Raw genomic sequence first — 144,179 nt, 5'->3', positions numbered from 1 at the left:
GGAATGCTGGAGCTAGAATAGACCTTCAAATTTACCCTGAGGTGGGCCATGATGCCCAAGCTTTTATACTCCCATGTCAATCAATTACTACATGTAAACTGTCCTGAGAAGGGGCATGACTTTAAGCAAAGTCACTCTGAAAAGCCGAGGCAATCCCTGAAGGGGCTGAGAGCTGAAGGTTGTTTGCAAACAGCACTCCTGGCAACCAGGACAACAAATCCTTCATTGAAGAGGAATCTGGGCAGTGCCTCACAGAGTTTACTCTAGTGAACAGTTTGTGCTGCTTGATCCACTTCGTATGTATCTTGATCCACTTCGTAGCAGGTCTTCTAAGATTCTAGTGGATTACTTTCCATGGGGCAACTTAGCAGAGAAGGTCAAGGGAGTGAATTGTGCCCCTGCTACTCCAGCCAGTCTCAAGGCTGCAACTGATACTCACCATCACCCTCCCCCACTATCCATTCTAGATTCCCCTCATCCTTGGCCAGCACCTCTGCTGGTCTGTCATATCACTCCGAACAAGGTTACTGTACTTTTCCATCCACCAGAGGGCCACCAAAGTTGTCAAACATATTCTTCACTGCTCCTTCTTCTTGATGACTAGGATCAATGGCTGCTTCCAGGATGGTGTGTCTCCTTCTTACCTGCAGGTCCCTTGGCACAAGGAGCTTGAAGTGCCCAGGTGGCAGTCAGCTTATAATTCAAAGGAATTTTTGCTTCATTCCCTGGGAGACATATCCTCCCTTTTAGACTCAGAACCTCTAAACCTGCAGAGATCAGAGCTGCAGGGATGGGAAGCACCAATTACTTGGGAGTGATGGCAAGCACAGCCACTCCTGCTTGCACACTTTGCTTCCTGGGCCCATTTATTCTTCCTACTGGGTACATAGCACCTTATTAACTTTTTTAACTTAGAGTGTATATTGATCCTCCCATCGTTGTCAAGTATTGTCTCCGAGCTTACATGTCAGCTATGCCTTTAACTGGATGTTCCAAAGCTCTATCAGGCTACTCACTCTTGGGTGATCCCGTATGACAGGAATAGTAAATTAGGTAGTCATAGGTGTATGCCCACTCCTCCCCTTCTATAAAGTGAGTGCCTTGATTTGAAACGACATTATGTGGGATCCTCAGTCTATGGATGAAACATTCTGTAAGCCTTTGGATAGTGATGCTGATGGAGGCCTTGGGGGTAGAAAGGCAAATCTATCCCAGAATATTTATCTATTGTTGTCAGAAAGTATTGCTGGCTCTTCCAGAGTGTAAGAGGTCCAATGTGGTCAACTTATTACCAAGTGATCAACAGCCTTTTGAGGTGATGATAACATATTGGGAGCTCAGTGTTGGTTTCTATTAATAGCTGGTTGGATATTTACCAATGGCTATAACTAGATCAGTTTTGATACGCGGATATCCATGTTGCTGGGCATCCATGGGACTGTCACCATGGCGACTTCACTCATGGGCCCTCCTGGCCAAAACATTTTCTTGCTTAACTTCCAAGATACAAGGATCTTCTGGTTTTATTCCTGCCTCCCTCTTCATTCTTCCTCAGTAACTTCCCCTGGTTCATTGTCCTCTGTGTAATTCTGTTCTTTTCTCTATTATATTTACTTATCTAGCCATGTATTCTCCCTGGGCAAACTCTTCTATTGCCATGGCTTTATTTATTGATTCTACATTAATGGATCTTAACTCCAGAGTGACTTGTGTTCATATTTTAGAAAAAGAACTATTAGCCAGGCATGGTGGCAGAGGCTGACATGGGAGGATTGCTTGAGCTCAGGAGTTTGAGATTAGCCTGGACAACATAGAGAGACCCCATATCAGAAAAAAAAATTAAGAAAAAGAACTCTGGAGGCATTATGGAAGATGGAGTCACCCGACCATAATTAATTTATTCATTCAATGAATATTCATTGAGTATCCAGCTGAAAAGAGGAGAGAATGGAGGCAGAGAGACTAGCAGGTGGTGGTTGAAGCCAGGAGAATGGATGAGATTATGCAGAGTCTGCAGGCAAGAGTAAGAAAAGGCAAGCAAGAATCAAACCCCAGGATTCATCAACATTTAATAGGCAGAATATGCCCTACTGAACCTGGGTAAATTGAAGAAGGTTCAACATCAGCAGCAGACCCAAAACAAACTGATTTCTCTTTGAGTTAACTTGCTTTCCTTTTCCTCTTTACCTTTTTGTCAAGCATCTCAGTCTCTTAAGTTAGAAACCTGAGAGCTGTCAATCCCTCATCATTTCCATCTTCATCCTCTGCATCCAATTGGTATCCAAGTCCTATTAATTCTACTTGTGACAGATCTTTATCTCCAAGACCCCTATCTTTGTTTAGTCTTTCGTCAGCTCTCACCGAGAGATGACATTGGCTTACCTACTTTCTGAAACTAGCCCATGGAACTAGAGAAAATCTGCTATCAGCAGCCTGTGAGAAGCATACATTGATGTGAGAGGTCTTGAGGCTGTACCAAAAGAGATTTTGTAGCAAATTATTAATATGTGATATTTCCTGTCAAATGAGGGATTTTAATCAAGATCCAGGCAGTGAGTCAAAAGGTCATAGGTCAGGAAGAAAGTCAATTGGTGTGACAGGTGAGAGAGGCTGGGCTGGAAACCAGTGACAACACACATGCCACTCATACACTGACATGTTTCTTTATGTATGTTTTAATCACCTATGGGAATGAGAGCCAGATTTTAAAGAAACTGAGCTGGGTGAGACACTAATGGGTCTCTTGGCCTCTCATCTGTCTCTCTTCAAACCTGGCACATCAGAGGTGATAAGTAACAATCTCCACACTGCTATAAGAGCGGTCTTTCTAAAACATTAGTTTTATTGTATCAGCCTCTGGCTTAAAATATAATACTTCAGTGATCCCCACTGCCTTTAGCAGTTCAGTGGTTCTTAACCTGAAAACTTTGGTAGAGGGTAGGGAAAGAGTCTGAATCATGTTGAATTTTTTTGCAATATGATTTGTGTGCATTTACTGAGGCTAGGAATCACTGGTCATTTGGATAAAATGCAAACTTCATCTGACCTCCAACTATCTTTCTCATCTCCTATTTGGTTAACCTCTAATCCTTCAATCTGTGTTCTAGCCAAATTAAACTATGTACTTGCTGCTCTCAAACATTTTATGTCCTTGCATACACTTCACTTTTCTGGAACACTCTTGTCTGCCTGCAAGACTTCTAATCATCCCTCATGACTGAAACTCAAATGAAATCATCCTTCACGACTTAACTCAAACTGAAACCCAAATCAAATTCTTTCTTAAGCTTTCCTTTGACTCTCTTTAGTAGAGTTAGACTCTCCTAACATTTAGACATATTTCCATGTCTGAACTTAACACACATGTATTTGTAAATATCCTTCTTCTTGGCTAAACTGTGGGCTTCTTGATGGTAGAGCCATGTTTCCTTCATCTTAATTTCTTTAGCATCTCTACTCCAGTATCTTAATGAATATTTGAGGAATGAAAGAATAGTTCCAACATGTTTGAAGGTAGGAGAATCTGGAAATTATATTTATATAATTTCTATAGAGATAATTTCCCAGCTTCTGGGTGAGAGGTCAATTCACAGAGATGGAACATGCCTGATGGTGTTCTATGCCCAGGACCTCTCAAATACAAAATCGTAATTTTAAAGAACAGGATTTTACTTCCCTTCTTTATTGTTTCAAACAAAAATGTTAACTTTTAGCCACCTCATTAGGCCACAATGGTTTAAACTACAGGTACTTAAAACACACACACACACACACACACACACACACAACCATAATTATCGTTTTACCATCAGTAATGTTCAGCTAGCTAGCCCTGCACCTACTAGCAGTTAGCACAATCTGTGGGTAGAGTTGAACACTGACTATGATACCATTGGCTCAAGCACAGAATTAAAAGTGGGCATTGCACATGAGATGGGTCTCCTGAATACAGCATACCAGTGGGTCTTGACTCTTTATCCAATTTGCCAGTTTGTGTCTTTTAATTGGGGCATTTAGCCCATTAAAAAAAATTTTTTTTTTTGAGACGGAGTTTCTCTCTTGTTGCCCAGGCTGGAGTGGAATGGTATGATCTTGGCTCACCACAACCTGTGGCTCCTGGGTTCAAGCAACTCTCCTGCCTCAGCCTCCTGAGTAGCTGGGATTACAGGCATATGCCACCATGCTCAGCTAATTTTGTATTTTTAGTAGAGAAAGGGTTTCTCCATGTTGGTCAGGCTGGTCTCGAACTCCCAACCTCAGGTGATCCGCCCACCTCGGCCTCCCAAAGTGCTGGGATTACAGGCATGAGCCACCACACCTAGCCTAGCCCATTTACATTTAAGGTTAATATTGTTATGTATGAATTTGATCCTATCATCATGATGCTAGCTGGTTATGCACATTAGTTGATGCAGTCTCTTCATAGCATCATTGGTCTTTATATTTTGGTATGTTTTTGCTGTGGCCAATACCAGTTTTTCCTTTCCATATTCAGTGCTTCCTTCAGGAAGACCTGGTGGTGACAAAGGCAGGCCTGGTGGTGACAAAATCCCTCAGCATTTGCTTGTCTGTAAAGGATCTTATTTCTTTCACTTACGAAGCTTAGTTTGGCTGGATATGAAATTCTAGGTTGAAAATTCTTTTCTTTAAGAATGTTGAATATTGGCACCCCACTGTCTTCTGGCTTGCTGGGGTTCTGCAGAGAGATCCACTGTTAGTCTGAGTGGCTTCCTTTTGTAGGTAACTTGACCTTTCTCTCTGGCTGCTCTTAACATTTTTTCCTTCATTTCAACCTTGGAGAAACTGATGATCATGTGTCTTGGGGTTACTCTTCTCAAGGAGTATCTTAGTGATAGGCTCAAAATAAAGGGATGGGGGAATATTTGCCAAACAAATAGAAAGAAAAAAAAAGCAGGGGTTGCAATCCTAGTCTCTGATAAAACAGACTTTAAACCAACAAAGATCAAAAAAGACAAAGAAGGACATTACATAATGGTAAAGGGATCAATGCAACAAGAGGAGCTAACTATGCTAAATACTTATGCACCCAATACAGGAGCACCCAGATTCATAAAGCAAGTTCTTAGAGACCTAAAAGAGACTTAGACTCCCACACAATAATAGTGGGAGACTTTAAGACCCCACTATCAATATTAGACAGATCAATGAGACAGAAAATTAACAAGGATACTCAGCACTTGAACTCAGCTATGGACCAAGCAGACCTAATAGACATTTACAGAACTCTCCACTCCAAATGAACAGAATATACATTCTTCTCAGCACCACATAGCACTTATTCTAAAACCGACCACATAATTGGAAGTAAAACACTCCTCAGCAAACGCAAAAGAATGGAAATCGTAACAATCTCCCAGACCACAGTGCAATCAAATTAGAACTCAGTATCAAGAAACTCACTCAAAACTGCACAACTACATGGAAACTGAACAACATGATTCTGAATCACTACTGAGTAAATAACAAAATTAAGGCAGCAATAAATAAGTTCTTTAAAACCACTAAGAACAAAGACACAATGTACCAGAATCTCTGGGACACAGCTAAATCAGTGTTAAGAGGGAAATTTATAACACTAAGTACCCACATCAGAAAGCAGGAAAGATCTAAAATTGACACCCTCACATCACAATTAAAAGAACTAGAGAAGCAAGAGCAAATAAATTGAAAAGCTAGCAGGAGACAAGAAATAACTAAGATCAGAGCAGAACTGAAGGAGATAGAGACACAAAAAGCCCTTCAAAACATCAATGAATCCAGGAGCTGGGTTTTTGAAAAGATCAACAAAATAGACCACTAGCAAGACTAACAAAGAAGAAAAGAGAGAAGAATTAAATAGACACAATAAAAAAATGATAAAGGGGATATCACCACCAATCCCACAGAAATACAAACTACTATTAGAGAATACCGTCAACATCTCTATGAAACTAAACTAGAAAATCTAGAAGAAATGTATAAATTCCTGGACATATATACCCTCCCAAGACTAAACCAGGAAGAAGTCAAATCCCTGAATAGACCAATAACAAGTTCTGAAATTGAGGCAGTAATTAATAGCCTACCAACCAAGAAAAGCCCAGGACCAGACGGGATCACAGCAGAATTCTACCAGAGGTAGAAAGAGGAGCTAGTACCATTCCTTCTGAAACTATTCAAAGCAATAGAAAGAGAGGGACTCCTCCCTAACTCATTTTATGAGGCCAGCATCAGCCTGATACCAACACCTGGCAGAGACACAACAAAAAAAGAGAATTTAAGGCCAATATTCCTGATGAACATCAATGCAAAAATCCTCAATAAAATACTGGCAAGCTGAATCCAGCAGCACATCAAAAGCTTATCCACCATGATCAAGTCAGTTTCATCCCTGGGATGCAAGGCTGGTTCAACATATGCAAATCAATAAACTTAATCCATCGCATAAACAGAACCAATGACAAAAATCACATGATTATCTCAATAGATGCAGAAAAGGCCTTTGACAAAATTCAACACCCCTTCATGCTAAAAACACTCAATAAACTAGGTATTGATGGAACATATCTCAAAAAAAGAGAGCTATTTATGACAAACCCATAGCAAATATCATACTGAATGGGAAAAAACTGGAATCATTCCCTTTGAAAACCAGCACAAGACAAGGATGCCCTCTCTCACCATTCCTATTCAACATAGTATTGGCAGTTCTGGCCAGGGCAATCAGGCAAGAGAAAGAAATTAAGGGAATAGGAAGAGAGGAAGTCAAATCATCTCTGATTGCAGTTGACATGATTGTATATTTAGAAGACCTCATCGTCTCAGCCCCAAAACTCCCTAAGCTGATATGCAGCTTCACCAAAGTCTCAGGATACAAAATTGATGTGCAAAATCACAAGCATTCCTATACACCAATAATAGACAAACAGAGAGCCAAATCATGAGTGAACTCCCTTTCACAATTGCTACAACGAAAATAAAATACGTAGGAATACAACTTACAAGGGACGTGAAGGAGCTCTTCAAGGAGAACTAGAAACTGCTGCTCAAGGAAATACCAGAGGACACAAACAAATGGAAAAACATTCCATGCTCATGGATAGGAAGAATCAATATTGTGAAAATGGCCATACTGCCCAAAGTAAGTTATAGATTCAATGCTATTCCCATCAAGCTACCATTGACTTTCTTCACAGAACTAGAAAAAACTACTTTAAATTTCATATGGAACCAAAAGAGAGCCTGTATAGCCAAGACAATCCCAAGCAAAAAGAACAAAGCTGGAAGAATCATGCTACCTGACTTCAAACTATCGTATAAGGCTACAGTAACCAATAGTGTGTAATACTGGTACCAAAACAGATATATAGACCAATGCAACAAAACAGAGGCCTCAGAAATAACACCACACATCTACAACCATCTGATCTTCAACAAACCTGATAAAAACAAGCAATGGGGAAAGGATGCCCTATTTAATAAATGGTGCTGGGAAAACTGGCTAGTCATATGCAGAAAACTGAAACTGGACCCCTTCCTTACACCTTATATAAAAAATTAACTCAAGATGGAGTAAAGACTTAAATGTAAACCCTTAAATCATAAAAACCCTAGAAAAAATCCTAGGCAATACCATTCAGGACATAGGCATGGGCAAAGACTTCATGACTAAAACATCAAAAGCAATTGCAACAAAAGCCAAAATTGACAAATCAGATCCAAGTACACTAAAGAGCTTCTACATAGCAAAAGAAACTATTATCAGAGTGAATAGGCAACCTACAGAATGGGAGAACATTTTTGCAATCTACCCATCTGACAAAGGGCTAATATCCAGAATCTACAAGGAACTTAAACAAATTTACAAGAATACGACAAACACCCCCACCAAAAAGTAGGTGAATAATGTGAACAGACACTCTCAAAAGGAGAAATTTATGCGGCCAACAAATATATGAAAAAAAGCTCATCATCACTGGTCATCAGAGAAATGCAAATCAAAACCACAATGAGATACCATCTCACACCAGTTAGAATGGCAATCATTAAAAAGTAAGGAAACAACAGATGTTAGAGAGGATGTGGAGAAATAGAATGCTTTTACACTGTTGGGGAGAGTGTAAATTAGTTCAACCATTGTGGAAGACTGTGTGGTGATTCCTCAAGGATCTATAACCAGAAATACCATTTGACCCAGCAATCCCATTACTGGGTATATACCACAAGGATTATAAATCATTCTACTATAAAGACACATGCACATATATGTTTATTACAGCACTATTCACAGTAGCAAAGACTTGGAACCAACCCGAATGCTCACCAATGATAGACTGGATAAAGAAAATGTGGCACATATACACCATGGAATACTATGCAGCCATAAAAAAGAATGTGTTCATGTCCTTTGCAGGGACATGGATGAAGCTGGAAACCATCATTCTCAGCAAACTAACACAGGAACAGAAAGCCAAACACCTCAACGCCGCATGTTCTCACTCATAAGTGGGAGTTGAACAATGAGAGCATATGGACACAGGGAGGGGGACATCACACACCGGGGCCTCTTGGGGGGTGGGGGCAAGGGAAAGGAGAGCGTTAGGACAAATACCTAATGCATGTGGGGCTTAAAACCTAGAGGATGGGTTGATGGGTGCAGCAAACCACCAGGGCACATATATACCTATGTAACAAACCTGCATGTTAGCACATGTATCCCAGAACTTACAGTATAATAAAAAAAAAAGTGGACATTGTTACATTGAATATTAAATAAGAAGGAAAAAGTTAGGTATGTGGGCAAACACCTTTGGTTTAGTCAATTGAAATCTTAATACTTTCGTTTCCTTTTTAAGCCTGACTTTTAATATTATTCTTATATCCAGAGTAAGATACGGTGTTAGTAGTTAAAGATCACATCCATTGGGGGCTGATGAATAAAGCTTTCTTGAACAAAAGTCCATTTTAGCATAATTTTCACATAGTTCTCATATTTTGCTTAGAGAGATTTCACATCCTAAATATAAAATGCAAAGAAAGGAGAGGGGAGAAAGGGAAGAGGGAAAGGAGAAAAGGAGACTACATTACCTGGCTTTATAGAGAATTTAAAATTCTTGGATTTTTCTTATATTCTGAAAATCATTTTAGGTGTGTAATTCCATTAAAAGCTAAAGATATGTTCATTTCTTAAGCACTTATTATCAGTGTGATAAGAACAAGGGAGACATTTCTAAATTTAAAAGCAAAATGAAAACCACACATAACATGACTGTCTGTGCAATCAGTTATTCTGATCAGCTGCCTTTATTAGAATTCAGGATGTCTACTTGGGCAACCATAAATCTATACTAGATGCCTGAAGGCAGCTGCATCCAACTGCTTATCATATTCATTAAATAAATGATGATGATATCCTCCAACTCGCACCTTAATTCATGTATGCTGGCTTTCTACATGCTTTGCTTTCTACATGCTTTCATGGGTAAAGGCTCCTTGTTTATTTCCAAATTGTGAGGTAGTTAAGATTTTGACTCCAGGCTTATTAAAATATTGATTGCTTAGACTGTGAGCTACCCAGCTTAAAGCATTTCGTAAGATTTATACATGGGCAAAAATGGATTCTAACTATATCACGAGTCTAAAGAAAGAATCTTGCTCCTCCCCCTGAAGTATTTTTTACTCCATTAACTTAAGAAAGCAACTAGGGTTTAAAAACCCTGACCAGTGAATGCCTAGGAACTTGATGAGGCTTTTCCTGCCTGCCCCTCCCTTTAATTTTACTGCAGAGTTCAATTCAGATCCATTTCTCCTTCCAGACTGCTCCTTCCAAATTGGCTTCAAAGGAAAGCCCATGCTTTAAGGAGGAAGGAACATCCTCTCCTATGACGGACCTTTGCTACAGTCCTCAGCGTCACCATCGCCTGGCCATTCTGACTTTATTAACCTTTTCCAACTGATGGCTGACCCAGTGGCTCTATTTGAGGTGCCTCTAAATGAGACATATTTTGTGTTTCTCTAATTACAGAACTATCTTGACAATGACAGTCACTGCCTGTAATTACTCAACCTGGTTTCCTCAAAACCTGGAAAAAAAATTGTCAAGGCTGACAGGCTACTCTAACATTTCAAAAATAGTTATTTCCTTAGGTGCAAAAATGTATCCTATTTTACTTCCCCCATTCTACCTACTTGGCGGTCCTCATCCATCTTCCTTCCCCTCCCCAAAGGTCTTCAGCAATCATTCAAGAACACACACTACACATCCTTCTCTCCTCTGTGGCCACTGCCCTGGAGCCCCCAGAATGTGAAAATGATGAATATGTGCACTTGAAGGATGTGTATACATCCCTGCAGCTATCCCATAACTCACTGTATTTTCCTCCAAAGAGTAGGAGTGAGAGGAGCATAACGAAAATGTACCAAGACACCACTCTCCTAGACAAAGCATTTCAAGTCTGCTCGTCTTGTTAGTGTGCCTGTGAAAAACAATGAATAGATGAATAAATTATCTTGAAGCATGTTAAAGAGGAAAATAGACACGAATCTGGAGGGGTAGTGAGACTTATCTCCATGTGTTTTTTATTAATGACAGAAATATGCCATTTCTATACAGAATGAAAGCTTTGGGCAAGAGAAAATTACTTAAGAAAGATCACTGAGGCCATTGTATTATCGCTTGTCTAACATTTCTAATTTACATTCGTGCTGTGACACAGGAAAGAACTGAAATGTGACACTTCTGGATACTAGAAATATTTGTAATGACACAAAGCAAATTTAATCATCCCACTTTCTTGCACTTTTTTTTTCTTTAACACTCCTCCCCTTGAACCCCCTACTTCTCAAAAGACTAAAAGAGTTTGTTATGATGCTAGACCGTCCTGTGAGTGTCTGCACTAAGAACACTTAATTGATGCAGTGGTGATTGCTGCTTGTCTATAAGGCTAATTAGGAATTGTGATAGCATTTATTTATTAGTCATTATTCCCATTTACATTACATCATTCATCCTAGGCCACTGAACAAAAATAGAGTGAGTCCAAATTCTGTATTTGTCACTATACCAACAGCTGAAAATTCAATCAGACTGTGTGACCTCTGAGGAATCACAAGGCACTGAGTATTAGGGGTATAAACATCTTAGAGAGATGACCTAGTTCAGCACTTACCTACCTTGGTTGTACGTCGGAATCATCTAAGGTCATTTAAAAAATTGCAAGTACCTGCCTGGACCACACTCCACCAGGTTTTGATTCAGAAAACCTAATATGGAGCTAAGATATCTGTATTTTTTAAAGCTCCACAGGGAATTCTGATGACCAACAAGCACTGTGAGTCACCAATTTGATGCACTCCTCTTATTTCAGTTGAGAAGCAAATTGAGAGCTATAGAGCCTTTGAGATTTTCCAAGAGTCATATATTTAGTATGTGACACTGGCAAGCCTAAATCCAGCTATTCTCACTCCTCATCATGTTCTTTTAAGTTGCCCAGGATTTTTTTGTTGCAAAGGGCAAAAATCCAACTTAAACTATCTTAAGCCAAAACGGGAATGCATTGCCTTACGTAATGAAAAGTCCAGGGATACACTGGGACAAGGGGCACTGTCTCTGCCTCCCAGTTTCTCCAATATGTCCATCAGTAACCTTAAACTCATGTTTTATCAATTTAGTCACTCCAGTGAAAAGAAAAGGTTGTTCCTGATACTCAAGAAAAAAAAAAAAAAAAACAGTCTCAGAGAGGACTCCGGATTGGCTTATGTCACGTGTGTCTTCCTCGGCCAATCACTATGACCAGAGCATAGAGCTGCCCAATGACAAGGCCTGGGTGGGTGGGGTAAACTGTATTTATCTAACCCACCCTTCAGTCTAATTCATGGCTTTCAAATTTTTTAACCATGACCTACAGTATTAAAAAATAACTCTATGATCCCCAACTTTTGTGAAACACAAGTTTCACAAATACTCTACAATACTCTGTTTTACTATGTACTCTGGCATTTTCCATTCTATCACATTCTACTTCATTTTGTAAAAAATCCTGACTCACCAAACTACTTTTATGATCACAATTAATTGAGTAGCTTGAAAATTAGTTTGATTCATATTCACTATGACAAATATTCAATGAGAAATTAATAATTCCCAGTAACATAGATAGGCATTACGCAGAATTTAAATGACATGTCTGGCAGTTTCTAGTTTCTAAATGTGTAAATAATAAAGGAGAGGCTGGGAAAGAGAGTGTGGCATAGAAGAAAGAGGCAAATGAGAGGAAAAAATAACACAGCCTCTCTCAGAAAACGGGTGAGGGGACAAGATATATTGAATCTAGTCAGAGATGATCTGGGATGAGAACCAGGCAAGCAAGTAAAATGGATGATATTCCAAAGCCAGAGAGTAAAACACAAACCAAGGGTGAACAGAAGGTAATCCCAGGAGGCAGCCAAGAAAAAGTGAGAAAACAGTCAGAAGCTGGGAGTAAAGACAATTAGCAAGATGCTGGAAGTCATGTCAAATGCGAGCCCAGCAGCATGTGAAAGTAGGTCAAGGGCCTCTTCTATAGCTTCTGCTGGAAACCTGCCAGTGGTTCTCCGGGAAGGCACAGGGGTAGAAGCCCGCCCTGCCGCATCTACGACCTAGATAGGAAAATGGGAACTTTGCCTGAACCTTACCCTGATCTGTTGAATACATCAGCTTGTGAGAATTATACCTCCTTCTCAGCCTGCTTCATGACAATATGCATTATGGAGCAAGCATTACTCTAATGCATATAGCTAACAAGGATCTCTACAGGACAGATAGATTTCCAGGTTGCAAATGGTGAAGAAAGATTCTAAGCCAGTCAAATCCTGTGGTGAGTTCCTTAAAGCTCACAGAAATAGTATCATATAGGAAATATGCTGAACATCTCCAAGATAAATATGTTTTATATATGTTGTGGTAGATAACTTTAAATTATATTTGCTTAGTTACTTATTTATATCTCCCTTGAGCACCAAAGCATTTGAACCAACTTACGTTAATGCTTTCTTATAAAAGAAAATGTTCACATTATGGAGCTTCCTCAAACTGTGAAAATAACCCCCAGGTATCTTTTCCCACTGTGAAATAGCTGCAAATAGGCCCACATATGAACCTTTCTTCTTAGTTTTCTCGGATTCTTGTTCGCAGTTTCACTTCCTAGAGCATTCCCTGTTTGAATATTAGTTCTGGGTCTTCTTATAAAAAGAAATTGACCATTTCTGATTTCATTTTCTTCACTGCTTTCTCTTCCTTGCCTTCATCATGTTTTTCATGTATGACTGAGATCTACTAAGCATGTGGTCTCTTCCTGGTAAAACCTCTCGGTAAGCTACAAAACATGGAGTTGCCTTTCAGAATAAACTGAAATCTCCCTTTCTGCTAATAAGCTGTAGGCTGGGTCACAGCAGCTTATTAGCAGCTTCCCTCTCTTCCTACCCCTCACCTCCATCTCAAGGACATAGAAGCCTCAGCTTCCCTTTTTTCCCAATGTGTGGATAGAGCCCAGCCAACAGGAAGTTAATGTGGTCCTGTATTTATTGCTTCCATGGCCAGCAGACTTACATGCCAGATAGAGAGCCAGGGAGCCCTAACCACATGCTAGCTCTCCCCAGAATTCACTGCTCCCTGTCTGCCCTCAGGAGAGGTCAAACTTCCAGGTTAATCAACCTCAAGAGTGATTATCCTGCTTGTCTTCTCTGATGTTATATTTCTCTGTGGTTGGAAACAGGTGACTTGAGGAGTCTATCTGGAACAGTTGCCCTGTGCATGAACCAGTAAGATCAAAGTACTCTTCCACCAACATTCTTCAGTTTCAGAGTTCACTGGATTTTTGAACTATTATAAACTGTAGCTAATAGTGGGGTTTTGGTGAGTGCAAATTGTAGTGTGTGGTTATTTATCCAGAGTTGGCCAATCCCCTGCTGAGTTTATTGCATTGCTGACACTGTGAATCAGGAGTCTTTGGACAGGGGTCTTCACTCATACAGCGCTGTTCTTGAGTCCAGGAAGTGCAAGTACCCATTCCTGTGTGATCCATCTGGGGCCTAATCAAGGTGCTGAAGCTGGCTGAGGCTATGCAAGGTTCCTTTGACTTTATGCAAAAGGATAATTTGTTGAGATATAAATTTGTATTTTTTTCCTCAGAGTTTTTCCCAATCCCTCAGTTCCAAGAAGGTAGTCAGACCTCTTATGTTCTTTGACTTCTACATAAACTACTTTCCCTCTGTGTCATTTGTTTTCCAAAAGCCTGAGATCCCAAGGGGATTATATTAGGAAGTAGTGGAAAGAAGTGTATGATTTTGAGAGAGAGGAGAAAAGGTGGAATTTTTAAAGCCATAGAAGAGTTTGGAGGTCAGCAGGCTTCACAGGGAGTGGGGACCTGAGGTTGGATTGGGGAAGGTGACAGAACTTGGGTGGAAAGTTGGCTGCATGGTCACCTAACTTTGGCAGAAACGCACATGCCCAAAGAAATAGAAGAACCCTCCAAAAGTCTAGCAAGGACAATAGTATCAGTGGTAATGACAATGGACTGAAGATGAAAGGTGCTACCCATAATATTTTCTAAGTCCCTTGAAATACTTCATGGTATGAGGGGTAGGGGAGGCCAGAAAGTTCCAATATGACTGAGATTAAACTTTGTATTAACCTGGTCATGGAAATTGGGCCAATGTCATATTAAATTAGATTTTAAATTAAGTTAGATTTTAGCAAGATACCCTACTGAAGTGATTTTGTACATATGAGTATGTAGATTCATATTTACCATCATTAATTTTCCAACCTCTCTCTGTCTCTTTATTATCTCTTGGCTGCTTTTTAAAATATATTATCTTCCCACTCCTGACACATAATTTGATACATGTTTTTCATTCTTTATATGTTACATTTTTTTCACTCCACATTTCTTTCTTACCATTCCATTTTACTCTCCTCTTTTCCTGATGAGGAATAATCTCCTCTCAGAAGGTGATTTAGTAGGACAAGAATAGAGACAGAGCATTGGAATGCTTGAGTGTGACTTCATATAATGCAAAATGCCAAAACAAACAAATCCATTAAACTATATTTGTTTCTGCTTGATAGCCTTGGCTCATCTATGTCCCCTACCAGGTAGGGCTCTGGCTTGGGCTGGAAACTGGGAACAGGGATTGGGTGTGAAAGTGGGGAAGCCCTAAGCAGAGTTCTGCTCCTTGCTGCTGAGCTGATAGTGAATGACAGCGGCCAAGTGTAAGCAGGCATGAACAAGTGCCTTGCATAAGGTCCTCCACAACTGCAACAATACTCTCTAGCTGACACCACCCAGACAATGCTAAGTCCTTGAGAGCATAAAAGATGAAGGGTGAACCTTGGTAACTGCATATCGAGGATGTTCAGACATAAAGGTGTTCCCAAGATGCCACAGGAAGTTGCCCACAGAGAAGCCTCCAGTAGACCCTTCAGATAGCATTCCACATCGTTAATGGGCCATAGTCATCTTGTTGCAAAGTATTGTAAAAGAGGAGCAGTACAAATTTGGGGCTTTCCTGATGGTACACCTATTCAGCTTCATATTAGACCTTCTCTGCACCTTGCCTTCCCATCCCCCAGGGTCTTCCTTCCTGCAAATTTTGCAGGTGTTGTTCCCAAGTGGCTGCAGGTGGGGCCAAATAGCTCTAAGTTTTCATACATGTATAGAGTGATGAGCCCACGGTTTCTTAAAACTCTTGCTTATTTTTTGTTAGATCTATTCATGGGAGCTTATTTGCTTTTATTGTTGCTTTGGCAACAATTTCCCTTTAAATTATATTTTTATAGTATTACTATTATATAAACATGTTATTGACTTTCATCCTTTGTGCTTTCAATGCTGTGAAGTATCTCTGAGAATTCCTTTAAGGGGAAGATTTTTGTCAGTGTCATTTCCTCTGAGACAGCATCATCCTTTTCATAATCCTTCCCTTATTTATGTTGATGAGTTCACCTTCACAGAGTTCCTCTGGCTGCATGTCTAGATTTCTTGAATTTGGTTCAAATTCACTGTCAGCCTTATCACTTCTCATTATTTTGCTGCACTTTCATAGTTGGTGACCAGTTCCCTCTTTTGAGTATCTATTTCTTAGATGTCATGTGGATTTATCACTAGGAGACAATAAGGCAATGCAACTCCATGCTCTGCTGTCTGTGTGTGCACTTAATAACATATGCAGTGACCAATCATGGTTAGATTTTGGAAGAAGTACTGTGATTGGGCACTGATCATGATGCTCATCTGTTCTTTATGCACTGATTAGGGAATGTGCTCTTTATGCAATTACTCACAGCTAACGTAACATGGTAACTAAAATTTGAACCAAATTGTTGGGAGATTTGTGTTTTTTTGAACTAACTAAAACCTGGTTTGAAGTCAGGTAGTGTGATGCCTCCAGCTTCATTCTTTTGGCTTAGGATTGACTTGGCGATGCGGGCTCTTTTTTGGATCCATATGAACTTTAAAGTAGTTTTTTCCAATTCTGATGGTACTGGTACCAAAACAGAGGTATAGACCAATGGAACAGAACAGAGCCCTCAGAAATAATGCCGCATATCTACAACTATCTGATCTTTGACAAACCTGACAAAAACAAGAAATGGGGAAAGGATTCCCTATTTAATAAATGGTGCTGGGAAAACTGGCTAGCCATATGTAGAAAGCTGAAACTGGATCCCTTCCTTACACCTTATACAAAAATTAATTCAACATGGATTAAAGACTTACATGTTAGACCTAAAACCATAAAAACTCTAGAAGAAAACCTAGGCAATACCATTCAGGACATAGGCATGGGCAAGAACTTCATGTCTAAAATACCAAAAGCAATGGCAACAAAAGCCAAAATTGACAAATGGGATCTTATTAAACTAAAGAGCTTCTGCACAGCAAAAGAAACTACCATCAGAGTGAACAGGCAACCTACAGAATGGGAGAAAATTTTTGCAACCTACTCATCTGGCAAAGGGCTAATACCAGAATCTACAATGAACTCAAACAAATTTACAGAAAAAAACAAACAACCCCATCAAAAAGTGGGCGAAGGATATGAACAGACACTTCTCAAAAGAAGACATTTATGCAGCCAAAAAACACATGAAAAAATGCTCATCATCACTGGCCATCAGAGAAATGCAAATCAAAACCACAATGAGATACCATCTCACACCAGTTAGAATGGCAGTCATTAAAAAGTCAGGAAACAACAGGTGCTGGAGAGGATGTGGAGAAATAGGAACACTTTTACACTGTTGGTGGGACTGTAGACTAGTTCAACCATTGTGAAAGTCAGTGTGGCAATTCCTCAGGGATCTAGAACTAGAAATACCATTTGACCCAGCCATCCCGTTACTGGGTATATACCCAAAGGATTATAAATCATGCTGCTATAAAGACACATGCACACGTATGTTTATAGCGGCACTATTCACAATAGCAAAGACTTGGAACCAACCTAAGTGTCCAACAACGATAGACTGGATTAAGAAAATGTGGCACATATACACCATGGAATACTACGCAGCCATAAAAAATGATGAGTTCATGTCCTTTGTAGGGACATGGATGAAACTGGAAACCATCATTCTCAGCAACCTATCGCAAGGACAAAAAACCAAACACCGCATGTTCTCACTCATAGGTGGGAATTGAACAATGAGAACACATGGACACAGGAAGGGGGACATCACACTCCGGGGACTGTTGTGGGGTGGGGGGTGGGGGGAGGGATAGCATTAGGAGATATACCTAATGCTAAATGACGAGTTAATGGGTGCAGCACACCAATATGGCACATGTATACATATGTAACAAACCTGCACGTTGTGCACATGTACCCTAAAACTTAAAGTATGATAATAATAAAATTTAAAAAAAAACATGGTAACTAAAATTTGTGGATATTGGAACTGTGCCAAGTGAGGACTACATTGAGTTGACATAGTATGTATTGCTTATCCTTATAAAATTCAGAGCAACAATCAGAGTGTACATTGCAATCTGATTAGAAAAGCAGCAAAAGAAATAGAAGGAAGAAAATATTATTCACAATAACTGCCCAAAACTTATGATCCTTATAAATAAGCTCACAAAAAGGAATAGGCAAAACTTATATTTAAAAAACTGTAAAATCTTAGTGAAACACATAAAGGAAGATATGAATAAAAGGAGAAAGATGTAACTGGACAGAAAGGGTCAATATTCTAAAGGTCTTAATTTTCTCCCAAGTCAATCTATAAGTTTAATGTAAATCCAAAAAAAAACAAGGACTAGGAAATTCTGAAATGTTTTTCTAATTGTAGAATGAGGAAGGCTTTTTTTTTTTTTTTTTGAGACGGAGTCTCGCTCTGTCGCCCAGGCTGGAGTGCAGTGGCGGGATCTCGGCTCACTGCAAGCTCCGCCTCCCGGGTTCACGCCATTCTCCTGCCTCAGCCTCCCAAGTAGCTGGGACTACAGGCGCCCGCCACTACGCCTGGCTAATTTTTTTATTTTTAGTAGAGACAGGGTTTCACCGTTTTAGCTGGGATGGTCTCGATCTCCTGACCTCGTGATCCGCCCGCCTCGGCCTCCCAAAGTGCTGGGATTACAGGCGTGAGCCACCGCACCCGGCCTGAGGAAGGCTTTTGATGATGACTCTAAACCTATGAATCAGGTCATGAAGCAGAGTCCTTATAGAGATTACTATTAAATTTTAAAATTTAATTTCTTATGATAAAAAAGACTTCAAAATCCATTAAGATATAGACAGAACTCCAGAACATCTTTGCATTATATATAACAGAAAAAGGGCTAATACTTATGATATAGAAAGAGCTCTTAAGAGCAGCAACATGGATAAATCTTAAAATGATTATGGCAAATGGCAAAAAGCCAGACCAAAAAAAAGACTACATACTGCATTATTCCATTTATATAAAATTCTATAAGGGGTACAAAAATATAGTTACATAGAAGGAATAAGTTCTAGTATTTGATAGTACAGTAGTGAAATTATAGTTAACAATAATTTGTTGTATATTTCAAAACAGCTAGAAGAAAAGAATTGTAATGTTCCCAACACAAAGAAAAAAGATAAATGTTTGAGGTGATAGGTAGCCCAATTGCCCTGACTTGACCAACACACATTGTATATATGCTTCAGACTATTGCATGTACCCCAAATACATGTACAACTATGACATATCAGTAACAAAATACAAAAATATTCTAGATAATACAAACTAACCTGTAGTGATGAAAAGCAAATCAATGGTTGCCTTGATCCAAGCTGGGATGCAAGAGGGTGGAATGATGAAGAGTAATGACAAAACTTCTTGGAGTGAGGATATGTTCATTATTTTGATGGTGGTGATGGTTTCACAGGTATATATTATGTCAAAGTTTATCAAACTGTACCCTTCAAATTTGTACAGTTTATTATATGTTCAGGTACACTTCAAAAATCTCAAGAAATCAACTCAAGGCTAAAACCCAATAAAAATAAGTAAAGGGTATGCATAACCAATTCACAAGGGAAGAAAGCAAATGGCCAATAAAAAGACAAGAAGATACCTTAATTATCAATCAAGACAACTTGAAACAACAAGTTTTAAAAATTATCTTCGCTTATCAGATGAAAAACTTTCAAAAGATTTATAATATCCATTGTTGAGGAGGGTGGGGAGTAACAGGCATTCTCATATGTTGTTGTGGGGTTGTGGATTGAAGGGTAATTTGTATCTATCAAAATAAAAGTTGCATATATCTTTTGATACATTTCTAGGAATCTATCCTATAGAAATAATTACACAAACTAGCAAATATATGTAGAGAAATGTCAACTGCAACATTATATGAAATAATAGTAGCAACAATAAAACCCCCAAACTACGTATCAATGGAATTTTTAAAAATTATGGTAGCTTCAAACAATAAAATATTATGCAGCAGTTAAACAGAATGAGGTAGATACAAACATATTGAATTGGAGCAGTGTCCACAGTTATTCCTAAGTGAAAAAGCAAGATAAAGAGTGATCTTTTTGTTTAAAAAAAAAAGGTTATGCTTGTGTGTATGGGTGCACATATGCATGTAAACAAAATATTTCATCTGGGAAGTATAAAGTATAGAAATAAGGAGAGATTTCCACTTTCTACTTTATATACTTCTAGAGTTTTCAGATTTACATTCTCTTTTTCCCTTATGAAGTTTATGTAAGATTTTATTTATATAAAGCAATATATGTTTTTAAAAAGTGTACTGATGTCTACAGTTGATACTGTATCTTAACCTATTCCCCTATGGGAGAGTCTCTGGAATGCTTAGACTCCTATCAGCTCCCTGCCATCTGCATGTCATTTGTGTCCCATGTTTTACTTCTGTCCCTTTTCAAATCCTTCAAATTAGACATTATCACTATTATTATCATCATTTTTGTAATGTTTTAGATTTATCTGTAAACCACTTTCATCACCATTGCTTCTTGGATTTTAGACCTTCCCTTTCATATCATTTTCCTTCTTCTTGAAGTTAACTTTTACGTGTTCCTTATGTGTAAATTTGTTGGTGACAAACTAAGTTTCTATTTATCAAATTAAATAATTTATTTATTTTGTTCTCATTCTTGGAGGAAGGTTTTCTGCATACAAAATTTGAGTTAGATATGTTCTCTCAGCACTTTGTAGCTATTCTCCCCCTCCTGATCTTCATTGTTGAGGTCAGAAGTCTACTTGCTATTTGTGGTTCCCTGTTAGGTATCTGACTTTCCTCTTACTCTGTCTGTATGATCTTCTGTTTGTTTTTGGTATTCTGCAGTGTGGTGAGATGGATTAAAGTAAATTCTGCAGTATCACATGGCATGGGTGAGGAACAGGCAGTGCTGGGCAACATTCACAGTGAGCAAGAATCTGTGGGTCCCAGTTCTTCCTCTACCCTGTCGAGAGCTATGCCACTGTGGGACACGCGGCCAAGTTGAGGCGAAGAGGCACCCCTCTCCTCTCATGTCTTTTTTTTTTAATTGAGAGAGCATAAGAATAATCTTTTCAGTGGGCCAACTATAGATTACTTGGTGATAGGGAAATGCTCATTTTGATGTTGACTTAATTTAGATGTTAGCTGTTTACAGGAATTTTCTGGGAAACCCAGCTGCCTAGCACTTTAGAAGTCTTGGGGCCAGTAAGAAGTTGCAGCCGTTCCTGTTGCGGGTGGAAGGTAGCTCCTGCCCAAACTAGTTCATTGTCCAGGCAAAAGAGAGTCCTGGAATCTCTATCAGTTACTTTCATTGCGGTACCATCATTCCATCCTCTAACCTCAGCTCTCCTCACATACCTGACACGGGAGGAGAGAGAGTGAGCAGTTATTTGCTTCCCCTTGCACCCCAGGTCCTTTATTTTGGGGTTCGGATATGTCTAATTCACCAGTTGGGGTTTGTTAAATCCCTGAGGGGCAAGGCACATTCTGGGTCCTTTCCTTGTGATGTGAGCAGCTCTCGGGAGCCAGTTGTTATTTTGACTCCAAGGGTGACATCTAGAGGCAGAGCCGAGTAGCTGCAGCGCTACCTTCAGTATCTGAATCTTCCTCTCAGCAATCAGCTGAGGTCCTTTCCCGGGTGACCAGGACTACGGCCAGGGGACAGGGGTCGCGGGCAGAGACTTCTCCCACAATTTCGATCCTTCATTCCCATTTCAGACGGCATTCCGGTCAGACTTGGCCCTCCACTCTGGAAGCCATCAGCAGGGAGTCGTGATGAACTGTCAAGATTTAGCAAAAGACCAAAAACTAAGTCCGGTAAGAAGTGTGCTCCCTGCTTTGAGCATCAGCGACCCCCCTGGAGCGGGAAAGGAGGGCGGATGAAGCAGACGACCAAGCCCCACACGTGTCCTCCAGTCCAAACAGACACGACCAGGGTAGGAATCCTCTGGCTCTCTGCTAGCGCTGGTTTGCAGGGCGGCACCAGGGTTGGGTGGATGGGGCCAGCGTGAGGCCTGGCCGGGTCACACTCACCTTCTAGGACTGGGAGGCTGTGGATTTGGAGGGCAAGGACAATTTCCTTGATCTCTAAGGAGAATCGAATTTCGCCATCCCCAGGACCTTCTTGCCCATTGTCTTCCTCATGGCTTTCTTCCCTCCTCACTGACTTTCCAAGAGGTCCCCCAGTCCCCCAAAAAAACTGCTCCAGCTTTTTTCTTTCCCGTTTACCCAGCCCCAGAAGCTTTCGTGCATCCAGTCAGGGTTTTTCTATCAGTCCTCTGCTTTTTTCTTTCTCTATCCCACAGCTGCAGCTGCCTACGAACACCCAAGGAAATGGGCCCAGAGCCAGACCTCATCACTGTCCTTGACAACCCCTCCACTCAATTGAGGGATTTTCCTAATTTGGCATGCTGTCTCCAGATGGTGCAGCCTCTGGCTCAGGGAAAGCTCACGTCAATACTGTTCAAGAATGGGGAGGGCATGCCTGCCCCCTCCTCTTTGGTCAGTCCAGCAATTTTTCCAGCAATAGTAGGCCCTGCAATTGTTTGATCTTAATCTATGGAGTTCCCATCCATAGATGCTTCTCTCTAGAGGATGTCCATTTTTTTTCTGCCCAGAATCAGGTGACACTACTGACCACCTACCCCTTTTCCAGTCTCCCTGGTTTAATCTAGAAGTTTCAGAATCAGCTTACTGAAAGGCAGTTTGGTAAATACATTAAAAGTCTTCAAACTCTATAGACATTTTGTCCTAGTAATTCCAATTCTAGGATGTTAACCCAAGAAAATAATTGAACACATCAAGATCTATATACAAACATATTCAGAGAAATTTTTATAAAAGGAAAAATTGAGAATAACTTTAAGGTTTAGTTGGTGGTTGGATAAATAAATCACGGTGCACCTATGCAAATGAATTCTATGTAACAGCTATGTTGTAGCCATTTTAAATTACACTGGAGATCTGTAGTTCCTGAAATTAAAACATATTCACAATTTCCTGTAAGGAGTAAAGCAATCTACAAAACAGTACATGTAATATGTTCCTGATATGGTTTGGATCTGTGTCCCTGAACAAATCTCGCGTCAAATTATAATCCCCAGTGTTGGAGGTAGGGCCTGGTGGGAGGTGACTAGATCATGAGGGCAGCTTCTCATGAATGGTTTTCACCATCATGAGATGGTTTAGCATTCTCATAAATGGTTTAGCACCTTCTCCTTGGTGCTGTTCTCATGATAATCAGTGAGTTATCATGTGGCATCTCCCCACACCTTTACTGCTGCTCCAGCCATGTGAAGACAGCTTACTCCTGCTTTGCCTTCTGACATGAGTAAAAGCTCCCTGAGGCCTCCCCAGAAGCAGATGCTGCCATGCTTGTTGTACAGCCTGTGGAACTATGAGCCAATTAAACCTCTTTTCCTTATAAATTACCCAGTCTCAGATATTTCTTTATAGCAATGAGAGGATGGGTTAATACAATTCCCAGTACATGTCTCATTTGACCTTCTGCGCCATTTAACACTGCTGATTATTCCCTTTTACTTAAATCTTTCGTAGTTTTTATGACACCTCTTTCTTCATTCCTAATTTTTCTGTAATTTCTCTGGCTGCCTAGGCCTTCTCCATCTGATACTCCTCTATTTTTTGCTCACTTCTGAATGCTAATGTTTCTCAGGCTTCCATACTCTCCTTCTTTTATCTTCTCATTCTATCCATTCTCCTTGAGTGACTTCACTTATTATATGAATTTCACAACCATCTAAATGTTAATGACTCCTAAATCTAAGTGTTTAGCTCAAATGGCTTTCCTGAGCTCCTGAATCATTTAGCTAACTTGGCATCACCATTTGGATGTTTTCCAGGCCCCTCATATTCTACCTGCCTGAAACAGAATTCATTTTCCCTCTCCTAGTATTCCTGACCTCATGATGGCCACTGCTCCACTCAGTATCCTGGCAGTCATTGTTGTACTCTCCCTCTCTTTAACCAAACAAGTTTTATTATACCATCTAAATTGCCTTCAAATCTGTGTATTTCTCCTCATTTTCTCTTCCTGGTGTTGGTTTATCTAACAGACAGATTTATTGCATGAGTAAGGCACTAGCAGACTATGAGATTTCAAGTAGCCCTCAGAAATTCCTCACTGGCCAAGACTCTAGGCTCTTTGTCATGTAAGAATTCTGTAATACCTTCATCTGAGAAAAAGATGAACATTGATAAACAGGTACCAGAAGACCATAATACTGAAAGATGTACAGTGTCCTCTTTCTAAGAAATAATTGATACATTAATGTAAGTGGAAGAAATTAAAACATCAGATGTTCTTCAGAATCATTTTATCTTACTCAGTCTTGGGAATTTCTGTACACTGTTTACTTTGTCATGTTTATGATAAGCAGTAGAGGAAGCCCATCTCTAAAAGCTCCAAATAAGAGAGAAGAAACACCGTACTTAGACATTCTCACTGTTGATCAACTCAAATGTAAAAAAGAGGCATTTACTTTGCAACCTCCTCCCTAGGTAAGCAATGACCGGATCATATCTGCAGAGTTGAACTGTAAATAGACATTATCAGCTACTCAGAGGGCAGGAAAGGAATTCACTTTTAGAATTAAGAAATAGTTTCAAAAAAGAAAATTCACCAGTAGAAAATTGAGAAACCAGTGTGTAGATAATATCTAACTGTAAATGAACAAAAATGTTTAAGAAGAAGAAAAGGACATTGTTTAAAAGCCCTTTGTCTGGGCTGGGCATGGTGGCTCATGCCTGTAACCCCAGCACTTTGGGAGGCTGAGGCAGGAAGATTGCTTGAGGCCAGGAGTTCAAAATTAGCCTGGGTAACGTTGTCTGTTAGAAAAATCTTGTCTATTAAAAAAAAAAAAACCTTTTGACTGATATCTGTTGCCTAAAATTCTGAGTCTTTCAAACCAGATGATTAATTTACACTTTGCAAGGAGGAGAAAGTCATCCTTAATCTTTGTCAGATAATTTCTTCAAAACACCAGGAATCAAGGAAACAAACAAAAATTGAAAGTAACTTAATATTTGATATATCAAAAATATATATTTAACGTAAGAAAATATCATAACATAATTGAGTTTTCTTGCAATTATTTTATGGCTCAGTATAGTTTTTATTTGAAATACACATGGGGTACAGTAGTATACATCATAATCTTTGCAATAGTTGAGTCCTTAATGTGACCCTACTTCTGCCATTTCCTATTTGAATTCCTTATAAATTCTAAACCAGTTTACCAAGTAAGAGATTTTAAAGGCCTCTGTGTTTCTAATTCTGTTGTTTTCAATGTTTTTGATACTGTGATCTTTCCAAGATGCAAATATCCATGCTTAAAATCCTTCAGTGGCTCCTCATGATCTTTATATCATGTCTAAACTCCATGTCATGGCACACAAGACTGTTAATGTCAGGACACCCTTACCTCCCCAGTTTCCTATTTTTTTTTAACGTTCTTTTTCAGTCTTATTCCATATTCTTTTCTCTACTGTGTACCCAACGCTTGCGCTCTGCTGAAACCCCCACAGGTATCCCAATGTTTTCATGCTCTTTCTAAGCATTGAACCTTTGCGCATTATTCTCTCATTCAGTAACTCCTACATATATTTCATTATTCATAATAGAGATCATTTCCTCTAGGAAGTCTTCTATGATCTATGCATTTGGTTCCATGTCCCAGTATCAGCATTTTTGTGTCAGTTCTCCAAACCTCGATTCCCACAGGGCAACAAAATAAATATGATGACAGTTGCATGTGCAGTGGATTTTGTTACAAGAGACGAAACCTTGAGCTTGGGGAACCTGAAACTTTTACAATGGGCAGTAAACATAAACAGGCCTGCTCTTGGCTTATATGGTATACATTATCTTTACCATACTGGACAGAAATGCATCTCTGCTCCCCTTTCTCCAGAGGGAAACATTATCTCTAGCTTCCAAAACTGTTTGGTAGATAAATATCCTGGAAGACATAGTCCTAAAGAAAGGGCAGTCAATGGCTTACTCACAAGACATGCAGAAATCTGAGAGACCCTGGGAGCAATGTCTCACCACAATATTTGAAAGGTAGAGTCAGGACTTATGAGAGATTTGTGAGGTACTGAGCAAAAAGAGAAACAAATATAAGACTTCAAAATATTTTGGCCTGAACTACTAGAAAAATGAAGTGCCAATTTAATGAGATGGAAAGGGTATAGGAACGGCAGGGTAAGAATTAAAGTTTGGTTTTGGTAAAGTTAATGAATCAATAAAATAATAATTATAATAATATTTATTGGGTATTTGCCACTTGCTGGGAACCAGGTTAAACACATCACATACATTCACTCAACACATACTGAGCTCCTTATATGTACTAGTCACTATTTTGCAGGTAAGGATAGGGCATTGAACAAAGTCGACAAAAATCACTGTCTTCACTTGTGATGTTTGTATTTTAATGAAGGATAGTCAGACAGTTGTGGAAATTCAATGTGGGCAGAGATAATCTCTTCTTGGAAATACAGAGATGTCAGCCTTGTGAGGTGGATGTTATTTTCTTCCCCTTCCCCACAACTTTACAAATGAGGAAACCAAGGCCTAAAGTCACAGTTAAGAAGTGTCGAAACCAAGATCCTAACCCATGTCTGTTGAAGTCTAGATCCTGTGCTTTATTATTTATCTTTTGAATAAAAATGTTTTCATGAATATTTACTTGTAGAAGTGAATATGTCTCTTAAGAAATGTTAAATTAGCCTGTCTGATAAAGTTTTCTTTAGAAATTCAATGTTGAAAGTTTGAAAAGAAGTAATGTAAATAATTGATCTGGCTGTTGCAGTGGAAAAGTTAACTGAATTGCTTTTCAACTTAATATTGATTTAATTTCACTGTGATATTGAATTTTCTTATATTTCATTATATAAATCACTTTTGAGTATAGTTTTATTACATTTTCTTATTACTTTTTCTATTATGGTGTAATTTTTAAACATATTTTTCATTGAAATAAATGAAATAAATTTTAGTTGAGGCAAATTTCAAAATATTTGTCCTAGTCAATGTAATATTATATAAGACTTCTAATATATGTTAGTAGCTCTCAGGGAATACGAAGTATTGGAGACTGTGGTCCCGCAATATAAAGTCAATGCTTGGCGCTACTTTTTCATCACTTGTCAAACCGAGAAAAAGTTTTATAAAAAAAAATTGAGGCAGCTATTTATGGTAAAATTCTAGAATAATATGATCAGGAACTTAAGAAGCATTATATTTTAGGTGAAATGTAATACAAAGAAGAGAGATAAGTAATTGTGGAGAAGGGATTATTTATACATTTATTCAACCTCTCATTTATTCTGTGTTTATATTTCTATTTACTGAGGCTTTGCATTTATAGCACTCAGTAAGCTTCTAATTACATCTTCATTGTCTTCCCCACTGGATTGTAAGCTTCATGAGAACTATTACCATATGTCTCTTGGTCACAGTCTGGCACTCTAGCATAACAGGTCCTCAGCAAATGTTAGATTAGCCAGGCATGGTGGCACAAGCCTGTAGCCCCAGTTACTTGGGATGCTGAGGCAGGAGGATCACTTGAGCCCAGGAATTTGAGGCCATAATGTGTTATTATTGCACCGGTGAACAGCTGCTGCACTTAAGCCTGGGTGACAGAGACCCTCCCTGTCTCTAAAAAAAATGTAAAAACATCTCAAAAAAAAAAAAAAAAAACAAAAGCTAGATTAATGAATGAAGGAATTAATAAATGACTATGGGTATTTTAATCCCATTGGTACCTAAAAAACACAAGCAGAAATAGCCATAATACAAGATTGAGATTTTAGGTGCTATAACAAATGCAAATAATCAATCTATGGGCTGCGAACATTGGGGGAGTTTTATAGCATTGGAGCTAGAACTATATAGGTAGATGTCTTAAGTTTGGTTCCCTATAAGATGTAGCCTGAGTCAATGATGAAAGCGTTCATGTGAAAGGTTCAAACTCAGGACAGAGGGTGAATAAAAAGAAAACTGAGACAAGAGAAGATATGTGAGCTTGGATTTTAAAAATATCTAGTTGAGTTCTACTATTATCCAGAGTGTAATAACCTGGAAAGAGCATCGCTCCTACTCCAATAAGAAAAGCTAGATAAACTAAAAAATTGTAATTCTTTTTTAACCAATCACAGAGCTAAAATGACAAGGAGGCTGGGAGCGGTGGCTCATGCCTGTAATCGCAGTACTTTGGGAAGCTGAGGAGGGAGGATCACTTGAAGTCAGGAGTTCGAGACCAGCCTGGCCAACATGGTGAAACCATGTCTCTACTAAAAGTACAAAAATTGTACAAAATAATTTTTGTACAATAAAAGTACAAAACTTAGCCAGGCATAGTGGCATATGCCTGTAACCCCAGCTACTCAGGAGGCTGAGACAGGGGAACTGCTTGAACCCAGGAGGCAGAAGTTACAGTGAGCCAAGATTGCACCACTGCACTCCAGCCTGGGTGACAGAGTGAGTCTCTATCTCAAAAAATAACAAAAACAATAACAATAAAATGACAAGGAAACCAAGCAGCCTAAAATGTAGGCAAAGACAGGCTCCCTCAAGGAGAGATGAGTCATGAGCGCTGAGTCACTGATGGCAGAATATTGGAGGAAAAAAGGCAGCTGCCATACAAGCAGGCAAAAACATTCAGTTAAAATTTTTAATGGTTTGGTAAAGGCCAACTGTGGCTAGCATGGAGCCACAGAAAAAAGGGGAGTTCACACTCATTCACAGGCTCATCTCCACGAACCTTCACTGGATACTCACAAGAAAGATTGAGGGCAGAGCAGGAGAAAGCCTCCCTCAGATGTGCAAGTCTGGAAGAAAAGGAGTGGAAACCTCTCCTTTGGAAAATGAATGTGGGAAAATGTTGGAAACTGAGAAATGAATGAAGCCCTGCCTTGACCTTTGTCCTTTATAAAACAAAGTCCTAAGCCTTTGACAGAAAGGCAGCAAACCCTGGCATCACCCAGCTCCCACCCTAAGGATAAGGAAACACTACAGAAATTCTGAAGCTGAAAGTAACCATAGCAACAACAAGCCCCAGATGCAGCTCACTCAGAACTACTTTGACTTGATGCAGTCACACATTAATATCTACTTGAGCATTCCAAATTTGAGCATTTAAAATCTGAATCTCTGAGGACATGCCCATTGGATAATTTCTGATTTCTGATTTTTAGATTTGGGATGCTCAGCCCGTAAGTATAATGCAAATATTCAAAAATCTGAAAAAATCCAAAATGTGAAATATTTCTGGTCCCAATCATTTCAGATAAGGAGTATTCAACATGTATTTACCACAATCTCTACTGTTCTACACATGATGTATAGCATTCAATAAAAACTTATGAGACATATAATTTTTTTAAGTACAAAAAAGCCTCTGACAAAGACAAAGCAATCAACAGAATGAGACTCAGTTGATCCAGATGTTTGAGCCATTAGACAGAGAATTTTAAATAACTTTGATTACTATGTTAAAGAATCTGGGCCGGGCACAGTGGCTCAAGACTGTGATCCCAGCACTTTGGGAGGCTAAGGCAGACAGATCACTTGAGGCCAGGAGTTCAAGACCAGCCTTAGCCAACACGGTGAAACCCCATCTCTACTAAAAATACAAAAAACTGTCTGGGCATGGTGGCACGTGCCTGTAGTCCCAGCTACTTGGGAGGCCGAGGCAGAAGAATCACCTGAACCCAGGAGGTGGAGAGAGCTAGGATTGCACCACCACACTCCAGAGTGAGACTCTGTCTCAGGAAAAGAAGAGAAAAGAAAAGAGAAAAGAAAAGAATCTGAGGAAAAGGTAGAAATGAACAGATGGGAATTTTACTGGAGATAGAAACTATAGAAAAGAGTGAGATAGAAATGCTAGAAATAAAAAATATTGTAGCAGAGATGGTAAATGCCTTGGATGGGTTCATCAGTAGATTTGACAAAGCTGAAGAAACAATCAGTGAATATGAATATAAGTCAACAGAAACTGAAACACAGAGAGAATAGAGTATGCAGGGGTGGGATGAGAATATCAGAACAGAACATATAAATACTGCAGGACATCAACCAGTGGTCTAACATACTTGCAGTTGGAATTTCAGAAGAGAATAGAGAGAAAGGGGCAGACTGTTTGAAGAGATCATGGCTAAAAAATTTTTTAAATAATGAAAGAATCAAATTACAGACCTAAACAGCTCAGAGAACACCCAAGCAGAAAAACAGAAAAAGTAAAAATAATACACCTATACCCATCATATCCAAACTATTGAAGACAAGTAAAGAGAAAATCTTGAAGATGACCACAGCAGAAGACAATGTAATGTCAATTTCAAATGCTGCAAAAAATCCATCCTCACCCAGAATTATATACTCCGCTAAAATATCTTCTAGAAATAAAGGTGAAAAAAAAGATGAGAGAATTTGTTAACAGCAGATCTGCCTTAAAAGAAATATTACAATTCTTCAACCAGAAGGAAAATGATACTAGGCAAAGATTTGGATCTACAAAAAGAAATAAAAAATTTCCAGAAATGATTAAATGAATGTTACTATAAAAGCCTTAGCCTTATTTATTTATTAATTTTAATTTTCTTTTTCTTTTCTTTTTTTTTTTTTTTTTTTTGAGACAAGGTCTTGCTCTGTCATCCAATCACAGCTCACGGCAGTGTCAACCTCCCTGGCTCAAGCGATCTTCCCACCTTAGATCCTCCAAGTAGCTGGGACTACGGGCGCACACCACCATGCCTGGCTAATTATTTTATTTTATTTTTGTAGAGTTGGGGTCTCCCCATGTTGCCCAATCTGGTCTTAAACTCCTGGGCTCAAGCGATCTTCCCTCCTCAGCCTCCCAAAGTGCCAGGATTACAAGCATGAGCAACTGTGCCCAGTCCGTTTTATTTTTTATTTTAGTCATTCTAAAATATATTTATCTAAATCTGTACAGTTCAATACACTAGCCATTAACAAAAGGTAGCAATATAATGTAAACTAATTAAAAATTTAAAAATAAAAGCTAAAAATTCAGTCCATTGTTATAACTAGCCGCATTTCAAGAGTTCAACAGCCACATGTGGCCAGTGAATACTGTATTGGACAAAACAGAAAGCTTTATTGCACAGCACTGGTCTAGCAGCAACATATTTTGGGTTTATATAATATAATAAGATATAAAAGATGTGACAACAAAAGCACAAAAGGTGGGGGTGAGAATTGAGAATACCGTTGTAAGGTTCTTACAGTAGTCTTGAAGAAGTTTAATATGTTTAAAGGTAGATGGTAGTTAATTAAACGTATGTATTATAAACCCTAGGGCAAACATGACAACAACTTTAAAAACTGGCATAATAAGCCCAAAGCAGAGGCAAAATGTAATTTTTTAAAATGCTTAAGTAACCTAAAAGCAGGAGCAAAAACGAGAAAAAAGGAAAAAACACAGATGAAACAAATAGGAAACAACTAGCAAGATGATAGATTTCAGTTCAACTGTATCAATCATTAAGGCAATATAAATCATCTGAAGACACAAATTGAAACACAGAAATTGTCAGACAAGATAAATAAGGATAAATAAGAAAGTTCTCACTACAGCTGTCCCTTGGTATCTGTGGGGGATTGGTTCCCCCAGACCATCAAGGATACCAAAAAATGTGGATGTTTAAGTTTCTTTTATAAAATGTCTACAGTACTTGCATAAAACCTATGCATGCCATCCTGTATACTGTATAAATCATCTCTAGATTACTTACAATACCTAAAACAATATGAATGCTCTGTAAGTAGTTGTTATACTGTATTGTTTTTATTTGTATTATTTGTATTGTTGTATTGTTCCTTATTATTTTTTTCTAATATCTTTTGTTCCTGTTAGTTGAATTCATGCATGTGGAACCACAGATACAAAAGGCCAATTGCATACACTGCCTACAAGAAACCCATTTTAAAATAGAACACAGGTGGGCTAAAAGTAACAGGATAAGAATGTCAAATATCTGGAATTCTCATAATTGCCAGTGGGAATGTGAAATAGTGCAGTCACTCTGGAAAACAGTTTGGCAATTTCTTATGAACTTAAACATACATTTATCATACAATCCAGCAATCCCACTTCTATATTTTAGTTAAGTGAAGTGAAATACCTATGTTTGAAACTGCCCTTGCAAAAATTTTAATGGAGAAATCTAAGCTAACTGATTATATCTTGTGTCTAACCTCCAAGCTTTCCTTATTCGTTCCTGAGTATAGGCACAGCTAAACATGGGAGGAATCAATAACAACAATCCTTTCCCAAAACTAACTCCCTTATTGCTCAGGGACTGAAACTGCCTTTGTAAAACTAACAAATTAGCCACAAGCTTGGAATTATGATTCAAGAGTCAGGTAGCCAGAGGTCACAAGATTTGTAACCTTAATTTCTCCTATAGATAACACTACTATTGTGAACCCTAAGATTGGTGTTTGAGGTACTTCCCAGACCCTGCATTCTGATGGACCAGCTGGCGCCATCTGGACTGGTAACCCATACCAAGAAACTGGCCTCATCTGGTCTTGTGACTACCAGGTAGGAACTGACTCAGCAAAAGGAGACAGATTTGACCCCCTGTGATTTCATCCCTGACCCAATAAAGCAGCATTTCCCATTTTCTAGCCCCCTGCCCACCAAACTATCCTTGAAAAATCCTAGCCTCTAAATTTTCAGGCAGGCTGATTTGAGTAAAAACTCCCTTCTTTCTGCTTGGCTGGCCCTGCAATTATTGACTTCTTTCTCTATTGCAATACCACTGTCTCAGCTCTCAGTAAATTGGCTCTATCTGTGCAGTGGACAAGAAGAACCTGTCAGGTGATTACCATACACACACACACACACACACACACACACACACACCCCTGTTCATGATTGTTTATAGTGACTCTATTCATAATGTTAAAAACTTGATGTAAACAAAGTGTCCTTAACCTAGAGAATAAACTATGATGATCTATGTAATGGATTTTTGCTCATCAATAAAAAGGAATGAACTGCTAATACATGGAATAACATGAATAAATTTCAAATGTGTTATGCGAAGAAAAAGAATTAAACTCAAAATGTTGCATATTATATGATTCCATTTGTATGACATTCTGGAAAAGGTGAAACCATAAGAAAAGAAATAAGATCAGTGTTTGCCAGATTCTGGGGGAAGGGGAAAGAGGCTGCCTACAGAGGAGTGCTGGGGAATTTTGTGGGTAATGAAATTGTTCTATATCTTGATTTTGATAGTGGTGACATGACTGTATATGTTTATAAAAACTCAGAACTGTACACTAAAAAGAGAAAATATGCACTATGCCTCAATAAATCTGAATTTTTAAAAAAATATGTATTAGGGATCTCCAGTGAAACAAAACCAATAGGATATATATATGTAAATGAGAGGCACTAGTCAGCCTGCCTTCATGGTGATTGCAAAAGGCAGGGCCCAGCACTCTTTCATGTATTTGATTTGGGGTTCTAGAGGCAGAACTGGGCAGATTCAAATGGAGCCTAAAGGTGTAGGTGGGCAAAAACATAAGCCTCATAATGACCCTTTGTGTAGGGAGGGGGTATCTGTTTTATTCACTGCTCTACCTGAACACTGAAAACATTTCAGAGAAAGTATATACTCAATTCATTTGGTGAATGAATAATTTATTCAATTGGGATGTAGGTGGGGTAGTGCAAGAAGTGACTGTAGAAGCAGAGACTTGAAGGTGAGAAAGCACAGAAATGTACTGGAGACACAAGTAAAGCAGTCACAGATTGATGATGGTTTTCTGTGTTTTCTAAATGGATTTCAGAGAAATAGAATTGGATTAATCAGTACTATCGGTCATAATATACTATCATTATTCTATGCACAATCCTCCTTTATTTTAATTGATTAAGTTTGAGGAATTTTATTAAGGTATAATTAGCATACCTTAATAACAATTTGATAGGTTTTGAAATATATATGCTTCCATGAAACTATGACAACAATCAAGATAATGACTATAACCATTGTATTTATATCCTAGGTACCACAAACTAGGTGGCTTAAAACAATAGAAATGAATTCTCTATCAGTTCTGAAGGCTAGAAGCCCAAAATCAGGGTGTCAGAAATATAGATTCCTTCTGAGGGCCTTGAGGGACAATCTGTTCCATGTGCCTCTCCTAGCTTCTGGTGGAGGGCCTGTGATCCTATGCGTTCCCTGGCTTGCAGATGCATTGCTCCAATCTCTACCTCCATCTTCCCTTGGCATTCTCCCCAAGCCTCTGTGTCTTCACATGGCCACTTCTTATAAACAGAAAATAATATTGGAATAGGGCTCATCCAAATGACCTGATCTTGACTTGATTAAACTTGCAAAGACCCTATTTCCAAATAAGGCCACATTCACAGCTTCTAGGAGTTAGAACCTCACTGAATTTTGGGAGGAGGACATAATTCAACCTATAATATCCACCATTCCCCAGATTTCCTCACTCTTCTTTATAATACCTCCTTTCTGACCCACCTCCTCATTACCTGACAGCCACTATCACTTCTTTAACTACTACTTTACTACTGCTTTAACTATAGTTTATTTTTTCTGGAATTTTATAAAAATAGAAGCATACAGTACATACTTTTTTGTAGGGGGAGGGAATCTGGCTTATTTCATTTAGCATAATTATTTGTGAGATTTATCCATGCTATTTCATATACTTAGTCCTTTATATCGCTGAAAAATATTTGTATGAATATCCCACAATTTTTAAATCTATTTACTTCTTAATGGAATTTGTTTCCATTTTTTGGATTTCAAATAAACCACTGAATAGTAGTGTCTAAGTATTTGTATGAACATACGTTTTCATGTTTTCTTAGGTAAACTTCTAGGGGTAGAATGGCTGGGTCATACGGTAGGTGTCTGCTTAAATTTTAAGAAACTGTCATACTGTTTTTCGAAGTGGCTGTACCATTTTACATTCCTGGCAACAATGTATGAAGGTTTCAGTTGCTCCACATCCTTGCCAACACTTCGGAATGGTCAGTCTTTTTAATTTCAGGCTAGATTCTAATAGGTGTGTAGTAGTATCTTATTGTGGTTTTAATTTGCATTGTCCTAATTACTAAAGATGTTGAACATTCTTTTATGTGCTTAGTTGTGGTCAGTATATTGTTTTTCAGTAAAGTGCTTGTTCAAATCTTTAGCCTATTTTTATTTTGTAAAATTCATTTTACTTATTTTTTCTTAGACACGGTCTTGCTCTGTTGCCCAGGCTGGAGTGCAGTGGTGCTGTCATGACTCACTGCAACCTTGACCTCCTGGCCTCAAGTGATCCACCTACCTCAGCCTCACGAGTAACTGGGGCCACAGGCACAAGCCACTATGGCTAATTAATTTTTGTATTTTTTGTAGATACGGGGTTTCACCATGTTGCCCAGGCTGGTCTCGAACTCCTAAGCTTAAGCAATTCACCTGCCTTGGCATCCCAAAGTGTTGGGATTACAGGTGTGAGCCAGTTTGCCTGGCCAAGCCTATTTTTAAATTGTCATTTTCTGCCAAAAAAAAAAAAAAAGAGAGAGAGCACACTAAGATTTTGACTGGGATTGTGTTGAATCTACACATCAATTTGGGGTAAAAGTGACAAATTTTAACAAAATTGAGTCTGAGTCTTAAACATGATACCTCTATATTTTAAAATAATGTCTTCTTTAATTTCTCTCAGTAATATTTTGTAGTTTTCAGTGTGCAAGTCTTACATGTGTCAGATTTATTCTTCAGTATTTAATAATTTTTGATGCTATTGAAATTGTGCTGTTATTTTAAATTTCAATTCCCAATCGCTTATTGCTAGTACATAGAAATACTATTTTTTCTATGTTAATCTTGCATCTTGAAACCTTGCAAAGCTCACTTATTAGTTCTAGAAACTTGTTTGTAGAATCCATCAGATTTTCTACATAACAATCATGTTGTCTGTAAGTAAATTCGTGTTTTTTTTTTCTTTCAAATCTGGGTGCATTTAATTTCCTTTTCTTATTGCACTGGTTACAACCTCCAGTACAATGTTGCACAGAGGAGTGAGAACAGACACCCTTGCCTTGTCCCTGAATGTAGGGGGGAATGCATTAGTATTTCATGATTAATTATGATATTAGCTGTAGTTTTTTTCATAGATGCTCTTTATCCAGTTGACAAAATTCCCTTCTACTCCCTAGTTCTAGTTAATTACTTTCAAATAATTCCATGAAATCCATGAAACAAACACCCATCAATAATCTCATTTAAATGACTGGCTCAACTACCTATATACTACCTATAAGTATATATTTCTGTGTCTCCTTCTCCGGGCCCTTCTCTCTCGAGCTACAGATCCCATTTTTACTGGACTTCTTTATCTGGTTGTTTCGCAGACACTTCAAATTTAATATAACAAACCCACTTGGGTCATTTCTTATCCCATAAAGATAAAACTAAATCTATAAACCTGCTCCTTATTTTTCCATCTGGCTTTTCATCTGTATTCCTTATTTTTTATTTCACTACTGGCAAAACCTAAAATCACCTATGTCAGAAACCTAAATGCTAGTCTCTATGACTCCTCCCTCCATCTCTTACAAACAGCTACTGAGTTCTATAAAATATACTTCCAAATTTCTCTCAGACTTAGCCCATTCTCAGTATGGGGTAGTAAAAAGATTAAGGGCTTTAGGATTAACCAGATCTAAGTTCAAGTAATTACGAACTATAAACCTTTGGATAAATTACCTAACCCAGCTGGTTTTTCTAAATGTGAAACAAGAATGGTATCTCTATTATAATATTGTTAAAATTTAAGGCCGGGCGCGGTGGCTCACGCCTGTAATCCCAGCACTTTGGGAGGCCGAGGCAGGCGGATCACGAGGTCAGGATATCGAGACCATCCCGGCTAAAACGGAGAAACCCCGTCTCTACTAAAAATACAAAAAATTAGCCGGGTATAGTGGCGGGCGCCTGTAGACCCAGCTACTTGGGAGGCTGAGGCAGGAGAATGGCGTGAACCCAGGAGGCAGAGCTTGCAGTGAGCCGAGATCCTGCCACTGCACTCCAGCCTGGGCGACAGAGTGAGACTCCGTCTCAAAAAAAAAAAAAAAAAAAAAAATTGTTAAAATTTAAATGGGAGTAATATATCTATCACAGTGTCAGCCACATTATGTTTAATAAACTTTAATTACCATTCCCTCTCGCCTATTCCCATTGTTTATAAAGGCCATTTTTTTAAATTATACTTTAAGTTTTAGGGTACATGTGCACAATGTGCAGGTTAGTTACATATGTATACATGTGCCATGCTGGTGTGCTGCACCCATTAACTCGTCATTTAGCATGAGGTATATCTCCCAATGCTATCCCTCCCCCCTCCCCCAACCCCACAACAGTCCCCAGAGTGTGATGTTCCCCTTTCTGTGTCCATGTGTTCTCACTGTTCAATTCCCACCTATGAGTGAGAACATGCGGTGTTTGGTTTTTTGTTCTTGCGATAGTTTACTGAGAATGATGGTTTCCAGTTTCATCCATGTCCCTACAAAGGACATGAACTCATCATTTTTTATGGCTGCATAGTATTCCATGGTGTATATGTGCCACATTTTCTTAATCCAGTCTATCATTGTTGGACATTCGGGTTGGTTCCAAGTCTTTCCTATTGTGAATAGAGCCACAATAAACATACGTGTGCATGTGTCTTTATAGCAGCATGATTTATAGTCCTTTGGGTATATACCCAGTAATGAGATGGCTGGGTCAAATGGTATTTCTAGTTCCAGATCCCTGAGGAATCGCCACACTGACTTCCACAAGGGTTGAACTAGTTTACAGTCCCACCAACAGTGTAAAAGTGTTCCTATTTCTCCACATCCTCTCCAGCACCTGTTGTTTCCTGACTTTTTAATGATTGCCATTCTAACTGGTGTGAGATGGTATCTCATTGTGGTTTTCATTTGCATTTCTCTGATGGCCAGTGATGATGAGCATTTTTTCATGTGTGTTTTGGCTGCATAAATGTCTTCTTTTGAGAAGTGTCTGTTCATGTCCTTCACCCACTTTTTGATGGGGTTGTTTGTTTTTTTCTTGTAAATTTGTTTGAGTTCACTGTAGATTCTGGATATTAGCTCTTTGTCAGATGAGTAGGTTGTGAAAATTTTCTCCCATTTTGTAGGTTGCCTGTTCACTCTGATGGTAGTTTCTTTTGCTGTGCAGAAGCTCTTTAGTTTAATTAGATCCCATTTGTCAATTTTGGCTTTTGTTGCCATTGTGTTTGGTGTTTTAGACATGAAGTCCTTGCCCATGCCTATGTCCTGAATGGTAATGCCTAGGTTTTCTTCTAGGGTTTTTATGGTTTTAGGTCTAACGTTTAAGTCTTTAATCCATGTTGAATTAATTTTTGTATAAGGTGTAAGGAAGGGATCCAGTTTCAGCTTTCTACATATGGCTAGCCAGTTTTCCCAGCACCATTTATTAAATAGGGAATCCTTTTCCCATTGCTTGTTTTTCTCAGGTTTGTCAAAGATCAGATAGTTGTAGATATGTGGCGTTATTTCTGAGGGCTCTGTTCTGTTCCATTGATCTATATCTCTGTTTTGGTACCAGTACCATGCTGTTTTGGTTACTGTAGCCTTGTAGTATAGTTTGAAGTCAGGTAGCGTGATGCCTCCAGCTTTGTTCTTTTGGCTTAGGATTGACTTGGCCATGCGGGCTCTTTTTTGGTTCCATATGACTTTAAGGTGGTTTTTTCCAATTCTGTGAAGAAAGTCATTGGTAGCTTGATGGGGATGTCATTGAATCTGTAAATTACCTTGGGCAGTATGGCCATTTTCACGATATTGATTCTTCCTACCCATGAGCACGGAATGTTTTTCCATTTCTTTGTATCCTCTTTTATTTCACTGAGCAGTGGTTTGTAGTTCTCCTTGAAGAGGTCCTTCACGTCCCTTGTAAGGTGGATTCCTAGGTATTTTATTCTCTTTGAAGCAATTGTGAATGGGAGTTCACTCATGATTTGGCACTCTGTCTGTAATTGGTGTATAAGAATGCTTGTGATATTTGTACATTGATTTTGTATCCTGAGACTTTGCTGAAGTTGCTTATCAGCTCAAAGAGATTTTGGGCTGAGACGATGGGATTTTCTAGATATACAATCATGTCATCTGCAAACAGGGACAATTTGACTTCCTCTTTTCCTAATTGAATACCCTTTATTTCCTTCTCCTGCCTGATTGCCCTGGCCAGAACTTCCAACACTATGTTGAATAGGAGTGGTGAGAGAGGGCATCCCTGTCTTGTGCCAGTTTTCAAAGGGAATGCTTCCAGTTTTTGCCCATTCAGTATGATATTGGCTGTGGGTTTGTCATAGATAGCTCTTATTATTTTGAGATACGTCTCATCAATACCTAATTTATTGAGAGTTTTTAGCATGAAGGGTTGTTGAATTTTGTCAAAGGCCTTTTCTGCATCTATTGAGATAATCATGTGGTTTTTGTCTTTGGTTCTGTTTATATGATGGATTACATTTCTTGATTTGCATATATTGAACCAGCCTTGCATCCCAGGGATGAAGCCCACTTGATCATGGTGGATAAGCTTTTTGATGTGCTGCTGGATTCGGTTTGCCAGAATTTTATTGAGGATTTTTGCATTAATGTTCATCAAGAATATTGGTCTAAAATTCTCTTTTTTGGTTGTGTCTCTGCCTTGCTTTGGTATCAGGATGATGCTGGCCTCATAAAATGAGTTAGGGAGGATTCCCTCTTTTTCTATTGATTGGAATAGTTTCAGAAGGAATGGTATCAGTTCCTCCTTGTACCTCTGGTAGAATTTGGCTGTGAATCCATCTGGTCCTGGACTCTTTTTGGTTGGTAAGCTATTGATTATTGCCACAATTTCAGATCCTGTTATTGGTCTGTTCAGAGATTCAACTTCTTCCTGGTTTAGTCTTCGTAGGGTGTATGTGTCGAGGAATTTATCCATTTCTTCTAGATTTTGCAGTTTATTTTCATAGAGGTGTTTGTAGTATTCTCTGATGGTAGTTTGTATTTCTGTGGGATCGGTGGTAATATCCCTTTATCATTTTTTATTGCGTCTATTTGTTTCTTCTCTCTTTTCTTCTTTATTGGTCTTGCTAGTGGTCTATCAATTTTGTTGATCCTTTCAAAAAACTAGCTCCTGGATTCATTAATTTTTTGAAGGGTTTTTTGTGTCTCTACTTCCTTCAGTTCTGCTCTGATTTTAGTTATTTCTTGCCTTCTGCTAGCTTTTGAATGTGTTTGCTCTTGCTTTTCTAGTTCTTTTAATTGTGATGTTAGGGTGTCAATTTTAGATCTTTCTTGCTTTCACTTGCGGGCATTTAGTGCTATAAATTTCCCTCTACACACGGCTTTGAATGTGTCCCAGAGATTCTGGTATGTTGTGTCTTCGTTCTCGTTGGTTTCAAAGAACATCTTTATTTCTGCCTTCATTTCGTTATGTACCCAGCAGTCATTCAGGAGCAGGTTGTTCCGTTTCCATGTAGTTGAGTGGTTTTGAGTGAGTTTCTTAATCCTGAGTTCTAGTTTGATTGCACTGTGGTCTGAGAGACAATTTGTTATAATTTGTGTTCTTTTACATTTGCTGAGGAGAGCTTTACTTACAACTATGTGGTCAATTTTGGAATAGGTGTGCTGTGGTGCTGAAAAAAATGTATATTCTGTTGATTTGGGGTGGAGAGTTCTGTAGATGTCTATTAGGTCTGCTTGGTGCAGAGCTGAGTTCAATTCCTCGGTATCCTTGTTAACTTTCTGTCTCGTTGATCTGTCTAATGTTGACAGTGGGGTGTTAAAGTTTCCCATTATTATTGTGTGGGAGTCTAAGTCTCTTCGTAGGTCACTCAGGACTTGCTTTATGAATCTGGGTGCTCCTGTATTGGGTGCATATATATTTAGGATAGTTAGCTCTTCTTGTTGAATTGATCCCTTTACCATTATATAACGTCCTTCTTTGTCTCTTTTGATCTTTGTTGGTTTAAAGTATGTTTTATCAGAGACTAGGATTGCAACCCCTGCCTTTTTCTGTTTTCCATTTGCTTGGTAGAGCTTCCGCCATCCTTTTATTTTGAGCCTATGTGTGTCTCTGCACATGAGATGGGTTTACTGAATACAGCACACTGATGGGTCTTCACTCTTTATCCAATTTGCCAGTCTGTGTCTTTTAATTGGAGCATTTAGTCCATTTACATTTAAAGTTAATATTGTTATGTGTGAATTTGATCCTGCCATTATGATGTTAGCTGGTTATTTTGCTCATTAGCTGATGCAGTTTTTCCTACCCTTGATGGTCTTTACATTTTGGCATGATTTTGCAGTGGTTGGTGCCGGTTGTTCCTTTCCATGTTTAGTGCTTCCTTCAGGAGCTCTTTTAGGGCAGGTCTGGTGGTGACAGAATCTCTCAGCATTTGCTTGTCTGTAAAGGATTTTATTTCTCCTTCACTTATGAAGCTTAGTTTGGCTGGATATGAAATTCTGGGTTGAAAATTCTTTTCAATTCTTTTCTTTAAGAATGTTGAATATTGGCCCCCACTCTCTTCTGGTGTGCAGAGTTTTTGCTGAGAGATCTGCTGTTAGTCTGATGGGCTTCTCTTTGTTGGTAATCCAACCTTTCTCTCTGGCTGCCCTTAACATTTTTTCCTTCATTTCAACTTTGGTGAATCTGACAATTATGTGTCTTGGAGTTGCTCTTCTCAAGGAGTATCTTTGTGGCATTCTCTATATTTCCTGAATGTGAATGTTGGCCTGCCTTGCTAGATTGGGGAAGTTCTCCTGGATAATATCTTGCAGAGTGTTTTCCAACTTGGTTCCATTCTCCCCGTCACTTTCAGGTACACCAATCAGACGTAGATTTGGTCTTTTCACACAGTCCCATATTTCCTGGAAGCTTTGTTCGTTTCTTTTTATTCTTTTTTCTCTAAAGTTCCCTTCTCACTTCATTTCATTCATTTCACCTTCCATCACTGATACCCTTTCTTCCAGTTGATCACATTGGCTCCTGAGGCTTCTGCATTCTTCACGTAGTTCTCGAGCCTTGGCTTTCAGCTCCATCAGCTCCTTTAAGCACTTCTCTCTATTGGTTATTCTAGTTATACATTCGTCTAAATTTTTTTCAAAGTGTTTAACTTCTTTGCCTTTGGTTTGAATTTCCTCCTGTAGCTTGGAGTAGTTTGATCGTCTGAAGCCTTCTTCTCTCAACTCGTCAAAGTCATTCTCCGACCAGCTTTGTTCCATTGCTGGTGAGGAACTGCGTTCCTTTGGAGGAGGAGAGGCACTCTGCTTTTTAGAGTTTCCAGTTTTTCTGCTCTGTTTTTTCCCCATCTTTGTGGTTTTATTTACTTTTGGTCTTTGATGCTGGTGATGTACAGATGGGTTTTTGGTGTGGATGTCCCTTCTGTTTGTTAGTTTTCCTTCTAACAGACAGGACCCTCAGCTGCAGGTCTGTTGGAGTTTGCTAGAGGACCACTCCAGACCCTGTTTGCGTGGGTATCAGCAGTGGATGCTGCAGAACAGTGGATATTGGTGAACAGCAAATGTTGCTGCCTGATCATTCCTCTGGAAGTTTTGTCTCAGAGGAGTACCCGGCTGTGTGAGGTGTCATTCTGCCCTTACTGGGGGGTGCCTCCCAGTTAGGCTGCTCAGGGGTCAGGGGTCAGGGACCTACTTGAGGAGGCAGTCTGCCCGTTCTCAGATCTCTAGCTGCATGCTGGGAGAACCACTGCTCTCTTCAAAGCTGTCAGACAGGGACATTTAAGTCTGCAGAGGTTACTGCTGTCTTTTTGTTTGTCTGTGCCCTGCCCCCAGAGGTGGAGCCTACAGAGGCAGGCAGGCCTCCTTGAGCTGTGGTGGGCTCCACCTAGTTTTAGCTTCCTGGCTGCTTTGTTTACCTAAGCAAACCTGGGCAATGGCGGGCGCCCCTCCCCCAGCCTCGCTGCCTCCTTGCAGTTTGATCTCAGACTGCTGTGCTAGCAATCAGCGAGACTCCGTGGGCGTAGGACCGTCGGAGCCAGGTGCAGGATATAATCTCCTGGTGTGCCATTTTTTAAGCCCGTCGGAAAAGCGCAGTATTAGGGTGTGAGTGACCCGATTTTCCAGATGCTGTCTGTCACCCCTTTCTTTGACTAGGAAAGGGAACTCCCTGATCCCTTGCATTTCCTGAGTGAGGCAATGCCTCGCCCTGCTTTGGCTCGTGCACGGTGCACTGCACCCACTATCCTGTGCCCACTGTCTGGCACTCCGTAGTGAGATGAACCCAGTACCGCAGATGGAAATGCAGAAATCACCCGTCTTCTGCATCACTCATGCTGGGAACTGTAGACCAGAGCTGTTCCTATTCGGCCATCTTGGCTGCCTATCGAGGCCATTATTATTCACTGTTTGGGAGACTGCAATAGTCGTTTCAACAAATGAAATTGATTCCACTTTCCACACTGTAGCCAGAAGGAATATTTCTAAGTCAAATCTCAACATTTGCTTCTCTGCCTACAATTCTTTATTGGTCCCCAGCCTGACCTCCTACTACTCTCCAGGTTTATATGTAAAAACTATTTGCTAGTTTCAGTTATGGGATTGCCCATTTGTCCCTTTTTGTCTGTACATTCTTTTGTTTACAATTTCCTTCTTGGTCTCACAGGTGAATCTTTTCTTCAGCCTCAGCTTCCAGGTTCTCTCCTCTGAGAAACCATCCTAAATCATCCAGATGGTAAGGCATGTTCTCTCAGATCAACAATTATCTTTATTATGTAACTGCCAGGCGTTAACTGTGTATGCTGGAAATTGAACTGTGAAGACAGTGTTTCCTGTCCTCATAAAGTATATAGAGAGGGAGACTAACATTTTAGACAGTTTAGTCAGTTTTATTGAATGCTATAAAGATGTCGTGTTATGATTATAATATATGTATACCTTATATGCACAGTATGTTACGGACGTATAACCATCTTAGGAGAGTATCAGAGGCCAGCTTCCCTTGGAGACATTGAAATTTAATGGGTGGTCCCATTATAACCTTTAGAATTCTCTATTAAAAAGTACCTGGGCAAATGCTTTTGAATTGTTGCTGTGAAAATACTATTTTGACTAGCTAATACGTTATATACCACAACTCTCAAAAGATCCTTTTGACCATCACAAATCTAAGACTGATCTACAATCTATGGGCAGATTGAAGTCCACAATTTAAATTTATGTATAACAGGTAGTATGTACAGGATCTTCTACTCCTAGCAATAACCTAGCCAGTATTATCCCTATTTTATAGATAAGGAAGTTGAGGCTCAACTATTCCAAAGTCCCCCTATTCAGCAGTTGAGTCAGTCAGTGGTCCCAACCCAGGGGTTTCAGGACGCCAAGCTCTCTTTCCACCATGCACTTGCCTACTTCTGTATCTTATTTCCAGAATCTTCTAGTGTTTAGTCGCTAGTAGGTGCCTCACAAATAAATACACGTGAAAGCCTAATGCTAAAAGTAGCATTATTTTTACTATCAACCTCACCAACACACACTACGACTTCATCCCATTAGGACTGAGAGGCTTTCCACATCTGGTTTAAAGCTTGCACAAAAAATAGTAATTCCAAGCTGTGCATTAAACCCCATTACACCCTGTTTTGTACTCAATGCCACTAATTTCCCACAACGTCGTCAGGGAAAAAAACGACAACAAAAACATCTTTTGACAATATTAGTCTTCTAAGTCCGCCTTCCACGTCCCTCTAAGGGCCCCAGCTCCGGGTCCGTCTTCTTAGGCACTCAAGGTTTCTAAACTTGGGGCTTCCAGCCGGTAAAACTAAAGGCACGGGGTTCAGGGGTCATTGGAGGCCCACGGGACCCCCTTAACCCCTTCCACCCCTTCCCTATTCGCCCATCTCCATGTCGTCTCCTTAGCCTTTGAGTGGAAAAAGCGTCAGCCCGAAATCCCCACCAAGCCCAAGAATGGGCAAAACCTCGGCGCGCACAGGACCAGCGAGAAGAGGATGGTTCCGGCCCTGAGACTAGAGCGGCGGCGACGCTCGGCGTACGCGCTGCCGTCACGCCGCAGCCCGGCAGCGCAGGCTCCTCCCACGACGCTGCGGGTCCGGTTTCCGGCGGGAGCGTGGGCCGCCAGACTCGGGAGAGGCTCCGTCTTGTGCAAGGGTCCTGTGGGCTGGCTGCACTGGCCTCTGCGGTGGTGCCTGCCAGAATGCCCCACTTGGAAAACGTGGTGCTTTGTCGCGAGTCTCAAGTGTCCATCTTGCAGTCCTTGTTTGGAGAGGTATTGTAGTTAAACTGTCTTCCAGATCCTGGAGGCAGACGTTTCGGTAGTCTTGCGACCTGTTCCAATATTTGTTTTTTCGTGTTTGGATTGAGGGCCAAAAGGCCGTTTTTACGTTAAATAGGGGTGTTGTGGTTCTGTACTGCAGCTTCACCCACAGTCTCTTCCGAATATTGAAGAGGAGACAGTCTGAGAGCGACCGGCCTGCACTATAGGACGTTGCCTAAGACGTATTTGAAACACGCCACACTTTTCAGAAGTTTGCCCACATTAGCTCCTAGAAGTTGCTTGTTATCTTACCCCAACCCAATGACATTTATGTAACAGATGTGTTTGCAGGGTGTTATTTATTCAAATGTAAGTTCACACGTTTCTGTGCGGTAGTTGGAGTGAGTCAAGTGTAGAGAGGTGGTTGCTTTCAAGGCCACTAAGGGCCAAAGCAGTGCTTCAGGTTTAAAAATTTACTGGCTTTTCCAGAATTGTAACAGTCCAGAAGAGGTCTAGGGTAAACTTTTCTCCTTAACTGATAGTTCACAGGATGCCCTAGAGAGGAGTTTGTCTTGTCTGGATGAACATAGATACGTAGGGAGTCCTTTCAATAGGCAGAGGGTAGCGTTCACCAATTCAAAATTTAACCTATTTTTGACTATTTTCTGGTGGTCTTTGATGTGCTTTTTGATTCAGACTCAATCAGAATTGGAATTAATCAAACTTGGATCTTACCTGCGAAGAGAGTGAATGAGAATTCAGGGTCATACTCATACCCCCATCTTCTGGTTTGCTTTTTTAAGTACAGTCATGCGTTGCTGCCACTTAGTGAGGGGGATACGTCCTGAGAAATGCATCGTTAGGCAATTTAATCCCTGTGAATATCAGAAAGTGTATTTACACAAACCTAGATGGTGTAGCCTGCTATACACCTAGGCTGTATGGTGTAGCCTGTTCCTCCTAGGCTATAAACCTCTACAGCGGTGCTACTATACTGAATACTGTAGGCAGTTGTAACACAGTGATAAGTCTGCATCTAAAAGTGTCTAAACATAGAAAAGGTACAGTGAAAATAGGGTATTATAATCTTATGAGATCACTGTTGTATATGTGGTCCATCTTTGAATGTACACGTGACTGTACTTTCATCCAACTAGAAATATTGCATGGCAATTTGAGGTGGCCTGTGAAGCATTAGTGGAAAAGTACTACCCTCTGTCTAAAGGGGTGCATTATTTAGGGAAGTTAGAGGTCAACAACTGCATCTTCAATTAATTTTCTATTTATACTGCTTTCAATTATAGTTATATTATTACTGGAGCATTTTCTTGATTATGTTCTCTGCATTTCATCTATGGAACGCAGATCACTCCAGCCAGAAATGTTCCTGCTGAAAGAGCAAATTGGCAAATAGGGATGAGTAAACTTAGTGGTGGATCACAGAAGAGTTTTTGACCTTTGCTTTTAATGAAAATTATGTTTAACAATATTTTAATATCAGTTTTCTGCAAGGTGCTGTGCATGTGGGAAATACAAACAACTATAGCAAAGAAATATAAAAAATTGGTTCATGTTTCTAAGAATACTCATTTATTTGTTCAATAAATAAATATTTACCGAGCACCTTTTCTGTGTCAGGTACTAGCTTATTGCAGTTTATGTTAGCGAGATTTATGAAGGTGAAAGGTTAAATAACAGTGGAACAGTTCAATATAATTCTAGGTCACAATAGAAAAGATGTTTAAGGTATTATTAGGCAACAACATGTAATGGATAGCAGAGATACTCAGCAACATGCATTTAATTCTTGAGACAGAATTTTTTGTTTTTGTTTTTTGAGACAGGGTTTGGCTTTCTTTCCCAGGCTGGAGTGCAGTGGCATGATCTTGGCTCACTGCAGTCTCTGCCTCCCAGGCTCAAGCAGTCCGCCCACCTCAGCCTCCGAGTAGCTGGGACCACAGGTGTTTGCCTCCAAGCCTGGCTATTTTTGTGTTTTTTGTAGAGATGGGGTTTCACTGTATTTCCCAGGCGAACTCCTGAACTCAAGTGATCTGCCTGCCTTGGCCTCCCAAAGTGTTGGGATGACAGGCTTGAGCCACTGCATCCTGCTGAGACAGAATTTTTGGGCCAGTTAATTTATGATTGTTACATATAAACTTCAGAAAAAGATTCATGTATTACATTACCTATTCATTTCAAGTAAATTTTTAGTCTATTTTTAGCAGTTGAGCTGCTTTTGCCATAGCTGTATGCCATTTAGAAAGTCTTTTTCCTGCGTAAATCTGAGTTCCTGATTTGTCTTGTAAAAGGAAATGTTTAACTTAGTGACTTGAATGTAATAAATGTTTGTGACTGTTGCTGTAATCGATGATAATTAATAGAGACTTAACTTTCTGATAGAAATTGCATAATCCCATTTTCTTGTAATTATTTAAAAAAATGTATTATTAAAAAATAGGCCAGGCACAGTGGCTCACACCTGTAATCCCAGCACTTTGGGAGGCTGAGGCAGGCAGATCACAAGGTCAGGAGTTTGAGACCAGCCTGACCAACATGGTGAAACTCCGTCTTAACTAAAAATACAAAAATTAGCTGGGTGTGGTGGCACACACCTGTAATCCCAGCTACTCAGGAGGCTGAGGCAGGAGAATCGCTTAAACCCGGGAGGCAGAGGTTGAAGTGAGCCGAGGTCACGCCATTGCACTCCAGCCTGGGTGACAGGGTGAGACTCCATCTCAAAAAAAAAAAAAAAAAAAAAGAGTATTATTAAAAAATCAAGTTTTCCCGTAATTATTTTAAAAATGTAGACTATAATTTCCTCCAAAGTAGATAATGTCTTTTACTGTTATTTGTTCTCTTCAGTACCTCATGGTTTTCAGCATTTAGTAGGTATCTAATGAAAGCGTTCATTTAAGGAATGAAGTACAAGTATTTGTAGTATTAACTAGACCAGAGAGACCTTTGACAATATTTACTTTTCTCTAAGCTGCTAACCTAATGTACTGCAAGAGGATCTTGCACATATGTATTTTAAAATAAATGCTATGCAGATTTTATTAGTGTTTTATGTGATCTAATGTATGCATTTATGCCAGCATCAGTGAGTATGCATAGTTCAGAAGTAGTCTATAAGTTTTCCTAAGAATGAGGACCCTTGAAATTCCTTTTAATCTTTTGATTATATGTACTTTATTTCATAGCATTAAAATGTATAGTGAAGTTGTGGCATCGCAGGAGATAAGAGTCTTTAAGAAGGAGTAATATAAAAATGGAGTATGAACAAAATTATCCTTGAAAAATCTCTTAAATCTGCTATGAAGTTGAAAATACTAGTTTGTATATGTAAACCTGTACGATAATAAAAATATAAATATATAGTACATAATAAAATATGCCAAATATGTTACATACATTTTAATTTCATAACAAAGAAAGTGCTTAGAGTTGAATTCAAGTAGGTTCAAAGTGTGTTGATGCATCCACAATATGCTCATTGTTAGGAATTTGGATTGAATATTTCACTTTTCCACGTACAACTTTCTCACAAGTTGATAAGTGTTTATTTTCTATTTTGTATGTGCAGCCTCATATTTGTCTTTTCTCTCGTTAGAGACATCATTTCAGCTTTCCATCCATTTTTATTTATGGACATACTGCTAGTGGAAAGACCTATGTAACACAAACGTTGTTGAAAACTTTAGAGGTAAGAATAAAAATATTAAATATTTCTTTGCCATTTTTAGTGTATAATATTGGTACTGATAATTGTGAATCTCCACAAATGCAAAATTGAACATACCACCTTTACATTACTCTCCTTCCCATATTATCTTTCTCCATGAATGGTCTACTGTCATTGACACAGTTGTCCAAACTTGCACTTTCTTAACTCTTTCCTCATCTTCCCTCATTTAGTAAATCACATCAATAAACTTAGTCTGTTGCTTCACATTGTTAAAATCATGTCTCCATCTACCTTTAATCCTAGCCATTGCTGCTAGGATTTTCATTTACCATTGTTTTTTTTCCATGTATTTCTGTAAGCCTCTTATTTGCAATCTTCACCCAGCAGCTAGGCCATGCAAATCTTAATATTTTCAGGACAGTGTTCAAGTAATTCGCCCATTGTATAAGACCTTTCATGAGCTGAATTTATCTTTCATAACACAGTGGTTAAGAGTTTGGGCTGTGGAGTCTGGCAGACTCATGTTCCTTTTTGGATTCACCAGTTAGTGCTTTCTCCATCTGCAAAGTTGGCTCATAGTGACAACATTTGGGATTAAGAGAATTAAATGTTAGCACATGGAAAGTGCTTTCTGCAGTACATAGTGCGTAGTAAGCACTCAATAAAGGTTAGCTGCTATTATTGATGAGTATTGCCATACTCCCTTTCATATCCTAAACCAGAGATGGGCAGTCTTTTTCTTAAGGGCCGGATAACTAACATTTTGTGCTTGTGGACCACGTAGTTTCTGTCTCACCTGCTTGACTCTACTGTATTGTGAAAGCAGCCATGGGCATTCTCTATGTGAATGGGCATGACTGTGTTTCAAAGCAACAGTATGTACAAAAACAGGTGGCTAGCCCACAGGCTTTGGCTTGCTAACCCCGTCCTCCTCTAGCACTGAGGATGCACGTTTAGGATAGCATACTGAACTGTGTACAGTTCCTGCTGTCTTACTTTCAAGCCATGGCACATGTTGCTCCCCTACTTGGAATGGCTTTCCTGTACTCGCTCTTCCTGTTGCTTGGCAAATGCTTATTTATTTTGCCAGGTTTTCTTCTACTTATACTCTACAAGGTCTTTCCTGATCCTCTAGGCTGTATCAGATGCCCCCCTGTTTTGCAACCTTAGCACCCTGTGCTTAATTCTGTCATAATATTTAGCCTTCTCAGCTATGATTTTGTGTTTATGTTTCCCTGGCTTTAGATTGTGAGTTTCTTGAAATTATCCCCAGCACCAAGCACATTACTTGGCACGTATTAACTTGTGGATTTCAGCTTATTAAGTTGTAGATTTCAGCTTTTGATCTCAAAGATCAGCTGTGCATTTTAAAAAACACATATGCCTGGGCTATATACTGGACTTCAGAATCTGAGTGTACAAGGTCTTGGTCCAGGCATTTGCATTTCAGAACCCCCTGAATGAAGTGCCCCCAAAATATATGTTGAATAAAAGCAATAAAACCCAGTAAGGAAGTTTCATATTTAAGGACTGTATTCCATTTTTTATCACACTGTAGTTTCTGCTGTTACTTAATCAGTGTAATATATGATTATTGTTACTACTTCTGATACAGGGACTCAGACAGGCACTTAGAATATGCTGCCTTTAAAAGTCATGGATGGTACAAATGCCGTAAGCAAGACACTATTCATAACAGAGATGTTGTGGACTTTTGTTCTTAAAGGACAGTAAAGGAGTGAGAGAGAAGTGAGTTAGCAAATGCTGGTGAAACTGTCCCCAAGTAAGTTTAATGTGGCTTTAGTGACACTGTTATTCAGAGAAAGAAAAGCCTCCTTATTGGATAAAGTTTATAAAATCACTAAAAATAGTTACCAGTTCCATTATTTGTGCCAAGTGCCACAAGTTATCTTCCTCAGAATGAATCTGCTTTTGTGATCTTATTTTGAGGATAGACTGTATTGGTGAGCAAGTCTCGTTTGTGACCTTATTACTTCTGGAGTTAACTCATGTTGATATTTTGATAGTTTTTTAAATGAAGGGCTAGTTTTTTTTGTTTTGTTTTGTTTTTAAATGGGGTCTTGCTCTATTGCCCAGGTTGGAGTGCAGTGTTATGATCATAGCTCATTGCAGCCATGAATTCCTGGGCTCAAGTGATACTTCCACCTCAGCCTCCCAAGTAGCTGGGACTATAGATGTGCACCACCAGGCCTGTCTAATTTTTTTTACTTTTTTAAAGACAGAGTCTCACTGTGTTTCCCAGGCTGATCTTGAACTCCAGGGGTCAAATGATCCTCCCACCCATCCTAAAGCACTGGGATTACAGGCAGGAGCCATATGCCTAGCAAAGAGCTAGTGCTTACAGTCCTCGTAGGAGGATTGCTATGGTTTCTAACTCTTAAAATTCTTTTTTTTTTTGACTTAGTAAACGTTTATTCAAGGATATTATATTAAAGTTATAAGTGTGAAATTCCTATTAAGATTTTTAACATTCAAATATGCTTAGATTTCTTTTCTTTTTTTTTTTTTTTTAATAGTGACAGGGTCTCGCTATGTTGCCCAGGCTGGTCTGGAACTCCTGACCCAAAGCCTTGGGATTACAGACATGATCCACCATGCCTGGCTGATTTCTTTATAAGAATTCTTTATAGGAAAATACAAATTTGCTTTGAATTTCCATAAGAAAGAAATGGCAAGCTGAAAGAAATAATTGAAGTGAGTTTAATGAAGGGACAGTTTTATAATGGAAATTTTATGGGAATCACTAAGGGATGATGGTACACCAGGGCCTTTACCACCTCCAGGCCTGAAGGGACCATAGAAAGGAGCTGTTATTGGAACCAAACAAGAGGTGTAGCCTTAGAAGAGGGGCTGTCCAACTTGATCTTTGGTAGAAGAGTATCCACTGCCAAGCTAGGGCCACTGAGGGGTCATGGTGGGAGTCAAGGAAATCAATATCCAAACTTCTCTCCCACCATTCTCCCTTAGTCTCCTGCTGGTTCTTTCCATTGGCTTCTCCATCCAGAGACAGAAAATAAGAGAGTCCAGGTGATGTAATTCTGTAGCTGTCAGGCTCTTGGGGCATGGGGTGGGTTTGGTGGGATATAGATTTAGAAAGGCAAATGGAGACTATCCAGCACAGCCATTATTGTGTTTGTGTGTTTTCTTCTTTACTTACAGTGTTTTGGTTTTCGTTTTCAGCTCCCACATGTGTTTGTGAATTGTGTTGAATGCTTTACATTGAGGCTGCTTTTGGAACAAATTTTAAACAAATTGAATCATCTTAGTTCTTCAGAGGATGGATGTTCTACTGAAATAACCTGTGAAACATTTAATGACTTTGTTCGCTTGTTTAAACAAGTAACCACAGCTGAAAATCTTAAAGATCAGACTGTATATATTGTAAGTAATTTCATTTGATTAGATCATCTCTTATCTTGAAAACTGATAATTTATTAGATCAATTTTCATATATTTGTTTTGAGTCTCATTATGTACAGTGCTCTGTGCCAGGTGCTTTTAGTATACAGAAATGTATTAAATATATTCCTTATCCAAGGGAAGCTTCATTTAATAGAAAAGGTATGACACATACATACGACTACATGCAGAATGTGATAAGTGATTGTCACCAGATGCAAAATATTGACTGTGTGTGTCCAATACAGCTTCATGAGGTATTAGCATTTGAGACAGACCTAAATGAATCAGAGTATTCTAGGAAGAAATTGAAGTAGAGGAATTTCAGATAGAATTATATAAGTAAAGGCATGCAGCTGAAAATGGAGGCCAGAGAGTACCAAATAGTCTAGTTTTAGTGGGTTATAAAGTATGACGGGAGAAAAAGAAGACTGGAAGATAGGTTGGGCAGATTGTGGAAGGTCTAGAAAACTATACTAAAGCACTTCATTTAATTTCTTAGGGAGTGGATAGGAGATAGTAAAGACTTTAGAGCAACAAATATGCCTGGTTACTCTGAAGACATGTTAAAATGATCATCTTTGGAATTGGATAAGAACTACCCAAGACTGGATAGTTTATAAAGGAAAGAGATTTAATTGACTTACAGTTCAGCGTGGCTGGGGAGGCCTCAGGAAACTTATAATCAGCAGAAGGCAAAGGGGAAGCAAGGCACCTGCTTCACAAAGTAGAAGGAAGGAGAAGCTCCTTATAAAATCGTCAGATCAGATGTGAGCTCACTATCACAAGAACAGCATGGGGGAACCACCCCCAAGATTCATTTACCTCCACCTGGTCTCTCCCTTGACACATGGAGATTATGGAGATTACAAGTTAAGATGAGATTTGGATGGGGACACAAAGCCTGACCACACCATTCCACACTTGGCCTCTCCCAAATCTCATGTCGGTTTCACATTTCAAAGTCAACTGTGGCTTCCCAATAGTCCCCCAAAGTCTTAACTCATTCCAGCTTAATTAGCCCAAAAGTCCAAGTCCAAAGTCTCATCTGAGATAAGGCAAGTCCCTTCCACCTATGAGCCTATAAAATCAAAAGTAAGTTAGTTACTTTCTAGATACAATGGAGATACAGGCAATGGGTAAATACAGCCTTTTCAAATGGGAGAAATTGGCCCAAACAAAGGGGCTGTAGGCCCCAAGAAAGTCTGCAATCCAATAAGGCAGTCATTAAACTTTAAAGTTCCAAAATGATCTCCTTTGACTCCATGCCTCACATCCAGCCCACTGATGCAAGAGTGGGCTCCCACAGCCTCATGCAGCTCGACCTCTGTGGCTCCATGCCTCACATCCAGCCCACTGATGCAAGAGTGGGCTCCCATGGCCTTGTGCAGCTCCACCTCTGTGGCTTTGCGGGGTACAGTTGCCCTCTCTGCTGTTTTCACAGGCTGGCGTTGAGTATCTGTGGCTTTTCCATGCACACAGTGCAAGCTGTTGAATCTGCCATTCTGGGGTCTGGAGGATGGTGGCCCTCTTCTCATAGCTCCACTAGGCAGTGCCCAGTGGGGACTCTGTAGGGGGGGTCCAACCCCACATTCCCCTTCTGTACTGCCCTAGTAGAGGTTCTCCATGAGGGCCCTGCACCTACAGCCAACTTCTGCCTGGACATCCAGGCATTTCTGTACATCCTCTGAAATCTAGGCAGAGGTTCCCAAACGTTAATTCTTGATTGCTGTGCACCTGCAGGCCCCACATGTAAGCCGCCAAGGCTTGGGGCTTGCACTCTCTGAAGCAACAGCCTGAGCTATACGCTGGCCCCTTTTAGCCATGAGTGGGGATGCAGGACACCAAGTTCCGAGACTGCACAAAGCAGCAAGGCCCTGGCCCACAAAACCATTTTTCCCTCTTAGGCCTCTGGGCCTGTAATGGGATGGGCTGCCACGTGAAGACCTTGGAGACATTTTCCCCGTTGTCTTGGCTGTTAACATTTGGCTCCTTGTTACTTATGCACATTTCTGCAGCTGGCTTGAATTTCTCCCCAGAAAATGGGTTTTTTCTTTTCTACCTCATGGTCTGGCCACAGATTTTCCAAAGTTTTATGCTCTGCTTCCCTTTTAAATGTAAGTTCCAGTTTTAGATAATCTCTTTGTGAATGCATATGACTGAATGCTTTCAGAATCAGCCAGGTCACCTGTTGAATGCTTTGCTGCTTAGAAATTTCTTCCACCAGATACCCTAAATCATCTTTCTCAAGTTCAAAGTTCCACAGATCTCTAGGGCAGGGGCAAAATGCCACCCTTCTCTTTGCTAGAGCATAGCAAGAGTCACTTTTATTCCCTGTCCCCAATTAGTTCCTCATGTCCATCTATGACCACCTCAGTCTGTACTTCATTGTCCATATCACTATCAACATTTTGGTCAAAGCCATCTAACAAGTCTCTAGGAAGTTGCAAACTTTCCCATTTCTTCCTGTCTTCTGAGCCCTCCATCCTGTTCCAACCTCTGCCTATTACTCAGTTGCTATAACAGACTACCAAGGACTGGGTAATTTATAAAGAAAAGACATTTATTTCTCACAGTTGTGGAGGTTAGGAAGTCAAAGGTTGAGGTCCCTGCATCTGGCAAGGGCTTTCTTGCTGCCTCCTCTCATGATGAAAGTAGAAGTACAAGAGAGGATGAGAGTGAGAGCAAGAGGTGGCAGAAGTCCCTTTTATAATAAAGCCATTCTCTCAATAACCCACTCCCTTGATAACAATATTAATTCATTCATGAGGACAGAGCCCTTATGACTTAATCATCTTTTATGCAGCTTCTCTTCCCAATACTGCCACACTGGGGATTAAGTTCCAACACATGAACTTTGGGGGACATAGTCAAATCATGTCATTTTGTAAAGGCTTTGTAAATGCATTTCTTTTTGTTTTGTTTTTTTGTTTTTTAAAGGTTCTAGATAAAGCAGAGTATCTAAGAGATATGGAAGCAAATCTTTTGCCTGGATTTCTTAGATTACAAGAATTGGTAAGTAATGTGAGAAAGTGCTTTCTCCCCACAACTTAATCAATGGATTGTGTTGTAAAAGTTTTTCATTTTGCTATTTGATAGGTGAGAATTAGTATTTTAATATAATTTTAGTTTGCATTTCTTTTATCAGTAAAGCTCAGTGTTTTTTTCATAGTAAAATCAGTTGGTGATTTGATAGCATTTATTCTTCAATTATTTTAGCTTTTTCTCTGTAATTATGAAGTCACTGCTTTCTATTAAAAGTTTTAGATGTTGCTAGAATAAATGGCAGAGGGCCAGACTTTAAAATCTCAAGGATTTTAAAATTTTCTTTGCATTTCAAAATAAGGATAATCTAAAATAAGAATAGCATGGCTATTCTGGATCATCTGGATTTCTACCTTATAATCACTCAGTGTCAGAGTTTACTTTTGTATTTCAGTTTACTCTTGTGTTGGCTTCACAAAGTACAGTAAGTCCTCACTTAACATCTCAGTAGATTCTTGGAAATTGCAACTTTAAGTGAACTAGCCTACAGCAGGTTCTTCCTTACCTTCAGCATCATTTCATTATAACATTGTTGAGGAAAAAAAATTGGTTTCATTATATGTTGCACTTAAAGTCACAGTTTCCCAGAACCTATCAACAATATTAAGCGAAGGGTTACTAATTAATTCTACTGTGAATGTCATGGCCCAATAAGAAAAGGACAGGGGCGGACTTACTAGGCATTTGTGTCAGGTGAAAGCCAAATAATATCACAGATGAAACAGGGTTTTGTAATAGTTTGAATAAGGAAAATTGGTGAGGGAAATAGCTGTGGTTGTTTCCAGGTGAAACCATATTCACCGTATTCATAAAGGGAATAAAGATTTAGTTTGAGCAAAACAATACTATTCAATATATTCAGTTAATATTAATTTCAATTTTATTGGTTTTATAGTTCGTATTTATAAATTTATTTTGGTTTTATAATTTTGTAAGTGCTTTGAGTATAAGCAGTTTATACCTACCTAATTTTATGTTTGTATGTATTAAAGTATTAAGTAATATTATAATAAAGTAAATACTTGGGGAGAAGTGCTTAAAGCATTTCTGCCTTTCAAAGTTAAATACATTACTCAAATTTGAGAATCTGCTGGAAGTTTAGAGAGGCCACTGAAATTACTGTGTGCCCAAGGCTGACTCCTGAAGTTTACTTTTAGTAATAGTTGAGGGACGAGAGGTATAGAGAGGACAGGATAATAAGTGTAGCTATTGGTGGCCTATTCTGGAAGTTAACCTCACACAGTCTTGCTTTTCTTTGTTTCATTAACTCTTGACATTTTATTACTGAGACTCAAGATCTATCTTCTTTGAGTAGATGTCTACTCATTTCCTATTTCCTTTCCTTTTATTTATTTGTTTCATTTGTATTTGTGGGTTTTCGCATACTCATCCACTATTTCCTGTTGCTTTGCTCTAGAACTCACCATCTGGTATCCAGAGTGCAGTATTGTCTTCTTGCCTTTTCAGTGTAGATCACCCTGTTTTTTCCTCCTTATGCCCAGTAATGGTGATCATGCATCCCTTCACAACAATTAGGACTTTTCACCGTTTTTTAGTTTCAATTACAGAAACTGTTTGAAGAAAATTAAAAGATTTAGAGTAATCTCAGCTGAACTGGAAAAGAGAATTGCTTTGACATTTCTGCAAACATGCTTGATTTTTAAAAATGTATTTCATTTAAGAGAAATCTGGCAAAAGCATTTCTCATTTTTTTATGTTAAGTATTTATCTAAGTAAAGGGAAGTTTAAAATATGGTGGATATCATGTATACTGAAAGTACTTATCAGATGAATAGATGAGAACATTACCAATTTAAAATCTTTCTGCCCAATAAATATCTTCTTCTTTTAAGCCTCTCAATATATTTAAACTGATTTTATAAAATGCTTTTAGATAATCATATTTTTATAGCAAAAACAATTCAATAATTTGTTATTAGGAATGTGATTAGGGCATGCTATTTTACCCCTCTAGAAATAAATTCAGAGATTCTTAAAAAATCAGATCCAATATGATGGCTAATGCCTATAATTCCAGCACTTTGAGAGGCTGAGGCAGGAGGATCGCTTGAGTCCAGGAGTTCAAGACCAGCCTGGGCAACATACAGAGATCCTGTCTTTATAAAAGATACAGAATTTAGCTGGGCATGGTGGCACATGCCTCAGCTACTTGAGAGGTATAGGAGGATCACTTATGCCTAGGAGGTTGAGGCCACAGTGAGCTGTGATTATGCCACTGCACTCCAGCTTGGATGTGTGACAGTTTGCAAACGAATGAGCTCCTTGATTAGGTTTTCTAAATATGGTTTATTAATATGCAAATAATTTGTTATAGGTTAGAACTCTGGGGGGATGTATTTGAAAGAAAAATCCAAATGGAAATACTGCTCCGATTAAGATTTTTAAATGCGAAGTTACTTTTATTTCTTTCTTTTTACAGGCTGACAGAAATGTGACTGTTCTCTTTCTCAGTGAAATTGTTTGGGAAAAGTTTCGTCCAAATACTGGATGCTTTGAGCCGTTTGTCTTATATTTCCCTGATTACAGCATAGGTAAACCTTAAAACATTGTTTTGGCAAATGATATGCAGGAGAATAGTTTTTGTTGTTTGAAAGATTAAACTAGCATATTCAAATGGGAATACTTTGTTATTCCCATTTGATATTCAAATGGGAATTATAAATTTGATATTCAAATGGGAATTTGATATTGAAATGGGAATATCAAAGTATTATTGCCATTCAAATGGGAATATCAAAGTATTAAACTGTTAAGGTTTGCTGCCAATCTCAAATAAGATGTTTGTATTTCTGCACTTACAAAATTTTTATTTTGGAACTGTGAGAGGTTATTGTATAATTACTACATTTTTTTGGATGAGCAGCTCTCATATTTGTGCTAATGTATCTTCATTTTTTTAGTCACTACATTAAGATGTATATTTATATTGTGATTATGACATCTGTACGAATAATCAGACTAGACTTGTAAAGCATATTAAGAGTGTTGAAATCTTCATTTACCATATACTTGGGTTAAGTACCATGTTGCGCTTATATCTTTTGATTTTATAAATCTCATTTTCTTTACTGTAACTCATACAGTACCAATTACCAGCCCTTGTGTTTCTTATTTTCTTGGGGGCTCTATTTAATCTTAAATTTCATAGATCCTGATGATTTTGGTCTTTGGAAGAACACAATAGCTTTTTGTGTTGCTGAATAGCTTTGTGGATTAAGACTGGGCTGTCATACAGAGATGATACTTGGGATTCAGAGATTATAACTGTGAAGTATAAGATGGTTAGCAGTCTATAAAAAAATAGCATTCCATGACCTTGGCCTCATTAACACTATCCCTCTGAACTAATCAGCTGTAAACATACCTTAAGATTAACACATTTTTGTCTGTTTCCACCAGAACAGCAGTGAAATAACACCTTCTGTCATAGCCAATTAGCTGAGTTTTTTTTTAAACAGCAACCCAAAATAGATGGAGTCTTTATTGTCATTAATTTCTCATCCATAAAAATCCCAAAATAAAAAAGGGTAAGAGGAAAAGTGATAAAGGATTTTATTTAAAAAAAAAAAAAAAAGGCTCTGTACCTGTGTCAGCACTGTTCATAGTTCAGTTTTTCATGACCCATTTTAAGTACTGAAAAATTATTTAGAATTTAAGAAAATTATTAAAAAATGTTGATATTACACATTTCAGTCAAGTTGAATTAATGTAAGTAATTACAGAATTAAATTTTTAAAATTCTATAATTTAAATTTATAGATTTAAAATTTAAAAAGTAAAGATACAAAGCAGCATAGATGAAAGTTTGAGGACAAAAGTAAATAAAATGGTCTTACTAATTTTAGTGAGTATAGGATAATAGATTTTTGCAAAGTATATAATAATGGAGCCAAGTTAAATTCTGATTATTAAATTTTAGGGGGTTTTACATATTCAGTTTTGTTTTTTTTTTTTAAGCAAAAACACTGTAGTCAGACAAAAAGCCATTCAGAAGGGGAATATTAATTGATAAGTTGAAATTATGGTTAAGTGTGGAACCAGGGCAAAGAGATTATCTAAGTGATTAGTGTTACCTTGTCGTAATAACTTGAAACATGTCCTTTTCAGGAATATGGTGTCTGATTTTAAGGACCGCTCTCCTCTTAGCAGTTATGGCTAGGAGCCCAGTTTGGAAGTCGTTTTCTGGTCTTTACCTCATGCAGACTACTCATCTTTCAATGATGGATATTTTTTCTTTAGAGAGATTATAATGCATTTGATTAGGTTTTTGGTTTAGTTATTGTGTCAGTTTGGATAGATTAAGTTATGTTCTGATAACAATCTGAAATTTCAGTGACTTACAGTTTCCTACCTAAGAACATTTGTACTGCTGTTGTCTTACATTTTACTTCTATATTTATTATAAACCATGTAATACTATATTAATTATAAAACCTCAACTATTATTATAAACCTCAGATATTAAATATTATTATTTTGGCTTTAAAAAATAACAGGACAAAAAAGAAAATAACTTTTATTGTTTATCCTGCTGGGGATTTGTTGAGTTCTTAAGTCTGTGGGTGTATAGTTTCATCAGCTTTGGAAAAATTTCAGGCAGTGTTTCTTCAAATATTTTGTCTGCCCCCCTCACCTTTTCTTCTCTATCTTTTTTGTGTGGGATTGCATTATAGCTATGTTAGAGCACTTTATATTGTCCCACTGAAAGTCTGTTTATTTAAATTTTAAATCTGTGTGTGTGTGTGTTTTATTTGGGATTGTTTTTTGTTTCTATATCTTTCAGTTCACTGACTTCTTTTTTTTTTTTTAACAAGTGTCTAGTGGGCAGCTAATCTAATCCTGTAGAATATTTCATTACTGATCTCATTATGCTTTTGTTTTCTTTTGTATCCTTGAGCATATGAGCATACTTATGATAGTTGTTTTAATTTTCTTGTGTACTAATTCAGTTACCTCTTTTGTTTTGGGTTTGTTCCCACCGAGTAATTTTTCTCCATCTTGGGTATCCATTATGCTTTTTCATGTGTCTAGTAGTTTTTGATAGAATTATAGACATTGTGCTTTTTGTTGTGTTTTGGACTTTTTCTCATTAGCATTTTTAATTACTTACAGATACAGTTGACCCTTTTAAGGCTATTTTTAAGCTTTTTTTGGAGAGATGATCCAGAGTAGCCATTATTCCAGGGCTAATTTTAGCTCTACTTCTAAGACATAGTTTTTCTGGAATCTCTACTGAATGCCCTGTATGTTTAGCATGGTCTCTGCCTTCTGACTAGTGGCAACATGAAAAATTCACAGCCCTGTGTGATTTCTGGGAATTGACATATAGCTCTCCAATAATTGTTTTTTCCCTAAAAGTTGTTCTTGCATGGCTAGGGTTTTACCCTATGCATACACAGATTGGTATTAAGCTAAGACTTGAGGGGAACCCCTGTACAGATTTCTGGAGCTCTTTTTTGGCATAGCTTCCTCCCCTCAGGTACTCTGCCCTGCAAATTCTAGCTACCTCAGCTCCCTCAGCTCTGGTCTCTGTCTCCTCAACTCAGTAGGATAAATGAGCTCCTTTTGAAAGTCTCCTTGTACCACAGTCTTAAAATTACTTCTTGTTAGAAAGCCTGGCTGATGGTAGGACTCACCTTATTTGTTTACCTTTTCTCAGGTATTACGGTCCGTTACTGCCATTTGTTTGATATTTAAAAATAGTTGTTTTCTATAGTGTGTCCAGTTTTTAATTGATTATTAGAGGAGGGTATTTCTGGATGTTCCTACTCCCTCACAACTGGAAGCAGAAGTCTCTCTCCAAGGTAGGAATGGCTTTTCTTTGCACATTAGCCTATACTTGGATAGTGAAATTTTAAGACCCAAGGAGACAACCAGTGGGTTTCTCCTACCCTTTGTTTACTACCTCATGATACACTGTTTTCAGCTTTCTATTATAGATGGGATTTTTTTTTAATGAATTTGAATAGTCCTAGACTGTTAGAGCTGGCATGACTTGCTTATTATAGAATTATACTCTGAGATTTTTGTCTGTAGTCTATAAACAAGTTGCTAGGTTACTTTTACAGCAACACAGTGAGGATTCCTATTCTTATAAGACTTTCATCAGGGCTGAAATCGGCCGGTGATAACATCTAATCAACTGTCTTATGGGATACAGAGGGCTACCTGTAAGGAATACCTAGATGGAGATGTTCAAGGGGTACTCAGAAGTGCAGTCTGAGCTGGAGACTCAACTGTTTTCCAGATTTTCTTAGCCATTCATTTATAGAAGTTTGTTGTTGTTGTTGTTTTGCTTTATGTATGTTAATCTCTGTGATCATTTATCTCTTCCTTCCATCTCTCTTTTCTTACATCCATCCAGTTATTTGGTAGGTTTTATAGGTAGATATCTTTGTTTCTAAGTTTTATGGTACCTTTTAGAAATTTTCAGTATATTAACTATTTCCCCATGCCTAGTTAAAAAAACTTAGTGACATTATATTTAAAGTTTGCTATTAGAATGTAAAAGTACATGGACTCTACAGGGAAGTTTTGGCTTTTTTTTTTTTTTTCAGCAGTTTTGAAATAAAAAAGCAAATTCAGTAACAGTGTCTCATCTAGTATCCATTCAGGCTAATATTCTAAGTATAAAACTAGGCTTTGAAATTTTTTTTGTCAACTTCTGTGTTTAAATATTCCTTAATAGAGCTATTTCTAAACTTCTGTTTATAAATTTTCAGATAGTTCATATATATTTTTTGATCTTGTACCTGCATCTAATTGATTGGCAGGCACAAGAGTGGTTAAAATCAAGGGCCAATGGTAAATGGCCTGGCTAAAAATACTAACTTACTGGGAACCTTAAACAAAAGGAAATTGACATGATTAGAATATCCTGGAAGAGTTTTTCCTTGTAATTTTTGCAAAAAACTTGAGCCCTCTGGAACTAGGTTTAAAGTTGTAGTCATATGCAAAGAGCTCTTAACTAAGAAGTCTAAGGAGAGCATTGCACCAAGAAGTCAGAGGATCTTACAATAAGGAATGAATGACTAATTGATTCCTGTATTATGACTGGGAAATTTTGAATAATATATGGTTGTTTCCCTTTAAATTTTACTGTGTTTCTAAAATATGATTATTTCCAGCAGGATAAAGTATAAGGTTAGGACTCTTAATGTGGTATTTTATAAAGAGTCTGAGATATAATAGAAGTAGAGTAAAGATATCAAAGTTGTAGGGAGAAAATACGTTTTATACAAGGGGGAATAACAAAGTAAGGACTAGGATCAGGTGATGATTATTGTAAAAAAAGATTAATTCTTTTCATTTTATAAAACATGAAGAGCATTTTCTAGTTTGTTGGCAGTTTATGTACTATCCCCTTTTTCTTCCTAGTTGATTTACTTAATAGGAAGAAAAATAAACTAGAATCTACAGTATTTTTTCCCTTGTTACTGATTTTGCCGGTAATAAGGTTGTTGAGATTTTCTTTAGATGTCATTGTTTTCTATTTGTCTTAGTATTTAATAATTTTTTTTTTACCCTCAGTTTCAAAATTGTGATTTACTTTTTCAGAAGTATTTTTACTCAAAACACTTCTGACACCAAATGTGTGGGGTATTTTTGTTCACCCAACAACAAATTCTTCAGTTTTCTAGATATCAAATGGGTGTCCTAAAATTCAATTCACTTCTGACACTAACTACCAGAAGTTAGTGCAGACCTCACAAGTTAAGGGCTTAGTCCTACAAGAATATTAGCATTTCAGACACCATTCTAAGTCCCAGGTTTCTACCTGTACTCCAGAAAACTGGCTATAAATTGGGGTTTCACATGAGCCCCTCCTCAGGTTTGATAATTTGCTAGAATAGCTCACAGAACTCAAGGAAACACTGTACTTACTCCATTTATCATAAAGGATACAAATGAACAGCCAGATGAACAGGTACACAGGACAAGGACCAGTGGGGTCCCAAGCTCAGGAGCTTCTGTCCCTGTGGGGCTGGAGTGTGCTACCCTCTCAGCATGTGGATATATTTACTATCCTGGAAACTCTCAGAACCTCATCATTTAGGATTTTTTTATGGAGGTGCCATTATATAGTCATGATTTGATTAAATCATTGGTCATTGGTCATGGATTCAGTCTTTAGCCCTTCTCCTTTTCCCAAGGACAGGAGGTGGGGCCTTGATATGGTTTGGCTTTGTGTCCCCACTGAGATCTCATCTTGAATTATAATCCCGTAATCCCCACATGTCATGGAGGGACCTGTTGGAAGGTAATTGAATCATGGGTGCGATTCCCCCATGCTGTTCTCAAGATACTGAGTTCTCACGAAAGCTGTTGGTTTTATAAGTATCCGGCATTTTCCCTGCTGGCACTCATTCTCTCTCCTACTGCCCTGTTGAGTGCTTTCCACCATGATTGTAAGTTTCCTGAGGCCTCCCCAGCCATGCAGAACTGTGAGTCAATTAAACCTCTTTTCTTTGTAAATTACCCAGTCATGGGTATTTCTTCATAGCAGTGTATGTGACAATACAGGGCTCTAATCACTTGGTTGGTTCCTCTGACAACCAGTCCCCATCCTGAAGCTATCTAGGGGCCCGCTGTATTAGTCCATTCTCACACTGCTATAAACATACCTGAGACTGGGTAATTTATAAATTTATAAAGAAAAGGTTTAATAGACTCACAGTCTGTGGGCTGTACAGGCTTCTGCTTCTGGGGAGGCCTCAGGAAACTTGGAATCATGGTGGAAGGTGAAGGGGAAGCAAACACATCTTCACATGGCCAGCAGGAGAGAGAGCATGAAGGGGGAAGTGCTGCACACTTTGAAACAACCAGATCTCATGAGAACTCTATCACAAGAACAGCTAGGGGGAAGTCTGCCTCATGATTCAATCACCTCCCACGAGGCCCCTCCTCCACTGAAAATTTCAAATGAGATATGGGTGGGGACACAGAGCCAAACCATATCACCCATCAAGAAACACCTCATTAGTATAAATTGAGGTATGTTTTAAAAGGACTTATTATGAGTAACAAAAGATACTCCTCTTATCCTTCTCATTCAGGGAATTATGAGGGTTTTTAGAAGCTCTGTGCCAGGAACTGCAGTGAAGATCAAATATATATTTTTTATTATATCACAAATCACACTTTTGTATTCTAATCTTGTAATAGTTTTATTATTCCTTAATTGTTGCTGGGTCTGGGTGTTTTTTTTTTAATACCTTTGTTATAAAATGCTTGAAGATATGATTAGTGTACTATGTTAATCATTATAAGTTATTTTGTGTCCTGTGAACAGGCAACCTTCAAAAGATCCTGTCCCATGATCATCCTCCAGAGTATTCAGCTGATTTCTATGCTGCCTACATTAACATTCTTCTTGGAGTTTTCTACACTGTTTGTCGAGATTTGAAAGAGCTCAGACATCTGGTAAATGAACATTTTGCTTGAATATATATATATGTGTGTGTGTGTGTGTGTGTGTATACATATATGTGTATATATGTATTTTAATGTTTTCCATGTAGAAATGGTATGAGATAGGTTAGAAACTGAAATTTTATTCTGGGAATTTGCATATGGCCTCTAGAGACTAACATACCATAAGAAGGTAGATGTCTGTGGGTTAGTACAAACTTTGATTGTTTGATCTGATCAGAAAAATGTCATTCTCAGATCTTCTTACTCTTCCTTGTTTTTTCTCTAATTGCAGAAAATGCAGAACTCCATAAAAATCAAAATGAGGAATAACAGAAAAGAGATGTAAAAACTTGAGCAGTTTTACAACTCTGTTAATATTTTGTAACAGATTTTGTTCAAGTTTTATGTATGCGGTGATTGAGGTCTAGAATCTAGATGGATTTGAGTATGGTCAGAAGCTTTCATTGCAGGTCTTTCATTAACCACTGACCCTGAGCTGGTAATCTTTGTATAGATGGTTCTTTTTAATTTTTTTTTTTTAACAATTAGAATAGCTGTTTATATTTCATAGACAGTTTGGAAAATGTTGATGTTTAATTTTTCTTTGACCTTTTTTGTTTTAATTGTAGGGATGGGAAAGGAAAGAGACAAGAATTTCTGTTTTCCCTTTTAGAAATCTTCAATTAATTAAGATCTTATCTCCATTTAACAGAAAATAGTAATATATCTGAGGCTGGAAAACAGTCACTTTCAAAGTAACAGATTCTATGTCTCTTAGCACATTTTCTTCACTTTGTTCTTTTTCTGTTTTTGCCCTGAAAAGTATTACTTAGTTTCAGTGTGTGTTTGCGACAGAACACAGAAGGCAATCATTTAAAATTATGCTCACATTTAGTATGTTTTTGAAAGTTTCAGATTTCAGGGCTCCTCTGATTTACATGTAGATTTCAGACATCTTCTCAGCTGGGAAAAAACAAAACAGTTTTTCCAGTTCAAGCTTATCACTAACATTCCTCTAGAAGTTGGATGTCTTGGGATCCCTGGCTTCTGAGGGAAATGATAACACAAGAGACTTACAGAGAGGAGAGGGTCAGGAAAACGCACCTGAGTGAGATGGACTTAGGAGCAGATAATCCTCCTCGGTCTTTCCTGGAAAGTAACTTGCAGTTACCACTCTTTAGCACTCGAATCCTGTGGGAATCTGTGCTGACAGCCATTTCAAAGTAGATTATAAAGTACAAGAAGGAAAAATTTAGGGAAAATATTTATGGGAAAATAAAATGTAAAGAGAGAAATATATATTTAAATGTGGTATTTTTTAAAGTTCTTCGAGTTTCACTGTGGAATGATTTTATTTAGGGTGAGGTTACAGCTTTTTAAAAAATAATATTCATAAATGTGTAGTATGGTTTAAGTCTTATACTACTATTGGTAATAATAGAGAAAAGGATCCTTAAACATTAGAGAAAAATAGCACAATGTTCTTAGTTTTCTCTATATATAGAACATGGAAGAATAAAGATATTCATTTTCTTTTTTTTCTTCAGATAGTGTTGTTTGTGTTTGTTTCAAAGTTTGTAAGTGGCATATTTCTTGAAAGTTTATTAAATCACCTGAAAAATATTCTTTTCAGGGATCTTTTCTGGAAAGATGCTTTATGAATTGATATTTCTGTATTTTTCAGAGGCTAGTTCTATAGGTAGCTTAAGATAGGAGAAAATGAAGTACTACTTTGATATTCATTTAGGTTTGTTTTCTCTAACAAACCTTATGATACTGCCTTTTTAACTGTTATTCATAAATTATTAAACATATTTTAGTGTTTCAACCAAAGAGAAAATCAATACAGTTGCCCCTTGGTATACTTGGGGGATTGGTTCCAGGACCAGTCCCATATATATCAAAATCCTAGCACACTCAAACCCTGCGATCAACTCCGCAGAACCTGAGTGTAAAAAAGTTAGCCCTCCATATACATGGGTTTTGTATTCCCTGAGTACTGTTTTTGATCTGTGTTTGTGATCTGTGTTTGGTTGGAAAAAAAAAAAAATCTGTAGACAAGTGGACCCTCACAGTTCAAACCTATGTCGTTCAAGGGTCAGTTGTTTATTTTGATTAGCCAAATTGTGTACCAGTTGCTGTTAACATTATGACACTTTAGTGTTATTACACCATGCTTAGATCTGAAAATCTAAAATTAAGGTAAGAAAGTTTGGCTAAAGCGAATAATTTCTTTTTGATTCTTCTTCTCTACACTTAGTAGAATTTGGAAGATTTTTCTATTTTAAATCATTGTTTTTTATGAAGTAGAATAGGAAGAAATTATTTTAATGATTTGGTTCTTAGTTTTCTGTTATCTAGTTATATGTTATATAGTTACACATTTATATATATCTTTTTCTGTGCCTTATTGAATTATTTTGATATGAAATACTTGGGAACAAACTAATATATATATATTTTTTTTAAATAAATGGAATTAGTATGTTTTTAACCAGTTTGCTTAAACTGCTGTTCAGTAGAATTCCAGTGTTGATTCATGGAAAACTACTAAGTAGTTATAATTAGTTAATTAGTACTCCTCAAACTTTAGAATACATAGAGTTTCTAGAGAGATCGTTAAACATAGATTCCTGGGTCTCATCCTCAGAGATTCTGATTTGGTATGCCTGAGATGGTGCCAAGAACTTGCATTTATAACAATCGCAGGTAGTGCTGCCAATCCAAATACTTTGAGTCATACGAAACTCAATGATGTTTAGTTTATGAGAATGTTCAGACCTTAGAAAACAACAGTTAATTATTTGTGCTTGAGGTTTTTCATTATATGTTTTATGGTTCTATGTGACATAAATATAACCTAAAAGAACAAATTATGCTTTGTTACTGTAGGGAAGTTCACATTTTTACCCTGCAGTTTTGATAATTTGAATCTATAAAACAAACTAATAATAGATTAACGGGAAAAAAAAGGCATACAAATTTATTTTTTAATTTTAATTTAATTTTAAATTTAATTTTATATTAAGTTCCAGGATACATGTGCAGGGGCGTGCAGGTTTGTTACATAGGTAAAATGCGTGCCATGGTGGTTTGCTGCATCTATCAACCCCTCACCTAGGTATTAAGCCCTGCATGCATTAGCTATTGCATACAAATTTATTAATATGCATATGGGCACAGGAGCCTTACACAAAATATGAGACTCAAAAGGTGGGGGGCAGAAAGGGGGGCCAGCTGGTTCAAATTTTTATGACATCCTGAGGTTACAGAAAGAAAATGGGCTTGGAGCATGGCATAACAGGTTATTGGAGGGAGAGGAGCAAAGACTTGGTTAGGGAAGGCAGTCTTGTGCAAATGAAACCTCATAGGCAGCAACTTTCAGAAAGAATAGATGGTAGCCTGTGCTAAGTTTCTCTGTCACACCTTCAAAGGTGTCAGACCCTCAAGTCTCTTTCTTGAGAGTTAATCTTTCCTAGATCCAAGGTGGGGGGTGATCAGAGAAAGCCTGTTTGCATCTGCTGTTTTCTTATTTCCTCTACAGATGCAAATCTCCCTCACAAAATACAGCTTTTCAGGGCTGTTCTTGTGCTTGCAGCCCTTCTGATTAGCCATATCAAAATATACCAAAGAAGTATATTTTTGGTGAGATGCTCCATTCTCCTAATTTTGTATACAGAGGCTAATGTATTAGGCAGAATTTAGCCAATTAAGGAATATTTTATGTTGTGCTGTCATTATTAGTATTTTTGCTGTTTTGTTATTATAGTAATAAGCTACAATTACATTTTTTTTTAGAAAGAAGCAGGGTCTTGCCATGTTGTCCAGGCTGGAGTGCAGTGGCTGTTCACAGGTGCAGTCACAGCACACTACAGGCTTGATCTCCTGGGCTCAAGCAATCCCCCTGCCTCAGCCTCCTGAGTAGCTGGGATTACAGGCACATGCCACTGCGTATAATTACATTTGACTTGAGCAAATGTGTTAAGTAAAATTTCCTGAACTGCAATACAGATTTTACTTGAAAAATAAATTTCTAATTGTGATCGATCAGTGCTTTTTTTCTTCTCTTTTTTTTTCTTTACTTACAGGCAGTACTTAATTTTCCTAAATATTGTGAACCCGTGGTTAAAGGAGAAGGTAACTGTGTAATTTTACTCATTAATATTTATTTTGAGAAAGGTTTTTACAAGATATAAATTACTGAAATTTTCTTCCCTTTGGGGTAGCAAGTGAACGTGATACTCGCAAACTGTGGAGAAATATTGAACCTCATTTGAAGAAAGCTATGCAGACTGTTTATCTCAGGGAAATATCAAGGTAATTTTCTATTTAGTATGCATACTAGTTTTTATATCTTTATTTGGGATATATACTCTCTCAACTTAAATAACAGAGAGAGGGACTCTAAAAGAAAAAGATATCTGTTTGAGGATTGGCATTGCAATGGGAAAGCACATGCTGTAGTAAACTCTGCATCTTCAGGGAGGTAAAGGAAGACAAGGTTTTTAAAGGAAGAATGAAGAGAATTACATAATTGTTTTGAGATAATTATTCTTTGCTACAAGGATCAATTACAAGGATGGCGCCAGTTCAGAGCTGGACAGGGATTTGCCTGGCAGATGTCCTCATGGAGGTATTTTTTGTGGAAGATTGCATTAGCCTTTATACAAGGTTATGTTTTTTCCTGTCTTTTGTAATAGTTCTTTTTATCAGACATTATGCATGTGAACCCTTCCTTCATGGCCTTTCTTGGCTCTGTTTGTCAGGATTTTTAACACATGTGACCCCATTTTGATTCTGACAACTTTTTTCTTTTAATCAAGATTTTTCTCCAAAATCATTGCTGATCAGTCATCCTGTAGTTAGATTTTTATTGTCCCTTGGTGCCAGAACGGAGCTGTCCTGGGTTGTTGTCTGTTCACATGTCGAAGGGAGTGAATGGTGGCTAGGAGTCAGTGTCAGAACTCTTTTAGCCACAAGGGAGGTTTGAAGGGAGTGGCTGAGTCTACCTAGAGTCCGTTGTTAAGTTAATTTTGTGTGTTCCATAGGTGTTGGCTATCATTGCAAAGTGCTTGGGCCAGCATTGTTCTGTTAGGAGTTGTACTTCTGCAGAAATTGTTTTTTGAGACGTAGTTTCGCTCTTGTTGCCCAGGCTGGAGTGCAATGGCGCAATCTTGGCATACTGCAACCTCTGCCTCCTGGGTTCAAGTGAATCTCCTGCCTCAGCCCCTCGAGTAGCTGGGATTACAGGCACGCACCACCATGCCCGACTAATTTTTGTATTTTTAGTAGAGACGGGGTTTCAACATGTTGGCCAGGCTGGTCTCGAACTCCTGACCTCAGGTGATCCACCTGCCTTGGCCTCCCAAAGTGCTGGGATTACAGGTGTGAGCCACCACACCCGGTCACTGCAGAAATTTGACAGGCAACAAGTACAAAGTTTACAAAGGAAAATACAAAGTAAAATGTATAGTAATATGACAATCTCAGTTTGTATAGTGCTTTTGAACTGTGAACCTCCGCTTAAAGGGAACCTACTGAATAAATCAAATGACCACAGAGAGTTAGGTGAGACTTCTAACCATGTGGCCTATTTTCTTATTTGGTATATATGGGTCTCACCTTTTCCAGAGGAATTTATTCGGGTACAGCTTGTGGTATTAGCGGTAACACCGACATTTCCTTATGTAACCAATCCGTTTATCATCTAGTATTACATGACTGAGTTGAAACAAAGCAGAGTGAGCAACAATTGTATTAAGGATGTTGCCAAAGTTGCCCACTAGATGGACTAAAGAATCTTTTAGGTCAGGTTCTGTCAACTTACCAGCAGAAGCTGCTAATTGTAAAATTTCAATTATACCATTATCCTATCAAGTGAAAATGGTAGGCATTAAGAGGAGTAAGAGTCTCATTATGATGTGGAGTCTTGTTCTAATATCTTCGAAAAAACTGTTTCTATCATGAAACTGTCAACTTCTTATCCTGCTTTGCAGTTCGACTGTCTCTGGTTATGGCATTTAGTGGTTTGTTGACCCTTCTGTGTGGTCCACACATCAGGTACAAGGTTTGTTCCTTAAAATTCATCTAGCTTCAATGTATAAGGCTTCAGGAACAAAGTAGTCCCCCTTTTTAGTAATTTTATAGAAGAAAGTTGGATTGGGGGAACCTAGAAGAATTTAGAATCTAGTCTAGGCTACAGGTTGATTAAAACTCAAATACAATGCATAAAACTGCAAACTAATAACAGGTACATTATAGCTTTTTTTAAAGAAACATAACCTTTTCTCTCTATGTTGATCACATAGATTTTAAAACCTCTTGAGTCTAGGAAGTCAAACCAAGGCCGATTTAAGATTTTAGTTCCTGGGCCTGCCAGGAAGTGGCATTTTTTACTCACTCACTGTAAGGCTGAGAATCCTTGAAACCAGGCAATTCTGTGCACATTTTCTTTTTTTTTTTTTTTTTGAGACGGAGTCTCGCTCTGTCGCCCAGGCTGGAGTGCAGTGGCGCGATCTCGGCTCACTACAAGCTCCTCCTCCCGGGTTCACGCCATTCTCCTGCCTCAGCTTCCCGAGTAGCTAGGACTACAGGTGCCCACCACCACACCTGGCTAAATTTTTTTTTTTCGTATTTTTAGTAGAGACAGCATTTCACCGTGTTAGCCAGGATGGTCTTGATCTCCTGACCTCGTGATCTGCCTGCCTTGGCCTCCCAAAGTGCTGGGATTACAGGCGTGAGCCACCACACCCGGCCTCTGTGCACATTTTCTAATATGATATGACAGTCAAAGTCTTGGTAATATAACCAGTGTTTCCAATTATATCCTGTTATAAAGAGAGAGCAAATTCTTATTGAACTTAGTGAATAAACATATTTTCAAGGAGAAAAAAAATACCCATGAATAGTTTTTGAATTTTAGAGGAATGAAATGGGGAGAAAAAGCAGGTGCTTCACCTTGGTTCACAAAATATACTTTACTAAATTGCTAATTAGCAGTTCCATAAAACTATAAACTATAGGTAGATTAAGAGAGAAAATTTTCTCAAATCTGGAAAACAAAAACAAGCAAAAAACTAATGTTTCAAATAAAAATCATAAAAACATCCTCATCAGTTATTCAATCTCATGTAATTAATTTTTGTTCTGTTTGATCTTGATTAGCAGTTTCATGAGCCCATCATTTCTTCATTAGAGTTCTGATAGATTTTTATTGAGTCCATTGATCTTTAAGTTACTAGAAACTTGTATTTAAGAGTACTTGTTAGAATCTTATTTTATGAATCTGATTGCAAATGCTTTTAGATAAAAATCAGAACAATAACTGTAGGATGACAGAGACTTAGAATAGCCATGGATAAAAATTTGATGAAAGTTTACCATAATCAGAAATTGACAAGGAAATTTGATGATTTTTGTGGCATACATATAATGACCACAATTATGACTTGATGATATATTAGATCTCTAAGTTTTATGTAATTTTACACTGATATTAAACACATACCTATAAATATAACTGAAAGAAGATCCAGTATTACTTACCATTTGGCAATGCTTCTTACACAATTTACAAAATAAATTTAATCATTTAATATCTTTACAATATGAAAAATATGTCTTTTGAGGCTTTCCAGGGGCCTAGCTAGAAAATCCAAGTTAGTTCTAGGTCAAAAATATTTAATTTAGAATTTTGATATTGGGGAGGGAGGTCTATCAAAGATGTGAAAAGGTTTAAAACACCTGATCAAAACAGGATCACAGGTCACTGTGAAATGATAGTCATTCATTTAACCAGAATGATAATCAGAGGACTTCAAAAGCAATATAGAAAGTTACCTGGATTTAAAAAACATTAACCCTTTCAAAGCTATTTTCCTGAGTAATAAAAAATAAAAAACTAGTAAGAAAACACAGAAAGTTATCTTGATAAAATGCAAAATATTTGTTTCTTGGGACAGTTACCAAAAAAGTAAAGAAAAACCTCTTGCAGTATGATTGCTTCTCCTTATGGGAAGCCCATTTAGATAACCTGGAAGTTGAACCCAGTGAAAACAGTACTTGAATTTAATCAGACACAGGAAGAATGTGTGGTCAAGCTTGTGAGAACACACTATGAGTGTAAACAGAAAACTAGTACCTTGAGCAGGGAAGTACATGGCTTTTAGTAACAGCATGGGAACTTTTCTGGTTACATGGAATAATTCAGACACATTAAGAAAAGCCAAGTGTACAGAATCAAGTTATACTGGAGGAAAACATTGCTTTTGTAGGCCATCAAGACAAACATTTTAGAGTTAGACTTTAACAGCAGAGTTATAATCAGAGGAAAAAAGTGACAGGAGCTGATGAAAAAGTTAAAAGAGAGAGTTATCACCTCAATCAAGATTAAAGGTGTACTTTCTCAAGGGGAGAAAGAGTTGAAAGCAGTGATGTATGACATGCAGTAAGATGCAGCAAACATTAAACTTCTGAGATATAAGTCTGAGAAGCTTTAAGAGGAAAACTCTACCTCAAGAAATGAAATTACCATCCTAAGTGAAGAAGACAGCTTTACTAACGTGAAACTAGAAAATTAAATGAAGACTGTGAAACAGAAAAAAAAAACAACAAAAAAAACTGCAGTTTAGAAGATGGCTATTAAGAAGCAGATTTCAGAATTCAAAGTGAAAACCTCTAATTTTTACTAAGAGCAGATCAATACTTAGGAAAAAAAAAAACTTCTTTCTAATATAGTGGACCAAAGTTTTAGTTTTATATTGTGGATTGAGGGATATATTTATGTCGAAGTTTAATCTTTGGAAAGACTTACAAATAATTCCCTTCTAATTACAGCCAGCTTGATCACACACAAATTTAATAAATCTACCCTTCACAAACCTTGTAATGACTTACGTAAACCATCCATGACATGCTTAGATCTTTAGTTATTTTCTTATACTTTTAAATAACTACATTTAGGACAAACTATTTACCACACAAAATTATTTCTCAAATTTATCCTTTTTTTTGACTGGGTGTGATGCTTCACACATATAATTCCAGCACTTTGGGAGGCCAAGGCAGGACAATTGCTTGAGCATGGGAGTTCAAGACCAGCCTGGGAAACATGGTGAGACCCTGTCTCTTAAAAAAAAAAAAAAAAAAAAATTCACTTTTCTTTTTAACCTTCTTTTACCAAAAATACATCTTTATACCCTTAACTTTGCACATCTGTGTCTCCTACTTACTGGTTCCTTTCTGTCATGTTTCTGTTTTCTTAAATTTACTTTCTAAAATAACCTTAAATAACCTTCAGAATTTTGACAAAATTATTCTTTTTTCTCAATAAAGAACACTTTTTTTTGGCTTTGTAAGAATTCTCATTAAAAATACATCTTATGTTTCGGGATACACTTTGTGTACAGAATTATATATGTTAATCAGAATTGTTAAGGTAACTTTTAGTAACCTTATTAATAAATGGTGCTAGGAAAACTGGCTAGCTGTATGCAGAAAACAGAAACTGGACCCCTTCATACATCTTATACAAAAATTAAGATGAAGTAAAGACTTAAATGTAAAACCCAAAACCATAAAAACCCTAGAAGAAAACCTAGGCAACACCATTCAGGACATAGGCATGGGCACAGACTTCATGAATAAAACACCAAAAGCAATTGCAACAAAAGCCAGAATTGACAAATAGGATCTAATCAAACTAAAGAGCTTCTACACAGCAAAGGAAACTATCATCAGAATGAACAAGCAACCTATGGAATGGGAGAAAATTTTTGCAAGCTACCCATCTGGCAAAGGTCTAATATCCAGAATCCACAAGGAACTTTAACAAACTTACAAGAAAAAAACAACCCCATCAAAAAGTGGGCAAAGGATATGAACAGACACTTCTCAAAAGAAGACATTTATGTGGCCAACAAACATGAAGAAAGCTCATCAGCACTGGTCATTAGAGAAATGAAAATCAAAACCATAATGAGATACCATCTCAAGCCAGTTAGAATGGCTATTGTTAAAAAGTCAGGAAACGATGCTGGTGAGGCTGTGGAGAAATAGGAATGCTTTTACACTGTTGGTGGGAGTGTAAATTAGTTCAACCATTGTGAAAGACAGTGTGGTGATTCCTCAGGGGTCTAGAACCAGAAATACCATTTGACCCAGCAATCCCATTACTGGGTACATACCCAAAGGATTGTAAATCATTCTACTATAAAGACAAATGCACACCTATGTTTATTGCAGCACTATTCACAATAGCAAAGACTTGGAACCAACCCAAATGCCCATCAATGATAGACTGGATAAAGAAAATGTGGCACATAAACACCATGGAATACTATGCAGCCATGAAAAGGATGAGTTCATGTCCTTTGCAGGGACATAGGTGAAGCTGGAAGCCATCATTCTCAGCAAACTAACATAGGAACAGAAAACCAAACACTGCATGTTCTCACTCTAAGTGGACGTTGAACAATGAGAACACATGGACACGGAGGGGAACATCACACACTGGGGCCTTTTGCGGGGTGGAGGGCAAGGGGAGGGAGAGCATTAGGACAAATACCTAATGCATGCAGGGCTTAAAACTGAGATGATGGGACGAAAGGTACAGTAGATCACCATGGCACATGTATACCTATGTAACCTGCACGTTCTGCACGTGTATGCTAGAACTTAAAGTAAAATTTAAAAAAACAATAATTCTCATTAAAAACACATCTTATTTTTGGGGGTATACTTTGTGTACAGAATTATATATGTTAGAATTGTTAAGGTTACTTTTAGTAACCTCAATTTCTAGTAAAAACCTAGGAAGCAAGAAATTTTGTCACATGTCAGTTTTTTATAGATATGAGCAATTTTGTAATTTTATAAATATGTTTATAACCTAACTTTTATGTGTAGTGATAGTCCCAAATATAGTCTTTTCTTAGACTTTAAGAAGCCAAGAACAAACTTATGTTTAGTAATTTATATTTCAGTATTTTTTCTTATTTGGAAGTGATTCAGACATTTAATGAGTATTATTTAATTCAACTATTTGTAAATGTTTATGCCACCTACATTCATCTAATTTATTTATTTTTAACAAGTATAAGTAGATTTCTTACGAAAACTGAGGCATTAGGCAAGGCTAGTCATTAGTTCAAGCTATTTCCATGTTAATCATTTTTATAGCCTATGAATATCAGGTGTTCACCTAAGTGAGAATCTTAAAGTTGTGGGTATTTTGCTGATTACTTTGGAGACACAGCTGTTTTTATTAAACCAACAATATTCAATTGGTCTTATTTATCAAAGAGTTACACAAACAAAGATTGTTCTGTATTTAGGCTGAGTTTATAGTTTTGTACTTCTGTGTCAAACCCTTATACCTTATTAAAACCTCTTGTCTAGTAGAGACAAATATAAAACTGCCCGGCCCATAAATCCCGGCAAAAGTTTATGCCGACAATTCTGAAGACATTTCTATTTTTATTTTATCAACAAGTTTAAAACCAGCTTGCTTATTTATTTTTATATTTAAAAAAGTATTGAACTACTGTACACAAAAAATAAAATCCTGAGCTCCCAACAACTAAATGGACTGCTTGGCAAAGGGGACCTCACAAAAACCTGAAAAACTATTCCTAGCCATGAGGAAAAGGGAGGCTAGACACGTCCATTATAGCCCCTCCCTTTTAGAGCTTAGGCACAACTGACCATCATTAACATTAAAGCAGAGAGATCGTAAGACTGACAAAACAGACTCTTTGTGTCAATAAGAAACCAAATTCCAACTGGACTCTGATATAGAATCACATGACAGATAGCAGACACCGAAAGAAATCAAAGTATTTTACCGCAAAATATTTCTTTGACATATTTTGAAATGGCCCTGTAAAGCCTTTTTAATGCAACCAGGCTTTCCCTGTCTATGCCTTTCCCAGATAACTAGCTTATTTATTAAAGGTTCATTTAAGTCACATGTCATTTGGTTTAATTACTGTTTATTTTAACAGTTTTCATTATTATTGAAGCCAATCTGAATAGAATGCCCTAAGGGATTTCTGGACAACTGTGCCAGATTTTACCACGTAGACACAACATATGTATATATGTATAAACACAAACACATATACACACCAGTTTATAAAAGGATAGTTGGATCCAAACTATATTTCTGATAAAATTGGGACCTGTTCTCATGACTAAACTTTATTTGTCCCAGTAGGCAATCTTATGAAGACTGTGTACCAACATTTTGGATAAAGCAGTTTCTGTAGCAGTTTGATTTTTAAAAACACTTCTTTTTATCCTTTTTTCAGTTTCAAATAAGTTTAGTGTTACACATTCCAATGTTTATATTTTTTAGATAGGACTAGCTGAATTATATAAGAAAAAAATCTCCAAGTATCCTAGAATTAGTAACAAAACTGTCTTTTGTTTATTGGTCTGATTTGCTTGACTAGTCATTGTGGATGAGGAAGCGTTTTAGCAGGGTGGTTTTGGAAGCGTTTTAGCAGGGTGGTTTTGGTTTGTTTCAGCTTTTTCTAGTCCCTGCATGGCAGACAAAGCCATTTTTATGCCAGACAGAGAAATGTTATATTATTGCTCTGAGCTCAAGATTTTGACCTCTTTGATCTGAGAGCCTAACTCTTATAAACATTGATCTCTTCTTTTCTTTTAGAACATCCAACTCTTAAATTAACTGTTCCATCACTCAAAGCAATTGTTAGTAAGGCAAACCTAAATTTACATTTCCAGAAAATGTGTAGGTTGTCAGTTGCCATGGAGCTGATGTAATTTGTAAAACAATAATTTGAAAGCACTCTAAAACTTTTTCCCCCTTTGTTTCTATCTTGGCTGGAATGCCATAGCAGCAAGTTTATCTCAATACCAGCAGAAAAAGTTACTAGATTCAAAGTAGGCAGGAAAAAAATAGAGAGGTAGAGAAATTAGAATGCTCTACATATTTTAATTCTTTAGTTGGTTGCAGTTTTTTTAAATAAGTTTAAAGAGTTCAAATAATGGCCATTGTGCTCCAAATTTTCCTTGATGTCATTTTGTTACCAGCGGCAAATCCGTTTGGGCCTGCAGCAACCTCAATTCTTTTCTTCCCAGAAGAAAGAATTCTACCAAGGAAGCACAAGGCAGAAGGAGAGACAGGCAAGTTTTAGAGCAGGAGTGAAAATTTATTATATAGCTTTAGAACAGGAACAAAAGGAAGGAAAGTACACTTGGAGGAAGGCCAAGCAGGCGACTTGAAAGATAAGTGCCCCATTGACCTTTTACTTAGAGTTTTATATGTTGGCTTACTTCTGGGTTCCTACAACCCTTCTCTGATTCTTCCCTTGTGGTTGGCTGTCCATGTGTGTGCAGTGGCCTGCTAGTCCTTGGGAGGTGAGCATGTGCAGTGTGTTTACTGGCCTTGTACACATGCTCACTGGAGGTATTCTTCCCTTACCAGTGGAATGTCCCTGGAAGGTCATATACTAGTTAAATGCCTCTATTTTGCCTCTTACTGCACATGCCTGAGCTTACCTACCCAACTCCTGAGATCTTATTGGAAAGCTGCTGATCACCAGTTTCAGGCGTTTCTATCTATTGGGAGACTGCCGTTGCATGGTGCCAGCTGTGACCAATTATTAGCGATACAGTGTGACAATAGCTTGCCCATCACCCTAGGGTCGCCTGCTGTTCCTGGTGGGGTAGGGGGAGCCTTCTCCTGTCCTGCTCATGCCTGACTAGCTGCCTTCTGTAACAATTTGCCCATCAGTTAAAAAATATGCCCAAGAACAGTCCATAATATAGCTGGCTGGAATCCCCAAAGGTAGATTGTTTTGGCATGCCTTTAGAATTTGAGGATCCCATTTTGTTTCTTATTAATCACTCAAGAACAAAGAAAATCCCATAAATCTTGTCAGGGAGTATTAGGCATTTGGACCAGTGTTTTAGATGGTGGGGACCATCGTAGTGGCTTTTAATTAGCTAGGCTGTGCCCACCATTTAGAATGTTTATTTTTGCTTCTTGTAGATTCTTAGAAATAAGCGAGGGAAAAAAGCTAAATTATTTACAGATGTGTGTTACCAAACCAAAATGAAACCAAGATAAGAGTATTCACAAAAATTTTACGGCCGGGCGCGGTGGCTCACGCCTGTAATCCCAGCACTTTGGGAGGCCGAGGCGGGCGGATCACGAGGTCAGGAGATCGAGACCATCCCGGCTAAAACGGTGAAACCCCGTCTCTACTAAAAATACAAAAAATTAGCCGGGCGTAGTGGCGGGCGCCTGTAGTCCCAGCTACTTGGGAGGCTGAGGCAGGATAATGGCGTGAACCCGGGAGGCGGAGCTTGCAGTGAGCCGAGATCCCGCCACTGCACTCCAGCCTGGGCGACAGAGCGAGACTCCGTCTCAAAAAAAAAAAAAAAAAGAAAAAATTTTAAACCCAGGTATGCAGATTAAACAAAATACTAAATTAGGCATGCAGAACCAGAAGTGAATTCACCAGAAAAGACATACCTCACAGAACACAAATTTTATAGTAACCGGAGTATTCAAACCAGAAGGACACTTGTCCTTACCAGAAAGGGATTGCCAGAAAAGGCAAAAAGTTGTTATTATCCCAAGAGGATTGCAAGGCCCTTTATTAAGGTGCCCTTAATGAGATCCTGAATGAATTCAGGAGCTTCCATCAAAAAGCAGGAGGCTCACCAGGGCAGAAAAGGTGAGCTGCGGAAGCAGAAAGTTCAGAGGGCTCAAGTGAGTACTATATACCAGTTCTAAGAATTGCTGATTCCTTCTGAAGGTGATCTTGCTGCAAGTCCCACTTCTGACTCCAGATATGTCAACCTAAACAACAGAGAGGGACTCTAAAAGAAAATGATAATCTATTTGAGGATGGGCATTGCAGTGGGAATGCATATGCTGTAGTAAACTCTGCATATTCAGGAAGGTAAAGAGAGGCAAAGGTTTTTAAAGGAAGAATGAGGAGAATTACATAATTGTTTTGAGATAATTATTCTTGGCTACAAGGATCAACAACAAAGGTGGTACCAGTTCGGAGTTTGACAGGCAGTTGCTGGGCAAACATCCTCACAGGATTTTTGTATAAGGTTATGATGGCCTTTGTGCAAGGTTATGGTTTTTTCAGTTTTTTGTGATGGTTCTTTTATCAAGCATTATCCGTGATAACACTTTCTTCGTGGCCCTCCCTGGCTCTACTTGTTGGGGGTTTTAGCACATGTGACTCCATTATGTTACACAATTTGTAACAAAGCCTTTTTTTTTTTTTTTAACCTGGAAAGCTATAGGAAAGTCAGTACTAGCTTTGCCATATTTATGCTAGATATTTGAATGATATAATGAAAATTTGATTTTAAAATAAATATATGAACCGTTATAAATCGACATTTGTCTATTATTAAAATTTCTTAGTAGTGAAACAGCTCAGGAGAGACATGGTGGCACATAGTGTGTGAGAAGAACATGATTTTGACTTCCAGCTCAGCCATTGTCTGCCGTATGTGAACTTAGCAAGTCCTAAAACCTCTAGGCTTTGGCTTTCTCCTCTAACAGTCCTTAGAAGATTTAGATAATGTATCTGAAAATTATTGTAAATATTGAAGTGTCTTATAGATATTAGATTAAGCCTAGATTACAAATCAATATAGGAAACCTAAAAATATCAACACTGTCTGCTTTTCTTTCTAGTCAATTTTTTTTACCATTTTTCTCTCATGAATGCCTTATTCTATCACTAACTATTCCTTAATAATTTTGTTTGATTTCAGTTTAATTAACTGATTAGCCTATAATTCAGGTAAAAATTTGGTAGTTTCTTAATTAGCAGAAATACTACAAAGATACTATTACTCCTTTTCCTTTTTCAGTAACAAAAATTCATTTAATGAGAGTTTTTAGAAATCATAGAATGGAAAAGCTTGTGATCTTCTAAATGTAGGAAAACTTGTTTGCTTGTTAAAATGATTCTTACATAATAATGAAAGGACTTCTAGTCCCATAGGATAATTATGGCCACCTAAATTCAATTGTGTCCACAATATCAATAAAGAGAGCTAATAGAACCACCCATAACTCTTGCCTGCTGTATTAACAGGAGTTAGAGATTGCTACAAGCTTCATTTTATATACCAGTAGTGAAGTAAACAACTGAAACCAACAGGGCCAGCTCTGGAGCTCATGCTGAGGTGAAAAGTCAAACAAAGACTGAAAGGAAAAGAGAAGATTGTTGGGACAAGGGATACGTTGACTAGTAGTGGTGAAATACAAATGAAATTACTTGAAGAAAGAGAGTTCAACCCTGAGTGAGAAAGTATTGAACAGTTCTGAGGCTGGAAGGATTAGAGCACTGGCTACTGGAGAATCAAAGTGACATTTTGTTTTTTGTTTTTTTGTTTTTTTGAGACAGGGTCCCATTGTCTCGTCCAGGCTGGAGTGCAGTGGCAAGATCACAGCTCATAGCAGCCTCAACCTCCCTAGGTCCAGGTGATCCTACCACCTGAGCCTCCCGAGTAGCTGGGACTATAGGCATGCGCCACCACACCTGTCTAATTTTTTGTATTTTTTTTGTTTTAAGAGTATGGGGGCCAGAGTTAGCATGATAGTCTTGGGAAAGTACTGTTTTGAGGAGAGACAAGTAGTTGATTCAGAAGGGTGTGGTATTCCTTTGAGAGTTGGTAATGAAGGAAAAGAATGGAAAGAAAGGATAGAAATTAAAGATTCCTCTCATCCCCCAAATAAAAAAGAAATGACAAAATCAGAAGCTAATCCCTCCTTTTCATAATAGCACCATATATTAAAGAAACTTGACTTCATTATTTTTCCAGAAGGGAGCACTTTAGAATTAAGTAATTGTGCCATTCCGCAACCTTACCCCTGCATTCATAAAGTCACCTGTTATTACTGACCAAGCCAAACATTAGGTATTTCAAAATGAATAAAAGACAACATGGAAAAGCCATGTAAAGGTATTATTTAGGAAGAAACAGAAAATGTGAATAAAACAGTTTAGTTGATGAACATTTCCCCCTTAACACCCAAAACAAAGCAGAGGAAGACTGCAATACCACACCTTTACTTGGTTTAGGTTTGTTTAAAAAGCATTTTCAGGTATGGAAAGCATTCTTTAAGTTTGAAATTCAATAACTTAGAATAAATGGACAAAGAACAGGGGGATGTGAAATAAAAGTTGATCAAACTCAGGAGCAAAGTTCAGGCAATAGTAGTTATCTCAGAAATGAAAATGAAAAAATAAGATATCCAAAGGAAAGTAGATTCAACTGAGAATATAGTAAGAGACATTGAGGAAAGGACTGAAAATAATCAAGAGAACAAAACTAAAAAAAGAGGTAAAAATAATCAGGTAGGATGTGACAAATATGATAGACAAAGAAGATTTAACATATATTTAATTGGAGCTCCTGAAGACAGAAAAGAACAATGGATTGGAGTTAAGATCTAAAATTATAATCCAAGAAAACGTTCCAGAAATAGAAGACCTAGCTTTACACATTAAAACAGTTCATTTTCCCAATTAATCCAGAATGATCAATTCTGAAACTGTACTAGTATATTGTACTGTAACAAATTATCAGAAATTTAGTGATTTAGGACAACACATAGTTACTGTCTTACAGTTTTGTATGTCAGAAGTCTAAAACAGGTCCACAGGGCTTTTCTTCTGGAGGTTCTCAAGGAGAATCTATTTCTTTGCCTTTTCTAACTTCTAGAGGCTGCCTTCATTCCCTGGCTTGTGGTTCCATTCTCCATCTTCTAAGCTAGCAGTGTAGCATTTTCTCTTCTCTCTGACTTGTCTTCCTCTTAGAAGGATCCTTCTGACTCTATTGGGCCTATCTGGATAATGCAGTGTAATGTCTATCTGAAGATCCTTAACTCAGTCACATCTGCTAAGTCCCTTTTACCCCATAAGAATGTATTCACATGTTCTAGGGATTTGGACTTTGGTATCTTTGGAGGCAGAGCCATTATTCAGCCTACTACAGAGACTTCTTGGAAAGCATTTAGACTTTAAAAATAACAGAAAAAAACCTCTGAGCTTTCAGGCAAAAAATAAAAGTCACTTACAAAGGAAAGTCAGTGAAAAAGTGAAACAAATGGATCAACAATTTCAAGAAACTCAAGGAGAAAGGAAGTGTAAGCCAAATAATTTTATGTTCAGTCAAACCTGTCATTGAACTATCAAGGCTAGAGAAAAACAATATTAAACATGGAAGAACTCAGAGAACACTACTCATAAGACATTTCTTAGGACGACCTTGATGTGAAAAAGAGATGACTGGAGAAACTAACAAAAGGATTGATGATGAACATTGAATTTAATTAAGCTTAGCTCCAAACTAAAATTAAGGTGGAAATAAGAGTAGAAGAATAGTATGTAAATATTATGTATTCTGACAAGGTAGGAATATTACAACTTAAAAATTGGGAAAAGAAGGAAAAGAGAAAGGGGAAAATTAAACTTGTTGATTGCTATACAGGTGAGAGATGGGCATCAAAGAATACTTCAAAAGCTAAAACTACTTTTTTTAAAGTATACTCAAAGAAGGCCCACACTCATCCTTATCACTTCCACCCTGTTCTTCATGCAGATTTTGGATATTTAATTGTTCTAATCTGGCATTATTTTTAAATTAGCCCTGTAAATTAGCTCATTTTTAAGAGTTCTGTGAGAGTTTTAGAGTTGGTGAGCACCTTTGCATCAAACTGCCTTATTTTTTTTTATGAGTAAACTATTCATTTTTTCGAAGTCATGCAGCTAAAACTGTCGTAGGGCATTCTTTACTCATTATACTATAGTGTGTTGCCTTATAAATTCAATTTGTCGTGTCATAATCACTTCATATTCTTAATAGTGTTTTGGTTGTTTAACAGTTTTAATTGCAAATAAGTCCAGGATGGGGCAATTAAAATACCTTGAACTCTGCAAGCATCCTACAAGGATTCGACTCGTAGCTCTAGTATTGACTGGCTAAATGTCCTTGGGTGACTTAATCTTTGAGCCTCAGTTTTCTGGTGTGATACCTACTTTGAGGGATTGCTATAGAGTTTAGAAATAGTATATGACAATTGCATCTAATACGGTAACTAGAACATTGGGAGTTTTACCGAGTGGTAGGTGGTAGTATTTATTGGTTTTTTGTTTGTTGTTGTTTTTTTTAAAGACAGGCTCACTCTCGCCCAGGCTGGAGTGCAGTGGCACAATCTCAGCTCACTGCAACGTCCACCTCCCAGGTTCAAGTGATTCTCGTGCCTCAGCCACCCAAGTAGCTGGGAGTATAGGCATGCGCCACCATACCCAGCTAATTTTTGTATTTTTAATAGAGATGGGGTTTCCCCATGTTGCCTAGGCTGAGCTTGAACTCCTGGCCTCATGTGATCCTCCTATCTTGGCCTCCCAAAGTGCTGGGATTACAGGCATGAGCCACCACACCCGGCCTGGGTGAAGTTTTTTGATAGCTACAACAGTCATCATAGTAAAAGAGATTATTAAAATAGTTAATATCTAGGTATTGCTTTATAAATTTATGACATTCTAATATATACATTAAATTATTTTGTACAGGTACAAACATGTTTATTGCATGTATATATTTTTCTTTTCTGTTTTGTTAATAAATAAAAAAATTTAGTTTTTCTAGGGCTCTGTTTTAAGTACACCATATTGATTTTATTTATTTTTAATTCATTTTTGCTCTTCTATTTTTTTTCAGTTCCCAGTGGGAAAAGCTACAGAAAGATGACACAGATCCGGGGCAACTGAAAGGTATCAGAGGAAGTATTGAGACAGTTACCGGAGATACTTCTTCAGCTAATTATCAAGATACTAAAGTTAATACTAAAGAGCATTCAGTCAGGAAATAGTGTTATAAAAGAGAATTTACTTTTCAAGCTATAATGCTATTTTGATTAATGATTTTTCTTTAACTGAAGCTCTAATTTAATGGGAGGAAATAAAAGTTTGAATACCAGCTTTCTATTTTCTAAATATTGGATTATATCATGAAAATCAAGCAGTTTCTATTTCTTTAAATGCTTTTATTAAAGCAATCTAATTATGTGACAGTTTTATCTCATTATGTTTATATTTCATGAGTTTTATGGAATAAAATGTAATTTTATGTTAATCGGTTTGGGATATGCACTTTGGTGGTTATGTTTTGAAAACATTGTGCTTTTGTTTAAGAAAACTACTACTTTGGATTCATCCCAAATATTAAATAGAACTAATTTTACTTAAAAAAATGAGCAAATATTGAAAAAAAATTTTTTTTTAAAAGTCAGTGGCTGATGGTTAAAGAAAATGGTATGAAATAGTGCTGTTTTGTGTTTTTTTGGTTTTTATGTGTTCCAGATGCTTTACAAGTGACTTCTAGTTGTGTGTTTTTAGGAAAAGGGATAGATGCCAGAGTTAGAACAAATCTGTAATAATTGATTTGCACTACTTTCTATCTGTTTGACCTTGAACCCAGCTCAATTTTTCACTTGTGAGATAGGAAGAATATTTAGCATTACTGCAAAGATTCAAAGTGATGCTTAAGTAAAGCACCTAACACAGTGTCTGACACATAGTAGATTTTCAGTAAATATCAGATTCCTTCCCTTCCCTTAAGAATCAGTGCTACTTGAATGACCCTACTGTTTTAATATTTATCCATTCATCAGTTATTTTCTATGTGCAAGGCAGTGTAGGGATACAAAAAAACATTAGACATAGCTCCTTCAACAAATAGTATTGTTTACTAAGGGGTATGATTTATGTACAGGTTAAGCATTCTGAATCCAAAACTTCCAAATAGAAAATGCTCCAAAATTTTCTGAGTGCTGACATAAGCTCAGAGGAAATGCTTGTTTTCTTTGATTTTTCAGAATTTAGGGATGTTCAACTGGCATATACAAGTATTCTAACATCTGAAAAAATCCAAAACACTTCTGGTCCCAAGCATTTCAGATAAAGTATACTCAACCTGTACAGTTAACTGTTAATATAAGGCATCACGTTATGTGGGAATACTCAGAGTAGGAATTCATAGTAGAAATAAGTTTCTCTATTTTGGTGTGGTAGGGGAACACCAGGGGTTTAATGGAGAGCGTGGCCTTGAAGAGAAGAACGAGTAGGATTTAGACTTCAGAATGAGAAGAGCCAAGCAAAAATAATAGATTGAGTAAAGCCTGTCATTAATAATAGTGTTGATCACCACCACGACCATCATTATCATGACACTTTTTAAAATAAGGAAATAGGTCATTTTGACTAGAGAATACCATATGGAAATGAAAAGTCAAGTGAGAAGAGATACTTAAAACCCAATGTTAGCCTAATAAGTACTTCATCAAAGTGTTTTGTTATATAGGCCTCTCAGCGCATACTCATGTGGAACTTCCATATTACTCTAAGTTCATTCTAATTGCTGCATACCTTGCTTCATACAATCCAGCAAGAACTGACAAGAGGTTTTTTCTTAAGGTAATAATAACATACTTCTTTTCACTTTATTTTTTAAGATCCCAGGAATATTTTGAAATTTCTTAACACTTGTAAATTTCTAAGGGGAAGAGATTAGAATAAGATTGCCAAATATGTATTTAGGACTCATTCTTTAAAGGCTTTACATTAATGTCACAACCTCAAATTTGAGAAAAGGTAGGCAGTTTCATAGAAAAGAGGATATCAGGTATACCTTAGGTAATAATTCAGATTTAAAAAATACATAGGGTTTTGTTTAAAGTGTGGAGGATGGAAATAATTTTAAGAGCGGTAACTCTTTGTTGTTCTAAAACTCACTGTAGTGAATAATTATCCATCACACTGAAGGAGCCTCTCCTGTACATACATTAGTTGGAGAAATCCCAGTTTAGAGTTGTTTTTTTCTTCTTCTTTACCCACTATGTTCTTGTCACTTTAGACTTTTTCCTTTTTCCTCTTTCCTCAAAACATTCTGATCTCTTTCCTACCTTAAGGTCTTTGTCTGTATGTTCTGTCTTTCTGGAAAGCTCCTTCTCTACTCATTCTTCATGCTTCAGTTTAAATATTGCCTTCTCAAAGCAGTTCTCCCTGTACAACCTATCTTAAAGTAGGTCCTCTTTATTGTTTCCTATTTCACATGATGTTTGCTTTCTTCTTTGGACTTACAACAATTTATATTTATTCATTTTTTTGTCATGTCTTGTGCTACTCTTCAGGACTTTATTTTTTTTTATTTTTTTGAGACAGAGTGTCACTCTCACCCAGGCCAGAGTGCAGTGGTGTGATCTTGGCTCACTACAGCCTCGGCCTCCCAAGTAGCTGGGATTACAGGTGTGTGCCCCCACGCCTGGCTAAGTTTTATGTTTTTGGTAGAGACAGGGTTTTGCCATGTTGGCCAGGCTGGTCCCAAATTCCTGGCCTCAAGTCATCCTCCCACTCCGGCCTCCCAAAGTGATAGGATTACAGGTGTGCGCCACTGTACCTGACCCTCTTTAGTTTCTAGAGGGCAAGGACCACATCTATTGTTTTCCCCTGCTATTGAATCCTGAGTGCCTAACTAAAATGCTCTCAATCAGTGTTTATTATGTGAACTGTGCTTAACTAAAATGCCCTCCGTCAGCGTTTATTATGTGGATTGCCAGACTTATGGGATGAATAAAAATCCATATCTCTGGAAGTTTCATTTTTATAGCAATGTATATGCTGAACTAAATCAATATAATAAGCTCTTTTAGGAAATGTCATTATTTTATTTTAGAAATTCTTTTTTTACATGCAAAAGTAATTTTATATCCAATCCAAGTCTAAACGAAATTGGCCTAAAATATGTTGAAGTCTAATATATATACAAGGTGATAAGAAGAATAACTATTTAAAAACCTGAGATATACAGATTAGTATTATGTGTGCCATGTTTTAAATAAATAACGTTTTCTGGTTTTGTGGAATACTGTCTTTTCAACTTAAAATTTGTTTTCCTTAATTGCAGCATCATGGAAAAATCAAGAAAACCAACTTTCTAAAAAAACACGAAAAGGTATTTACATTTTAATTTCTAATGGAAGAAACTTAGGAAATGAAGATAATATAGGAAATAGATACATCTGTAATTGTATTTGTCATTTGAATATAGGAACTTATTTGTGTTGATATGGTACCGTTATACTGTAATAGAATTTTGTTATATTGAATATAGTGATTGAATGCACATTTAGGTGAGCTGCTGCTGGAGTTTAAAACTGAGTTGACAAAGTTTTTTAGTGACTTAGTAGATGAAGAAGTTTACCCTGGATTATTTAGTTAAATACAGCCAATTGAATACAGGCATTTTCCTCTTTTCTTTCCCCTTTGAAGCACCCACAACAAATAAAAAAGGTAAACTCATAAATACTAAGCAGATGAGAGACCCCCAGAATTTGCAATTGCATGGTAGGTAGATATTGAGGTGACCAAGCAGATTAGAGAAAACGCTAAAACCTAAGCCTCAAACTTAGCTAATTTGGCCTTAGGAATCTGGAAAAAAGCTTAGGGATTAGAAGCACTAAGTACTTTTGAAGGTGGGGTCAGATAAGGTTGAAACTGGTGAAAGAAGCATTTAGACTATTTAGATCACTTCTTCCACTTTGTATGTCCAAACCACTGTTGCTTTTCTTGTCAGAAGATGGAGAATTTTGAAATATAAACTCTGCACTATAGAAACTGCAAGTTTTGTTTCCCTTATTCTTAGAGGCAGTTTTGCTCAATTCCAGGACTTCCTGACTCCAAAGCCTACGATGATGTTTACCACTGTTCTTGAACTCCTACAATAGACAAATGGTTAACGTTTAGAATTTTTATTATTTATCTGTTTTTGAGGTAGGGTCTCAGTCACCCATGCTGCAGTGCAATGGCGTGATCATGGCTCACTGCAGCCTCAACCTCCTGGGCTTAAGTGATCCTCCTGTCTCAGCCTCCCTAGTAGCTGGGACTACAGGCACACGCCACTGTGCCTGGCTAATTTTTGTATTTTTTGTAGAGACAGGGTTTCACCAGGGACTCATCTAAGCCCAGGAGTTCGAGGCTGGTCTCAAATGATCCACTCCTCTCAGCCTTCCAAAGTGCTGGGATTACAGGCATGAGCTACCATGCCCAACCTAATGTCTCGAATTTTTAAAGACTCATTACAAACCAATAAGAAAAGGACAAAAATTCGATAGCAAAATGGATAAATGATACAATAAGGAACCTGAATGTCTAACAATCATGACATGATTAACAGCCTTATTCACTAATGAGAGAAAAAGTTAAAACAACAGTGAGATATTTCATACTCTTGGTTTGACAAAACTAAAAAATTCTATGATTTCAAGTGCTGGAGATAATGTAGAAGAGCGAGAGTCTGCCTGTTCTGCAGGTTGACAATATCTACTGAAGTTAATATGTGAAGTTAATATGTTAATATTAGGATAGACTAGCTATGCTTGTAGTAAAAAGCAAATCCCGGCTGGGCGGGGTGCCTCACACCTGTAGTCCCAGCACTTTGGGAGGCCGAGGCGGGTGGATCACGAGGTCAGGAGGTCGAGACCATTCTGGCTAACATGGTGAAACCCCGGCTCTACTAAAAATACAAAAACAAAAATTAGCCGGGCATGATGGTGGGCGCCTGTAGTCCCAGCTGCCTGGGAGGCTGAGGCGGGAGAATGGCGTGAACCTGGGAGGCGTAGCTTGCAGTGAGCCGAGATCACGCTACTACACTCCAGCCTGGGCAACAGAGTGAGTCTCCTTCTCAAACAGACAAACAAACAAAACAAAACCCCCCAAACCATGGTGGCTTTACACAACAGAAGTTTTTATGTTGCTTACAACATAACTGTGAATTGAGTGACCCTCTTTCATCTCATAGTGATATGAAGTGAAACATTGTGGCCTCTGAAGTTGCCACTAAAGGGAAAGAAGGTGAAAGACTAGGCTTGCAAGTAGTTTACATCACTTCTATTCATATTTCATTGGCCTGGCAGAACCCAGTTACGTGACCTCTATCTAACTGCAGGAGAGACTGAGAAATGTAGTCTTCTTGTGTGTCAGAGAAGAAACAGTGTTGGCAGACACATAGCACTGACTCTGCCTTGTGCTTTAATCCAGCAATCCTACTTAGAGAAACTCACACATGTGCACAAGGAGAAATGTACAAGATTATCAGTCACAGGATTATTTGTAATAATGAATTTTTTTAAGTAGTCATAAAATGGAATTCTGTAAGGTAATTTAAAAATGGACTAGAGCTACATGTATCTATATGGATAAATCTCAAAAAGCAATTGGTAGAGAGGTATGTTCCAAATGATATCATTTATATAAAATTTTAAACCATGCAAACAATGCTGTGTATTGTTTGTGGATACATATGCGGTAGTATAAAACCTTCATGAGAGTACATCAAATTCTAGATAGTGGAATTTTTCTAGAGAAGGAAAGGGAGAATAGGATGGGAGAGGGTTCAAGGAAGCTTCAACTTATCTGTAATGTGATCTAATGTTTTGTTTCTCTGCACTTATTGCACAGTATATTTGATAAAATTGAGTGGTGAGTCCATTGGTATTCATTATATTCACTTCTGTACTCTTTTATATATTTGAAGTATTTAGTGACAAAAGCATACAAAATTTAAGACCTGGAAAATAATTTCTAGCCGAGGTAAAAACTTCATTGTATAATTCTGAGTAGGTATTCTTCTTTACATTCATTCTTGTTTTAAATAAATAGTTACTCCCATGCATGTAAATACAGTTTCCAATTTTATTTGCCATTGCTAATATAAAGTACTTATTTGTAGCTGGGTGCACTGGCTCACGCCTGTAATTCTAGCACTTTGGGAGGCCAAGGTGGGCAGATTACTTCAGGTCAGAAGTTCGAGACTAGCCTGTCCTACACGGCAAAACTAAAAATACAAAAGTTAGCCATGTGTGGCAGTGCATGCCTGTAATCCCAGCTACTTGGGTGGCTGAGATACGAGAATCACTTGAACCTGGGAGGTGGAGTTTGCAGTGAGCCAAGATCGTGTCACTGTACTCCAGCCTGGGTGACAGAGTGAGGCTCTGTCTCAAAAAAAGAAATAAATATTTATTGGCTATTAAAATTATCTGCTAATAGAATGGAACTTGAGCATTGTCTCGTTTCTGATGACATGAATTATACTATATGAGTTTGTATACAAGTGTGAACATTTTACAATATTGAAAAAATTTTTTTAAATTTTACATTGTTTTAGGCTGCTGGCTTATTTACTTTATAAAATATTTTATTAGTTTTCTAAGTTAAGCTACGACTTACTGTAATTGATCTTTTTAGAGCTACTGGTGTTGAATTTTCCTGGCAGTGGTACAAAGAGGAATTGTGAGAAATAAGTAGTAAGCTCTAGTCTACAACTTAGGAATCTGGTTTGGTTATTATCTTGGATTTGGCAAAATTACTTAACACCTGGTTATAACAGTAAAATAGGAGGCATATTTAGGACTAGACCGGATGACTGTGAGTTCTTTAATTAATATTTGTTGATACTAAGTCAGAAATCTTGAGGAATATGTTAAAAGATAAATCATGGCTGGGTATGGTGGCTCATGGCTGGGTATGGTGGCTCATGCCTGTAATTCTAACACTTTGGGAGGCCAAGGTGGGGAGGATTGCTTGAGGCCAGGAGTTTAAGACCAGTCTGGGCAACATAGTGAGACCCTGTCTTTACAAAATAATTTGTAAAAATACCCAAACATTGCGGTGTGTGCCTAGAGTCCTAGCTACTCAAGAGGAGAATCTGACATAGGAGGATGGCTTGAGCCCAGGAATTCAAGGCTGTAGTGAGCCATGATTGCGCTGCCACTGCATTCCAGCCTGGGTGACAGCGGACCTTGTCTCTAAACAAAACAAACTTAAAAAAAGGATAAATCATGATCATATCAGTTAAACTTTTAACTTAGAGTTTGCAGGTTAGATTTGTTAGCATTTTTAGGGGAACTATATATAACAAAAATACATTGTTACTGGCAGTTTTGTAGTACAGAAAGTGAGTGCTCTGGTATAAGAAGAAAATCCATGTTTTTGTTTTGTTTTTTACAGACAAGCAATCATCTCCTTGGGCCAAAACCATTTCCACTAGACAGATTATTAGCAATATTATATAGTATCGTGGACAGCAGAGTTGCTCCAACAGCAAATATTTTTTCCCAGGTAAGCTTAATCATAGATTATTATCTGTCATCTTTGTGGGATTCTTCAGATAGTAGAGTCAATAGAATTCCAGGCATTCAGATTTTTGTTCAACATATGTTACTGTTTTAACTATATAATGAACCATGTTTTTGGTAAGTAATTGAAAATTACGTATATAGAATCTTTGGGGGTATCACTAAATTTACATATGTTTACAAGTATAACCTCATGGCAAATAATTTAATTTGGCTCTTTTTCAATAAAGGAATTTTTAAAATTAAATAATCATAATTATCTTGCTAATTAAACAAGTGGCTTGATGACCAAGTTGATGAATTGTAATTTAATGAAAACAAAATTGAAAAATTTTTTTTTGTAACAGAGTAATCTACAATGTTCTTATTCCTCATCTATGTACTTTGCAGATAGATGTGCTTTTATTAAAAAATGCTGTTTTCCAGAATAATTAAGTTCTCAGAATTTCACTAGGTGGCAGCAAAGCATAAAAATAGAAAATATGACTTTAAAAAAAACAAGTAGTTAAGGTTTGTTTTTTAGTTGACATTTTAAGAAAAAACAAATTATTAAAATTATAGTCACAGTAGATTTCTTAAATGGTCCAGAAAAACAATGCTTAGCACATGGTACAAGTGGATAGAAGAAAAAGCAAAATGATATAACTAGTATTTATTTAAAAGCAAAGTCATGTCAGATATTGCAGTGAGCATTTTGTTTTCTCTATGCATTTTTAGGTTGAGAAATATGTAAATAATGCCTGCGTTTTAATTAATTCACTGAATAAATCTGGCCCCAGAATAGCTGTCAGACTTTGTAATCTAATGTGTGCTGGTAACTTTTAATTTTTCATTTAGAGAAGAGTTTGAGTAACAAATATAATCTCAATTTTCTCAACATTGAATTTAGATAGTTTTTATAAAAGTCAGCATGTATAGAAAATTGTATCTACATTTATTGTGTTCTTGAAGAAACTCAGTTCACTCAGTTACTAGGCTACATAAATAGTTAGCTATATAGGTAGATAGCTACCTAGATAGGTAGGTAGATCACTAATGCTGATAACTTTAAAAAAGTAATTCAGTTTTAATTTGTGTTACAGGGATTTTTCCCATGTATTTTCTAAAAAAGCTTTGTCTGAAATTGGATTTTAATAAAACTTTACCTTTTATTAATAGCTTTCTACATACAACATAGGAATTTTTTGTTTTGTGTTTACTGTTGCGGTAACTCTAGATTAGCAGGTATTTTGAATTATCAGGTCTTTATTATAAGCAATGGAGCCTTACATTAAGTCAGAGAGATTAAACAACTTTTACAATATGATGCAATGAGTAAACCTTTGAGATTTAAAGCCTAGGGAAGTGAGACAGACAGTGCTTTTGAACAGAGCAGAAACATGTTTGCATCACATGTGATTGTACTTCTCAGGTGCCCACAAATTACCTGTGTGAGGGGCACAGTGAAGGATAGTACATGTTTTTTCTTTCAATGAGCTTATAACTTATTCTAGGGCATTAAAATGTATACATGAAAATACTTTTTTTTTTTTTTGGCTTTCTCTACAAGTTTATTTATTTTATTTTATTTTATTATTATTATACTTTAAGTTTTAGGGTACATGTGCACAATGTGCAGGTTAGTTACATATGTATACATGTGCCATGCTGGTGTGCTGCACCCATTAACTCGTCATTTAGCATTAGGTATATCTCCTAATGCTATCCCTCCCCCCTCCCCCCACCCCACAACAGTCCCCAGAGTGTGATGTTCCCCTTCCTGTGTCCATGTGTTCTCATTGTTCAATTCCCACCTATGAGTGAGAACATGCGGTGTTTGGTTTTTTGTCCTTGTGATAGTTTACTGAGAATGATGATTTCAAATTTCATCCATGTCCCTACAGAGGACATGAACTCATCATTTTTTATGGCTGCATAGTATTCCATGGTGTATATGTGCCACATTTTCTTAATCCAGTCTATCATTGTTGGACATTTGGGTTGGTTCCAAGTCTTTGCTATTGTGAATAGTGCCGTAATAAACGTACTTGTGCATGTGTCTTTATAACAGCGTGATTTATAGTCCTTTGGGTATATACCCAGGATTGCGATGGCTGGGTCAAATGATATTTCTAGTTCTAGATCCTGAGGAATCGCCGCACTGACTTCCACATTGGTTGAACTAGTTTACAGTCCCACCAACAGTGTAAAAGTGTTCCTATTTCTCCACATCCTCTCCAGCACCTGTTGTTTCCTGACTTTTTAATGATCGCCATTCTAACTGGTGTGAGATGGTATCTCATTGTGGTTTTGATTTGCATTTCTCTGATGGCCAGTGATGATGAGCATTTTTTCATGTGTGTTTTGGCTGCATAAATGTCTTCTTTTGAGAAGTGTCTGTTCATATCCTTCGCCCACTTTTTGATGGGGTTGTTTGTTTATTTTTTTGTAAATTTGTTTGAGTTCATTGTAGATTCTGGATATTAGCCCTTTGTTAGATGAGTAGGTTGTGAAAATTTTCTCCCATTTTGTAGGTTGCCTGTTCACTCTGATGGTAGTTTGTTTTGCTGTGCAGAAGCTCTTTAGTTTAATTAGATCCCATTTGTCAATTTTGGCTTTTGTTACCATTGCTTTTGGTGTTTTAGACATGAAGTCCTTGCCCATGCCTATGTCCTGAATGGTATTGCCTAGGTTTTCTTCTAGGGTTTTTATGGTTTTAGGTCTAACGTTTAAGTCTTTAATCCATGTTGAATTAATTTTTGTATAAGGTGTAAGGAAGGGATCCAGTTTCAGCTTTCTACATATGGCTAGCCAGTTTTCCCAGCACCATTTATTAAATACTTTCTTAAGGCTGTAAATGAATGCTAGATAGTGCTTCTGAGAAGTTTAGAGCAGAAAGAGATCAATTCTAGATTGGGCAGGTTGAAAGAGTTCACAGAAGATGAAAAATGAGGCTTGGCTGTGGAGAATGAGTAGGAGTTTTTGTTTTTTAAATATTTCTCATTTACATAAGTGATACATGTTTATTATACAGAAATGTATAAATGGGTAAATAGAGAAATAATAGTTTAAAATCACCTGATATCTTATTTCCAAAGGATAGAGTTAAGGTTAGAGATTCAGAAAGAAAGGTTAATATGATCTGAAGAAAGGTTTGAAAAGCAAGGCATACCTGTGAACTGTCACCCTGGTTTGGTTGGAATTGAATGGGGTTATATTGTAGTGGTAGTTGTCATTGTAGTTGTGATTGTAATAGTAGCATCATAGTAACACTACTGCCACCACATGCCACACCTTACTATTGGTACCTTACATATTGTTCTTTACATTCGTAGAGCATTTTCTGTTTTTAGAAATAAACTCTTCAGCAATTTTATCCTCTGGGGAAAATATATGGCAATTAAAAACAATGGGAGGCTTCTGATTTAGAGATTTACTAGCTGCTCTGAGCCATTGACTATGATGAACAATGTCCGCAGTCTTCGTGGTTATAGCAGTGCCAGTAATATTACACAGTTAAGAAAACAACTTGGCCCAAAATGTATCTTTGTCTGTTAATGAAGTTAAATTTTTTTCAAACTTGACAATTGTAGTTGCTGATCTTTTTATTCTTTATCTCTTCTAATTAACATTTTATAATCAAAATGATAAATTTGTATATTTAAAGTATTGCTATACATGAATTTAGGTGAATTTAATAGCAAGTCATTTAGGAACACAATCTTAGTTATTCTCATTGGGTATACAAAGGGTCGGGGAGTAGGTAGAGATAGATGCAACTAGTTCTAAGGAGTTGATCTTTACTTTTGCTTGGTCAGTAAAGTATCCAAGAAAATCTAATAACATATATATTGTGTTCCAGAACAAAATGTGGCAAGAATCTCATCCAAAGAGTATTTCTCCCACATGCCTTATATTTTCTTCTTCCCATTGACTCCCAGTGACCTTTTCTAGTTTTCTTCTTTCTCCTTTTATTCTTCTATCAAAATTATACTCTTAACCATGGGAATGGCAGTTTGTATTTAACCTACATACACTTAATTTTTTAAGTGAAAAACAGAAATACGTTTGTTTTCAAAGTGCTTATTTGGTACGAACACTAGATGGCAATGTTTTTGCATTCTGGCTTTAAGATGAGCCAGGCAAACAGACCTTTTACCTGTTAATACTGTCTGTGATATCTAGAGAAATTTGTTAACATATTGGGTCATTTGAATGGAAATAAACTTGCTGAAAAATGTAATTATAAACATGTATGTGTGTATTTACACTTTTATGAAAATGTAAATAAAATTGGCAATGAATTATATTTCGTACCTGGAGGTAAATTGCTTTTTATTAGTTATAATGTGTCTATATGAGATGATCATGTATTATTTTTGTATTCACCTGTTTTAAGAATTTATTTTATAGTGATATGCTATTTTTATAGCTGGATTTACTGACTAAATAATTGTTTAAACTTATTTTGTGTATAAATTGATCATGTATGATATAGACATTCAGAATTCTCCTGAAGCAAAAGTTTATTTCCATTGTATTTCAAATCTAATCTATTCTATAATGAAGTTATAAAAATAGTAACTCAAGGACTCTTTAAAGTTTATTAAAATTCCAATTGAGAATAATAAATTTATAATAGTACTAGCAGCAATATTGTATTGTAGTTGGCATTATTCTGAATTTCTTCATTCTCTATTGAATTTTAAATAAAATTCTATTCATTAGTCTCACAAGTAAGTGAAGAGAATAGTAGCACATTTAACATTTTATGTTAATGTTCAGATTTATTGAACTTAAATATGACTTTAAATTTTTTTTTAGATTATTATTTTAGTCTTACCTGGTTTTTACCTTTAGTACAATTTTGCAGTCATTATCTTGGGTCATTTTTAAAATTTTCATTCCAGTAAGATAAATGTAGCCCTTCTATGTATGCCTGAACTTCATGGGTGACAAAGCATTAATTCTGGTATTTCATTCTTTTCTCCTTTCCTTTCTGCTCTCATCATAAGATAGAATGGAATACATGCAGTAAATGGGTAAAGTTTATAGGTATTCTTTCTAAATTTTTAATTTGATCAGTTATGATTTTGAAGACCATTTGTCAGCTTTTAAAGAAATAGTATTGTCTTTTTTTCCAGAAATATATTAAAGCCAAGTTATGCTTTTTAATTCTTTTTTTCTTAAAAGAAAAAAATATGGGAATTTCCGAATTATCTGTTTCATTCTTTTTATAGTTCTATGTCTCCTCTTACTCATTCTTACCTCCCCTACCCAAATACTCTTGTAGTTAGGTCAGAGCAATAGGAGTACAGTTCTTTAAGATTATCAGAGATACCACTTATTTTAAAATCTCAAAGCCATATTGCTTTATTTTTTTCCCAGAGAATAAAATTGCTGGAGAGTTTATTTCTAAAATCATTGGTATAGGTTTCTAAAGTGACTTGTAAAAGGAATATGTTTTAATTTTCATTGATCTGCTTCGATCAATTTGCATTTTGGAAAATAATTTTTGAAAGTAGTTTACTATAATTCTGCCATTTAAAAGGTTTTATTTTAATAATATTACTATATTATAAAATAATGTATTCTGAATTAATACCAAGAAACAGCTGAAAGATTAGAAAAGGAGCATAGTTCTTTTTAAAAAATAGTTCTGTGTACCATATTGACAAGTTGGATTTTTCCATAATTAATACCTAATTTCTGAGTGGTTTCATACTTAGTTGTACATAATAAAAAATTTAGAGTGTTTTTGCAAATTTATTTTCATTTATAAGAACATAAACATTTTGTAGCATAGTTTAATATACAAATATATACCTTTTCTGTTTGTACCTTCTCTGCTTATGAACTCATGTCATGATACTATGGATACACTTGGAGTTATTTGTTACATCGATTTAACTTATTGGTCATGAATCAACAATCGTTTCTTACGGAGGTTTTATTTATTGTAATAGCATTTAGACAACCTTACTACTCATTTAGGTGTTGTTTTATAAGATATGTAGGATATATCCAAACCAATTGTTTTTCTCAAATGAATTTATCATCAGTCAGAAAGCAGAATGATAATTTAGTTGTTTCATCTATGAAAATTTTTTTTTTAGCAAATACTTCATCTGTAATTCACCATAGCTGTAGGAAGATGTTTTTGCTATACTGTACTTGTTAAGGTAGCTAACGTTTTATTACACCAAAAATAGATTTTGGCATATTTCTTCAAATACAGGTAGATATGTGGTAAATTTATATAGTTTTCAGTTTTCTAAAGAGGAGACGTTGTTAATTTTTATTTAATTCTAAAACGTTTATAAATAAAAATATTTTAATCTAATTCACATTTCAAGTTCAAAGTCAGTGTTTATTTTTTTTCCATGGTTGGAATTAAATTTATCTTTCTCTGCTTAAAATTTCATTTAACAAATATTTACTAAGTGTCTACTATGTTTCAGGCATTGTCTTGGATAAAGAGAATACAGAAATGAAGATGTGTCTGTGGATTCCACAGCCCTTCATTTGTGCTGGTGCAGCCACCAGATTCTATTTTATATGTTTAGAGTTAATGGTGTATATATGTATTTACTGTGAAGACATATATGTGCTGAAGGAACTAATACTTAAATACTTAAAGTGAATACTAATAAGTACTTAAAGTGAATAAATAAGAGTTTTTTACTTAAGTAGTTCTTAATATTTTATAACTTAGATATTTAAGTGTTTTCTACTGAGTCATAACAAACCTGTTTGTTGAATATTTCCTTCTGACATGCCTTGAACTTAGTGTTTGAAGCAATGATTGATATTTATAACTAAATTTTGTTAATACCCAATTAAATTTAGTTATGACATTGGTGTCAGACAATCTCAAGACTTGGAACTTAAGTTATGGAGAAGTAATCAGTATATTGTATATGGCCTAGTATATACAGTCTGAGTGGCTTTTCTTAAAAAGTTACATGGCTATATTTGAAATACTTCATAATGGAAAATTATACTCATGTCCTTTTTTAATATACATTATTTCAAACTGCTTTTATAGATTTTTAACCAAAAGCACTTTAAATAAATTTTATGAAGACTTTATGATAAAATTTCTTTACCTTAAAAGTTAATTTGCATATTACATAATATTTATATTTCTACAAAAAGTAGCTACATTCATTAAACGCTAGTCAGATAACACTAGAAATCTAGTAGATAAAAATATCTAATCCATTTATTGATCAGGTAACAATTTGAATTTTGTAGACATAAAGAGTAACATCCTAAAATCTAGCTGTAAGATATTTATATAAATTGATTTGAGTGTGGGCATTATCTTTATAGACATTAAACTTGGTGACTAAAAGGGACAGTTTTCCTTAAAATTCCATGGATACTAAATTATTAGAAACGTGAAGAGCTCTTCCTTTGCAATTTCTCTGCATTTCATTTGTCCTGTGCCAGCATTCCAGTGTTTCTGTAATATTTGACTGTAATGCTTGATGCTATTAAGGTAAGTTATGTAAATCATAGAAAATAGCTTGAATGCTAACATTTCCTAATAATCTTACTATGTTTTTTTCTTAACAACAACTGAGATTGTGAGACATTGCATTCCAAGATGGTAAAGGAGCCTTACTTAATGCCTACTTCGCTGATGAAGAGGTCAGCAGGGATGCTATTTAATAGAGGCCGGCTCTTTTCTAGATTCTAAGAGCATCACCGCCATGATGCTCAGTCTCCACTGGTGCAGTAAATGAGATTCTCAAATCTCCTACTACCCCTGGTGTGGACATATTACTGTTCTGCCATCAGACCACTCTGCAGTAGATACCTACTTCAGGAGATTTTTTAAAAAACTGCTTTGGGATGTTTCATGTTTGCAAAGAGTAAAGTTAACCTATGATTTTTACTAGCTGTACTACTGTTGTAAGGAATACCAGTATTAATTATTACCAAGGATACTAAAAAGCACAGCATATTTTATTTTACTGCGCAGGGATAAAAGATTGTTTTTCTTGTTCTCATATGTAAAAGAACAGTGTTTTCCCCTGCTATTTTCTTATCTTCTCTAAATCTGCCATTAAATTTCTTAGTGTAATCACTTTGCCTTTGTGAATGTATAATTGCAGCAGTGGGCATTTTTACTGAACTCTAGAAAAATGAAACCAGTGCCTAAGGGTGACATATAAAAAACTGCCTAAGGGATTTAAAAAATTGCATAAATTATGCTTTCTACTTTTGTATAAAATAATACATTGGTACTTTATTTTTGTGGGCAATATTTTATAACTACCTTTCTCAAAGATTAGTGTTACTTCCAATAAGTTTACTAAATGTATATCCTTTATTCACATTTTTGGGGGAAATATATTAAACCCCAATAAATTTTATTTAACTTGGCAGATTTTTAGCTGACAACACACAAAAAAGTTTGTATGGATATGTGCTTGCAAATGCATGTTTAAGAGATTCCATACTACTAATATATAGTGACTATATAGGCAAATTTGTGCATTAGATAGAACTTAATGACTAGATTGTTTAAATGAGAAGAGTTTTAATAAGAACAGATAGGAGATAAATGATTTAGAAAAAAATCTTCGTTGTGGAAATGTGTGGTACATTTAAAAATACTTCTGGCTGGGCATGATGGGTCATGCCTGTAATCCCAGCGCTTTGAGAGACTGGGGTAGGAGGATCATTTGCACCCAGGAGTTCGAGACCTGCCTGGGCAACATAGTGAGACCCTGTATCTACAATAAATAAATTAGCTGCGTGTGGTGGTGCGTGATTGTAATCCCAGCCACTCTGAAGGCTGAGGTGGGAGGATCACTTGAGTCAGGAGGTCAAGACTACAGTGGGCTGTGATTGTACCACTGCACTCCAGCCTGGGTGACAGAGCAAGACTCCATCCCCCCAAAAAACAAAATCTATAAAAGATGATTAAAAGACATGTTGGTGCTTAAAGAGGGTTTCCAGTAAGAAATTGTCTTGATTCCTTGTCAGCACACAATGAATTGGAGATTTTTGAAGGAGACTGGCCACACCTGCCCATCTATAGACATACAGCAGTAGCTGGTGCTTCAGAGAAGACTCTTTATCTTTTCTCCTAGATGAAAAATTAGGGTTCTTAGGCCCAGGTAGCCTTTAGAACCTGAATGCTCCCTCACCTTTGGTCACTCTGAATGGTGGTGGTTAATTGAATTCTTAGAATCAAAAGTAATCATGCCTCCTCCATAGTTAACAAGAAAGGGAACTAGATTTACCCAGAGCTGTCTTATCTACTCCCTTGGCGCTAGTGCTCTGTGTATGTTGGTGGCTTTTGAAATACATATTTCTAGTTCTTATTCTCTAGCTCTCCATCCAAATTGCCAGCTGAACCTGAACTGTACCTGGATGACCCATATATGTCAGACACTGGTGTGCCCCAAACCAAATCATTCCCTAAATCTTTCCCTGGGTTTTCAGCCTTACCTAGATTTCAAAACTAATCATTTATTAATTCATCCATTACTAAGCACCTGCCATGTAGTATACGCGTTATTAGATGCTAGAAAAACAAAGATAATATAGTTTCTAGTTTTTAGTTTAGCTAAATGGAGAAATTATCTCTGAACCGTCTCATTTTCTCTCCTTCATTTACTTGGTCAAGTCTAGTCTATTTTTCCTAAATACAAATGTCTCTTAAACATTCTCCTTTTTTTCCACCCTCACTGACATTACCTTAAATCAGTAGCTTCCTTATTAGGCAGTTGCACCAGCTTTCTATCTGGTCTCCTTGTCACTAGGCACTTGCTGGTTCATCATCCATACGGTCATCAGCATAAATCTTGAAAAATAAATTTGGTCTTTCTTTTCTGGTTATACTTTTTTTTGATGAGTTACATTATTTACAGAACCAAGTCTACATTCAATAGCATTTATTGCAAGGTCCTTCATAATCTGGCCCCAATTTCTACCACTTCCTTCATTCACCATATATACCATTCACAATAAGCTGTTTCCTCTCTGAAAACACACTAATTTTAAATGTTTTTATATTGTTGCATGTACTTTCCCCTTACAACTATCGAGCTCTCTTTTTACGCATCATGGTCCATCTCCCAAATGTCATTTCTCAGTGAATCTGCACTTTGCCTCCCTCCCTTTTAGTTCATTTTCTTCTCTATAGTCAGATAATTATGTTTATGCATATTATAATACTAACATAGCACTCATTTTATGTCATTACCATTTTATGTGTTTGTCTCCAACTACCCTGATGTTTGAGGGCATAGACGTTGTCTGTTCATTTTTGTATCTCTTGCACAATGCCATCCATGAACATGAGAGTCATTGATTGAATGATCTCCCATTCTCCTAACAGGCATTTATGGTCTTCATGGTTGCTAAAGATTTGCAGGCAGTTTGCATGCTAAAAAGTTCCAGAGATTAGAGGCTTTATCTTCAGTTGCTCTGTGTATAAACATACATGCTACTTTTTGTTTATCTGAGCATATTTGAAGACTAGCAAACCACTCTCCTTTTTTTTTTTTTGAAATGAAAATTTATGGTAGTGATTTAAAGTTGAACTGCTTTGATGATATTTGCCTATTTCTGCCATGTGCTGCATTTACCACCTCTGCTTTGTGTGTGTAAAAATGTCAGTTGAACTCTCAATATATGCCATGAACCGTCAAGTCTCCTGAATTCAGATCAAATGTGGTGCTTGTTGGGTTGTGTGGAACTCATACACTGAAATTTCATTTGTTAAGTTCATTTATTTAAATAATTTAATATGTTTCAGATTGTGAAGCTCCTCCAGGACAAGCAGGATAGGATATTTCTTAAGTCAATGGACATATAACAACCTATGAACGTATAAAAATAATGAGCATGTTAAAAATTAATTACAGTTGTAAATTGATTTTCTTTTGTTGGCAGAAATAACAGTTTATTAGCCGAGAAACAGGTTCACACTGTTTTTACATCAAGCATTTCCAGCTGAAGCTTGTTAGTAGCTGCCTCTCAGATTAAGGAAAAAAAAATCCTCACTGTGGTACATGAACTCCTATTGTTACAACATAAATAATCAGCTCATCCCCTACACAGATGAGAACAAAGGACATAACAGTACACAGAGCAAAGATTAAACAAATATTGTATAACCCCATTTAGGATGTAAATCTAAAAATATTGTACACAGAAAGAGATTTTTGTTTTTTTATTTTTCTTTGTGAATTCCTCAGTCATAACGTAGGACCTAGTCAAAGGAAAAGGAATATATACTGTGGCTTTTGAGTCAGATAGATTGATTATTTTAAGCTAAGGTGAAATAAAATATGTTAAGCAGTGTCAGAATGCTGCTGATGTATGAAAGCTAGGGAAGTACTATTCTCTTTGATAACAGGATGCCTCAGATTTTTAGGGGATTTGTTTAAACTGAGGAGGACAAAAAAATAACAATTTTTATTTTGAGGAAAAACATCAGTGGAAAACATGACTAAAAATTTAGTAGTAAAACCACTGACTTTTAATACAGTTTTTTAAAAACAAAAACAAAACTTTGTTCTGTATTTTCTAACATGAAATCTGAATCCTGACTTTGAAAAAGAGAACCTACTCCCTAGGCTACTTTTTTATTCATTTGAGTTTTATTCATTTGACTTTGAGCTTGACAAAACGGACAAGAAAAGCAGCTGTGGAAAGCAGTATATAATCCCCTAAAATCTGAACATTACTGACAATAGAATATATCTTCATAGGGTGTAGAAACCCAGAAGGGGAGTTATAATTTTCCCACAATTTTTATATTTACCTACATAATTAAGATGACTTTACCTGGAAATGATTCTAGTGTTTCAGAAAAAGACCTTTTCATTACCCTTTCTTTTAATGTATTTTAATATTTTATGAGTTGTAGTTGTGAATGTTTCTGTAAATGACCTTTAATCCACAAATGTGTAAGAAACTGCTTTGGGATACCATCTTCAATATCATCTAATAATTTCTGGATTTAAGAAATCATGCTTTCCCCCAACCTTAAATTTACTTTTTTTTTTTTTTTTTGAGACGGAGTCTTACTCTGTCGCCCAGGTGGGAGTGCAGTGGCACAGTCTCTGCTCACTGCAACCTCTGCCTCCCAGATTCAAGCGATTCTCCTGCCTCAGCCTCCCAAATAGCTGGGGCTACAGGCATGCGCCACCACACCCAGCTAATTTTTGTATCTTTAATAGACCTGGGGTTTCACCATGTTGGCCAGGCTGGTCTTGAACTCCTGACCTCAAGTGATCTGCCTGCCTCGGCCTCCCCAAGTGCGGGGGTTACAGGTGTGAGCCAACATTGGCCAATATTTACCTTTTAAAAATTAAACCTTAAAAACAGCAATTTAATGTCTAATGTAATATATAATCTGACTTATGAAAAATTAACCTGTCATTAGGTTAAATCAATTCCACATTAATGTTTTACTTTTGTGACATCAAACTCATACATCTAACAATTCTGTTCACAGTATTGTTAATTGTTACTTCTCAAGGTTATTCTATATCCCTGTGGCAGGACATTTGCCTGTACTGTATTGAGATACTTCTTTGTCCTTATTGCTACAATTTCATTTAAGGCTTTTTCTCTGTTTTACTTGCATTGCCTGCTCTCCTGGGTTTCTTACTTTTCCAGCATACTAATAGTTATTGCCTTCACTGTAGAATGCAAGGTGGAGTAGTCATTTCCTTCTTCCATAAAGCTTTCCTAATCTCGCCCAACAAAATTATCTCTTTGTATTCTATAGCTCCTTGTTTGGGGTAGTATAAGGAATATGGGCTTTGGATTCAGATAGTATTCAAAGCCAGTGCTGTTCTTAACCACTGTTAACTTCGTGACCTTGAGCAATTTACTCACCTCTCTGAGGTGGTGTCATCGTCTGGAAAAGAGAGATTTATTTATAGTAATCATGGGAGGGTTTTTGTGAGAATTGAGGATGCACAATGTCTGTCACAGAGCCTGGACACAGTAATAAATTCCAGTCCATATGCCACTAATTACCATGGTCATTAATAGTATTAATTAGTTCCTATAGCTATCTTTCCCTGACCCCTGCCCCTCAAGTTTTGTCCATATCCTCTGCTAGAACCTGAGGGAAGGAGTAAATGCCAAAACACATATGTGTCATTCTCAGGAATTTTGAAAGACAGCAGAAAAAAAGATAAAAGCACATAGGCTCATACTGGTGTTCTTTATTCACAGTAGCAGTAGTCTTGGCAAACCATTTTCTAATCATCAACACCCAATGTGAAGTATTATTTTGGCTAAATGTTTTTAATATGTTCAGTATTCTTAAAACAAGTGTTTAATTTAAAATTTGTTGTTACAACTCTGAAATGTTTTCTAGCAAACCTTTAGCACGACATATGTGTTGTATTATTTTTCATTGGGACTTTTGGATTAAATATTTGGAAACGTTCATTTGTGTGGGTGACTGACTAGGGACTGATAATGCCAATTGTCCTTTTATGATGTCTCTTTCATCATCTATTAAGTGAAGTATTGATCTCCAAAGTTTCAAGTCCTGATGGGCAAGCTCAGAATTTTACTGTGCAATTATTTTTATGTTGAAAAATTTATTTTTAATAAATTTGAAGTGCAGTTGGCTTTTATAGCCCCAAAACAAACAAATAAAAACAGAACTTTTATCATTCAAAAATATATAAAGTAAGAATTTGGAAAAATAGAACACTCCGGTTGGGATTTATATAGCAATACTTTTGCTATAATCTTCCTTTGCTGTAGAGGAAGTAATAAGTTTTACTAGTCACAGGTTTGTGGCAAATTTGTAAGGACCTTTATGGACTCACAGCATGAAACCAGTAGCTACAAATCCTCCTTGAGTCTGAGCCCCAAGTCATAACTAATCATCTGCCTTTAAGTAGGAGAGATTTAAAAATCTTTACAAATAAGGGTTAAAAAGTGTTTTTATTTTTACAAGTAGATTTTTTTAGCTTCATAGCTACTTAAAACATTTTGAGATAACATTTATTCTGACAGTTTACAAGGTATTTCTCAAAGCCCTCTATATTTTGAGTACGTTATCAGTGTTTTATTTTTTAATTAAGCTTTTTTGAGGTAATTATAGATTCACACACAGTTGTAAAACATAATGTGTATTCTCTCTTCCTGTGTGTCCTTTACTGGTTCCCCACAGTGGTATAACATCTGGCAAAGCTATAGTAAAATATCACAACCAGGAAACTGACATTAATGCAATCTACTGATCTCATTCAGATTTCCCTACTTCTATTTGTATTCTTTTGTGTATGTCTATATATATTTGGTTATATGAAATTTTATCCTGTGCATAGTTTTGTTAATTCACCACCACAGTCAAGACCGGTTCCATTATCACAAGGATTCTCCGTGATACTCACTGATGACCATACCTTCCTCTCTTCCTCCCCTTCCCCAATTCCTGTTAACTGGTAATTGCTACCTCTAGAATTTTGTCATTTCAAGAATTTGTTTAAGCATAATCATATAGTATATAACACTTGGGAATTAACTTCTTTGAGTCAGGATAATTCCTCAGATTCATCCAAATTTTTGCATGTATTAATAGTTCATTCATTTTAATTACTGAGGAGTATTCTGTGGTATACATATACCACAGTTTGTTTAACCATTCACCTGTTGAAGGACATCTGGGTTCTTTCCCGTTTTTTGGCTACTACAATTAAAGCTGTTAGGAACATTCATGTACTAGTTTTTATGTGAACATGCAGTTCTCTGGAATAAATGCATAAGTGCAATTGCAGGGTAATACGGTAATTGCCTGCTTAGTTTTATAAGGCGTATATGTTTTACCACTTCAAGTGAAGTGTGGAAACCATACTGCCATTCCTTTTACTTTCTCACTTTTTCAGATACTGTCTTGAGTATCAGAAGGTGTTAAAATGTTTAATCAAATGTGATTTAGAAAACTCATGAGGATATATTCTCTTGTATTTATCCACAAATCTCCTCTTTCCACTGTTCGTTCTTTCACTTTTATTATTTCCTTTTGTTTGAAGAACTTCCTTTTGCTCTTCTTTGAAGGTCATCTGCTAGTGACAGATTCTTCCGTTTTACCTTGTTCGAGCATGTCTTTATTTCCACTTTATTCATGAAGGATAGTTTTGCTAGATATAGAATTGCCAGATCTTTCGTCAGGATTCTTCTTTAATCCAGGGGAGGAATGAGCCTACCTGGGTAGCCTTTTGCCGCTCAGTTGTGGATTGGAAAGTGCTGGGCTTGGTTCACCTTTCGCTCTTGGGTGGGGAATTCTAAGACTCGCACCCTCTATATTGTTTCTGTAGCCCTAGGGTCCCTAAGCAGCCCACCTACCTCTTTCTACCTTTCAGAGTCCTCTTTTGGTCGCCTCTTATATTATTTCCAGGATTTATAGTTGTACTTAGCAGGGAAGAATAACAAATATGAATCTATGCATCCTGTCTGGGTGGGAAGTTCTTCTGTATTTATCTTTTTTTTCTAACCCTCTGTCTAGGCTCTTTGTTAGTGTTTGTTCCTGAAATGTGTTCCTTGGTAATTCAAAGCTCAATTGAATGAGAAGCCTTCTGTAAATTAGTGCTAAAAAAAGATTACAGAATGTTTTACCATTATTATTTAGAGAGCTTTTTTTTCCAACAGAGATTAAATCCTTCTAAGTCATTAATTTATTTACTGCAAAATATTTCAATTTATTATTCCATGCTGGAACTACAGACTTTGTGTAAATCTCCCCCTGCATTTGGGGACCTAACAACAGGAATGACTGTTGTGTATCTCTTTTCTCTAAGTCACAGATGTGTCACTGAATAAGAAGGGTCGAAGTTAATATACTTAGCCATAGAAGACTATGTTAACTCTTTTCTGTGTATCTTCCCATTCATTAAAATTTCAGGCCTACTCTCATTATGGATTTCTACAAGTTTCCAAACTAAGAAGGCTATTTGTCTTATCTTGGTTTTCAGCAATATTTACTGTCCCCCAAAGACCCCTGTATCCCTTGGTTGCCCATCCTGTTCTGTGTCTTTTTCCTGTATAGTAAAGGTCTCAGGCAGTTAGATGGGAAAGGCTCGGCCCCACCTCTCCCTTATTTATGCATATACATGCATGCATGTGAAACTGAGACACCACGATGAATCTGAGTACTCATTGTCTAGAGACTTTTTGTCAGATCCACACTGACCATATCAGACTACATAGGTATTAATACTAGCCTGGAGATCTGAGTTCATATTGTCATGAACATTTAAAGTGGAGCAAGGAAGTAAATAAGTATTTTTTATGATCCTGTTCATTATTTATTTATTTGTGAGACGGTGTCTCGTTCTGTTGCCCAGGGTGGAGTACAGTGGCACGATCTCAGCTCACTGCAATCTCCGCCTCCCAAGTTAAAGCGATTCTCCTGCCTCAGCCTCCAGAATAGCTGGGATTACAGGCACATGCCATCACGACCGGCTAATTTTTTGTATTTTTAGTAAAGACGGGTTTTTGCCCTGTTGGCCAGGCCTGTCTCGAACTCCTGACCTCAGGTAATCTGCCTGCCTCGGCCTCCCAATGTGCTGGGATTACAGGTGTGAGCCACTGCTCCCAGCCTCATTTTTAAATGCACAGTACCTAGAGTAAGTCCTCAAGAGTTTCATGGATATATAGTTGGAAATAAAAATTAGCCAATTTAAGGATTGGATAATAGAAAGGAAGGTGGATATTCTGCTATTTATGCATATATAGAAATAATTTTTAAAGTTTTATATGTATTTTTCCAGTAGTTTTCATTTAGTAAGTTAATAAACTAATACGTTTGAGATTCAAAATGTTGACTCCACTAATTAATCTTTGTGCTTGATTTTGTTTTCAATTTTACTCTAGCAAAATTTTAATAAACTGGGAAAGTACCTTTAAATATTTGGTACATTTGTTCACTCCTTTTTTTATTTTTATTTTTATTTTTGAGACAGAGTCTTGCTCTGTCACCCAGGCTGGAGTGCAGTGGTGCGATCTCAGCTCACTGCAACCTCCACCCCCTGGGTTCAAGCAATTCTCATGCCTCAACCTCCCAAGTAGCTGGGATTACAGGCACGTGCCACCATGCCCAGCTAACTTTTGTATTTTTAGCAGAGACGGGGTTTCACCATGTTGGCCAGGCTGATCTGAAACTCCTGGCCTCAAGTGATCTACCTGTCTCTGCCTCCCAAAGTGCTGGGATTACAGGTGTGAGCCACCGCACCCGGCCTGTTCACTGCTTTATGTAATAGATATTCTTCTGAATATCTATTATTTGTATATTTGTGTACAATTTATATATATGAATATTTTTATGTTGAGTTTTTCAGTGATTTTCACATGATAAAGTCAACAAATGACTGAAATGAGTTTTTTTAATGTGAAAAATCACATTCTAATTTAATTGCTTTTTTTAGGTTTAGTTCTTTTAATGTATTAGCTTTTCCTAAATCATCCCTACCCCTAAAAAAATTGATCAATCATCTTATTAATATTTTGGAAGTTCCTTTTAGCTGCTGCATCTTCAGCTGAAGTGATATTATATTCTTTGCACAATTTACATGATTAATTTAGCCGGGGAATCTTGGTAGAACTGAAAGTGACTTCAAGGGCTTGTTTGTTCCAACTTTCTGCCTTTGGACATTTGTTACAACTAATGTGCTAAAAGTAAAAAACTGTAAGGCATCTGAAAATATTCTTGAGACCCTAACTTAACTATATTAAAGACAGATTTTGTGTTTTTCTATGAAAAAATTGTGGAAAAAGTAATTTAGCATACAATTTCGATTAAAGAATCTAAATATGTGAGTGTTCGAATTAACAGGAAAGTATCAGTTATGAGAAATATTATAAGGAAATGTCAGTGGCAAAGTACAGGGTAATTAATGTTTTCTTCTGTATTAAAAAAAAAGTACTAAGGGGAACTGCCTTTAATAATAGAGTTCAATGCATGATTTTTCAAATAGCTATTACTAACCTATTTTAGCAAACGAATCCCTTACAGAAAAATAGAAAGGGTTGAAGTTAATATACTTAGCAATAAAAGACTATGTTCACTCTTCACTACATATCTTCCCATTCATTAAAATTTCAGGCCTACTGTCATTATAGATTTCTACCTGTTTCCACACTGGGAAGGCTATTGAATTTGTCTTGTCTTGGGTTTTAGCAGTACTTACTCTCCCACGAAGACTCCTGGATCCCTTGGCTGTCCATCCTTTCTGTGTCTCTTCTTTTCATAGTAAAGGTGTCAAACAATTAATCTTTTAAGAGATACGAGCTCAGGGCCTGCATTTTATCATTATTAAGTGAACCTTTCTTTAAACCTCATTTCATGTCTGTTTTGTCTGATGTTTAACATATTTTCATCATTGTTCGTTTTATTAGAATTTGTGTGACATATCTCAATTTTGTCTTTGACCTTTAACTTTCACATGTGCTTCCATTTTATATGTATCTCTTTTAAACAAAATGCAGTTTGATTTTTTCAGTCTTTTTATTTTATTTGAAGCATTTCATTTACTTTTAATACAATTGTTAATATAATTTTGTTTCTATTATCTTGTTTATGCCATTTGATTTACCTGATTTTTTTTCTCCCATTCTGTAGATTGCCTTGTCATTTTATTGGTTGTTTCCTTTGCTGTGAAGAAGCTGTTGAGTTTGATGTAGTCTCATTTGTTTATTTTTGCTTTTGTTTCCTGTGCTTTTGGCAGCCTATCCAAAAAAATCATTGCCAAAACTAATATCAGGGAGTTTTTTTCCCTACGTTTACTTTTAGGAATTTTATTGTTTCATGTCTTACATTTAAGTCGTTAGTCCATTTGAATTAATTTTTGTGTATGGTGTAAGATGAGAGTTCAGTTTTATTTTTTGTGCATGTGGATATCCAATATTTCCAGTACCATTTATTGAAGAGACTATCCTTTTCCCATTGTGTATTTTTGGTACCCTTGTCAAAGATTAGTTGACCTTATATGTGTGGTTTTATTTCTGGACTTTCTGTTCTGTGGATCTGTGTGTCTGTTTTTATGCCATTACCATACTGTTTTGATTACTGTAGTTTTGTATTAATAATATACTTTGAAATAAGGAATTGTGATACCTCTAGCTGTGAAAAATGCCATTGGAATTTTGATGGGGATTGCATTGAATCTGTAGATTGCATTGGGTAGTATGGACATTTTAAAAATCATAATTCTTCCAGTCCTTGAACACAGGTATCTTTTCACTTATTTGTGTCGTCTTGAATTTCTTTCATCAGTGTTTTATAGTTGTTAGTGTATAAATAATTCACCTTCTTGATTAAATTTATTCTTACATGTTTTATTCTTTTTGATGCTGTTGTAAGTTAGATTTTTTTAAATTTCGTTTTTTGATAGTTCATTGTAAGTGTATAGACATGTTTGTTGATTTTTGTATTCTGCAACTTTACTGAAAGCATTTATTAGTTCTAACAGCTTTTTGGTGCTCATTTATAGTTATAAATATTTAGAACATCCCTGTGTGGCTGAAAGATTATTATGATGATTTTTGGTTTTGAAAATTGAGGTCCACATTGTTGAACTGACCAGTCTGAAGTCTACTGCTAGCAAGTGGCAAAAGATAGATCTTACTAACTTTAAATGTTTTTTTCTCTTAAACTATGTTCTCTCTCTTCTGAAATCAGAAGATTAAGTGTGGAATCTGAATGGGCCCAGTGGTGAGAGTGGGAATGAGGTAATTGGATGATCTTAATACCTTAAGTGACAGCCAGGCAGCTCCACCTCTACGGTGAATACAAATTTGTAGCATATACCAGATTTCTAAGTTAATGGGCAAAGAGTCCTGTATCTTAGTGCTAGAGGCATACTGCTGGGTTTATTCTGTTGAATGCTCCCTTTATGACTATTTTGCAGATCATCCTAATTCTTTTAGCACACACTCTTTTCAGGCCGGAGTATAATACATCTGTTAGATCTGCACTTTCTTAGCTGTGATCACAGCTTATGCATGTTTTTTAAAAGTTTTGGAGTTGGAGTTAGGAGATTTAATTCCTAGTCAGGTGAGTTTCTGGCACCATCTGGGCATTACCACTTTGATCAAGTTACTAAACATCTTAGTTTTAATGTTGGTTAAATTAACAATTTGAATCTAGCAATCTTCTAATGCAGAGGTCAGCAAACCTTTTCAGTAAAGGGATACATAGTAAATATTTTAGACTTTGCAGGCTAAAAGGCAAAATGTAGGATATTATGTAGATACCTTAATAAGTAAGAGAAAAAAACTCTTGTTGCACCCTACCTCATTTGCCTGGGGTAAGTCATCCCACATGGTGGGCATGCTTTGTGCTCTGTTGTCATCAGCTGGAGACATTCTTGGAATAAAGCAAGAAGGGGCCTGGTGGGCAGAACAGGCAGGGTGGCCACCATGGTCATTTTCACTCTGTCACAGTGACACCCAGGTTCCCATGCACCCTTCTTTCCTCCCAGAGAACCTAGCTGCCTCAACAAATTTCAGAGGATTGCTAGTATGCAGATCACATTCTGTGATCCCCCAGAAACAAAACAAAAAACTGGAAAAACTCTGTAAGTTGGAAATAAAGGAGGACTTCCAAAATAGCAAGAGAGCCGAAAAAGAAATCAAAATGGACATTCGAATTAAAAGGACTATAGAACTACTTACAAGGTAGTGAAAGTAAAAAGAGATAAGAAAATATAATTACAACAAAAGGTAAGAAAGGAATGAGAAAAAGGAAAGGAGGGACAAATAGGTCAATATAACAGTAGAAAGAAAAATTTTAGAAAATCATTAGATATATTAAAAACAAATGGAGTCTATGGTCCTAATGAAAGGTAAAAGTTGTCAGACTGATTATAAAAACAAAATCCCACTATATGTTATTTACATGAGAACTGTTTTAAATTGAGAAAACATCAACCTTGAAAGTAGAATCATGAAAAGTAACAGAAAAAGGCAGAGCACATAAAGGAATGCTAATATAGCTATATTAAGATTAGAAAAAAATACACTGTAAGCTAAGACATTACTGGAGAATAAAAGGGTTATTATAATGAAAAGGTTTGTCAACAAAACGTAATTTTAAATCTGTATGTATGTTACCTAGTAACATAGCTTAAAAACTACAAAGCAGAAAGATTCTATGATAACAAAAGAATTTTAATACCTCTCTCAGTTTTGATCAGGCAGATTTTAAAAATGGTGTATATAAGATTTAACAATACAAATAATGTCTTTGTTACATATGTGTCTTGTGTAATAGACATATATGTAACAAAGCAATAGACATGTAACAAAGAACATAACATTTGCAAAATACATATTCTTTTCAACGCACAATATTTATAAAAGATATTTCAAGGTGTAACCTAATTATTGATACTGAATTAGAAATTAAAGTCTTAGCCTTTTGAATGCAGAGCTTTGTATTTTGATGTATTAATATAAATTGCTTTTCTAGTTGAAATATTTCTTATTTACTGAATATAGGATTTTCTCTACATAAGATACTCTATATGAGATATTTATTATCTGTTCACCCTTTAATTTGTTAGTAAAGTAATCGACTAAATACTGCATGATAATTTTCCCTTTAAAATGGTAATGGGAAATGTAATATAGTAAGATGATCATGGTTTCTTGAATTCTTGCTAAGCCAGTAGATCTGGAATATGGAGAAAGTTACTTAAGATCTCTAAGGCTTATCTATAAAAAAAAGTATAATAATGTCCACCTTGTGGACATGAAGGTAATGAGGAATAACATGAGATAATGTGTATAGAGTACTTAATACCAAGCAAATTACTACTGCTGTTAGTGTTTTTATTATTCATGGGATGTTTACTTAGCATTTGTAAAGTATTAGTCTCAAATTAAGTGAGCATTTTAATTCCTAAGACACATGATTAGGTATTACAGATAGTTTAACTTAAAACTCTTATTCATATTGCCACTGAGCAGTTACAGGTAACTAAGTCTCCAAATTTTATCTTACTGCCATTGCTGACTCTTTTTCCTGCTGGCTTATGGGAGACAAAAATAAGAAATTAGGAGAAGACAATGGGCGCTCAAAGAATTTCAGCTCTTGGATCAGCTTCCTTTCTTAGATTTCAGAGAACTTAATATTTTAGTTGGCCATATGAATGTTAAGTGATTTTGTACTTTGATTTTGACCTATCAAAATACACTTTTGCTTTTACTAATAATCCTTCTGGTGTTTTCCTGAGTACACGATCAGCAATAAGTTTTAAAGCAATGGTTGGGTGCGGGGGCTCACGCCTCTAATCCCAACACTTTGGGAGGCTAGGCAGGTGCATCACTTGAGCCCAGGAGCTCAAGAGCAGCCTGGACAACATGGCAAAACCCCATGTCTACAAAAAATACAAAAAATTAGCTGGGTGTGGTGGCATGTGCCTATAGTACCAGCTACTCAGGAGGCTGCTGTGGGAGGATCACCTGAGTCTGGGGAGGTTGAGGCTGCAGTGAGCCATGATTGCGCCACTGCAATCCAGCATGGATAATGGAGTGAGACCCTGCCTCAGAAAAAAAAAAAGAAAGAAAAGAAGGAAAGAAAGTTTTAAACCAAGACTAAGCCCAGGTCTGAAGGATGTATTTCTTATCTCTCATCTAACCAGCTACCTAACTCTTAAAAAGACCTAAATCCATATTATTGTTTTATACCCAAAGGAGTATAGATTTTATATTCTGAGTTATTTAGATAGATATTCTGTAAAATTTTTAGAGGAGGAATGTGCTTTATTTGCAGCTTTTAAAGGTTTAGCGGTCATGTGTCTGAGTAATGAAACAAAGCTGTCTCTAGTGGAATTCTTAGGGACTGATTGTTTGAATCAGTTGTTGAGCTAGGAATCTTGGTTGGGCTGAGTGCAGTGACTCACACCAGTAATCCCAGTGAAACAGGAAAAGTTCCCTTGTCCCCCTTCCAGGGGTAGTGGCTTGCTTCTTCAGTGTCCCGCTGCTCAAACCTCTAATGGGAGCATGCAGACGGGCAGGTTGTGGGGCTCCAATCTCACGGCCGCATCTAGGGATGAATGCTTACAGCTCCTGAAGCCGCAGTGGGCGTGTTACAGTGTGCTCTTTTAGTTTTGCCATCTATAGGTGGCTTGTGTTAGCTCAATTAGACCCTCTGCCTTATTGGAAGGAGAGAGGGCTTTCTGTATCCTTAGTTCTTGCCTTGCTGTACCGAAAAATCCGATCAAATGTGGGCTTGGAAAATGAGTGCAAGGTTTTATTGAATAGTGGAAGTAGCTCTCAGCAGATGGTTGGGGAGCCCGAAGGAGGATGGAGTGGGAAGGTGGTTTTCCCCTGAAGTCTAGCCGCTCTTGGCCAAACTCTGTGTTGTCCCACCGTAGGTGGCCTGCTGGCATCTGCTGGTGTCTGCCGGTATGTTGCTCTCGATGTCCAGCCGCTTGCTTGTTCTTCTGCCAGTGTATTCCTCTTAACGTCCAGCCACTTGTATCTCTACCTGCTAGGGTCTCGGGGTTTTTATAGGCACAGGATGGGGGCATGGTAGCCAGGGTGGTCTTGGAAAATGTAATATTTAGGCACAAAAACTGAAATGCCAGCCCTTACCTAGGTCTGTGGGCTCAGACTTGGAGTGGAGCACTAGCCAGGGACCATGGCCTTCTCTGCCCAGCACTTCCCTGCCCCCCTCCTGTATCACCGACCCTTTGGGAGGCCAAGGCAGGAGAATCACAAAGCGAGGAGTTCAGGACCAGCCTGGACAACACAGTGAGACCCTGTCTCTACAAAACAATAAAAAATTGTTTTTTTTTTTTTTGTAGGCACATTTAAAAAATGTGCCTGTAGTCCCAGCCACTTGGGAAGACTGAGTTGAGAGGACCACTTGAGCCCAAGAATTTGAAACTCCAGTGAACTGTGATCAAGCCATGCCACTCTAGCCTGGGTAACAGAACGAGACCATATCTCTAAGAAAAAAAAAAAAAACAAAACTAGGACTCTGACAACTAGTCTTGGTTGTTAGACTGGAAAACATATGTACAAATTTGTATTTACAGATTGCAAAGTAGTCATTTTCTTTGCAGACGTTTTTTGTGATTCAGTTATGTATCTTTATCAGACTATAAGATGTTTCAGAAACAAAAGTATTACATAATCTTATTAAAACAGTTTCTTATAAAAATGTTCTCTTTTAGATTACCTCTCTAGTGACCCTTCAGCTGTTAACCCTGGTTGGCCATGACGATCAGCTTGATGGACCAAAATACAAATGCACAGTGTCTCTAGACTTCATCAGAGCTATTGCAAGGTAAAATGTCTTGAATTATGTAATGATATACTAAATATAAAAATTAGTGTTTTCCAAATGTGATGTCATTAGTCATGACATTTAAACATGAAAAAATCATCTATTTAAGTGCCAAGAATGAATAAGCTGTACGATAGAATGAACCTTCTCAAATTTACAAATGATGTAAAACTGGGAGAAATAGCTAATATGTTAGAGGACAAAAATCAAGATTCTGAAAAACCTTAATAGGCTGGAATAAATGATCCCATAGTGGCAAGGTAAGATTTAATGGACAGTTGGCTACAGAAAACTCTCTTGTATTGAAATAAGATGGGAGAGAGCTGGCTTAAGTCCTAAATTTTTTAGCTGACTACAAGGCTTTAAAAATCCTGACTTAGGTAACACTGATAGAAATATAGTGTCTAGGTCAGGGGACATAATCATTCTACTGTGCGTTGTCACAGGCAGATCAAATCTAGTGTGCTGTGCTGTGTTTAGAGTTTTCAGAGAGACAAATGGATACATACTGAAGGGGCACGAGGAGAGTGGTAGAATGAGGAATTGTGTCACATCCCTGACTGAAGGACAGAGTGTGAGAGAAAAGCCTTAGGAAGGACATGTGAACTGTCTTAAGTGTTTCAGGGGCTGTCGTGCAAAATGAATGAAGCTAATTCTGAGTAATTCTAGAATGTTAGAAGTTCTGGGGAAGAAAGTACATTTGTCAAAATGAAAGCTGTCTAAAAATACAAGTTTCCTTACAAAGAGGTGTTCTTAGTGTTATGGAAAATGTTCAAACCATTTATATGAATAAGTGACTTCATCATACGGTTGCAGCTGGATAACAATCTGTCAGGACTGTAATGGAAGAGGTGATGAGTGTGTAGACTGGCAGAGTGAACAGGGCAATCCATAGACAGTGTGTTCCTAATCTTTTTCAATATGAAGATTCCATTTTAGCACCCTTTAAAAATTAGTCATGAAAGTATTTACATATATTTCAAAATTAACAGTATTTAGGCATGAGACATTATTTTGTTCAGCCTAAAACAGTGCTTGATATCAGTATAGATTTGCAAATCTCCTCTGATGATTAATTTTACAGCTTCTTGAGGTTCTGAAGTCCATAGGTTGGCAGCTTCTCCCTGAAGTCTCTTCTGAATTCAAAATGCTCTGAAAAATAAATAAATAATAAATTATTGAATGAATGGCCAGGTGCAGTGGCTCAGACCTGTAATCCCAACAGTTTGGGTGGCTGAGGTGGGAGGATTGCTTGAGGCCAGAAATTCAAGATGAGCCTGGGCAACGTAGTGAGACCCCCGTCTCTATAAAAAATGTTTTTAAGTTCTGTGATAATATGATGCAGGTATTTACCACATTTTTGTGGCATATAGGCTGTAAAACATGAATTCAAGGGTTTTAGTGTTTCATTTTAATAAAACCAGGAAAACTTTTACGCAGAGAAAATTGAGCAGAAACTTATTTTTTAGTGTGTTAAGTATAATCACAAAGCAATTACTTCCTTTAAAAAAGCAATTATATTGGAACTTTATATCTAAGAGCCTCTATCCAAGGCATAAATTTGGAGTGAAGCCTGTTCATTTCAGGGATTTTATTACTCTGAATATGTTAGGTTGTGCCCCAGTATAATCATGTGCAAAACAGAAGTTTGTGGGTTCCTAATATAGTGAATCTCCATTGAATCTGACTTAATTTGACGTTACTTAGTGCAGAGCATCACAGTGATGGATGTTAGACACATCCAGAGACATGCACTTTCATTTACCACCTCAGAAGGAAGCAAGAACTTTAGACCTGGAATCTTGACATAGAACTTGGGGGCTCTGTAACTTTCTTTTGTTTTCTTTACTGTTCCCTACTTCCCATGGGCAATATCCATAGAATAAGCACCCGCTCCTCCCCACACCTGCCCTCTTCCATTCTCTCATCCCTGTGTTTTGTACTTCTTTTCTGCTGACTTTACCTTTCATTCTTTCCCTCCCTCCCATGTGCCTTAGGAATTATTATTCTCCTAATAGTCTTCCTCATTGCCTTAGCTAAAACCTGATTCCTTCTTTGGGATGCTGCTTCCCCTGGACTTACCTCTAGTTGTAGCTATGTATTTTCTCAAACCCTAATCCCTCAGGGTTGGAGGTCATTTCGGTGCCATCCTTCTTGTTGCCACTTCCAGACTGTTACTGCCCCCAACTTCTTATAAAAATGTGGACTTCCTTGAGACTCATGCAATCTGGCTCTATTTCCCTATTCTCCTTAAGACTGATTTTTGTCTCTTCAGCCATTCCACCTCATGTATTGAGATAATAGGGCACCTGGTATCCAGACTTCTTTTCCACCTAATTTTTTTTTTTTTTTTTTTTTTTTTTTGAGATGGAGTGTCTTGCTCTGTCGCCCAGGCTGGAGTACAGTAGTGCGATCTTGGCTCACTGCAACCTCTGCCTCCCGGGTTCAAGCGATTCTCCTGCTTCAGCCTCCTGTGTGGCTGGGATCACAGGCACACACCACCATGCCTGGCTAATTTTTAGCAGAGACAGAGTTTCACCATGTTGGCCAGGCTGGTCTTGAACTCCTGACCTCAAGTTGATCTGCCTGCATCGGCCTCCCAAAGGCCTGGGATTACAGGTGTGAGCCACCGCGCCCAGCCTCCACCTAAATTCTTGACTCTGTTTAAACCCCACATTCTAACGCCTGAGTTCATTCTGTTCAGTCTTCACTCTGTTTCACAGAACAAGGTTGAAGCCATCAACTGAGAATTGAGCTACCTGTGTTAGTGTCCATCTTCTCTTTCTTTCCTTTTTCAGCAGGATGGGGTTCCTCTTCCTAAGGTAGATTCTTCTACCTATGCTCTGAATTCCATCTCCTCCACTTTCCCAGAACCTTTGTTAGTCTCGGCTGTTTGTCCTCTCAGTGGCACCTGACACTGTTGGCTACTCTTTCTTAAAACTCTCTTCTCTTAGACATGATTCCACAGTATTCTGGTTTTCCTCTTTATTCTTTGGTTGTTTTTACTAACAAAGGCTATCTTTACCATCTGACCTTTAAATATAACTGTTCCTTTAGGCTTGGCCCTAGGCTCTTTTCTCATATTACATTTTTTTCCCTAGGCAACTTGAGCCACACCTGTGACTTCAACAATCATCTGTGTATTAATAATGCCCCTGTTTTTAAAGACCAGACCTATTTTTTATAATATTCTTGACCTTTATTGCTGTTTCCCAGCTATATTAATACATTTCCAAAACTGAACTTAGGAATTCTAACCTCTGCTTCAACCCACCAACAAAAAGTGAAATATCTGGCTTTCCTCCAGTGTTTCTTATTTCAGTGATAAGCACTGCAGTCTGCTGTGTTACCCAGGCCTGAAATTTGAGTCCTTCTTGACATCTCTCTCTCCCCCACTCCTAATATTTAACCATTAGTCCTATTGAGCTTACAAAGCCCCTCTTATTTGTCTCAATTTCATTCACTTGTTATCATGATACTTTTACCACTCTAGATCAAGCCACCATCATCTCTTCTCTAACAGTCTAATTGATCTTCTGTCTGCTCTTATCCTCTTATAATTTATTATCCATGCTGTAGCCAGAATGATTTTATAAAAATTTAATGTCACCCTGCTCATTAAAAATATTCAGTAGTTTCCCATAGCTCTTGGGATAAATAACAGAATCTTTTAAATAACTAACAAGGCCCAAATGATCTGGCCCCTACCTGTGCCTAGCCCCATCTAGCACATACACCTTCTTTCCTCGGTATCTGCACTTTAACCACTTTTTTCCATTTTTTATATTCACCATTCTGCTTCCCATGCTTGTATATACAGCATTTTCCAGCTTCTTTTCTCCTTCACCTAGCTAACTGCTACATAACCTTTAGATTTCAGTTTAAATGTCTGCTCCTTAAAGACGCCTTCTCACAAATACCACAACCACCATGATCACCCCCCCATACCACACACACACACGATTTGGAAGTTCCCATTTTGTTCTTCATTATATGTAACAAGTTTTACTTAAATAATTGAGTAATTAGAGTTCATCTTTCTTTCTAGAATACAAGCTCCTAAGCTCAAAGCAGACTGTGTTTATGTCTATCACTGCCTTATCCTCAAACCTAGCACAGTGCTTTAAACTTAGTATGTGCTAAATAAATATTGCATGTTTTCCTATAGTGATTAGCAGTAAAAATTCAGATGAAGGGGAACCATATGAATTTGTTTTTGGGGACAGCAAGAAGGGAGCTCAGAGACAGTCTCATTCCAAATCAAGGCTTGATGGGAGAGGAAGTCCCAAGGATAGTTACCAAAGAAAAGGAAGGCTGGCCTCATTCCAGACACCTGTGGCAGAGAACAAATGAGATAATAGGGATCACAGGATATAACCTAAATGTCTAAAATGGCAGTCAATCAATAGCATCATGTATTTTTATAGAGTTATTGAAAATCACACTTTTGAAGGATAGTAACTTGGGAAAATAACTCATGATGTAAGCTTAAGTGCATGTAACAGTTCATATAAAGTTGCATATACAAGAAAACTAGGAAACTGTAAGGGACAGGAGTAATGGTCAAAAGTCAGTTGTCACCAAGAAATCAAGCAGAATCCTCTGATTTACTGATAAAGCAGTCATTTGTAGCTTTATCCAGAACACTTTCAGTGGTATGATGAAGTAGAAGTCATATTGTAGTATTTATGAGAAAGTAGATGTAGCAAAGAGAGATAATGTTTTTCATTCGTTTATTTAACATTTATTGTGTTGCCCATTATAAACAAAACACTGTGGTAGGCTTTGGGGAGATACAGCAACAAGTATAACATAGCTATATCCTATTCTTATTAGCCTGTATTCTAGGATTCATTTATTTACTTATTTATTTGCTATAAAGGAGAGAGAGTATTTTTTTTTCTTTTTTCTTTTTCTTTTTTTTTTTTTGAGACAGAATCTCACTCTGTCACCCAGGCTGGAGTGCAGTGGCACGATCTCGGCTCACTGCAGCCTCTTTCTCCAAGGTTCAAGTGATTCTCCTGCTTCAGCCTCCCGAGTAGCTGGGATTACAGGCGTGTGCCACAACGCCCAAATAATTTTTGTATTTTTAGTAGAGATGGGGTTTTGCCATGTTGGCCAGGCTTGTCTCAAACCCCTGACCTCAGGTGATCCACCCACCTCGGCCTCCCAAAGTGCTAGGTTTACAGGCATCAGCCACTGTGTCTGGCCAAGAGAGAGGATTATAACTGCTGAAGGGGTTATGTGGTTGAGAGAGGGTTATTATTTATTTTTTAAAGATTTGAGCATATTTAAATGCTGATAGGAAAGAACAGATAGAGAAGGAGAGTTAATGATACAAAATGGAGAAAGATTAATTTAAAGCACAAAATTACTGAAACGTTATATAAGCATGGGGTTTAGAATTTGAGTTGCAAGAGCTGTAGATGAGAGAGCGGAATCTTCTTGCGTTATAACAAGAGAAAAAGATGGATTCTGATGGAGCTGAATTTGGAGGTTTGGTGGCAAAAAGTTGAGGGAGTTCTGATCTGATGAATTCCATTTTCTCCGAGAAGGAGGAGACAAAATTGAGACTAAGGGCAGAAATAGTAGCAGTTTAGAGAAATCTGGAACATTTGAAATAGCTGCCATGGGGAATGGAAGAAACTGTTGAAAGGAAAGCAGTTTGTTGGGAGTGTTGAGGTTTTTGACCTTGAATTTACTTACAATGGCACCAATCTGTGAGACTTGTGATCTTCTCCAACACCAATCCATGTGCTAGAGACTGGGACAGCAAAGAATTATAATCGAAATCACATCGTACTGGGGTTTTGCCAGGTAAGTTCAGTGGATTCCAGCAAGTAACCACTTGACCTGATGAATCATGGAGTCTTAAGCTAGGACGGGCAGGAAGGAAGTAAAGCCAGTCGGGGGCTAATAATTCAGTGCCTAGCATATAGATACTCAGTTAATGTTTGTAGATCAGGAAAAAATGAAGCCATTTGTGAACTGATTGTCCCAACATGTTCCAGATAGCAAAAAAGGGATAAATTGGGGATCATAAGGTAGAATGTCTGAATTTATTTCTTTAGAAGTAGAGCATTTCTGAGTGTGATTATGAGAGTGGAAAAGGTTATTGGAGGTAAGAAAGAGAAATATATAGTGAAGTCACTAGGCTGACGCAGGTCTTGGGTTGGAAAGGAAGACTGAACTGTATGCTAAATTACTCAGTGACTAAGGGATGGCGACAAAGAGGATGGGGATGGTGAGCAGAATGGTCTTAATCTCAGAGTAGCAGAGCTTTTTGCACAGGACACCAGCCCCACCTGACAGAACTGTCCGGGGGTACAGTAGAGAGTTAAACATTCATTGGAAGGAGCTGAAGAAAAGACTATGTCCTTTGAGGGGAGCCTAGTTTCAGTTAAGCCTGGAAGGGGAAAATAACCATTCCTTGAAGAGATAGAGGATATAGAGACTACAGTGGAAAGGTTTGGACAGAGAAGCTGTAGGAAGCTGATTCTAGAAAGGGAACATAGAATTTGGAGATAGAGTATGGGAGAAGGCAGATAACAGATGACTGAAAAGCTTACTAAATTTTGTTCTTGGATTGTTCTTAATGTGAATGGTAGTTACACATTTTCAATTGTTTTTCTTCCACAGTCAGTGGGAAGACACTATAAGATAAATAGAGGTTACAACTTAAAGTTGTATGGTTGCAAGTTGTCAGAAAAAAAAAAAATTAAAAAAATCTCAAACTCAAACTGCCCACAAAAGTAAAAGGAAACAAAATAGTATCCTAAAGAAAGAAAAAGTATTTTAATGAATCAACAAAATGAAATAAAAGGATAAAGGCAAAATTAAATCCTTAAATATATGCCATATAATTAAGTTGTATTAACGTATTCTAAATTCTGATTTAAGAATTACTCCTAGGAAAATTGCCACCACACTATTCGTGTTTACTGTATTTCTTTCCAGCTGGTTACTTTAGAAAATAATTCATTTATGTTCTGTGGGAGAATCTCCCATAGTATATTGAAAGTTATCCCAAAGTTTAAAATTATACTTACGTGACTATAATATGCATCTGTGACCATGGAAAGCCAGGGAACATCCATGCAAATTACACAATTCTCTTGTAAGTTATACCTTTCTTTAAAGAGGATTGTTTGTCTTCAAGTACTTTAAAGCACAAAATTATCTTTCGGATGTGTGGCATAGTTTTTTATGTTGCCCCTGTGATTATTCTAACAAATTCTGCCATGTCTTAAAATAATATATGTGAGATCAATTGGCAAGTTACCTATTTATATTGGGGGTGGAGGAATGGTAGAGATAGTGATACATCTTGGGAAGTAAATGTTTCTTAAAGGAATGATTTTATATTCAATTCCTGATCGATTTTTTTTAATCTAAAACTCTTACTATGATTCAGTTTGCATGAATACTTACCACTGACAAAGTACAGAAAGGGAATATAATGAAAGTTTTATGAACATTTAAGTTGCTTAGTGTTTTTAAGTCACTCCATTCATTCTATTAAGTCTGTTCTGTTATTTATTTATTGTACAAACTATTCTAATGCTATAGTAACAAACAGATTTCTCAAAAAATAGAGAAGTCCTACAGACATCACAATATTTTCATGTATTTGTGCTCTTCTAGTACTAGTCCATTAGACAAACATTTCTCTGCAGCCGTCACAACTTACTTGCAATTATTTCTTCTCCCTTTCTCCCTTAATATTGCTGGTATATCTTCATATTGATCATTTTGTATGGCTGTATAATATTTCATCAAATAATGTATTGTAATTTATGGATTCTCCTAGTTTTGGAATTTAAGTTGTTTTAATCTTACCTGCTTCAAAAATTTTGTTTTCACCCAAGTCCAGAAAAAAAAAAAATTAGCAACACAACATTAAGTCCATTTTACCATATTACTTTAGGTTTATAACCTAAGACCCAAAGTCATTGTGGAGAAATGTGCCTGGAGAGATGTACAAATACCACTTGCCTTTTCTGTCCGTGGTTAAAAGTAGTCTATAGGTGGGAACTGAACAATGAGAACACACGGACACAGGAAGGGGAACATCACACTCTGGGGACTGTTGTGGGGTGGGGGGGAGGGGGGAGGGATAGCATTAGGAGATATACCTAATGCTAAATGACGAGTTAATGGGTGCAGCACACCAGCATGGCACATGTATACATATGTAACTAACCTGCACATTGTGCACATGTACCCTAAAACTTAAGGTATAATAATAATAAAATGAAGTTTAAAAAAAAAAGTAGTCTATTATATCCGTTTCCTTTCTATGGTCCTCTAAATAAGATCTTTTCAATCAGTATCACGATTTTTTAAAAACCATGTGTTGGCTGGGCGCGGTGGCTCACGCCTGTGATCCTAGCACTTTGGGAGGCCAAGGCGGGCAGATCACCTGAGGTCAGGAGTTCGAGACCAGCCTGGCCAACATGATGAAACTCCATCTCTACTAAAACTACAAAAATTAGCCAGGCGTGTTGGCACATGCCTGTACCTTCAGCTACTTGAGAGGCTGAGGCAGGAGAATTGCTTGAACCGGGGAGGTGGAGGTTGCAGTGAGCCGAGATCATGCTATTGCACTCCAGCCTGGGCGACAGAGCAAGACTCCATCTCAAAACAAACAAAAAGAATCATGTGTCAAAAGTACTTTGGTGCCCATAAATTTGGGTGTTTCTAGAGTTGAACGAAAGAAAAACATATAAAATAACTTTATGATTTAATAACCATACTTTTTGCGTCTTTATGCAAAAGATTTTTTTTAAACTTTTTAGTTCTGCAGTATTGTTTTGGCAGTTTTATACCATTTGGAAAGGCTTAGTATTCTTCAGAGGCACTGTTACAATGAAGCAAGTTATTCTTCAGTCCAACATTAGGTACCACAATAGCCATAGCATCTCTTTTTAGCTATTTTTAAATGTGTTTTCATAAGCAGTATCTATAGTTTCCCATTCCACATTTTAAAAAATATTTGATATGTCAGTCATTTGCTTAGAAACTTTTTTAGAAAGTATATTGCAAAATGATAGACAAAAACATTAATTGATGATGGTTTAATAAATAAGAGCATGCAATTAGTGAATCTTTAAAAGGCTGTTCTCACATGGATGATTATTTTTGCAGAATTGAATACTTAAGGCTTTAATTTTATACTTATTGCTAGATCATTATATCCAATTATTTTGACCATTTATTCAAATAATAAACCAAGTCTGAATATTTATAGTGAAGAATGAGTTTTGTGAAAGGAGAATAATTATATGTCTCTCTCTCTGCTATTTTATTCTGCCTGCCATCAGAGTACAAAAATATACATTCACATCATCTGTTTGTTGTATCATATTCTTGGATCATACAGATTTAGTTACAATACACACACAGGTCAGCCAGCGTTAAAAGACTGAAAAGAATGAAAACTATAAATGAGGACAGATGAGCTATGCATTATGTAATGACAAAACAGGTGTCTCGGAAGATAAACAATGTTCAGAAGCAAAGAAGATTTAAATACTTTTGAATCTCTAATTACTTTATTCTGGTTATTAGACAAAGCAAATAGCTTTCAAATGAAGTCTAAACTTTCTGTAGTACAATTGAAGTACATAATGTTGAATAGCTCTAGCTTCGTTTACTTTTTTTTAGAAAGGCAAACTTCGTGCATGGCAAAAAAAAAAAAAAATTAAAATATTGTGTTCCTAATAACATTTTAAAGAATTAATGTCAGTCCTATCAGGGTGCATTTGATAGCACTATAGGATTTTTAGCATTAGTCATGAATTATTTTGCATGTGCTTTCCAGAATCATACAAAGCTGAGCAATCTAGGGGTGAGAATGCTAACATATTATCTGTTTTTGTTTTTAGGACGGTGAACTTTGACATAATAAAATACTTGTATGATTTCTTGTGAAAACAAGCTTCAAAGCCATATGGACACTGTGACAATGACTAAGCCAAGCTGTGTTCATCCAGCTACTTAGCTGGCCAAGGAGAGGAGTTCTTTGGCTCTATTGGATTTGTCCAAACAGGTGCTGGCCCAGCATGGAATCTGATGAAAATATTCTGATTGGTCTGGGTGGATGTGAGCAGAAGACTATTTACCAGGGACCCTGGAGTATTTGGAAGCAACGTGTTAATTATAAACAGCAGGGTTTGAGCACAATCTGTTCTACTCTTAATGATGTTATCTTAACACTGAAATTGCCTGAAACCCATTTACTTAGGACTACATTTTGCTCTGTGAACTATCCCCTGCGCTTTGAACGTGCCAGCAGCCCTTGTTTATATGCCCATTCTTTTCACTTCCTCTCCACAGGAGCCTCTGCAGTCGCTTGCCAAAGCAGATTTTCCTAAGGCCACTGTTTTAAAAGATCATAGTTGCAAAATATAATAAATACAAGTTCTTTTTAAAATCCAAGCTTGTGTGTATTTATCTTTTCACTTGCTTTTCTCAAAAGGCAAGGTAGTTTGATCAGAAACAGACCAACTTTCCCTCTTTCAGCCTACTTGATAACTGTGGTATGCTTGTATAAGGTTTATCTGGTCACTTTCTTAAAATTAGCTACCCAACCCAGTTTTTTTTTTTTTTATCAGTATCATGGTTTTATTTTCTTTCTTTCTCTTTTTTAAAATCACTGGCCTTTAAGAGTTCCACAATAATTTTTTTTCCTGTTATATCACTTGTGAACTTTGGTTTTGATTTTCTTGTCCATATTTTTGAAGAAATTTTCTTTTAGCATTTGAATGCTTGAAAATTATTTTAAGCAGACTTAAAGTTCTTAGTTATAGAACCTAGTGTAAATTTCAGTGGCATTTTATTTCTTCATTTTTTTTGAAGAAAAATTCTCACGATAGGCACTTTTAGTGTAACTATCTGGTTCAAAGAAAGCAAGTAATTATCTACTATTTAGAGGTAATGAGTTAGGGAGAAAAGGAATGGAATTCCTTTCGCCTCCCTACATAAATAAGACAGACTTTCTTGCCTGAAGATTGACATCCACAGCAAGTGATAGAGCATCCCCACTGTAAATCTCTTGTCCCACAGAAAATGAAGTTTGTGTTTCACAAGATGTTTGGAGATGCCAGGGTCAGAGAAAAGCCATGCGTAGTGTGGATTCTGGCTTAGTTTCCAGCATGTAGAAATCCATGTCATCAAGCTGTAGAAAACAATTTGGGTAGCTGATTGAAGGAAGAGCAACACCACCTAGGATAGCTTTCAGCCCCTCATATTTGTTTTGCAGATGCATGTCTGCTGTGCAGCCTGTCACGGATAAGCGGAACCAGTCTGTATTTTGAGGGAAGAACTCTGGGATATCAGGAGGGGAGAAATTATCAAATAGGAAACTGGAGAGAAGGATGGAAAGGAGGTGAAGTTTCCTATAAGTGACTGTCCATGCATCCTCACAGCTGGTCACCTGTCTCCTGCCCGGTGCATTTCCTCTCCTGTACTGCCCCACCTTGTTACCAGCCCCAGATGTGGCTTCCCGGCATAACACTAACCAGATTTTCCCTGCCCCTGACTGGGTCATCAGAACTTTCCTGTTTTGTAATTTACTTTCTAATGGCTTGCTAAATGACTCAGCAGCTAATTTGATTAATTTATTTAGATGAATACTAACAGAGCTTAATATGGATGTTGGCATTTTAACAAGGGTCATCTGCAAGTGGAATTCTCTAATTGGAAGATATGAATCTCCAATTACAGGAGGGAATCCAATAATGAGAATTAGGCTGGCCGGCGGGCCAGAAATTTCTGTTAAGAGGAGGCACTTAAATTATACTCAGCATCTACTCTACCTAGGTGTAAAAGTAATTTAGGTGGTAGCAGAAGAAAGTTACTAAGCTGTAGGTTTTTAGACTATACATAGGTGGTCCTCCATTTTACAAATGTCTTCTTTCAATTACCGTGAGCCAGGTATACATAGGTGGAGACCTTACTCCCTCTTCCCTCTTACTTTCAAGTCATTTTCAAGCCCATTTCAAGCTTTCGTTGATGCAGCAATTCCTTTCAACAACTCTGGAAGAGATTGTGATCTACCAAGCCTCATCTCATTAGTCATAAAGGGGTCAAAGTCTTGATACCAAGATAGCAGTTGAGACTCCAGGCTCTGGAATCCTTGGATCAAATACCAGCTGTATTGCTACTGGCTGTCTGGCCTTAGGCAAGTTATTTAATGTGTCTCTGTGACTTTCTCACCTGTATAGTGGAAAGTAGAATTTACTTCGTAGCATTTTTACAGGATTAAATAAATGAATATATCTAAGGCAGTAGTTCTCAACTAGGGACATTTTGCCCGCCGGCAAACGTAGTCATTTCTGGAGACAGTTTTGGTTGTCACAACTGGGTGTGGGGAGGGTAAAGGCCAGGGATGCTGCTAAATACAGTAGTCCCCACTTACCCATGATACTGCTTTCCTTGAGTTCAGTTACTGTCCGTCATCCTCAGACTGTGGTCTGAAAATATTAAATGGAAAACACCAGAAATACAGTAGTCCCCACTTACCCATGATACTGCTTTCCTTGAGTTCAGTTACTGTCCGTCATCCTCAGACTGTGGTCTGAAAATATTAAATGGAAAACACCAGAAATACAGTAGTCCCCACTTACCCATGATACTGCTTTCCTTGAGTTCAGTTACTGTCTGTCATCCTCAGACTGTGGTCTGAAAATATTAAATGGAAAACACCAGAAATAAACAGCTCATAAGTTTTAAACTGCATGCTTTTCTGAGTAGTGTGACGAACTCTCATGCTGTCCCGCCTAGGATGTGAATCATCCCTTTGCCCAGCCTGTCCATGCTGTCCATACTACCCACCGGTGAGTTGCTTAGTAGTTGTCTAGGTTATCAGATTGACTCTTGCAGTATCTCAGGGCTTGCATTCAAGTAACTCTTATTTTACTTAATGGCCCCAAAGTGCAAGAGTAGTCATGCTGGCAATTTGGATATGTCAAAGAGAAGCTGTAAAGTGCTTCCTTTAAGTGAAAAGGTGTAAGTTCTCAATAAGGAAAGAAAAACATCATATGCTGAAGTTGCTAAGAATGTGGTAAGAATGAATCTTCTATCTGTGAAATTGTAAAGAAGAAAAAAAATTCATGCTAGTTTTGCTGTTGTACCTCAAACTGCAAGAGTTGTGGCCACAGTGCATGATAAGTGCTTAGTTAAGATGGAAAAGGCAGAAGATGTGAACCGAAATGTGTTCAAATTATGGTAATCAGGTTCAGGACTGTTAGAGGGTTTAGCCATCCACTGGAGGTCTTGGAACTTATTGCCCCTGTGGATAAAGGGGGACTACTGTATACTAAAATTAATATCCTATAACAGAATAATCTGACCCTCAAATGTCACTTGTGCAGAGGTTGAGAAACCCTGATCTAAGTAAGGTACCTGGCACAGAGTAATTGTTCAATAAAGCTATTATTATCCTGAAATGTGTCTTTGTGGGCTAGAAAGGAGGTAAATGAGGGAATGTGACATTCTTACTAGAAAGAGGCACATCCCTTTTTTACTGTAATCTTACCTCATACCTAGAAAAATTATTTCTTGTTTAAATTTTGGAGTTACTCAAATGGAAACAATACCTTGGATTTTAATTTTTAAAATTGAAGTGTTATCTACTGGGTTCCAATCCGTACACAGATTTCATTACTTATTTTTCAATATCCTGTGGGATAGGTCAAAATTATAGCTGAGAATTATCAAATCAGAGAGCAGGTGACTGAGGACTTACATTTTTTTCCCTCAAGGTGTACTGGCTGAACAATTAGTGGTATACCTCCAACAGATTTAGTTAACCAACAACTGATTAATGTAATTAAGATGGTCTGGAGCATGAAAAACTCAGACTGTAAGAAGCCCACTCAGTCTCTCCAAAGTATGCATCACTCTGCTTGTACATTCCAAAGAAAAGTCAGGGACCAAGTCCAGGAATAATGCATCTCCTATCACATTAAGTACTCAATAAGTATCAAAAATAGCAGATGAAATTCAGAAACTGTCTCATGTGTAATAGTGTCCTCCATTGCTACCTGAATTCTCACACTATTGTGTACTATAATTGTTTGCATTTTGTGCCTTTAGCCATAGGCAGAAGCTTGGATTGGAGTTAATTTGACCAGAGGTTGATATTATTCAGCTTCATCTCCTACATTTAGAAAGCTTCATCTACTACAAAGTGTGGCTGCCTAACATGTGAATAGTTTAGATAATTTCGCATGTAATTTCACTCTGCTATCACACTTTGCTTTCAAAAATGCTTAGTAGAGCTCAACAAAATCTTTCCTATAAAGATAACAACATTTCACTCAAGTTTGTCATTAAATGCCCTGAATACACAGTTAATGTTCATTTTCCAGCAGTGGCACACATTCATGAGACACAGTATGAGAAGTAGAAATTTGGTAGAGCAGAGAAAATTATAATCAATTCATTCATAACTGCATGTTGATGCACAGTAATGATGGGAATTTTAGAAAGCATTCAACTGTTCGAGTAAATAGTCGTAGCTTTGGCATGTTGGAAAGAGCCTGGGTTTTAGAGGATTGGAGATTTGCTTGGGTTTTAGATAAACCGTAATCCATTTCATTTTTCTTTCAAGGAGTTGAGGGTTCGATTTAATGGCGGTTTCCCTAAAAGTGTTTAATTCAACAGATTCTAAATACTAGTTATGTGCCAGGCATTGTGTTAGGTGAATGGGATACATGAGTTATACAGAATGAGAGAGTTTCTGGCCTGGATAATAGGTACTACCAGCATTGGTAGAGTCATTCTCTGAAATAGAAAATCTTGGGGGAGGACTAGGCCTGTAGGGGTGGAGAAGATTATGAGTTCAGTTGCCATTAAAGTGCTTGTGAGAAATCCAAGTGGAAATGTGAAACAGGTAGTTGGATCTAGACTGGAGATCAGAGTTGCTGCAAGTATAAATGTAGGCATCATGAGGATAGAGATGGTTATTTGGTGATTTGGAGGTCTTAATTCTTACAGTAGTATCCATCACATGGTGAGGGAGAAACCATGTTGAAGTGAGTTTAGGAAAATATATAGAAAGTGATCATCACCATTGTTTGTCAAGAACTACAAGTTGTATTTTTTTTCAAATAACAGTTCTCCACTGTTCGTATAACCCTGATTCTCCTCAGCAAGTGAAGTGGCAGTAACGAGACATGGCTAGATCTTATTTAGTATCTAGCTCAGGAAGGAAAAATCAAACCCTCTTAGAGTCTTAATTCTATGGAGAATGTTAGATCACATGGGCTTTCTATGTGCTCTCTCTACTTCCTCATGGCATGGTGACTAGGTTCTAACGCAAGCATCCCAAGAGAAACAGCAGATGCTGCATGGCCTTTTCTAACCTAGCCTCAGAAGTCACAGAGCATCACTTTTGTACCATTCTGTTTGTTGAGGCAGGGATAAAGGCCTGCCTATACTTAACAGGAAGGGAATTAGACCCACTTGATATTAAAGAACTTGGAGACAGGCTTTAAATCACCACACAGAACATAGTAGGCTGAAAATAATACTATGGGATGCAGACGGAATATATTTTATGTCATCTCAAAATTTGAATTGGTATGGCAGAGACTGCTTATTGTCCATGCCTATGCTTCCCCCAAGTATCTTGCCTATCTGCTTCCAAAACACAGGAACTCTGACTGCAAGAAGGCCAATGTGATCAGAACACAGGAAACAAGGGTAATTGTGGTAGTAGATGGGATCAGAAGTGATTGGGGGCCAGGTGGTGTGTGGTCTTACAGGTCATTGAAAGACTTTGGTTCTTATTCTGTGTGAGTTAAGAAGCACTGGATACAAAATCAATGTGCAAAAATCACAAGCATTCTTATACACCAATAACAGACAAACAGAGAGCCAAGTCATGAGTGAACTCCCATTCACAATTGCTTCAGAGAGAATAAAATACCTAGGAATCCAACTTACAAGGGATGTGAAGGACCTCTTCAAGGAGAACTACAAACCACTGCTCAATGAAATAAAAGAGGATACAAACAAATGGAAGAACATTCCATGCTCTTGGGTAGGAAGAATCAATATTGTGAAAATGGCCATACTGCCCAAGGTAATTTATAGATTCAATGCCATCCCCATCAAGCTACCAATGACTTTCTTCACAGAATTGGAAAAAACTACTTTAAAGTTCATATGGAACCAAAAAAGAGCCCGCATTGCCAAGTCAATCCTAAGCCAAAAGAACAAAGGCATCACACTACCTGACTTCAAACTATACTACAAGGCTACAATAACCAAAACAGCATGGTACTGGTACCAAAACAGAGATATAGATCAATGGAACAGAACAGAGCCTTCAGAAATAATGCCGCATATCTATAACCATCTGATCTTTGACAAACCTGACAAAAACAAGCAATGGGGAAAGGATTCCCTATTTAATAAATGGTGCTGGGAAAACTGGCTAGCCATATGTAGAAAGCTGAAACTGGATCCCTTCCTTACACCTTATACAAAAATTAATTCAAGATGAATTAAAGACTTACATGTTAGACCTAAAACCATAAAAACCCTAGAAGAAAACCTAGGCAATACCATTCAGGACATAGGTATGGGCAAGGACTTCATGTCTAAAACACCAAAAGCAATGGCAACAAAAGCCAAAATTGACAAATGGGATCTAATTAAACTAAAGAGCTTCTGCACAGCAAAAGAAACTACCATCAGAGGGAACAGGCAACCTACAAAATGGGAGAAAATTTTTGCAACCTACTCATCTGACAAAGGGCTAATATCCAGAATCTACAATGAACTCAAACAAATTTACAAGAAAAAAACAACCCCATCAAAAAGTGGGCGAAGGATATGAACACACACTTCTCAAAAGAAGACATTTATGCAGCCAAAAAACACATGAAAAAATGCTCATCATCACTGGCCATCAGAGAAATGCAAATCAAAACCACAATGAGATACCATTTCACACCAGTTAGAATGGTGATCATTAAAAAGTCAGGAAACAACAGGTGCTGGAGAGGATGTGGAGAAATAGGAACACTTTTACACTGTTGGTGGGACTGTAAACTAGTTCAACCATTGTGGAAGTCGGTGTGGCGATTCCTCAGGGATCTAGAACTAGAAATACCATTTGACCTAGGTATCCCATTACTGGGTATATACCCAAAGGATTATAAATCATGCTGCTATAAAGACACATGCACACGTATGTTTATAGTGGCACTATTCACAATAGCAAAGACTTGGAACCAACCCAAATGTCCATCAGTGATAGACTGGATTAAGAAAATGTGGCACATATACACCATGGAATACTATGCAGCCATAAAAAATGATGAGTTCATGTCCTTTGTAGGGACACGGATGAAACTGGAAACCATCATTCTCAGCAAACTATCACAAGGACAAAAAACCAAACACCACATGTTCTCACTCATAGGTGGGAATTGAACAATGAGAACACATGGATACAGGAAGGGGAACATCACACTCTGGGGACTGTTGTGGGGTCGGGGGAGTGGGGAGGGATAGCATTTGGAGATATACCTAATGCTAAATGATGAGTTAATGGGTGCAGCACACCAACATGGCACATGTATACACATGTAACTAACCTGCACACTGTGCACATGTACCCTAAAACTTAAAGTATAACAATAAAATAAAAAAAAAGCACTGGAGATATTTAAGCAGAGGGGGTCACATCATCTGGCTTAGATTTTGAAAAGGATTACTGAATACTATATGGAGAATAGGCTATAGGGAGTCAAAGGAGAAAGCAGGAAGATCAGCTAGGAGGCTATTAAAATAATGCAGGTGAGAAATAATGGCTCAGATAAGGGTGTTAGCAGTGCAGGGGGTGAGAAGTTGTCAGATTCTGGATATAATTTGAAAGAAACTTCTATAGGACCTGCTAATTAATTGAATATCAGTTGTGAAAGAAGAAAGTCAAGGATGACTTTGGGGTTTTTAACCTGATCATCTGGAAGGGTGGGGTTGTCCCTAGCCGAGATGAAGACTGGAGGAACAATTTGAGGGGTAAGAGGGATAGAATCAGGGCTTTGGGTATGGGCATAGCAAGTCAGAGATTTCTGTTAGGTATCTGCTATGGTTTGAATGTTTGTGTCCTTCAAAAATTCTTATGTTGAAACTTAATCACCAATATGATAGTGTTACATGAAGGTGGGGCCTTTAGGGGGTGATTAGGTCATGAAGCCTCTGCCCTCATGAATGGATTAGTGATCTTGTAAAAGAAGTGTGAGGGAGCTCTGCACTCCTTTTTGCCTTTCCGCTTCCTGTGCCATGTAAGGATACAACATTCATCCCTTTTGCTGTTTTGCCCTTCTGACCTTCTACCACGTGAGGAAATAGTGTTCCTTCCCTGCAGTGGACACAGCAAGGCGTCATCTTGGAAGCAGAGAGCAGCCCTCATCAGGCATTAGATCTGCTAGTGCCCTGATCTTGGACTTCCAAGTCTCCAGAACTGTAAGAAATAAATTTCTATTATTTATAAATTACCCAGTCTCAGGTATTTTGTTATAGCACCATGAATGTGCTAACACAGTATCTAAATGGAGATACTCAAGGAGGCAGTTAGATAAGTCGAGTTCAGGGTAGAAGCCCAGGCTGGAGATATAAACTTGAGGGTTGTCAGTAGCTAAATGGAAATGTATAAGGGAAATGTGTGTATGTATATATATATATGGCTGGCTCCTCTGGGTTAGAAAACTCCACCTATTTACTGCAAAAAGCTGAGCGCCTGCACAAGTGCACTCAGCTCCTCTAGAAAGTGTACCCCCGCCCCTGGGGAGTCGCTTCTAAATTGTAAGGACTTTTTGTTAGTCTTTTCTATGAAGAAGTAGGATTTATGATGCAATTGAAGTTTTTTTTTAAATACTAAAATTTCAAATACCAAGTTACTGACTTGTATTACTAAAATTTCAAAAGACAGCCAGGCGTGGTGGCTCACGCCTATAATCTCAACACTTTGGGAGGCCAGTGGGGGCAAATCACCTGAGGTCAGGAGTTCGAGACCAGCCTGGCCAACCTGGTGAAAACCCTCTCTACTAAAAATACAAAAAAATTAGCTGGGTGTGGTGGCATGCACCTGTAATCTCAGCTACTCGGGAGTCTGAGGCAGGAGAATCACTTGAACCTGAGAGGCAGAGGTTGCAGTGAGCTAAGATTGCACCACTGTATTCCAACTTGGGTGACAGAGTGAGAGTCCATCTCAAAAAAATAAAAAATAAAATTTCAAATGGCTCTTGCAATATTAAGATAAAGCAAAATGGCAGGAGAGAAGTGGGTGGGTCACAGATTTAGTTATGTCAATATATACATGCCCAGCCCAGCCAAAATGACTTCACAATACTTCACTTGCAGATTAAATGTGCTAATTAAATTCCAAAAGCTTATTGTTTTAAAGTGGTTCTTATTACCAAGCATTGACTTTATCATTTCTGAAGTATAAAAAATATGCTGAATTTATCCATTAAGTGTAAAGGTTCCCTCTAAGTAGATCTAAGTATAGAATATTTGGTTATTAGTTCTTAACATTTTTTTTTCCTGAAAATATCTATATTTTGTGAGATTTTGCCATAATCATGATGAATTCATCATAGATCACACTCAGCAGAGTATGTGCTTCAAGTTATGGCTCCAGATGTTGGACTGATTTGCACTGATTCTCTTTCTTCATGCCCATTGTGATCAATGACATTCAGGAGGCTGAACAGAGTGAGACTGACAGGCCTATCTAATGATTAATACAGTAAAATCAAATGGCTAGAAATCTAAGGCAAGATGGATGACTGGAAATCAAAGAAAGATAGGATATGAGCATTTACTTACCTGGGGCAGCACTGGGTGTCATATAATCTGGTAAGAATTTAGCGAAAAAATGTTTGGTAGATTTGGATAACTACCAAATATTTGGAAATTAGACAATACGCTTCTAAATAGCCCATTGACCAAAGAGATTGCTTCAAGAAAAATTTAAAAGTACTTTGAACTAAATGAAAATGAAAATGGAACATATTAAAATTTGTGAGAAGCTACTAAACCAATGCTTAGTGGGAAGTTTATAATATTAAATGCAAATATTAAGAAAAGAGAAAAGTCTAAACTCAAGTTTCTCCCTTAAGAACTAGAGAAAGATGAGCAAAATAAATTCAAAACAAGTAGGAGGAAGGAAATAACATTCAAGTAGAAATTAATGAAATTAAAACAAAAAGAAAATCAATAAAACCAAAAACTGGTTATTCAAAAAGATCAATAAAATTGATAAATCTCTAGTCAGGCTAACCAAGAAAAAAGACACAAATTACCAATATCAGGGATGATAGAAAGGGCATAACCACTGACCCCACAGACACTAAAAGGATAAAAGGGAAGATTATAGACAATTCTATACTCATAAATTTGATAATTTAAGTGAAAAGAACCAATTCCTTATCAGGCACAAAAAGCACAAACCATATAAAAAACTGATAAGTCGTTCTTCATCAAAATTATATTTTTTTCTTCTTCAAAAGATGCTGTTAAAAGACAAGCCACAGACTGGAACAACATATTGACAAAATACATAGGTCTGGTGTCCAGAATATGTAAAGAACTCACACAATTCAATAATAATAACCCATTAAATTTTTGAGAAAATAATTCTACAGATACCTTATCAAAGAAAATATAAAGATGGCAGATAAACACATGAAAAATACTCAACGTCATTAATCAATATGAAAATGCAAATTAAAACCACAGTGAGATACCATTGCATACCTATTAGAATGGCTAAAGAAAGGAAACAAACAACAAACTGACAATATCAAGTTCTGACAAGGATGCAGAGCAACTAGAACTCTCTGAATGTTGATGTCGGCAGGGATGCCAAATGGCACAGCCATTTTAGAGAAGAGTTGACCAGTTTCTTAAAAAGTTGAACATACAACTTACCATACAACTCAGCAATTCTACTTTAAGGTTTATTTAAGAGAGATCAAAACAAAATGAAACAAAAACTGCACTTCAATGTTTATAGTGTTTTTAAACCATAATAGCAAAAATCTGGAAATGACCCATCAGCCGGTAAACAGAAACTGTGGGACATTCATACAATGGAATATTACTAAGCAAAAAAAGAACAAACTACCAATACATGGATAAAACTAAAATGCATTATGCTAAGTGTAAAAAAGCCAGATTTGTGCTGTATTATTCCATTTTGTGACACTTTGGAAAAGGCAAAGCTGTAGGAAAGAACACAGATCAGCTGTTGCCAAGTCCTAGGGATGGAAGATTGGATTGCAGAGTCACTAGGGAACTTTTTTGTGGGGATTGAGATGTTCTGTATCTTAACTGTGGTGGAAATTAAGTGACTGTGCATTTGTCAAAATTCAAAGAACTGTGCATCTAAAACAGATGAATTGTATTGTATGTAAATTTTTTCTCATACAACTAGATTTTTAAAGAAAGAGCAAACAATGATATGCTGATTCCAAGGAACACCGTTTAAATATAAAGGCACAGATAAACAGAAAGTGAAATGTTGGAAAGAGATAGATCACGGAAACACTAACCAAATAAAAAGATAGTCTGGCTTTACTAATATCAAAGTAGACTTGCTTTAAGCCAAGCAATGAAAAAGGGACACAATATAATGAATAAGTAAGGTAATTCTAAATCTACAATAATTGTTTGAGTTTGTAGTATCCTCTCAGCAAGTAATAAAACAAGCACAAGCACGCACGCACATGTGCGCGTGCAAACACAGACACACACACACACACACACTCTCTCACACAAATCAGTAAAGGTACAAAAGATTTAAGCAACACATAACCTGACCTAACTGAAGCTTATAGGACATTATATTCAACACATAACCAACACATAACAACACATAACCTGACCTAACTAAAGTTTATAGGACATTATATTCAACAGTTGCACAATGCACACTCCTTTCAAGTGCACAGCGAATATTGACCAAAATAGAACACAGTAAGTCTCACAAATTTTAAAGTATTGAAATTATATGATGTATATTCTCTGCCTGCTGCAGGATTAAACTAGGAAGCAATAATAGATAACTAGCAACCCCCAGTCGTGTAATCAAAACCTTCTAAGTAATCTATAGGTCAAAAAAAGAAATCGCAATGGAAATTAGAAAATACTTTAAACTTTAATTAAAATACAACATAAAATTCAAGAGATTTGGCTAAAGTAGTGCTTAGAGAAAAATTTAGATCTTTAAATATCTACAATTAAAAAGAAGATTTTCAATCAGTGATCTAAACTTTCATTTCAAGAACCTGGCAAAGAACAGTGATTTAAGCCAAATAAGTAGAATGACAAAATAAAAAGTAGAAATAAATAAAATAGAAAACAAATGGGAAATAGGGAAAAATCAATAGAAGCCAAAGGGAGTCTTTGAAAAAAATAAGAAAATTGATAAATGTCTAGCAAAGTAATGAAGAGAAAAGAGAAGAAACACAAATCAGTAATATTAGAAATGAAAATGGGACAATACTATAGACTCCACATACCTTAAAAAGAAGAGCATATCATTAAAAATGCCAAGAAATTTGGCAACTTAGATGAACTGAACAAACTCTTTAAAAATCACTTTCCAAAACTGGCACAAGAATAAATAAGAAAAAAAATACAATCACTCCAATATCTGTTGAACAAATCAATTTCATAAATAGTTCCTCCAACAAAGTACATTCCAAGATTAGACGGCTTCACTAGCATATTCTACTAAACACTTAAGGAAAAAGTAATACCGACATTGCACAATAAGGAAAGAAAAATAAATGAAGGGCAGAAATATTAGAAATGAGTAAAGTTATCTTTGTGTATGTAGAAAATCCAAAAGAATATACAAACAAAATACAAGAACCAATATTGTGTGTCCATATAGTAGCAACAGTTGGAAAATAAAAGTATTAATTTATTGGATCATAAAAATAAATAGAGGTATTTAAAGATATGCAATACCTTTACACTGAAAAAAATTACAAAATATTTCTGACAGATATTTTTAAAGACTTAAATGAGTGTTTATGGATTGAAAGACTCAATATTTTTATGTTAACTATTACCAAACTGATTTATCTTATCAATGCCATCCCACTGAGAATCCCAATAGGTTTTTTATGGAAATTGACAAGCTGATTTGATAATTTGTGTGGAAAGTAAAGGAACTAAAATTGACAAAACAATTTTGAAAACAAAATTGGAAGACTGACACTGCCAAATTTCAGAGCTTATTATAAAGCTATAGTAATCTAGATGGTGTAGTACTAATGTAAGGGTAGACATATAGATTAATGGAATGAAATAGAGTCCAGTAATAAGTCTACACATTTACAACCACTGGATTGATTACATAGGCACTAATGCAATTTAATGGGGAAAGAATGATCTTTCAATAAAGAACTCGAGCAAATCCTGACACCTCTCTCATACCATATACAAAAAAAATAACTCTAGATTATTTTAGAGTTAAACGAGAAGGTAAAAATTCTAGGGGAAGAAATGAGAGAAAGTATCTTTATGATCTTGATGTAGATAAAATTTTCTTTCCACAAGTACTAACTATAAAGGAAAGGAATGATAAATTGGACAAAATTAAACTTAGGAAATACTATTTATCCAAGATATTAAGAGAGTGAAAAAGCAAGCCATACACTGGGAGATAATCTTTGCATTACATATATCTGACGAAGACCTACTATCCAGAATACTTAATGCCTATAATTAATAACAAAAAGTCAGCCCAATTTTTAAAATGGCCAAGAACTTTAAGAGACTCATCATACAAAAGAATTTCTGAATGGATAATTAACATATGAAAAGATGCCCAACATTATTATTCATCAAGAAAAGGCAAATCAAAACCACAGTGAGATAACACTACACACTCTCCAGAATAGCAAAAATTCAAATGCCAAATTGAGTGCAGCAGTTGCAACTCCCATACATGCTGATGGGAATGTAGTAAGCTATTTTAGGAAACTGGCAGTTTCCTTGAAAGATGAACTTATGCCTACCTCCTGATCCAGCAATTTCAGTCCTGGGTTATGCTTAAAAGTTATGAGTGTTTTTGCCTACCAAAAGATGTGTGCAAGAATATTTCACAGTGGCACGAACTGGAAACAACCAAATATTGATCAATAGAATAAATTTAAAAAATGCGTGTTCTTGTAATGAAAACCAATACAACAACATGTATAAATCTCACAGACATGTTGAGTGAAGTAGGCCAGAAACAGGAAAAACTAATCAATCCATGGTCATCATAATAGCGGTTACCTCAAAGTGTGGTGGTAGTGGTGGCATTGCTAACTGAAAGGGGGTATGATAGAGCTCTTTGGAGTGATGAAAATATTGTATATCTTGATCTGAGTAGTGGTTACACTGGTGTATATGAAAATTCAGTTGAGCTATACACTTCAGATTTATGCAATTTATGCATTCCCTCACATGGATTTTTTTGTACCTCAAAAACAAACACGTCAAACCTAGCAATGATTCTGTGCTCTAGATCCTATGTAACCTCCTCCATGAGTCAGTATCACTGACTTAGCAGTAAAGGAAAAAATAATAAATTTTTTTTGAGACGGAATTCCACTCTGTCGCCCAGGTTGGGGTGCAGTGGTGCAATCTCAGCTGACTGCAACCTCTGCCTCCCGGGTTCAAGTGATTCTCCTGCCTCAGCCTCCCGAGTAGCTGGGACTACAGGTGTGTACCACCATGACCAGCTAATTTTTTTTTGTCTTTTTAGTAGAGACGGGGTTTCATCGTGTTAGCCAGGATAGTCTCGATATCCTGACTTTGTGATCCACCCGTCTAATTAATTGTTTTTAAAGTAAAACAAAGAAAAGGCAAAAATAGGGGTAAAGGACACCAAATTTAAATTTTTCACTTTGAAAAATTCTGCTACATTTTCAACTGCCCTGCAAAAGATATACTATGCTTCCTTTTAATGAATGAGGAAGTTGAAGTCTGGTAAGGTCTAAGGCTTAGCTAAGTAAGATGTGGAGCCAGGATTCAGAACCAAACCCTACTTTACAGCGTTATATCATGAGTACAGTTTTGGTAAGGCCAGGTTAATCAGTGTATTGTCGATACTGTGTTCCTTAGAAAAAACAGACATCCTAGGTTGAATCCTTTTTTTTTTTTTTTTTTTTTGTAGAGACAGGGACTCACTTTGTTTGCACAGGCTGGTGTCAGACTCCTGACCTCAAGTGATCCTCTTACCTCAGCCTTCCAGCTGGGATTATGGATATGAGCTATTGAATCCTTGAGAAAAACTTTAGAATCCTAGTTAGTGGCAATGTAAACACCATGGACATAAATTCATCGTCTACCTTTGCCAAAGGCATAGTCAGCCTATTTGCATTATACATTAATCTAAGGGGCCCCAAGATGTTTGTCATAAGGAGCTGGTCTGCTTCTCATTTGAAGCCTTGCCCTTGATTAGTTCAGAGAGGGAGTACCATTAAGGAATTTCATGTATGGGGAAGAGGCAAGGAGTACTGACAGGTTTAACCCAGGCGTATGTCTTCTTTCCCACTGGAAATGTTCTTGGATTATGGTGAGGGGCCTTAGCTGAAGCTTGAAACCCTGCAACCAGTCTCAGCTGGGTTTTTAGTCTTCCAGTAAGTCATGAGCGGCCAGTGGGGACCCTGTGGGGTTCAGTTGTCATGGGAATCTGACTATTTCAAATGCTGACAGTGAGAGGAAGAAAATGCATTGAGCGTAACACACTACTTTAAAATCTATGACTTTTGACACTGAGAAAATGTAAGGGACTTATTAAGAACACAGCAGGGTTTGAAAATTACTTCTGAAACATCATAACCTTATATCTGTAGATTCACAAACCTAATGAACAAGAAAAATCACTAGATACCTATATTAAAAATTATCTGAAAAAGCCTCTCCCAAATTAGTTCTTATAAATTATATAAGAAAAAGTATATTGATTAACATATTAAACCCATAACAGGGCAGTTCAATAGCAACACACTGAACAGTGAGGGACAGCTCAGAGGAGGCTGAGGTTTAGGTTAGGACTCTTACGTGACCTAGGTTTGTAAATATGCTTCATGGGATAAACAGTGCATTAATGACATTTAATCATTATCCTAGTTGCAAATCAAGCATCAGCACTAGTAAAATTAAATTATAAATGGATATAAATATATGTATATGTACATATATAAATAATCAAGACAAAAATATATATTAAAATAAAACAAAAATTAAATTATAAATGGATGGGACAGAATATATATATGTAAATGTATACATAATCAAGACAAATGACAACTAAGATGAGCATTAAAAAACTAAAAAACAAAAACTAAGAAACAGACAATGCTACTATCACAGAGCATGTCTCTGTCTGAGAAAGTGACTTACTTTAAGGATCATCCAGACAACTCCTTGATGAATTCAAGGATGTTGCTTATAGACAGTATTTTTATAACCAAGTTCTGTTGAACATTTATTGAATGTAAGAAGCCCCCACAAGACTGTAATGCCAAAATATGTGCTGGGTGATGGGGAACCGGTAATTGGCCTTAGCATCCTACAGTGGCATGGTAGCTGTCTAAGAGGGTTATGCTTAGGGTAGGAGTGTGGGATTTTGCATCGAGGACATGTAATTGTTCCAGCTGATTCTATTCCTTCAGAATTTTCCTCCATCCATTCTCACATCAGGTGAAGAGGTGACTACATTTCTAGATGAAGTTTGATGAAGGATTTTTGCTTACTTATAGTTGTCATCTATACCCAAAACAAGACACAGAATTTAAGCAATCAATTTTAGTGGAAAGTTAATGACTATTTTGAAAAATCAGTGTTATCTTCATCCTTGTTAGGTGACAAGGCCAGAAAACCATTTGACTTTATCACATGAGTTCAGGCCTCATGATTTATTATTTTGTATTGTTCAAGATTATGCCCTAAGTTAGGCTTATGCCTATAACTGTCAGTTGTCTTTAAGATGATGAGTATCTCTGGAGCAATTCTGAACTAGGGATCAATTTGAGAGTCATCAGTTTATGGGTGGCAACTGAAACCCTGACCATAGGTGAGATTCTACAAAAAGCAATGGTGAAAAGAGAGGAAGGCCAAGGTAGACACCAGGGACGTTTGGGTCATCAATGCCAAATAAGAGAGTTTCAACTTCAGCAAAGTCTCAAGATACAAAATCAATGTGCAAAAATCTCTAGTGTTTCTATACACCAAGAGTCAAGCCTGAGAGCCAAATCAGGAATGCAATCCCATTCACAATTGCCACAAAAAAATGAAATACCTAGGAACGTAGCTAACCAGGGAGGTAAAAGATCTCTACAAGGAAGACTACAAAACGCTGCTCAAAGAAATTAGAGATGACACAAACAAATGGAAAAACATTCCATGTTCTTGGATAGGAAGAATTAATATCATTAAAATGGCCACTGCCTAAAGCAATTTATAGATTCAATGCTATTCTTATTAAACTACCAATGACATTCTTCACAGAAGTATTAATAGAAAAAAAACTATCTTAAAATTCATACAGAACCAAAAAAGAACCCTAACAGCCAAGGCAATCCTAAGCAAAAAGAACAAAGCCCAGAGGCATCACACTACCTGACTTCAAACTACACTATAGGGCTATCGTAAACAAAACATCATGGTAGTGGTACAAAAACAGACACATAGACCAACGGAACAGAACAGAGAGCCAAGAAATAAGGCCACACACCTACAACTATCTGATATTTGACAAAGCTGACAAAAACAAGCAATGCAGAG

General features: G+C 37.2%; 1 protein-coding gene across 4 annotated transcripts, besides 4 other annotated features; it reads left to right on the top strand.

The window, feature by feature from the left end:
• Positions 44,953-45,112: an enhancer, noted in NCBI's record as "active region_26445". NCBI's record gives its function as "activates an Ori minimal core promoter by ATAC-STARR-seq in GM12878 lymphoblastoid cells {active_cell/tissue: GM12878}" and the evidence as "EXISTENCE:reporter gene assay evidence [ECO:0000049][PMID:35858748]".
• ORC5 (origin recognition complex subunit 5) lies at positions 45,131-126,803 on the top strand. 4 transcript variants are annotated; one of them, NM_002553.4, is made up of 14 exons: positions 45,131-45,311; positions 48,910-49,002; positions 52,186-52,386; positions 55,345-55,419; positions 57,890-58,001; positions 64,763-64,893; positions 68,973-69,021; positions 69,111-69,201; positions 84,619-84,671; positions 86,260-86,372; positions 87,862-87,909; positions 91,962-92,072; positions 116,251-116,363; positions 126,251-126,803. In NM_002553.4, the coding sequence occupies exons 1-14, from the start codon at positions 45,240-45,242 to the stop codon at positions 126,294-126,296; spliced, it is 1,308 nt and encodes a 435-aa protein (NP_002544.1). In that variant the 5' UTR covers positions 45,131-45,239; the 3' UTR covers positions 126,297-126,803. The 4 variants fall into 4 exon arrangements, with proteins under 4 accessions (NP_002544.1, NP_859531.1, XP_047276387.1 ...); NM_181747.4 differs by lacking the exons at positions 86,260-86,372; positions 87,862-87,909; positions 91,962-92,072; positions 116,251-116,363; positions 126,251-126,803 and having other exon boundaries at positions 84,619-84,955; XM_047420431.1 differs by lacking the exons at positions 68,973-69,021; positions 69,111-69,201; positions 87,862-87,909; ... (1 more) ...; positions 116,251-116,363; positions 126,251-126,803 and having other exon boundaries at positions 86,260-86,316.
• Positions 45,163-45,242: an enhancer, noted in NCBI's record as "active region_26444". NCBI's record gives its function as "activates an Ori minimal core promoter by ATAC-STARR-seq in GM12878 lymphoblastoid cells {active_cell/tissue: GM12878}" and the evidence as "EXISTENCE:reporter gene assay evidence [ECO:0000049][PMID:35858748]".
• Positions 45,283-45,472: an enhancer, noted in NCBI's record as "active region_26443". NCBI's record gives its function as "activates an Ori minimal core promoter by ATAC-STARR-seq in GM12878 lymphoblastoid cells {active_cell/tissue: GM12878}" and the evidence as "EXISTENCE:reporter gene assay evidence [ECO:0000049][PMID:35858748]".
• Positions 127,712-127,875: a silencer, noted in NCBI's record as "fragment chr7:103765716-103765879 (GRCh37/hg19 assembly coordinates)". NCBI's record gives its function as "represses an EF-1alpha promoter that drives an FKBP-Casp9 reporter gene in an ReSE screen in K562 erythroleukemia cells {active_cell/tissue: K562}" and the evidence as "EXISTENCE:reporter gene assay evidence [ECO:0000049][PMID:32094911]".

Source organism: Homo sapiens, chromosome 7 (genome assembly GCF_000001405.40).
Source record: "Homo sapiens chromosome 7, GRCh38.p14 Primary Assembly".
Lineage (NCBI taxonomy): Eukaryota > Metazoa > Chordata > Mammalia > Primates > Hominidae > Homo > Homo sapiens.
The sequence above is the reverse complement of the archived record's forward strand: the minus strand, read 5'-3'. Positions and strand labels throughout refer to the sequence as shown.

Bases quoted from the DNA above. Each gene is read 5' to 3' on its own strand.
- ORC5 (NM_002553.4), top strand. From the start codon at position 45,240: ATGCCCCACTTGGAAAACGTGGTGCTTTGTCGCGAGTCTCAAGTGTCC. The intron at 49,003-52,185 runs GTAAGAATAAAA...TTTCGTTTTCAG, and splicing joins CGTTGTTGAAAACTTTAGAG to CTCCCACATGTGTTTGTGAA. The intron at 52,387-55,344 runs GTAAGTAATTTC...TGTTTTTTAAAG, and splicing joins AAGATCAGACTGTATATATT to GTTCTAGATAAAGCAGAGTA.